The sequence below is a fragment of the Balaenoptera borealis genome (assembly GCF_965194805.1).
Source record: "Balaenoptera borealis genome assembly, chromosome: 17".
Taxonomy (NCBI): Eukaryota; Metazoa; Chordata; class Mammalia; order Artiodactyla; family Balaenopteridae; genus Balaenoptera; species Balaenoptera borealis.
The window spans coordinates 78,636,593-78,748,201 of NC_138876.1; the positions used below are offsets into that span (position 1 = coordinate 78,636,593).

The 111,609-nt window shown below is 42.6% G+C and overlaps 2 protein-coding genes and 1 long non-coding RNA gene across 8 annotated transcripts; 2 read left to right on the forward strand and 1 right to left on the reverse strand.

Moving 5' to 3' along the window:
* The first annotated feature begins 8,036 nt into the window (after window positions 1-8,036).
* LOC309615334 (short-chain dehydrogenase/reductase family 16C member 6-like) lies at window positions 8,037-45,669 on the forward strand. Its single transcript, XM_082364816.1, is given in 7 exon segments — window positions 8,037-18,247; window positions 18,249-18,518; window positions 19,501-19,632; window positions 26,645-26,744; window positions 27,306-27,450; window positions 41,051-41,176; window positions 43,093-45,669. Coding segments are annotated over 7 exon segments (891 nt in total). The 5' UTR covers window positions 8,037-18,199; the 3' UTR covers window positions 43,163-45,669.
* Window positions 45,670-54,872: 9,203 nt separating this feature from the next.
* Window positions 54,873-68,063, forward strand: LOC309615320 (epidermal retinol dehydrogenase 2-like). 5 transcript variants are annotated; one of them, XM_082364785.1, is made up of 8 exons: window positions 54,880-54,997; window positions 57,237-57,284; window positions 57,706-58,052; window positions 60,472-60,603; window positions 62,851-62,950; window positions 64,989-65,133; window positions 66,352-66,477; window positions 67,764-68,063. In XM_082364785.1, exons 3-8 carry the CDS (start codon window positions 57,720-57,722, stop codon window positions 67,855-67,857), a joined length of 930 nt encoding a protein of 309 aa, XP_082220911.1. In that variant the 5' UTR covers window positions 54,880-54,997; window positions 57,237-57,284; window positions 57,706-57,719; the 3' UTR covers window positions 67,858-68,063. The 5 variants fall into 5 exon arrangements, with proteins under 5 accessions (XP_082220910.1, XP_082220911.1, XP_082220913.1 ...); XM_082364784.1 differs by lacking the exon at window positions 57,237-57,284 and having other exon boundaries at window positions 54,873-54,997; XM_082364786.1 differs by lacking the exons at window positions 54,880-54,997; window positions 57,237-57,284 and adding an exon at window positions 57,296-57,516.
* A 4,527-nt stretch (window positions 68,064-72,590) lies between these two features.
* LOC309615337 lies at window positions 72,591-103,835 on the reverse strand. Of its 2 annotated transcripts, XR_014236750.1 has the most exons (4): window positions 103,789-103,835; window positions 88,138-88,264; window positions 81,723-81,859; window positions 72,591-80,177 (listed from the first exon to the last, which is right to left on the reverse strand). It is a non-coding gene; the product is annotated as an uncharacterized lncRNA (long non-coding RNA). The 2 variants fall into 2 exon arrangements; XR_014236751.1 differs by lacking the exon at window positions 103,789-103,835 and having other exon boundaries at window positions 88,138-92,731.
* Between the last annotated feature and the right edge of the window lie 7,774 nt (window positions 103,836-111,609).

The window sequence follows — 111,609 nt, forward strand, 5'->3', positions numbered from 1 at the left end:
CCATTATTCCGCCTACCAGAGTCGCCTTCTGTATTAGTTTCCTAGGGATGTCATAACCAATTATCACAAACTGGGTGGCTTAACACAGAGAAATACATTCTCTCTGTTGGAGGACAGAGGGAATGAAAAATGCCCAGTGAGCTGAGAAGACATCTCGAGACCAAAATCCAAGGCGGGCAGCTCCATAAAATCAATGGATCAGTTTCTCGTAGGATAACTTACTCGCAGGGCGGGATCTGGCGGACAACCACCCAGGAGCTTTCGCAGCTGCCCTCCACGCCGCCAAGGGGCCACTGGGACAATGTGATAGTTAACCTAGGGTATGAGGGTAGGTGCCTAGCAACAGGACGTGCATCCCAAGTCAAGCTTTATGAATGGGTAGCTAGTCTCGTGGGCACTGGGAATATGTCAGGGAAGGTCTTCATCACTGTTTGGGGACTAACAGAGCATAGAGGCCATCTGGTCCTAATGATGATTAAACAATATCTATTCATTACAAAGCCCTAGACGCAGAGAAGTGATTCACTGCACAGGACAGTCCTGGGTCGGGTCAGCGGAAGGACAGCAGAAACTAAGGGCCCAAGTTGGTGTCAGGAACGCTAACAGCTGTACACTCCGGCCCCACATTCTGAGAGGCCGTACAGTCGGTCCTTTACAAACAAACGAGTTCCGTTCCAAGAGCACATTCGTGAGTCCAATTTGTTCGTAAGTCCAACAAAGTCAGCCTAGGTACCCAAATAACACAAGCAGCTTTAGAGTACTATCCTGTAGGAGGTTTATAATACTTATCACACAAATCATACAGAAAAAAACAAACACCAAAAAGAAAGAAAACATTTTTAATCTTACAGTACAGTACCTTGGAAAGTACCGTGGTACAGTACAACAGCTGGCATCCAGGGGCTGGCATCGAGGGAACAGGCAGGAAGAGTTACTGACTGGAGGAGGGAGAGGAGGTGGGAGATGGTAGAGCTGAAGGATGGTCAGCAGTAGAAGACAGAGGGCAAGCTACAATTTCACTCACGCCTGACGCTGATGGCACAGGTTCTGGGTCCTTGCTGGTTTCAATTCTATCTACCCTCTTGAAAAAACGATCCAGTGATGTCTGGGTAGTAGTTATTTTTTTCTCATCAGAGATGACATGGTAGCACTGGATTGCATTCTGAACGGCTGCTGCAACCTTCATGTACCGTTCTACGTTCAGGTCCTGTGCCTCAAAAACTAACAGTGCCTCCTCAAATAAAGAAAATCCTCTTGCCATTTCCTGTGTCGTGAATCTCTTTGGTTCTTCAGTTACTTCTTCTTCCTCTTGTTTGTCTTCATCCTTTCTCTGGGCCTCCAACTCCTGGCACTTCTTAACAGTACCAGCTACATCACTGCTGCTTTTACACTTGCTTCCAGACATCCTGGGGTTGAAATAAAGATACTGAACTACTGTACTCTATACAGTACTGTACAGTAAAGTACACAAAAGCACAACCACTTGTAGAGGATGCACACATGTGACAATGTACACCAGACATGCGAACTAACTTACGTTATTGGACATGTGAACTCACGTTAGCATCTTTGAAAGTTCGCAACTTGAAGGTTTGTACGTAGGGGACTTACCGTATAAGCTTATCCGTCAGTGCAATCTTATCTGTCATTCTTCTAGGTAGACCAGAGGGCCAGATATCGGGAGGTGGCTTGCATCTCGAGCCCACAGCAACAATGTAAGCAGCAGTAAGATCAAAGGATCCCTCCCAAACATGAAAGAATACTAAGAAATACGGTTCCCCTTTTACCCAAGAGGAAGTAAGCCAAGGAGTAAAAGCTTCAGCAAAGGAAATCGTATCTATTTGATTAATGACTGTTTTCATCTGGGAGAGCAAACCAGTCATGTTGGATTCATATGACGGTGTATATACAACATTCCTGCCTGATTAAGGCACACGTCCCTCCCTACGGGGCTGTCCACACGTCCAAAGCCACACTGTTTTGCAGCACCAACTTTCTCATTGGAGCGGCTTCCTGTCCTGAGGCCAGAAGTCCATGCTCCATCCATGAGGCTCTAGGGGAGAATGCCTTCCTTGCCTTTTCCAGCTTCTGTTGGCTCCAAGCGATCCTTGGCTTGTGGCCACGTCATTCCAGTCTCTGCCATTGAGGTCACATCGCCTCCTATCTCAGCCTCTTCTCTGCATGTCTGTCTGTCCTCCTCTGGGTGTCTGTCCCGAAACTCCCTCTGCCTTTCTCTTATAAGCATGTATGTGATTGCATTTTGGGCCCACCCAGGTTTACATAGGCTAAATCTCCTCCTCTCAACATCTCTATGTAATCACAACTTCCGCCATATTAAGATTCAAAGGCTGCAGGGATTAGGGTATGGACGTATCTTTGGGACCACCTTTTGACCCATTACACCTTCTAAAAAAAGACTTGTCTGATCAACAATAAATATCTGATGACCATCACTACCACCTGCCTTAACTAACTCAGAATATGGGTACAAATTTCACAGTAGCATCCTAGCCTGCATTAGCAGGGTCACCAGATCACTTCACATCTGCTAATTCATGCCAGCTGCTGAAACGATGAAACCAGCCCATACTAGCATAAGGGGTCTCCTTCAGTCTCCTTGTAATTACTGTTTTCTTTCAATGTGGCAATTCAACACTTTAGCTTGTCTGCCAGCCAAAATGCTTGAGTTTTTCTTTTTTACAGTCTTCATTCCAGAGTAGAAGTAAACACTCCATTTCAACCATAAGCAGCTCTCTATTCATTGTGCAATTTAAATTAAAAGATACTGAAGCCTCTTTACCTTGGTTTTCTATTCACAGAGTGTTTCAATATGGTTTGTACCCAGCTCCACGCAGGCCTAGGTCTTGTCCTACCTTCACTTTACTGTCATCCTTTTCAAATATTCTAATCACATCTAATTTACTTTTGATGTTACCAGTTTTCATTTCTTTGCTGTATCTTAATCTTTTTTGGCCAATTCTCTCTTTTGATTATCTAGTTATATAAAATATCATGTGAGTTAATCACTGGGAGACAAGGAGGTAACACAACTACATACTTTGCTGTCTGCGTGGGAAATGAGTAATAGATACACAGTGACTCATCACCAACAGACTATGAAAAGACTATGATCTGTCACAGATCACGATGCTCATCTGTTATTTACATAATGATTTTCAAACTCAAGATCTAGCAACCAAGTCTGTGTTTTATGCAATTACTCACAGTTGATATCCATGATAACTGAAATTTGAACAATGTTTTGGGGGGACTAGTGTGGTTTAACTCAACTGTGGTAACTAAAATCCACATGTATCAGAAGACTGCCTGCATTTACCAGAATGGCTAAAATTTAAAAGACAGACAATACCAAGCGCTAGTCAGGATACAGGGCAACTGGAACTCTCATACCTGGCAGACATATAAGTTGGTACAATTTCTTTGTAAAACTCTTTGGCAATATTTCCTAAACCACAATATACACATGCTCTTTGATTGAGCAATTCTATTCTTCAGTTCTTATCCAACAGAAATTCATATTTATGTGCACCCAAAGACATGTATAAGAATGTTCACAGCATTGTTTGTAGTATCCAAACCTGGTAATAACTCAAATGTCCATCAGTAGTAGAATGGTACATTGACACAACTGAGTATTATACTGCAATGAAAATGAACAAGCTACCACTATAGGCAACAACATGAGTTTCATGAACTTAATGTTGAGCAAAAGAAGACAGAAAGAACAACAGCAAAAATACATGTTGTATAGTATGAGTGTGTTTCATGTTTGGTAATTGCAATCATTGTTGCTTTTGTTGTGGTCATCCATGTACAATGCTTGGTGTCAGTCTATTTATCTCGTGTAAAAATAAAATACAGTGTGTGTGTGTGAAAAAAAAAAAACTACAATGAGGTATCACCTCACACTGGTCAGAATGGCCACCATCAAAAAAAAAAAATACATGTTGTAAAATTCCATTTACATAAAGTCCCAAAACAGGACTGTGGTGTCAGTGGGGTTTGGGGAATAATGACTAGGAGTGGGCACACAAAGGATTTAGAGGGCTGGTAATTTTCTTTTTCCTGATCTTAACTTTGTGTTCTTCTGAAGATCCACTAAACCATACATTTATGATGTGCACTTTTTGGTAATAACAGCATACTTTAATAAATAAATGTATTGTTTTAAAATGATGGGGCCATATAAAAAGTATTTAGGCACCAGTTGGGAGGTGACCCCACACATCAAAGTTGTGACAATTTCAGCATCAAAAATATTAATAAGTTTAGTTGATTCAAGTGCATTTAACCAATGAAAATGTATACATTTATAATAATCCCCCAAAATAAGAGAAATTGAACTACTAATGCATGTGACAAATTGGGTAAATTGCTAGGGAATTACGCTAAGTGAAAAAAAGTCCCAAAACGTTACATACTGTACGACTTCGTTGATATGACATTTTCGAAATGCCAACATTCTAGAAATGGAGAACAGATCAGGGATTGTCAGGAGTAGGGAACAGGAGGAGGTGATGGGGTGTGGGATCGTGGTGGGTGTCGTTACAAAAGGGCAATTTCAGGGGATCCTTGTAGCGAGTGTCTGGACTGTGGTGTAAATATATGTGAGAAAACTGTATAAAACTAAATGTACAGAAACACACACTCACACTCACAAATGAGTACAAGCAAAATTTGGGGAATCTGAGTAAGATGAGGTAGATTGTATAAATGTCACCATCTCAGCTATGATATTGTACAGTGGTTTCCATGGTAAGAAACTCGGTAAAGGGTACCCAGGAATCTCTCTCTGTTATTTATTACAACTGCATGTGAATCTACTTAATCAAATTTCAATTTAAAAACAGAGAGAACTGGAAAACAGCCTCTATTTGAGGCATCTAATAAACCAACTCCTTACTTAGAAAATCAGTAACTAAAGAGAAATAACTAAGCATTTCCAGTAGGCACTGTATTTCAGGGAAACCAAATGAAGACAAATCTTTGCAGAAAAAGCTAGCTAACAAAGCATAAGGAATGATCGAATTAGAAAATCATCATTCTGCAACACCTAACAAGATTACTGACTCATACAAAAATTATGTCAAGATTAAATGTATTAGGTGTATTTTTACTATTCATAAATGGGAAAATGTAACTGTCTAATAAAGTAACCAAAGATGCATTTCACTCATCAGCAGACCATCTCAGATATTTAAATTTCCTGATGTGATATAATACAATTTGCACATTGCCTATCATTTGTCTAGACAAAAATGTTTAACGTATGTCCTGTGAGATAATAGAAAATATATATTGGTCTCTGCCCACAGTTCCTGGCACAGAGCTCCTAAAACTCCTGTAATTTCCGAAGCGATAAGAACACTAGGTGCATCTTTGTTCTGCTGTGGCAGCTCTGGGTGGGCTCCTGGAACAGGGCTGGTCACCAGAAAGACCAAAAGCCAAGATTAGAAGTTTAGGATTTTCAGCCTCCCTCCCATCCTCCAGAGAGAGGAGAGGGGCTAGGAACTGAGTTAATAATTGATCATGCCTATGTGAGGAAGCCTCCCTAAAACCCCAACAATATGGCGTTCAGGGAACTTCCAGGTGGATGAACACATCCCCGGTAGGTACTGGGAGGCCGATGTACCCCAAGTCCTGAACCTGGGACCCTTCCAGACCTCAGCCTATCTCTTCCTCTGGCTATTCTTCTGTATCCTTTATCATATCCTTCAATAAACCGGTAAATGTAAGTAAGCATCTCCCCGAGTTCTGTGAGCTGCTCTAGCAAATCAATGGAACCCAAGGAGGTGGTCATGGGGACCTCTAACCTACAGCCAGCTGGTCAGAAGTACGGGTCACCTGGGCTTGCAGCTTGCATCTGAAGTGCGGTGGCAGCGGAGTGGGCAGTCCTGTGGAACTGAGCTCTTAACGTGGGAATCTGACGCCATCTCAGGGTAGTTGGTGTCAGAATTGAATTAAATTATAAGACGCCCAGCTGGTATCTTGGAGAATCGATTGATGGGGGAAAGACCTCCACACGCTTGGTGACCAGAAATGTACGGTTTTGTGTGAGTAATAAAAGAGACTCACAGGGAAGAAACTTAGACTAGGGAAGAACTGGACTTTTCCCTACCCGGGAGGTAGAAGATTTTTTTTCCTTTACAACCTTTAAGCTTCTGCATCTAACTTGTAGTTTGTAGGAAATACAGGAGATAGAAGAACCACTTAAACTGCACCAGAAAAACTGAAAGATGTGACATCCACAGGATAGCACCTGGGCCTCTTCAGCATGACAGGTCGGGGGCTTAAAAAGGAGAAGCTTAGGGCAGAGACGTGCTCGCTTGCAGTTCCAGATGATCCCCTACATTTTCCAACTTCCCTCGCCATTAGGTTGGGACCATGTGGCCTGTGAGGATGTCAATTCTGGTCCAAGACAGTTAGGAGCCAGTGGCCCTTCTCGGTTCCTCTCTTGGAGGCCATCACCCAGATCTAGACGGCCAACACAGGGGAAGGGAGGGCCACGTAACCTTTGTTGGCTTTGTTGACTTCAGCTTTGTCAGCTGCAATAGCTAGCATTAATTATTCTCCACCAATGCAGGCAGGACTTGTGCTAAATTCAAAGGGACACATGGGCAAAGCAACAGATGCACTGCATGTTTCTGTACCGGAGGGCTAAAAACCCAGATAAACTGCTGGAAAAGACATTTAGGAGTCCATTGGAGAAATTCAAATACAGACTGGTTGCTCAGCAGGGCGTAAAAAAGTTGGAGGTCATTAACTTAAAAGAAGTTACAAAGCAAATTTTCTGGAATGATGTTATTTGCATATTGTGTGTGTGAACATACACACATCTACATTTACAACACAGGGCGCTAACAGTGACAAATTTGGGATATAGTTGTCTTATTTTCTTACTTTTGCTAATCCTCAATAACTGTTTTCATAAAGGCAGTTTACAAAAAAAGGCTATTTTTTTTAATTAAAAAAAATTTACTGGTAAGACTGCAGCATTATGCTTGGTCACGTTAAAAAAACAAAATTCAACTGAGTAAATTTTAAAGATCTTATTGGCTTTATTTAGTGATTCTTGAATCGGGCAGCATCCCATCCAGCAGATAGAAAGGCGCTCCAAGGAGCTGCACAAGGTGAAAGACTTGTATAGGCAGAAGGGAGCAGGGACAAGGAAGTTATGCTGGAAAAAGCGGACACTTTCCTTTAGGGGATGCCAGGGGTCTGGCAGACAAATGACCCCACTAGTGCTAATCGGGTGATTCCCGATTGACTGGGCTCACATTCCATTTCTGGGGGAACCCAAAGTGTAGTTAAGTCTCGGTTTGGTCACGGGGGACTTAGCATGAGTGACTCTATTGGGGGCCTGTTGTCTTCTTTCTTAACAGTCACAAATAGGGGGGGCGTCCAGGTAAACCAGGTTTTGGTCAAAAAACTAATGTGAGGACAGAGCAGAGTTAAAGCCTAAACAGAACTCCAGGAAAAGAGTCCCAGGAGTCTTTCTATTGTTAAAATTGCTTCATTTCAGAAGCAGCTGTTTATGGAAGGCAATAAACGTCTCCCCCAGCGGCCTGCCCTCTTCCTGTCAGGCAGGTCTTCCTCAACTTTAAAAGACCCTAGAATAGTGAGTGGTGAACATCTCTGTTATCCAACAAGGTAACCACCAGCCGTGTGGAGCCATTAAGCTTTTTTTTTTTTTTAATTTTTGAATTTTATTTATTTTTTTATACAGCAGGTTCTTATTAGTCATCCATTTTATACATATTAGTGTATATATGTCAATCCCAATTAAGCATTTTAAATGTGGCTGCTGCAACTGAGAACTGAATTTTTGATTTTTTAATTTGATTTGATGTAACTACCCTTTCAATTTAAAGAGCCCTACATGCACATCCCAAGCCCTGCTCAAGCTGCTGGAAGCCCAGCGGGCCGAAACGGGGAGCAAGCGGGGTCCCCTGGGAGGGTGGCTCGTCTTGGATGGGAGACAGGCTTGGCTGGGTTTAGACCTGTTGACTTTAAAAAAATATGCATTGGGGCTTCCCTGGTGGCGCAGTGGTTGAGAGTCTGCCTGCCAATGCAGGGAACACGGGTTCGAGCCCTGGTCTGGGAAGATCCCACATGCCGCGGAGCAACTGGGCCCGTGAGCCACAACTACTGAGCCTGCGCGTCTGGAGCCCGTGCTCCGCAACAAGAGAGGCCGCGATAGTGGGAGGCCCGCGCACCGCGATGAAGAGTGGCCCCCGCTTGCCACAACTGGAGAAAGCCCTCGCACAGAAACGAAGACCCAACGCAGCCAAAAATAAATAAATAACATTTAAAAATAAAATAAAATAACAAATGTTCAAGTACAATTGGTGTCTTAAAAAAAAAAAAGAATTCCCCCACCCTTGGTATCTAATCAAGTTCCTTTCTACCTCCCCTTGATACCTAACCAATTTCTTTAAAAAAAAAAAAAAAAAAAAATATGCACAACCTAGAAGTTGAGAGTTGCGTTTTATTCGGCGGGAATTTTTAGGACTTCAAGCCCAGAGGCAGCATCTCAAGTTGAGGAGGCGAGGGGGGGAGCCAGGTTATATAGGAGTTTTGCAACAAAGGGCAGGTAGTCTGAACGTCAAAAGATTACTGTTAATTAAAGAAAACCAGATATGTCAAGTTAAGGAATTTAGCGCTTTTCTCTGTGTGGGAAGATGCAAGAGTCTGGGCTCACTGAAATCATTCCTTTGATATGCACCTCAGCTCTCTGGGGCCAGTATCCTGTGTTTTCTCATCCTGAGTTTCCACAGGGCTCACCTAGGGAGTGGCTGCAGTCTGATGGCTGCTAGATGGCAGGTGTTCTTTCCTTCCGGAGTTTCCTCAGGGCTCAGCAGCTGACCGTAACGGCTGATGGCCGTGACATCCTTTGTTTAGTGATATGACAGGTGACATTCCATTTCTCAGACCCCTCTTCTCGCTGAACTTTTCTGCCTCTGATGTTTTGCCTGCTGCATCCCTACCCCAGGCCTAGGGCAAGGCTCTTCCTAAAGAGGCTCTGATAAGGTTGCTTCTAGGTTTTTCCTCAAGCGCAATCTCTCCTCCCAAGGCGCTGCTTCTGTAACCTTAGAGGCTGTCCCCGGATGCCCTCTGGAACTGAAACATTGCCCGAGGCAGCATTCCTCGTGGGAGGTTCTGAGCCTCCCAGGTTTATTGTCCAATCCAAATGAAAGAAGGAGGAAAAATTACTTAACCAGAACAAAGCCTCAAATTCAGGGCTTTGCATTGCTAGATAAGCCTTTGAAGGCAGTGATGGAGACCTGAACCTGGGAAAGAAAAAACTTTTTTTTAATTGAGGTATAGTTGATTTACAATATTATATTAGTTTCCATGTAAAACATAGTGATTCACTATTTTTATAGATTATAGTCCATTTATAGTTACTATAAAATTTTGTCTATATTCCCTGTGCTGCACAATATGTCCTTGTGGCTTATTTATTTTATACACAGTAGTTTGTACCTCTTAATCCCCTACCCCATCTTGCCCCTCCCCCTTTCCTCTTCCTACTGGTAACCACTAGTTTCTTCTCTATATCTGTGAGTCTGTTTCTGTTTTGTTATATCCATTCATTTGTTCCACTCCTGGGTATATAGCCGAAGAAAACGAAAACACTAATTCAAAAAGGTACATGCACCCCTACATTCACAGCAGCATTATTTACAGTAGCCAAGATATGGAAGCCACTTAAGTGTCAACAGGTGAATGGATGAAGAAGCTGTGGCATATATATACACACGCACGATGGAATATTACGCAGCCATTAAAAAGCATGAAGTTTTGCCATTTGCAGCAACATGGATGGACTGCAGGGTATGATGCTAAGTGAAATAAGTCGAAAGACAGACAATGTTGTTATCACTTAGATGTGGAATCTAGAAAAACCAAACAAATGAGTGAGAAAACATGCTTTGAGCTTCTGGAGGCCTCCCTCCTCTGCTCAGTTGTGTCCAGAGGCACGGAGGAGACCCCCTCATGGAGCTCAGGCCTCCTCTGGAGCTGGGCGGTGGGCTCCCCGGGGCTCCTTGGCCCATGGCCGGAGCAGAGGCAGTGGCTTGCACAACCCCAGGGATGGACACACAGCGCTTTGGTGACGCTAATTAGGGCAGAGAGCAAAATGGTGATTTGGAACACCGGCTCACGGCAAGAAACCAGTAAAGACTGAAGCCAGGCCTGAAAAGACAAACTCAAAGGACAGAAGGAGCCTGAAATCCCAATGACTTTGGGGACTTACCAGTCTAGTCCAGGAACACTTAGCCATAGTACGTGTATCTACATTTATAGAGCAGCACCTGTGCTATGCAGTAGGTCCTTATTAGTTCTCTATTTTATATGTAGTAGTGTGTACGTGTCAATCCCAGTCTCCCCATTTATCTCTCCCCCCTCTTTCCCCCCTTGTAACCATAGGTTTTTTTTCTACGTCTGTGATTCTATTTCTGTTTTGTAAATAAGTTCATTTATATCATTTTTTTAGATTCCACATATAAGCGATATCATACGATATTTGTCTTTCTCTGTCTGACTTAAGGATCTAAAAAAGAGTGGATATATGTATATGTATAACTGATTCACTTTGCTGTACAGCAGAAACTAACACAACATTGTAAATCAACTATACTCAATAAAAATTTGTTATTATACTTCAAAATATATCTCTTCTGCTATCATATATTTCTTTCATGTCATTTTCTATTTTCCAAGACCTTGAAAATACGTTGAGAGTTTATTGATCATAGCCATAATAACATTTGAAGCTCATTTTTCAATTCAATTCAATTCAACAAATAATTACTGAGTACTTGTTATACGCAAGGCATTGGGCTAGGTTTTATGGGGAATACAAAATATGATGGAGTAACAGTCAGTCTTCACGTAGCTTTCCGTGAGTCCAAGGGGGGCACAAAGCATGCTAAAGCTACATGGGCAAGAGAGTCATTCTTTTCTTTAGAATTCCCCACTGTGAAAGAGAGGTTAAAAAAAAAAGAAAGAAACATGGCAAAATGTTTCCTGTTACAGAAGAAGCCTATTTAATAAATGTAGTAAGGGATGCTAAATTAGAAATTCACCATTTTGCAAGCCCCAGTATAAACATTGACTCAGGCAAGGGTCATGATTGGAGGTTAAAATCACTGGGTGCACCCACACCTATTCAAATGGCTAAGATGTAGACACTGACAGCACTCAGTGCTGGCGAAGGTGTGGAACAACAGGAACTCTCATTCATTGCCGATGGGGACACAAAATGGTGCAGTCTCGCAGTTTCTCATAAAACTGACCATACTTTGGGCTTCCCTGGTGGCGCAGTGGTTGAGAATCTGCTTGCCAATGCAGGGGACACGGGTTCGAGCCCTGGTCTGGGAAGATCCCACATGCCGCGGAGCAACTAGGCCCGTGAGCCACAACTACTGAGCCTGCGCGTCTGGAACCTGTGCTCTGCAACAAGAGAGGCCGCAACAGTGAGAGGCCCGCGCATCACGATTAAGAGTGACCCCCGCTTGCCGCAACTGGAGAAAGCCCTCGCACAGAAACAAAGACCCAACACAGCCATAAATAAAAATAAATAAGAATTAAAAAAAAAAAAATGACCATACTTTTACCATACAATCCAGCAATCACGCTCCTTGGTATTTATCCAAAGGAGCTGAAAATTTATGTCCACAGAAAAAGTCGCACACAGATGTTTTTAGCAGCCTCACTCATATTTGTCAACTAAGATGCAACTAAGGTGTCCTTCAATGGGTAAATGGATAAATAAACTGCGGTGTATCCAGACAATGGAATATTATTCCGCAATAAAAAGAAATGCGGGGCTTCCCTGGTGGCACATGGTTAAGAATCCACCTGCCAATGCAGGGGACACGGGTTCGAGGTCTGGTCCGGGAAGATCCCACATGCCGCGGAGCAACTAAGCCCGTGTGTCACAACTGCTGAGCCCATGAGCCACCACTACTGAAGCCCACACGCCTAGAGCCCATGCTCTGCAGCAAGAGAAGCTACCGCAATGAGAAGCCCGAACACTGCAACAAAGAGTAGCCCAAGCTCACCGCAACTAGAGAAAGCCTGTGCACAGCAACAAAGACCAAACACAGCCAAAAATCAATCAATAAATAAATTTTTTAAAAAAGAAACTAAAAATCTATACATTAAAAAAAAAAGAAATGGGAAAAGAATTTGAAAAAGAATAGATACATGTATATGTATAACTGAATCACTTTGCTGTATACCTGAAACTAACACAACATCATGAATTAACTATGCTCCAATATAAAATTAAAATTTAAAAATAAAATAAAACAATAAAAACAGAAATGCACTCTCAAACCATAAAAAACAAAGAGGAAACTTAAATGTATACTATAGTACTAAGTAAAAAAAGTCCATCTGAAAAGACTACAGTCTGTATGATTCCAACTCTATGACATTCTGGAAAAGGCAAAACTATGCATACAATAAAAAGATCAGGGGTTGGAGGAGGGAGGGATGAATACAGAGGATTTTCAGGACAGTGAAACTACTTTGGATGATACTGTAATTGTGGACACATGTCACTATACATCTGTCAAAACCCAAGAATAGAATGAACGCTAATGTAAACTATGGACTTGGGGTGAGAATGACATGTCAATGTAGGCTGATCGATTATAACCAGGGTACCATCTGGTGCAGATGTTGGTAGTGGGGGAAGTGTTTGTGTGGCAGGGGAGGGAATATACGGAAACATTCTGTGTTTTCCACTCAATTTTGGTATTAACCTAAAACTGCTCTAAAAACTAAAATCTATATATTTTTAAAAATCAGTAAGTAAAAGATTGTGGGAAGCAATATAGTCCCAGGGTGCCCAGGTGCCATCCCCCAGACCACTATGAATTGTAAAGGAGAAATATGCCTTTTCGATGGAGAACGCTTGTGGTGCCACCTTCTCCTGGGGACCAAATTTAACATCTCTGATGGTGGAACAGCCTGACACTAGACATTACACCAGGTTGCAGTAGGAAGTGTTCAACAGAATGTATGATGTTTTCTTGCCAAAAATGTTTAAACTGAATATCATCAAGGCTCTAAATCTAACTTAAAGTTTGCAAAAAATACAGGGGATGGAGGTCAAGTTAAATGACACCATGAGAAAAGACAGTCAAATAGAGAATTATAGGACATTCTATAAGACACCTGGCCTAGACTTTTCAAAAAGTCAGTGACTATATATTTTTCAAAAATTTTTGAGATGGACAGAGCTATCCTAGGTGAAAATTACTAAAGGGGTATGACAGCCATAAGCAGTACATAAAAGTTAATTGGATCTTTGGGACAAGTGGGGAAATTTAAATATAGATCCATGTTAGATGATGTTATAGCATTAATATTAATTTCATGAGGTGTGATCATTTTACTGTGGTTATGTATGGTAACTTCCTTCTCAGGAGATGAGTGCACGGTACTTGTAGTGAAGGCTCATGCCTGCAGCGTACGTTGAAATAGTTCACCCAGAGTGAAGGAGGTAAAAAGAAAATATGGTAAAATGTTAAAATTGTCTTTGTGTAGGTTCTTGGAACACTTATGTACTAGTCAAGTTTTATGTGTGTTGGAAAATTTTTCATAATAAAAATTGGGGGAAAATGATGCATTCTGATCATCGAGATGCTGAGATGTGTCAAACGCTGTTTCCCACTTTCCTAACTGAGTAGAAGTAAAATTTCAGGACACCTTCAGGAGGGCTTAAGCCTGCAAATCACGTTAAACAATGTCCCTTCACAGGACACACCTTCACTCCAGGTCACTGTGGGATTCGAAAGTTTAGGATGTATATCACCCGCTGCGGTAAGGTCAAAGTGGGTGAAACTCAGGCGGATTCTCACAGTTGACACTCCTTTATCTGAGAGCCATAGAGACAGCAGAAGGTGTGGGAAGACACGTAAAACCAAAATCATTTAAAAAGACAGTGTCTAGCTGCCCACCTGAGCTCTGTTGCTTCATCCCCTGTTAGGAGGACTCGTGCCACTGGAGTTCAATGTTTCTGCAGATAAGATTTGGGCTTCTTGGCCACTCAGGAGCAAATATTAAGCTCTCGCTGCTGAGAGCCAGTTTCTCTGGGCATAATTCAGTGCTGTTTCCCCAGTAGGGGCATGAGGTAATTCTATTCTCATCTCCAGGGTCTCTTTTTTCTTTTCTGGTTTTGCTCACTCTGGGCGAGGTGAGGGAAAAGGTGGTGCAAGGACAGTGGAGAAAGCCAAGAAGGAGCCCAGGGGCTGGTACTTGTGGGCGCCGCTGTGCACTCAGGAGACTGCATGCATTTGACCTTGCAACAGGGCCTTCATTCACCAACAGCTAACGTGAGGATTACGACTCAGATGAAATCCTGTGCAAACCCGGCTCCCAAGCCCCACTCAGCAAGGTCACAGCGCAGGCACACCCTCTGCAGTAAAGAAAAGCTTTCCATACCTCCCTGACGGGTGTCCTCACCAATGACTGGCTGCAGATTCAGCATCGTCACCCAAAATTTGCTGATGCAAATGACAAAAATCAATATTTGCGCGGCACTTTACAGTTTACAAAATGCTTCTGTTATATGGGTTATTTCAATATTTTTAACATCCCTGAGAGTCGGAGATTTCTACAAATACATATTCCATGCTCACAGACAACCTTTTAACCCGACGGGCTCAGGAGGGCCTGAAAAATGAAAGAAGGTCCTTGTGATTCAAAGTCCAGTTTACTGAATGCGAAGTTAAATGTGTGGTGGTCAAAGGGGCAGAAGTTCCGGAATCACAGTCTGCGTTCAAGTCCCACTTCTACTCACAAACTGTGTGCCGCTGAGTTTTGTCTCTACCTGAGTCTCATACTCACCCCACAGGGCCTTTTTGAGGCTTTCAAAAAAAACGAGGTAATGGAAAGTTGTGATGCGGTTTAGAACTTGATAAATGTTTGCTCATCATAATGTTTCATGATTTTTTTCCTAACAGCCTGGTTGCCACGACTGTGCAAGGACCACCTGGGAGTAATCATCTTTTCTCACCAGCACTTCCTACATCGAGGGCTTACATGTACTTCTTCCCTTTGTTCCAAAACTGAATGCTTTCCGAGGCCCGAGAGTGCGGCCTCTTAGTTCAGGGAACATTTAAACAATGAATGATTGGAGAAATGTCAAAATTATTGTCCTCAGAATGGTCCCAAAGCATAACAATCTGTTGCTGAAATTTAATAATTTTTAGAGAAAGCTACTTGAACTTCTTTCAAGATAAATCATCTACTTCGAGAATGAACTTCCTCCTACAGAAAAAGTAGGAGGAGAGGAAAGCTGAAATCTTCTCTTGTTCTCCACATAAGAACCCTGTGATCCAGAATGCCTTCTCTGTTGCGTTTGTATTTGTTTTTACTAGATGATAAGATATGGTTTCCTTTCATGATTGCAACACACTACATGTTGCCAGGATTGCGCTTAAGCCAGAAAAGTCTATATAAGCTTGGAGAAGAGAGAATTTTCCATAGCTTGATCTCTTTCCTGACTGAATACTTGACATCTGCATTAACTCCTGATGAACATTAAGGTAAGTGGAAGTCTCTAAATTTTTCCTAGGATAATACCATTAGGGATATAGTTAATATTCTCCATAAATGCAAATAGGTTAATGGGAGAGATCTGAAATGCCCTTTCTCTTGCTCTGTCTTAAAGGTAGCCTTCTAGCGAGAACTCAAATGCAATCCTCCTGTCTACTTTCTTCACTCCTCTACTGAGAAACACATCCGCTGTCCCCAACCCTGGGACCAAGCTTTGTCCAGATTTTATCTGCAGCACTTTTCACTCTGCAACCCTGTGTTTACTTGTCATTTTCCAGAACTGGACTCCATGCTCCTCAAGGCCAGGGACCGTAATGTAACATTTTTAAAACTCAATGCCTAATGTTTTGAAAGTGACTCAGGTTCAGTACATACTCATTTAATCCAATGAAGGCCCAGATGCTTTCCTGGGGGCTTTTTGTGTCCCTTTGGAAATTCACATAAATATTTATAACAGTGTTCTTGCAGTAATGCTCTTTTATGTCTTTTCTCGGTGGAAAGTTCTGGCTGGTCAGGACTGACAGCAAGATGAAAGTAGCCTGGGTCTTCTGGCATCCTCACTTGGGTCCCAGAGACATCTCAAAGTTAATTCCTCACTGACTTAAAATGAAGTAGATCTAATGCAAAAATAATTCTTTTTACCAGACTCAACTTTTGCATTTTTGTTTTTGTTGTTATATCTCTTGTCATCTGGACCTTGGCTGGGAAGTCACTGTGTGGTTTCAAATTCCATCCTCATTATTTTTAACTGTGACCGTGGGCTAGTTGGCTTAGCTTCTTAGTAACTCTGTCCTCTCAACTGTAAAACAGGGCAGCCCCTGGAAGAGTTAAATGAACTGATGCATGCAGAACACTTAGAACTTGCCTGGTGTGTAGGAAGAGTCCAAATGTATTGCTGTTGTTATTATTATTATTATTATTATGGTGCTAGTGTTTGTTATTTCCTCAAGAAGCTGTGGTCTGTTTTTTTGTTTTGTTTTTTTATTTAAGTATCGTTGATTTACAATATTGCAGCAATCTCTCCTGTACAGCAAAGTGACTCAGTTATACATATATATACATTCTTCTTCATATTCTTCTCCATTATGGTTCATCACAGGATATTGAATATAGTTCCCTGTGCTCTACAGTAGGACCTTGCTGTTTATCCATTCTAAATGTAATAGTTTGCATCTACCAATCCCAAACTCCCAATCCATCCCTCTCCCTCCCCTTCTCCCCCTTGGCAACCACAAGTCTGATCTCTGTGTGTGTGAATCTGTTTCTGTTTTGTAGATAGGTTCATTTGTGCCATATTTTAGATTCCATATATAAGCGATATCATATGGTATTTGTCTTTCTGTGTCTGACTTACTTCATTTAGTATGATAATCTCCAGTTACATCCATGTTGCTGCAGATGGCATTATTTTGTTTTCTTTATGGCTGAGTAGTATTCCATTGCACATATTACCACATCTTTATCCATTCATCTGTTGATGGACATTTAGGTTGTTTCCATGCTTTGGCAATTGTGAAGAGTGCCGCTGTGAATATAAGGTTGCATGTATCTTTATGAATTATAGTTTTTTCCAGGTATATGCCCAGGAATGGGATTGCTGGGTCATATGGTAGTTCTATGTTTATAGTATTCGGAGGAACCTCCATACTGTTTTCCTTAGTGGCTGCACCAACTTACTTTCCCACCAACAGTGTAGGAGCTGTGATCTGCTTTAATGTGGGTTTATATAGATGTCCACATCTAACTTCTACAGAAATGATCATGTAAGAATGTTCAAGTGTAACAATGTGATTATCAAAAATCAAGGAAGTGTCACCAAAAACAAAAAATGCTCCATTATTTTATTTTTTAAAAGATGGGTCTTGGCAAAGGGCACATTAGCTCTAGAAAAAGCCTGTTCTAATGGTAAAGGCCTGGACTGCATGCAGGAGACCTCTGTCCTCGATCCTGATGTTCCCTATTTTATCAGCTGGCTATGTGACCTTGAATAAATCCACTCAATCATTTTAGTCTCAGGTCTTCACAATAAACCAGTAATAACTGTACCTGGTTTGACTCTCTCAGAGGGATACTACAAATATCATGTGAAAACATAAAAAGACTTTATTTGTATTACAATAAATATTATTTCTACGTTATTGAACAACTTCTTAATGAAAAGCAAATTTCTATTAGATATGAGATCATGAATCGAGTTCATGTAATAGAAAACTGACCGGACTAAGAACCCAAAGTCTTGGTGTGCAAGTCACATAATGTTGGGCAAGTCAATACTCAAAGATCTTATGTCCTTCACTATGAAGCTCTCCTAGTAACATGCGATCTACCTGTAGGTCAAATTAGATTACCTGTAAGAAAGCACCCTGTAAGTTGGAAAGATTCTTGTTAACATAAAATATTTTCATACTCATTATTTATATAATTTAAGCATTCAAAGATGGTAGCAGTTGTTGCTGAAATTTGTATTTTGAAGAACTGATGTCTCCAAAGTAAGTTCCCTTGGACTAAGTGCTTTACGTGTTTTGCAATTGTTGTGATAATGTCATGAATTTATCAGTTACCTCTTTCCTAATTAAGACATTCCTTTCTTCAGTGAATCAACATGAATACGATTTTGGACACCTTCATATTTTGGGGAAAATTTCTATATTTATTTTTTAGAATCTTTAGTTGACAGGATAATTCCCAAGAAAAAGAATGTTGCTGGAGAGATTGTCCTTATAACAGGCGCTGGAAGTGGACTTGGGAGGTTATTGGCCATAACATTTGCCAGCCTTGGAGCCATTTTAGTTCTATGGGACATTAACGAAGAAGGCAACATGGAAACATGTCGAATGATCAAAGAAAAGGGTGATGTGAAAGTATTTTCCTACACATGTAACCGTGGCAACAGGCAAGACGTCTACAGAGTTACTGATCAGGTAAGCTGATTGGTGCTCTTCTTAGTTTCTGTGCCCAAGAAAACCATTGCATCTAGTATGCTTTTACAAAGAGAAGAGGAGAAAATCTGTCATCCACTTCCTCTGAGAGTTCTATGTGCCTCTCGCTTGATTCTGCATGTCAGAAATCTGACTTTGTGGCCTCCAGAAAGGGAAACAGAAGAAAACAATACAAGTGGGCATTTGCTGAGCCTTTTGAGTTGTTGCCCAGCTGCTTTTTTCTGGTGACTCATTTGCCATCAGAGGTCAGTAGAAACTAGAACTAGCACGGGCTCTGCTGTTCATTTACCTAGTTACCTGTCCTCTCTACGTCTCTGTTTCTTTATCAGTAAAATGAAAAGATTGGACCAGATGATCTTCAATATAACACTCAGCTTTAACTTAAGTCTCTGCATTGTATGATTCCAATGTACATCCATTGTCAACCTGTACTGAGGGTAGAAAGTATGGTGCTCAGCACCGGCCATGCCCTAGGGGGAAGGGGATGTCCTCCTGCACCTGGTCACAGACGAGTCAGGAAGACGACACCTGCAGAAGTAACTGTCACACACACCGGGTTGAAGGGAGACTAACCCGCCACCTGAAGGAAGATGCTGAGAGGCACGCGGGGAGACAGAACGTCACTGTGACATCACTGTGCAGCGCCCCTGGCATTAGCCCCCCGGCAGGAAAGGGTAGGAACATAACAGAAACAGGAGGCAGGGAAAACACACGGCAATATTAGGTCATCTCTGCACCAAAAAAAAAAAAAAGATTCATTAAGCAAAGTTGGCAAATCAATGTGTTTTTTAAAATATAATCAATCACAAAGCTACTTGAAAATTGCTGAATTTCTATGCGCAAGATAAAATAGCTAGGTTTAAAGAAACTACGTGAATAAAGTGAGAAAAAATGATGGCCCGGAAAAATAATAAGTATCAAAATGTAACACCTCAAATGAATTGTTGGCCTTGCTTCTGTCCATGTTAAAAGGGAAGTGGGCGATGTGAACATCCTTGTTAACAATGCAGGGTTCCTGACAGCAAAGCTGTTTCTCAATACTCCAGATCACATGGTGGAAAGATCGTTTCTTGTAAATGCCCTGTCTCACTTCTGGGTAAGTCTTTCTTTTTCATTTTCTTTTGTTGGTAAATATGAAAATTTCACGTATTTCTATAAACAACTAGTCAAACATTTATCTGTCAATATACTGCTTGTGAGTTTCCACTGAGAGATGAAATAGAACTCTCAACCTATCCAGGTTTTACCTTGTCATGCACTTAACCTTTGTTTCTCCTGTTCTTGCCCTACTCCAGATTCTCAGGGCAGGGCCCTTCCCTCTACCATCTCTAGTTTGGTCCCAAGACTCACTAGGTTGCTAGAAATCGTCCTACCAAAATACAAACAGCCTTTACACAAGAAAGTTGTTCATGAGTGAGAGAGGTGTCTGTGCAGAGAGAGGAGGTTATTTTCAGAGTGGTGGTTTACATGCATGCACCACTGGGTATCATAACAGAGGAAACAATGGCAGGAGGAATAATTCTCAACATCTATTAACCTCTTACTGGATACCAGGCACTGCTCTAAGTTTTTTCCTGTACATGGTAGTCATGATGCCATATTCATTATCATTTTACAAATAAAGAAACTGCAGTTCAATGGGTTGAAATGTTTTATCCAAGGTTCCTCAACTGCTGAGAGATGGCCCAAGGTTGCAGAAGGAAGAAACAAGAGGGAAGGGAAAGACTCTTTACAGCAGGAAGATTAGTAAATTTATAACTCAGGAGTGTTTTTCTTGAGGGCTGGAGTGTCTAGACCAGGGTTGTCCACTACGACTATCTGTGGTGAAAGTGTTCTTTTTCCATGCCTCCCAATATGGTAGCCACTGGTCACTTGTGGCTGTTGAGTACTTGAAATGTTGTTAGTGGAACCGAGGAGCTAAACTTGTAATTTTCTGTGAGTTAATTCATTTAAATGTATATTTAAATAGTCACGTATGCCTAAAGGCTACCATCCTGAACAACACAACTCTAGAAAATGGATGGGGAGTTCAAAGGAGGTTGAGTTACCAGGGGAGTCTCCGCTGAGAGGGCTTATACTTGGAGCTGTAATGGAATGAGCAGGTACCGGCGGTGATGGGGATGCAGGAAGCACAGGTGGCTGGAACCAGGGCCTTGGGAACCACGAGGAAGGGCGCCTCAGCCCTCTGAGTCTCTGAGGGTGGGCCCTTGGGATGGGTTTGCTTTAGGTACCCAGGCGCCTCCTTCTTTCTACTCAATGCTTCTACACTCACTCTCTGAGGTCCTTGGAACAACTTTCTTCATCTCCTTCTGGGGACCCCCACTGGAGCCCAACACTATTTACTGAGCACCTAGCGCAGTGCTTGACATACAACCGGTATTCCATAAACATATGCAAAAATCACTGATTTCTTTCGCTCGCCCACCCCACCCCAAAACTTCTTTTAGGAAGGGGAAATGCCATCTTGGCAAACAGACTAGGTCACACTCATTTCTAACCACGCCACAGATCTAGAAGCCATCCTGGGTTCCTCCCTTTCCCTTAACTCCAACATCCCTGGCTCTTCCCATAAAACATGCTCAAGTACACTCATTCCTCCCCTTCTACCAGCCCCTGGCCCAAGCCAGTGTCACCTCTCACCAGCAGCCCAGCATGGCCTTCCCCCGTCAGCACTGGCGCCTTTGAGCCTGTCTTCGTGCAGGAACAGAGTGATCTTTGAAACACATAAACTAAATCGTCTCACTCCCACTCAGAAATGTTCAGAGGATTCAAATGCACTTAGAATAACACACAGTCACCTATCATGGCCTGTAAGCCCTACACGAGGTCGTAACATCCTCCTTCATCTGTCTCCCGTCTCCCATTTTCTCTACTTTCTGCCCGCTTCCTACACTCCAAGGATCCTGATGAGACCCCAGAGCACATCAAGCTCTTTCCCATATGGGGGTCTTTGCACAAGCTGTTGTCCTCTGTAGTCTCTGAACTTGTACCTTTGTATTATGCTTGCTATTCTATTTGGTCTGGTTCATGTACATAGTTACAGTAAAGGATATTAATAGGCACACACAGCCTTCTTGTTGAATGCCCCAAATCTTGCGAGAGATGGTGCTAAGCAACCACTAAAACCAGAGAATCAACTTCCATTAATGATTGTGGAAGGAATCGTCATTCACCACTCTAAAACTCCGAGGACTTTTTATTTTCTACTGCTCTTATTAGCTCATGTATTCCAAGGCTAGGGAACCAAAATCAGGAAATGTCTCCATCAAGTTTCACCTGCAGTATTTCCAGTTATGACAGATTTCCTTCTTCTTGAGGTCCCCCCAAACCTGCCAAGATCCCTGGCCTGCCAGGAAATGACCTTCCTTAATACCAAAAAAGCGGGACTTCCCTGGCGGTCCAGTGGTTAAGACTCTGAGCATCCACTGCAGGGGGCACGAGTTCGATCCCTGGTCGGGGAACTAAAATCCCTCATGTCTAGTGGTGCGGCCAGAAAAAAAAAAAAAAAAAAAAAAAAAGAGGCTGGAAGGGCTCTGAAAGTCACAGAACAGGTATTAGTCCAGCTTCCCAGGAAGGCAGCTCAGTAGGCATTCATTCTGCATATGAACTACAATCAGTGTCCCTAAAAAGTGTCCTTGTCATACATGATTAAATGAAACAGTCTTAAATATGACACACCTGTGCTCTGGTTGCACTCTCAATCTCTTCAAGTCACAGGGAACTACACTCAATATCTTAGTATCTAAGATATACTAAGAAGAATATAATAGAAGAAAGTGTTAAAAAAAGAATATATATATTTATATATAACTGAATCACTTTGCTGTACCCCTGAAACTAACACATTATAAATCAGCTATATTTCAATAAAAAATTTCTATTAAAAATCAATAAATTTTTTAAATTAAAAAAATAAAATAAAATGTGCCATTTAATTTCCCAAAAAAGTCTCTTCAATTGTACCCTGGTTTAAAAAAAAAGACCTGGTTCTTACTGAACCCATGAAAATAAGTGGCCATGAAAGAGGAAGTACTCAGTACTGGTCAGTATAATAGAATCTGCCTGCTGCCCTAAGTAAGTTTGTGAACAAGGGCAATTAGGATCTCTCATGCTATCTATAAAATGACTTGATTGTTTGGATATGTATTACTTAGAATAAGTAAATTTCATTCCATATATTTGTCTAAGCCTAGCACATTATGAAGACATTCATCTGAAATCCAGATCCAGAGCTAAAATTATTATCCCCACCCTCATGTTCCTCTGAGGACCGATTCGTTTATAACCTACGCTAGGAGTCCCCATAAGATATTTTTCTAGAATTCTGAGACTATTGGTTGAAATGAGAAACCTTTCAAAGAGAGTTAAATTGCAGCTTGCATAAGTTAGCGTCCTTAATTGAGGATTAGAAATAGACCAAGAAGAAAAGAAAAGGACTTCTTCATGTGCCCCTCAGAAAATAGAACGTTGACCATATTTAGATTTCCCTCATTGACTGTATAATCCAGCCCCACATAATTATTTCTGTTCTGCTGGAGCCTGGTAAGAGACTGCTTTCAGACTGTCAACCGTCCCTGCACTAAAGAGGCTGAAGGGACCTGATTCAGCCCCTGGTGTGGCCTTCTGAGGGTCACCTCACAGTGGCTATGTCAGCTGTACCAGTGAGTCGGCTCCTTGAGGCAGCCCTTTCCAGTGTGACTTATTTATTTATTTTTATTTTTTTTTATTATTTTTTTAATATTTGAATTGTAGGACTGATTTTTTCTAATAAATTTATTTATTTATTATTTATTTATTTTTGGCTGTGTTGGGTCTTTGTTGCTGCACGAGGGCTTTCTCTAGTTGCAGCGAGCGGGAGCTACTGTTCGTTGCGGTGCGTGGGCTTCTCATCGCGGTGGCTTCTCTTGTTGCGGAGCACGGGCTCTAGGCGCGCGGGCTTCAGTAGTTGCAGCATGCGGGCTCAGTAGCTGTGGCTTACGGGTTCTAGAGCACAGGCTCAGTAGTTGTGGCGCACGGGCATAGTTGCTCCGCGGCATGTGGGATCTTCCAGGGCCAGGCCTCGAACCCGTGTCCCCTGCATTGGCAGGCAGATTCTTAATGACTATGCAGCAGGGAAGTCCCTCCAGTGTGACTTTTAGAGTGTCCTGTGATGTGGTGTGTTCCACAAGACCCAGTGCCTGGCTTGTAGCACCAGAGCCTTCAGGCAAGATGACGGGAGTCTGGAGCCTTCCTACTGAGGATAAAACTGAGTGGATCTGATTATTTCAGTAACCAAAATATCAACTGAAGAAAGTAGAAACCTCTACAGGGGTGTAATACATAACTATCTCAGCAAACAAATCCCCAGAGCATATCTCTCCATAAAATATACATATAGAAATATCATTTTTAGCTTTCAACCATAACTTTAAAATATACTTAAACTTATGTCATGTTAGAAGATAAGGTATGTGCCACACTGAACTGACTTTCTCTATTCAAGCTTTAAAAAACAAGCCACTGTTGACTGAAAAAAAAAATGCACAACCTAAAAGTTGAGAATTATGTTTTATTCAGTGAATATACTGAGGACTTAAGCCGGGAGACAGACTCTCAGAGAGCTCTGAGGGACTATTCCAAAGAGATGAAGGAGGAGCCAGGGTAAATAGGAGTTTTTTCCAAAAAAAAAAAAAAAACACAAAAAAGAAAAAGTAGTTAGAACATCAAAAGATTATAGTTAAAGAAAACCAGACATCTCAAGTTAATGAATTTAGTGCTTTTCTCTATATGGGAAGATGCAAGAGTCTGGGCTTATTGAGATCATTCCTTTGGTATGCACCTTAACCATCTAGGACCAGTATCCTGCTTTTCTCCATCCTGAATCCCCTCAGGGTGCGGAGTTGGGGGGCGGCTGCAGTGACAGATGGTTTGATGGCTGCAGCATCCTTTGTTTACTGAAATGGCAAGCGATACTCCTCATCCACACCACACGGTTCTGGGTTACTCCATACCTTTGCTCTATGAATTTTAACTTCTTTTAAAATTTTATGGGAAGCCAAATATTTCTCATAAACTTACCCAACTTAATATTCTTCTAAAGCCTTGAAGTCATTTAAGGTGACACTACGGAGTAACACAATCACTGGTGATATTAAAAGGCTGTCAAAAAGATAATTTTTAAAAATTGTAAAAGACAATGCAGGTGGAGAGACTAAGTTCAAACAATTGGGAAACCTGTCTGAAGTTCAAAAATACCAATTCTTTTTTTTTTTAACAGTAAAGTCATCATTTGTTGTAATTCAGTTTAACTGAGCACATATTTGCCTTCATTACCTGAGATACTTTATGAAAGCAGTAATAACTTATCTGACCCATAACCAGGGTGAAAAAATTTAGGAAGTTCAGTAATTAGACTTTTGCATAAGAAAAACCGAATCTTACAACAAATGGGACACCCAAGAGACAGACATATAAAATGCCACCACACTTGGACGTGAACTGTCAAAAGAGACCAATTGTCTGCATCTAAGCAGAAACTCACCCATCAGTTCAGCAGTCCTGAGAAAGGTTAGTGAGACTCAAAAGATCTCAAAAGCAAAGGTGATATTCTTTGATCCAGTAGCTGCTTTTGTGTTCTACCTGTTCCTTGTATATAAGCACACCTTGGCAGACTCTCCAAAACTCTTAATGCAAAACTCTGACATTGTTAAAAATCATAAATCTCAGGCTTCCCTGGTGGTGCAGTGGTTAAGAATCCGCCTGCCAAGGCAGGGGACACGGGTTCGAGCACTGGTCTGGGAAGATCCCACATGCCGCGGAGCAACTAAGCCTGTGCACCACAACTACTGAACCTGCCCTCTAGAGCCCACGAGCCACAACTACTGAAGCCTGTGCACCTAGAGCCTGTGCTCCACAACAAGAGAAGCCACCGCAATAAGCCCGCACACCACAACGGAGACCCAATGCGACCAAAAATAAAATAAATAAATTTATTTTAAAAAAATCATAAACCTCTTAGAACTAGATGGTGAAAGCATTAACTGTCAAGGTTTTGTTTAACTCATTTATGAGAAAACCAGAAGAATAATACTGCTGATAAATTGATGATGTGAGGAGTTTGGATTTATATAGATAATGAAAAAGAATGCTGAAATAAGATCACTAAACACTTAACTCTGGGATTATCTTTTCTATTAGATCAAAAATAAAAAATCACACCTATTCATTTTCTACATGTTAACCTCCAATTTTACAGGATTGTGAGACCTCTGGGTTCTAATAACTATTAGTCAAAGTTACATTGCTAAGGGAGTTATATAAACCTCAGGCAAGATTATTAGAAATTGCCCCAGCATGTTGAAAGTCGTTCAGTTATCTCTTTGCCTTATTTCAAGTTTTGGATAATGTTTCCCAACAGAAGTTAGATTAAAGAGCCCAGTATTAGGGGAAGAAAGAGTGAACAAGTTCCCTGAGAGAACTACAGGGATTAGGGAACTGGGATTTTCCATGGCGTGGGGACTTAGAACACTGAATTAATACCTTACTTGAGGATAAATGATTCAATTTTGCCAAAATAGCTAAGAATGTATCTAATCATTGTAGACAATGCCAAAGCACTTTTGTTTTCCAGAGCACATTTTCCTTGCATTGGAACTCAACTTTCCTTGAGCAGTTTTTCCCATTCTGCCAATACATCCATTGGAGTGAGAGGGAAATCTTACTTAGGGTAAAGCCAGGAAGGTGACCGTGATCAAACTTTAATACAAATTGCTGAAGACTACACGGAAGAGCTCTACAGACTAGAAAACAATAGGTTTTAAGTTTGGGGGTTCTATTTTAGCAAACTCTAGATGTAAAATGTTGATTTAATTCAATTGGTATAGTTTACTTAAAAGCAAAATCAAGTCAAATAGTATCTCTTTTAGATTAACACATAATAAATGTTAAGATCCTTGAGAACCGTGACTCCACGGTACCAGTGACTATTTTGCACTGCCACAGAATCTAACACATCGTAAGTGTTCAATAAATACTTATTAAGTGAACCTGTACATTGATCACATGCTAATTGAGCAAATAAAATAATAAATGAATAAAGAATATTGACACAGTGTATTTATATCCTCCAGACTTGTAAGGCCTTCCTTCCTGCCATGCTTAAAGCTAACCATGGTCACTTAGTCTGTATTTCAAGTATAGCAGGAGTAGTTGGTATCAATGGACTATCGGGTGAGTACTTCACCATGTGCCTTTGAATTCCCCAGTTTATAGCACCCAGAAATTAGGACTCTTCCAAGGTACAGAGAACTCTTCCTGCACCAAGGAGAAATCTCCAGTACATTTGGCTCTATTTCTAATGCCAGGACTGCTTCCCATTTCCCAAATGTGGATTCCACATATAAGTGATATCGTATGATGTTTGTCTTTCTCTGTCTGGCTCACATCACTTCGTATGATCCTCTCTAGGTCCATTCATGTTGCTGTTCCACTCCTCTATTTAAAATGGCAGTGGTAAGGGAAGATATTCTCGTCTGTTTAAAAAACAAAGAGAAGAATGTACCAATTGGCTCAGTAGTCTTCTTGGGTTAAGAGAAATTGAAATAGTTTTCATTTTGTTGTTGGGTATGTAGTGTGGAGATACAGGAGTAGAGTGGCCACAAAAATGACTTTAACAGAGTTGTTTTGCCCCCAAAATAAGCCAGAGAAAGGGGAGGGAGTTACAGTTTTTAAAATAATTCCATAAATTAACTTGTCAAATTCTATTACTAACAGCTCTTCACTTTGTTTCAGATTATTGTGCAAGCAAATTTGTAGCTTTTGGCTTTGCAGAATCTCTCTACCTTGAACTAAGACTACTACAAAAAAGTAACGTTAAAGCCACCATTGTTTGCCCATATTTTGTCAACACTGGAATGTTTGACGGCTGTACAACCAAGTAAGTGTACTCTTACAGTAATCTTTGCCCTTCCAATATATGTCAATGATCATCTTTTCATTTTAAAGTTTTGAAATATGAAAAGTAAAACAAAAGAAATGATTTGAATGCCTAATTTAGCAAAAGAAAACATTCAATATATATTAAATTAATGAGTTTATTCAATTTAAGGATAATAATACGGTTATGAGCATATGTTATTGTGAAAACATAAACCTAAATTGTTAATCAGAATATCACAATGCAACAGAAAAGTTGGTAGTGAGAAGTTATTAAAATATTTACCATTGTAGTGTTGAGAAGATAATTTCTTTTCTAAAAAAAATATTGAAGTAAAAATCATCCAAAAGATAAAATATTTTGAAAGATTGATTAATATATGTGGGGAAGTTTAGGGAAATGATATTTTGATATAAAGTTTACATTTGGTAGAACAGCCAAATGAGGATGCAAATGAAATACAAAGGCTTTTACACAAAGGAGCCAATCAGTAGAGTATGTTAAAAAGCATAAACATGACCTAGGGCAAGTGTAGTCATTACAATTATTAAAAAGGGGATTGACATGAACCAAATGCTATCAATCAACTATATTTGTAGGAAACAGAGACAGCCAACAAATAGCCCATCTAAAAAGCAATGAGGTTATTTAGAGTCTAGTGAAACCATAACATTAAATAGAAAGTGCCAAAACAGGTGGTGGAGTTGACAGAGTATAGCAGGGGAAAATCTCTCCCAAAGAAACATCTACTATGCAAGTCAAAATTAGCAAAGACAATCATTTAAAATCTTTGGAGATCGACCAAAGGGCATGCAACGCATTGGGAAGTATTTATTTAACAAAATCTATGGAAATTCAGTAAGAACACTGAGAGGCCATGGCACTGGGGCTAGGGACTACACCCACCCACCCACAGCTCTGCCTCTTAGAATAACTGCTTCAGGGGCTTGGCAACCAGTGGCAACTCCCATATCCTCAGTCCCTGGAGTGGAAGAACTCCTCTGGGCAGTTTGGTAGCAGGTGACTACTGGAGATCCCATTTTCTGTAGAAGGCCTGTATTGAAAGGATAGACTCATCCAGACAGTGTTTGTTCCTCCACCCCCAACTCCCACTGGGTAAGAAAGATCTGGGGAGAGGCTCTTGGTGAAGAGAGCAATTCCTCTTTCTACAACAGCTCTTTGTTGTTGGAGAGCCGCACCAGTAATATCAGCAGTCATGTGGCAGAAGACCTATTTTGGGTAGACTTACCAGACAGTAAAAATTGGCAGATCCAAACCTCCCAGGTTCTGAGTTGTGGGAGATCCATACAGGCTAGTAACAGCAGCTGGGTGACAGCACTACTTCCTGCCATCCCCCCAGGTCCTGTTTGATAGGGACAATTCCCGTGGGAAAGCCAGGGAAGAGTCAGTTTCTCATTACACCCAACTCCTGCTTCGTAACACAGAGATTCTGACAGGCAAGGGTCATAGTCAGCAGCAAAAACTGGCATCTCTCTGCCTCTGCCATGGAACCCAGCTTCAACTGGCTAAGACCATAGATCAGAGCATCATCCAAAAAAAAGTAGCACAACCAGCTAGCAAATTAGAGCATGAGAGCTGGATGTGATACAAACAGAGGCAGGCCAGTTAAAGGCTTAAGAGAAAGAGACAGTAAAAGATTGCCTGGCTAAAACCACAGTTATCCCTGACAGTCAGGAAGGCTGTATGCATGCCCAGGTTGGAGCTCTCAAGAATGACATCAGAAGCTACACATTGCAGGAAAGACAGACCTCACAGAACTAGTTCAGCCAAGTGACTGAGTAAATAAACAAGCAAACAACCATGCAGGACTGTTATCCAGAGTTGCTACAATATATCACCTAAAATATTTACTTTTTAATCAAAAAGTATAAGATACACAAAGACACAGGAAAGTGTGACCAATACATAAGGAAAAAATGTAGGCAGTGGAAATTACCTTGAAAAGGATGCAGATGTTGGACTTAGCAGACTAACTTCGAAGCAGCTATTATAAATACATTCAAAGATCTAAAGGAATCCATATTTTTAAAATGGAAAGAAAGTATGATGACAATGTTACATCAAATATTAATCAATAAATATAGATTTTTTTAAAAAGAAGCAAGTGTAAATTTGTGAATGGAAAAGAACTAATGTAAATTTGGGAGTGGAAAAGAAAAGTAACTGAAAAGAAAGATCCACTAGAGCCGCTCAACAGTAGATTTGAGCTGGCAGACAAAAATGAGTGAACTCGAAGACAGATGAACAGAGAGTATGCAACCAGAAGAAAAAAGAGAAAATAAAATGAAGAAAGATGAACAGAGCCTCAGAGAAATCTGGGCCACCTTTAATCACATCCGTGTACACACAAAGAGAGTAACAGAAGAAATGAGAGAGGACCCAGAGAGAAGATGGCGGAAGAGTAAGACGCGGAGATCACCTTCCTTCCCACAGATACAGTAGAAATACATCTACACGTGGAACTGCTCCTACAGAACACCCACTGAACGCTGGCAGAAGACCTCAGACCTCCCAAAAGGCAAGAAACTCCCCCCGTACCTGGGTAGGGCAAAAGAAAAAAGAAATAACAGAGACAAAAGAAGAGGGACGGGACCTGCACCAGTGGGAGGGAGCCGTGAAGGAGGAAAGGTTTCCACACACTAGGAAGCCCCTTCGCGGGCGGAGACTGCGGGTGGCAGAGGGGGGAAGCTTCGGAGCCACGGAGGAGAGCGCAGCCACAGGGGTGCGGAGGGCAAAGCGGAGAGATTCCCGCACGGAGGCTCGGCGCCGAGCAGCACTCACCAGCCCGAGAGGCTTGTCTGCTCCCCCGCCGGGGCGGGCGGGGCTGGGAGCTGAGGCTCGGGCTGCGGTCGGATCGCAGGGAGAGGCCTGGGGTTGGCGGCGTGAACACAGCCTGAAGGGGTTAGTGCGCCACAGCTAGCCGGGAGGGAGTCCGGGAAAAGTCTGCAGCTGCCGAAGAGGCAAGAGACTTTTTCTTACCTCCTTGTTTCCTGGTGCGCGAGGAGAGGGGATTCAGAGCGCCGCCTAAACGAGCTCCAGAGACAGGCGCGAGCCGCGACTATCAGCACGAACCCCAGAGACGGGCATGAGACGCTGGGGCTGCTGCTGCCGCCACCAAGAAGCCCGTGTGCGAGCACAGGTCACTCTCCACACCGCCCCTCCCGGGAGCCCGTGCAGCTCGCCACGGCCAGGGTCCCGTTAGCCACGGACAACTTCCCCGGGAGAACGCACGGCGCGCCTCGGGCTGCTGCAACGTCACGACGCCTCTGACGCCGCAGGCGCGCCCCGCCTCCTCCGTACCGCTCCCTCCCCCGCCTGAGTGAGCCAGAGCCCCCGAAGCAGCTGCTCCTTTAACCCCGTCCTGTCTGGGCGGAGAACAGACGCCCTCAGGCGACCTACACGCAGAGGCGGGTCCACATCCAAAGCTGAACCCCGGGAGCTGTGCGAACAAAGAAGAGAAAGGGAAATCCCTCCCAGCAGCCTCAGAAGCAGCGGATTAAAGCTCCACAATCAATTTGATGTGCCTGCATCTGTTGGATGCCTGAATAGACAACGAATCATCCCAAATTCAGGAGGTGGACTTTGGGAGCAGGATATATTAATTTTTCCCCTTTTCCTTTTTTTGTGAGTGTATATGTATATGCTTCTGGGTGAGATTTTGTCTGTATAGCTTTGCTTTATAATAGCTTTATTTTACTTCACTATATTATAGCCTCTTTCTTTCTTTCTTTCTATTTTTTCTCCCTTTCACTCTGAGCCATGTGGATGAAAGGCTCTTGGTGCTCCAGCCAGGCATCAGGGCTGTGCCTCTGAGGTGGGAGAGCCAACTTCAGAACACTGGTCCACAAGAGACCTCCCATCTCCACGTAATACCAAACGGCGAAAATCTCTCAGAGATCTCCATCTCAACATCAAGACCCAGCTTCACTCAACGACCAGCAAGCTACAGTGCTAGACACCCTATGCCAAACAACTAGCAAGACAGGAACACAGCCACATCCATTAGCAGAGAGGCTGCCTAAAATCATAATAAGGCCACAGACACCCCAAAACACACCACCAGACGTGGACGTGCCCACCAGAAAGACAAGATCCAACCACATCCACCAGAACACAGGCACTAGTTCCCTCCACCAGGAAGCCCACACAACCCACTGAACCAACCTTAGCCACTGGGGACAGATACCAAAAACAACGGGAACTACGAACCTGCAGCCTGTGAAAAGGAGACCCCAAACACAGTAAGATAAGCAAAATGAGAGGACAGAAAAACACACAGCAGATGAAGGAGCAGGGTCAAAACACACCAGACCTAACAAATGAAGAGGAAATAGGTAGTCTACCTGAAAAAGAATTCAGAATAATGATAGTAAGGATGACCCAAAATCTTGGAAATAGAATAGACAAAATGCAAGAAACAGTTAACAAGGACGTAGAAGAACTAAAGAGGAACCAAGCAACGATGAAAAACACAATAAATGAAATTAAAAATACTCTAGATGGGATCAATAGCAGAATAACTGAGGCAGAAGAACGGATAAGTGACCTGGAAGATAAAATGGTGGAAATAACTACTGCAGAGCAGGATAAAGAAAAAAGAATGAAAAGAACTGAGGACAGTCTCAGAGACCTCTGGGACAACATTAAACGCACCAACATTCGAATTATAGGGGTCCCAGAAGAAGAAAAGAAAAAGAAAGGGACTGAGAAAATATTTGAAGAGATTATAGTTGAAAACTTCCCTAATATGGGAAGGGAAATAGTTAATCAAGTCCTGGAAGCACAGAGAGTCCCATACAGGAAAATCCAAGGAGAAACACGCCAAGACATACATTAATCAAACTGTCAAAAATTAAATATAAAGAAAACATATTAAAAGCAGCAAGGGAAAAACAACAAATAACACACAAGGGAATCCCCATAAGGTTAACAGCTGATCTTTCAGCAGAAAGTCTGCAAGCCAGAAGGGAGTGGCAGGATATACTTAAAGTGATGAAGGAGAAAAACCTACAACCAAGATTACTCTACCCAGCAAGGATCTCATTCAGATGTGATGGAGAAATTAAAACCTTTACAGACAAGCAAAAGCTGAGAGAGTTCAGCACCACCAAACCAGCTTTACAACAAATGCTAAAGGAACTTCTCTAGGCAAGAAACACAAGAGAAGGAAAACACCTACAATAACAAACACAAAACATTTAAGAAAATGGGAATAGGAACATACATATCGATAATTTTCTTGAATGTAAATGGATTAAATGCTCCCACCAAAAGACACAGACTGGCTGAATGGATACAAAAACAAGACCCATATATATGCTGTCTACAAGAAACCCACTTCAGACCTAGAGACACATACAGACTGAAAGTGAGGGGATGGAAAAAGATATTCCATGCAAATGGAAATCAAAAGAAAGCTGGAGTAGCAATTCTCATATCAGACACAATAGACTTTAAAATAAAGACTATTACAAGAGACAAAGAAGGACACTATATAATGATCAAGGGATCGATCCAAGAGGAAGGTATAACAATTGTAAATATTTATGCACCCAACATAGGAGCACCTCAATACATAAGGCAAATACTAACAGCCATAAAAGGGGAAATCGACAGCAACACAATCATAGTAGGGGACTTTAACACCTCACTTTCACCAATGGACAGATCATCCAAAATGAAAATAAATAAGGAAACACAAGCTTTAAATGATACATTAAACAAGATGGACTTAATTGATATTTATAGGACATTCCACCCAAAAACAACAGAATACACATTTTTCTCAAGTGCTCATGGAACATTCTCCAGGATAAATCATATCTTGGGTCACAAGTCAAGCCTTGGTAAATTTAAGAAAATTGAAATCGTATCAAGTATCTTTTCTGACCACAATGCTATGAGACTAGATATCAATTACAGGAAAAGATCTGTAAAAAATACAAACACATGGAGGCTACACAATACACTACTTAATAACAAAGTGATCACTGAAGAAATCAAAGGGGAAATCAAAAAATACCTAGAAACAAATGACAATGGAGACACGATGACCCAAAACCTATGGGACGCAGCAAAAGCAGTGCTAAGAGGGAAGTTTATAGCAATACAAGCCTACCTCAAGAAACAGGAAACATCTCGAATAAACAAGCTAACCTTGCACCTGAAGCAATTAGAGAAAGAAGAACAAAAAAACCCCAAAGCTAGCAGAAGGAAAGAAATCATAAAGATCAGGTCAGAAATAAATGAAAAAGAAATGAAGGAAACAATAGCAAAAATCAATGAAACTAAAAGCTGGTCCTTTGAGAAGATAAACAAAATTGATAAACCATTAGCCAGACTCATCAAGAGAAAAAGGGAGGAGACTCAAATCAATAGAATTAGAAATGAAAAAGGAGAAGTAACCACTGACACTGCAGAAATACAACAGATCATGAGAGATTACTACAAGCAACTCTATGCCAATAAAATGGACAACCTGGAAGAAATGCACAGATTCTTAGAAATGCACAACCTGCCGAGACTGAACCAGGAAGAAATAGAAAATATGAACAGACCAATCACAAGCACTGAAATTGAAACTGTGATTAAAAACCTTCCAACAAACAAAAGCCCAGGACCAGATGGCTTCACAGGTGAATTCTATCAAACATTTAGAGAAGAGCTAACACCTATCCTTCTCAAACTCTTCCAAAATATTGTAGAGGGAGGAACACTCCCAAACTCATTCTACGAGGCCACCATCACCCTGATACCAAAACCAGACAAAGATGTCACAAAGAAAACTACAGGCCAATATCACTGATGAACATAGATGCAAAAATCCTCAACAAAATACTAGCAAACAGAATCCAACAGCACATTAAAAGGATCATACACCATGATCAAGTGGGGTTTATCCCAGGAATGCAAGCCTTCTTCAATATACGCAAATCAATCAATGTGATACACCATATTAACAAATTGAAGCAGAAAAACCATATGATCATCTCAATAGATGCAGAGAAAGCTTTTGACAAAATTCAACACCCATTTATGATAAAAGCCCTGCAGAAAGTAGGCATAGAGGGAACTTTCCTCAACATAATAAAGGCCATATATGACAAACCCACAGCCAACATCGTCCTCAATGGTGAAAAACTAAAACCATTTCCACTAAGATCAGGAACAAGACAAGGTTGCCCACTCTCACCACTATTATTCAACATAGTTTTGGAAGTGTTAGCCACAGCAATCAGAGAAGAAAAAGAAATAAAAGGAATCCAAATCGGAAAGGAAGAAGTAAAGCTGTCACTGTTTGCAGATGACATGATACTATACATAGAGAATCCTAAAAATGCTACCAGAAAACTCCTAGAGCTAATCAATGAATTTGGTAAAGTAGCAGGATACAAAATTAATGCACAGAAATCTCTTGCATTTCTATACACTAATGACGAAAAATCTGAAAGTGAAATTAAGAAAACACTCCCGTTTACCATTGCAACAAAAAGAATAAAATATCTAGGAATAAACCTACCTAAGGAGACAAAAGACCTGTATGCAGAAAATTATAAGACACTGATGAAAGAAATTAAAGATGATACAAATAGATGGAGAGATATACCATGTTCTTGGATTGGAAGAATCAACATTGTGAAAATGACTCTACTACCCAAAGCAATCTACATACTCAATGCAATCCCTATCAAATTACCAATGGCATTTTTCACAGAACTAGAACAAAAAATTTCACAATTTGTATGGAAACACAAAAGACCCCGAATAGCCAAAGCAATCTTGAGAACGAAAAATGGAGCTGGGGGAATCAGGCTCCCTGACTTCAGGCTATATTGCAAAGCTACAGTAATCAAGACAGTTTGGTACTGGCACAAAAACAGAAATATAGATCAATGGAACAGGATAGAAAGCCCAGAGATAAACCCACGCACATATGGTCACCTTATCTTTGATAAAGGAGGCAAGCATATACAGTGGAGAAAAGACAGCCTCTTCAATAAGTGGTGCTGGGAAAATTGGACAGATACATGTAAAAGTATGAAATTAGAACACTCCCTGACACCATGCACAAAAATAAACTCAAAATGGATTAAAGACCTAAGTGTAAGTCCAGACACTATCAAACTCTTAGAGGAAAACATAGGCAGAACACTCTATGACATACATCACAGCAAGATTCTTTTTGACCCAGCTCCCAGAGAAATGGAAATAAGAACACAAATAAACAAATGGGACCTAATGAAACTTAAAAGCTTTTGCACAGCAAAGGAAACCATAAACAAGACCAAAAGACAACCATCAGAATGGGAGAAAATATTTGCAAAGGAAGCAACTGACAAAGGATTAATCTCCAAGATTTACAAGCAGCTCATGCAGCTCAATAACAAAAAAACGAACAACCCAATCCAAAAATGGGCAGAAGACCTAAAAAGAAATTTCTCCAAAGAAGATATACAGATTGCCAACAGACACACGAAAGAATGCTCAACATCATTCATCATTAGAGAAATGCAAATCAAAACTACAATGAGATATCATCTCACACCAGTCAGAATGGCCATCATCAAAAAATCTAGAAACAATAAATGCTGGAGAGGGTGTGGAGGAAAGGGAACACTCTTGCACTGTTGGTGGGAATGTAAATTGATACAGCCACTATGGAGAACAGTATGGAGGTTCCTTAAAAAACTGCAAATAGAACTACCATACAACCCAGCAATCCCACTACTGGGCATATACCCTGAGAAAACCATAGTTCAAAAAGAGTCATGTACCAAAATGTTCATTGCAGCTCTATTTACAATAGCCAGGACATGGAAGCAACCTAAATGTCCATCGACAGATGAATGGATAAAGAAGATGTGGCACATATATACAATGGAATATTACTCAGCCATAAAAAGAAATGAAATGGAGGTATTTGTAATGAGGTGGATGGAGTTAGAATCTGTCATACAGAGTGAAGTTAAGTCAGAAAGAGAAAAACAAATACAGTATGCTAACACATATATATGGAATCTAAGGAAAAAAAAAAAAAGGCCATGAAGAACCTAGTGGCAAGACGGGAATAAAGACACAGACCTACTAGAGAATGGACTTGAGGATATGGGGAGGGGGAGGGGTGAGATGTGACAGGGTGAGAGAGTGTCATGGACATATATACACTACCAGATGTAAAATAGATAGCTAGTGGGAAGCAGCCGCATAGCACAGGGAGATCAACTCGGTGCTTTGTGACCACCTAGAGGGGTGGGATGGGGAGGGTGGGAGGGAGGGAGATGCAAGAGGGAAGAGATATGGGAACATATGTATATGTATAACTGATTCACTTTGTTATAAAGCAGAAACTAACACACCATTGTAAAGCAATTATACTTCAATAAAGATGTTTAAAAAAAAAAAAAGAAATGAGAGAAAAGACCAGAAAAAATATTCAAAGAAATGATGGCTGAAAACTTCCCAAATCTAATGAAAAATATTAATTTACATAGTTAAGAAGCTAAATGAACTACAAGTAGGATAAACTCAAGGAGTTACACACCGGACACATCATATATTCAAAATGTTGTAAGACAAAAACAAAAAGAAAAGAAAGCAAAAACAAAAAGAAAGAAGCGAGAGGAAAAATGACTCATGTACAAGGGAACTCAAGTACAATTAACATCTTAAAGGAAAAAACTGTCAGCAAAGAATCTTATACTCAGCAAAACAATGTTTCAAAAAATGAAGGCATAACAAGGCAAAAATTAAGTAAAAATTCAAGGCAAAACAAAAACTGAAAGCATTTGTTGCTAGCTCCTCACCTTACAAGAAATACTAAAGAAAGTTCTTTACACTGAAAGTGACAATAGAGAATAATTTTAATCCACACACACACACACACACACACACAAAGTGCCAGTAAAGATAATAAAGTAGGCAATTTCAAAGAGGCAACATAAATGCAACATAAATTTATTCCTAGGTATTTTATTCTTTTTGATGCAATTGTAAATAAGATTATTTTCTTAATTTCTCCCTCTGATAGTTCATTGTTAGAGTATAGAAACACAACTAATTTTTGTATATTGATTTTGTATCCTGCAACTTTACTGAATTCATTTATTAGTACTAACAGTTTTTTGAAGGATTCTTTACAGTTTTCTATATATAATATCATGTCATCCACCAAATAGTGACAGTTTTATTTCTTCCTTTCCTATTTGGATGTTTTTTATTTCTTTTTCTTGACTAATTGCTCTGGCTAGGACTTCCAGTGCTATGTTGAATAAATGTGCTGAGAGTGGGCACCCTTGTCTTCTTCCCGATCTTAGAGGAAAAGCTATCAGCTTTTCACCATTGAATATGATATTAGCTCTGGACTTTATATATGACCTTTGTTATATTGCAGTAAGTTTCCTCTTTAAGAATTATTTTCTCTACTTCTTTGTTCTAACATTATTATTTAAATAACAATATTAGTAAGAATTGATAATAATATGTGATTAAGTGATATAAAAGAAAAAAGGTGTTATGAGAGAGAATAAAGGACATATACTTTAGAATGGGGAGGGGTAGTCAGTGATAGTTTCTCAGAGGAAGTGACATTGAAAACTGAGACCTGGCGACTTCCCTGGCAGTCCACGCTTCCACTGCAGGGGGCATGGGTTCGATCCCTGGTTGGGGAACTAAGATCCCACATGCCACACAGAGCAGCCAAAAAAAAAGGAAAGAAAAGAAAACTGAGACCCAAAAGTCAGATAAGTAGGAATTAACTAGGTAAAGAGCAAGTGGGAAGAGCATCTAGGTACCCTGCACAAAGCCCTTGAGATCAGAAAAAAATGGGGATTCTTAAGAACCTGAAAGAAAGCTGCTGTGTCTTAGCACAGTGAGCAAAGTAGAGAGTAAAGTCAGGTGAGGTTAGAAACCATAAATACATTTTTCCCCCCAGAGGAACCATTGTTCACCATTTACCATCACATCACTGTTCATTATACTCTTCTACTTTTGTTTCTTTGAAATTCTTTATAATAAATATTTTAAATAAAATAATGAATTAAAAATTCATATTAGCTGAAGGAATGGCCATAAAGGGGAAATGTAGTATTATTGGAAATAGACTTCTAGAAAATTTGAAGGAAGTGTGTCTACAAAAGAACTCTACACAGAAGAGTTTAAAAGCTCTGGAATTAAGCAGTCAACAAAGCGGATAAAGTATATCTGGTTGGAAAGGACAGCCGTGAATGGCAGGAAGAGTTTCAAATGATAAAATCAGAAATGAGACCTTTGCATTTGCTAAGAAACTTTTTCTGACAACTTAACAGAACACTAGTCTCTAAAGCTAGAGGGTCAAGATCACAGAATAAATGTGACCAGCCAAGAGGAGGTGGTATGGTAGCCAATGAAAACAGTGATATTAAATGATGACCCTTCTAAACTTGGAGTTCCTAAGTTCATAAAAGGTAAAAACAAAGTCTCTAGAAAAAGAAAGATGAATAATCCTAAATGGTAGAGTATGAAATGAACAATGATGTGTAGATTATATTTTTTCCAGCTTCATTGAGACATAATCATCATATAAAATTGTGTGAGTTTAAGATGTACAAATGTGTTCATTTGATACATTTATATGTTGCAAAATGATTACCACCATAGCATTAGCTAACACCTCCATCTCATCACATAATTACCATTTCTTTTTTGTGGTGAGAATATTTAAGATCTACTCTCTTGGGGGCTTCCCTGGTGGCGCAGTAGTTGAGAGTCTGCCTGCTAATGCAGGGGACATGGGTTCGAGCCCTGGTCTGGGAGGGTCCCACATGCCGCGGAGCAACTGGGCCCGTGAGCCACAACTACTGAGCCTGCGCGTCTGGAGCCTGTGCTCCGCAACAAGAGAGGCCACGATAGTGAGAGGCCCGCGCACCGCGATGAAGAGTGGACCCCGCTTGCCGCAACTAGAGAAAGCCCTCGCACAGAAATGAAGAACCAACACAGCCAAAAATTAATTAATTAATTAATTTTTTTTTTTTAAACCCACAAATGAGTTAAAAAAAAAGAAAAGATCTACTCTCTTAGCTACATTAAAGTATGTAACAAAATATTGTTAGCTATAATCACGGCTGTACTTTAGATCCCCAGAACTTGTTAATACTATAACTGGAAGTTTGTACCATTTGATCAATATCTCCCCATTTCCCCAACCTCCAGCTCTTGGTAATCACCACTCTGCTCTCTGTTTCTATGAATTTAGCTCTTTTAGATTCTCCGTACAAGTTATATCATACAGTGTTTGTCCTTGATTATTTCACTTTTCATAATGCCCTCAAGTTTCATCCAAGTTGTCACAAACGGCAGGATTTCCTTCCTTCTCATGGCTGAATAATATTCCACTGTGTATGTGGATTTTCTTTATCCACACCAGATTTTCTTTATCCATTCATCCACCCATGGACACTTAGGATGTTTCCATATCTTGGCTATTGTGAATAATGCTGCAATGAACATGAGAGTGCAGATATATCTACAAGATCCTGATGTCAAATCCTTTGGATTTATACTCAGAAGTGGAATTGCTGGATCATATGGTAGCTCTATTTTCAATTTTTTGAGGAACCACCATATGGTTTTCCATAGCGGCTGCACCAATTTACATTCCCACCAACAGTGCACAAGGATTCCCTTTTCTCCACATCCTCACCAGCATTTGTTATCACTTGTCTTTTTGATGATAGCCATTCTGACAGGTATGAGGTGATATCTCATTGCAGTTTTGCTTTGCATTTCCCTCATGATTGAGCACCTTTTCATGTGCTCAATTTCATGTACATGTTGGCCATTTGTATTTCTTCTTTGGAAAACTGTTTTTTAATAAATGTTGGAGCCCTTTAGGCTATGGTTCTAAGGAACTTTTAGGAGAAAAAATATAAAGACTAATTACCAACATTTAATTACAAGAAATCGATCAGCTTTCAATAATCAGCTGAGATAAATAGAATTTTTGAGGCAGTGTGGTTCAAATAATAGAGAAGCATAATATAAAAGTATAAAATGTCAAAGTAATGCCTAATGGGAGCTTTATTACATGCTTATCCCATCTCAACTCCAACTGATTTCACAAACATCTAAGTCTGCTTAACGTGGTAACAATAGTCTGCCTAAAATAAAGACACATTACACATGCTCAGGAGATTTTTCCTTTTGGTAATAAAATTTTGCAATTTTGCTTCTTAATAGTGTACAGTTGCTTGATGTTTGGACTGAAAGAGAGAAAAGAAAAAAAAAAGTCTCAAAGCAGTTCCTTCCATAGGTGTAGACCATCACATAGCAGAAAATCAATAAAGGCCAGGCGTTCACTCTAAAAAATTAAATGTATTAGCACTGGTCCCAGTGTTGGTCATGAGAGAAAACACAAGGCAGTTCCTGATATTTACATTTGGTTTGCATATTTAGAGACATCTAATTATTTACATCTAATTAATTACTGTAGTCTAATTAATTATCAAGTTAATGACTTGATATCTAAAATTTAATAATTAGTGCTCACGATGGCAGCCAAAGAATACCACTCTGACAATATAACTTTTTGTTGTTTTCATTCCAGGGATCTACTTCTGCTGCCTATACTGGAGCACGAGAATGTTGCCCCAAAAGTTTTAAATGCTATTTTAGAGGAACAGGTTTACTTGATAATGCCCACATTTTTGCATGTTGTGTTGTTCCTTAAACAGTAAGTTAATAATGACTTCTCTATCATTTTGGTTATGCGTGAACAAATTGTCTCATCATTGCTTCCTCTTTTGCCAGAAAGCAACCTCATACCTTTTTAATGATAAAGGAAAAGTAATGTTTAAATAGTTCAAAGGTAATTTATTGGACTGTTTCTAGCTGTGCTTGGTTACTCCAGACACTGAGAAAATTTAGAAACTATTGGGTCTTACAGAGTACAAATTATTAACTTCAAGAGAAACAAATGGAACACCAATTTTTTTGGTGAATTCTTTTAGTTCAGCTAATGTAAAATTCTATTTTGAAAACAAAGGACAAATAAACCTGAGTGTGTTGACGGAAAATTATTAAGGATATTTGGCAAGTTCCTCACTGCTTTTAGTAAAAGAGCACCTGCAACTTCACGCTAAGAGTTCTGGAGTCTTTGCAGGTGGATTCAGGCCAGGCCCACTGTCTTCTCTGGAACAACATCTAACATTCGTCAGGAGCCTATATGTGCCCGACTCTGCATAACAGCCTTGCATGCATTTTATCACACTTAGGGAATGTGAAGATTAAAGAGAATAAGTCATTTTTATAGGATTAAACAGCTAATAAATTCTGGAACAAAGTTTTAATCCGATTATGGATCTTAAGCTCTTACCATCAGATATACTCCTCCCCTGCTATAAGTTACTAGCAGAGTGGAAAACACAACCGGTGATTCACTATTATGAAATTATGTTATTAATAAATCTAGGACTTTCTTTACTATTTATACCCTCTTCAACATATCTTTGCCAACTGTGGGTTTATTCACGCATTCACTGAACAGGGAGGCACACAGGAAATTCTAAGACGCCACCTCCAGTTCATCCGGCCTTGGCTGCTGAACTAGGTCAAAGTCCCTGAGGTTGCAAACTCTCACATCTGTCCCTGACTTTTGTAGCACCCACCATACCTGTGGGTTGCTTGTAGGATACCTGTCCTCCTTGCTAGATTGCACACACTCCCTGAGGACAGGACACAGTTTCCTGCTCCGTGCTCCAGGCTGAGTACCTAACACAGAATATGCACGCAATAAATAATTGCTAAGTTGAGTTGAGTTGAGCAGAACTGAGCTGATCTAAGCAGAACTCAGCTGAAGGCACAGTTCCTCTATCTTCAAGAAACTAAAGCAATGATTCTCCACCTTGGGTGTACACTGGAATCACTTAAAACAACTGATGCCTGGGCCCTACCTGCCTGCCCCCTCCCAAGGAACTCTGCTTTAATCAGTCTGGTTTTCTTTCTACTTTTTGCCACCATGTGTTAGTTTAGTAGATCAGGATATACACAGTCTTACCACAGAAGGCAGTGAGTTAACATGTGGAGGGACTTCCCTGGTGGTCCAATGGTTAAGACTTCATCTTCAGTGCAGGGGGTGTAGGTTCCATCCCTGGTCGGGGAGCTAAGATCCCACATGCCTCGTGGCCAAAAAACCAAAATGTAAAACAGAAGCAATATTGTAACAAATTCAATAAAGACTTTAAAGACGGTCCACATCAAAAAAAAAGAAAAAAAAATGGCTAAGTTGTGGCCTGAGCGTTGGGACTGTTCAAGGCTCCCTGGATGTCAGACTGCGCTCAGCGCACATGATGCAGTGTTTGTTCATCCTTCTCAACGGTGACACATGCACAGTGTGAATCACGACAACTCGCACATCGTGTAATTCAAAGTAATCTTTACAAAGATGTCCCTTTTTTTGTTTGTTTTGGGGGGGTTTTTTGGCCGCGCTGTGCAGCCTGTAGGATCTTAGTTCCCCCACCAGGGATGGAACCCGTGCCCCCCGCAGTGGAAGCACAGAGTCCTAACCACTGGACCGCCAGGGAAGTCCCTAAAGATGTCGCTTTGACTCCTTTTAAAGGATTCTGATTTTTTTCCTCTGCTTTTCTCTAGAATAATATCTCCAGACATGATGATCACCCTTGCCGAAACATTGGAATGGACACTTCCGTGGCTTCCTTGACAGGTCAAGAGAAAGCAGGTGAAGTTCAGACTGAAAACGAGAGGAAACACCTATAAGCTGAAGCCTCAAATGTGGTAATAAAACCAAGTGTTGTGAGGACAGACCATTTGGAGCTCTTCCTCACGCTTAGAGCAGTACAGTCTACCAAGGATTACTGAGGCTTTCAGAAGGGCTAGCCTAATTCCCAGGACATGGTTTGCGCACTGATAATTTCCCTAGGCATTCAAATTATATATTTGACAGTTTTTCCTGTCACTTTTTAGTCTGGTAAATAAGGACATTGCAGCCATTCCAATGAACTCGGAGAATATAATGTATTAATAAAAACATATTAATGCAAATTGACACTAATTTAATTTTTAAATAGACAGTATATGATACTTTTAGAAAAGGAGCACTTATAAATAATGCCCTTGTAAATCAGGGTTTTAGGCTGATAATTTTTCAACATCAGATGTAAAGAAACATTTTAGTTTTGCAATTAAGAAAAATAACACTTTTCTGTTTGCCTATTAATTCCTAATGGAGTTGGATGACCACATCAAGGTCCTTAGGGAGACTGAATCTGCTTATTCGATAAAATAAGTCCACAACTAATCATGTTCGTTTGCATCTGAACATGCTAAAAATTCCTAACTTCTTTATTCCATAAGAAAAAAAGTACACATTAGACTATGTACTGCTGGTTTGAGGAGGAGACTTATTTTCATAATTCAGTCAATAAAGTAGCCTTAACTCTGATGGATTTGTATATACAATATGAGCCACTGCCCTTAAAAAAGTATATACTCGTTCGAATGTGCACCTCACCTGCCAGCTCTCAGCAAACTTTCCTAAATGACTCTCCGAGTTTGGAAATGTTCTTGAGCTGAGTTACAGAACAGCTACCTGGCTTTGCCTCTAACAGGTCAAGAGCTAGTGAGTAACGGTAAAACCAAAAAAAAGAAGTATCAAGTAAAGTAAATGTTTGTTAACCAAAAAGTAAGCACTCAATACATAAGATTTACCCCATTATTTGGGGCATAATAGTTCTACATTCTTGCAAAGAAAGTTTAACTTGCAATGAACAAACTAGAGAAAATTTTTGAACTAAAAGAGGGATAAAAATTCCGAAGTGCAATAACTTTCAGGAAATGAGTTCTCTTTTAACAGTTTTGTAGGTAAAACCTTTGTAAAATTTTGACATCTCTATGCCTTCTTAAGCCAAGTATTCAAAGAACCATTTAAATTTTTCTTAAACTTCCATAAATTTCCATAAATTTTCCTTAATGCCTAAGGAGCATTAACATATTTTTGTCTACCTGGGTTGACCCCCAGTAGTGGCTTTTGAACGGCCATTTATCTCTAAGTAAACTGGTCCACACCCCCTCACTGGGCACCACCTTCCCCTTCACTCAGCCAAGAGGGGTACTGCTACTTCTAATTCGGGCCCGTCTTATTTTCAGTTGTCAGGCCTCAGGAGGGTCTCTTAGGCATTCACTTGTTCATTCATTCCACACGTATTTCCTGAGTACCTACTATGTGTGCCACTAGAAACACAGTGGCGAATAAGACAGTCACTAAGTGAGGTACAAGATCTTTGTGACAACTTGCAGCCACATAGGGGCTTTGGCTTGGTTTTGCCTATTTTAATACTGTTGGAAGTCTGGCTTCTCATCTCCTAGGTTTACTGCATCTAGAAACTGCATAGTCTGTTTCTCTGTTATCTTTCATTTGTATTGTGGGTAAAGGGTTAACCAACCTTTTGTTTTTCTTCAAGAGAAGGTTCCCTTAGGTTGACATCCGAGCTCTGTTCCCCTGGTAACCTGGCAAGAGTCAAATGTCAAATACGTTTCTAAGCAACGTTGCTCATGATGAAAAGGACCAATGATTGGTACCTTGCTTCAGATTGAGAGGAGATGTGAATGAACTCTAAGGACCTGACGGGGAGGGACGTCGCATTTAGGGGCTGGCACCTGAGAAGTTTCCTGACGTCTGTGCCCAGTGCTACCTGGACTGAGGGAAGGACCCCCCTCCCCGGCTCCTCCTCTCCACCTTGGAGCAGGTACCTATCCCCTGAGTCTGAATGTGGAGTTAGTTGAACCTAAAAAAAGATTTCCTGGTGGGCACTGCATTTTCTCTTCCTATTTCAGTATCTTTGAAATTTGAGAATATATAACAGCTGTCCATGTAACTCTGTTCCCAGTTTTCATATATAACGATGAATTCTGTCCAACAGAAGCAGCAAAACTGAATTGATTATTGTGTCCAAAGTTTGGTCGCCTCTATTACTTCCTTCCACCAAGTTCTCAAAACCCCCGTTACCCTAGTACTTTACACGTGAAGGCCCCCCTCACCCTTTCCCTGTACTTAAAACACTTCAGGGGCGTGTTTTGAGAAGTGAAGATTCATTTGTGCAACAGAATAATATTATACTTGATAGTTACTCTCATCCTACAAAAGTTTTCCTAATCCAATGCAATAAAAAATAGTAATAATGTTAAAAATTAAAATATGTGAAAACAGTATTTAATAATGAATTGGCCATTTTTTAATTAAATGCTTGAAAAAAATTTACAGGCTGAAGAGATAGGAGAAGCTTGTGATGGCTCTGAAATTGATGACTAGGATCTTCCAAGGGTTTGGAAAATGAGAGCACTTTCTTTTACGTAAGTTCATTTCTTAAAGTAGCCTTTTCTTCTCCTTGATACTGGAAAGGAGGCAGATTTTTGGCTTAACATAAGAAAGAACTTTCTAATAATAACACCTGCTTGAGATAAAAATGACTTTAGTTTGACTCTTGAAAAATGAAGTTTCCCATTTTTGAAAACCAAAGGAGGTTAATGATTAAATTATCTGGATTCCTTCCAATCCGGAAAATCTTTATTTAGGGCTCATTCTTGTAATAAATCTTTATTGAGAACCTACGTGCAAAGCATAAATATTTGTGAAATTATTGAACTTACTTTTGACTCACTAGTCAGATTCAGTAAGAGAAAAGGAAAATAGGAGAATCTGAGGGTAGCTGCAGAATTTGGAAGAAAAACGATGAAAGGTAAGTGAAGCAAAAAAGAAAATGGAGAATATCTTTTCTTAGAAGAGAAGATCATCTTAGGATGAACCTTAGGAGTTAGCTGGAAAGAATTTCAGAAACGTCTTGGAATGATGAATAAGCCCTCCCTGAAGCAAGAGGCAAGACAGAACAGCAGGTTCTATTCTGGTGCTCAGGTGGGAGAGTTCAGATTCGTGTGGATGCCTCAGGGACAGGCTCTGGGGACAAAGGACAAGCCAGCCTTCCACCCTGGGTCTTGGCACTGCCCCCGTGTGGAGCCCTCTATCCCCTGCGGCCACCACCAGGCCAGGTCCAGGCCCAGCCACCTTCTTGGGCCCTGTGCACCCCAAACTGCCCCACAGCAAAAGCACATGCCTTCAGAGTCATCTCTGTGTGCACCAGCCGCTGTGCATGTGGGCGGAGCTGGACCACAGCCCTGCGTGCACACAGCTACCTGCTTACCGTATGTGCCCATGCACACGCTCTGCTGTCCTATCAAACTCAACTCACAGCACACAAGCTCAAGGATAAATGATGAGGAAGTTGAAGAGAGCAAAGGCAGAGCATTACGCTAAGTCCATACAAAGCCCTCCGAGCACAGGACCCTGTGCGTCCTCACACTCGAGGGTCCTTGCAGCTGGTCCTGCCGCCCTGTGTCACACACTGTGCTGGATCTCCTGCAAGAGAGGCCACGTGATGGCTGGTTCAAGGTCAACTCCCAACTTACCAACACAGCCATAAATAAATAAGTAAATAAATAAATAAGTAAATAAATAAATAAATAAAATAAACCCAAAGTTTAAAAAAAAAAAAAAAAACTACAATGAGCTATCACCTCACACCCATCAGAATGGCCGTCATCAAAAGAATCTATAAACAGTAAATGCTGGAGAAGGTGTGGAGAAAAGGGAACCCTCCTACACTGTTGGTGGGAATGTAAATTGGTACAGCCTCTATGGAAAACAGTATGGCGGTTCCTTAAAAAACTAAAACTAGAGCTACCATATGATCCAGCAATCCCACTCCTGGGCAGATATCTGGAGAAAAACATGGTTCAAAAGGATACACGCACCCCAATGTTCATTGCAGCACTGTTTACAATAGCCAAGACACGGAAGCAACCTAAATGTCCATCGACAGAGGAATGGATACAGAATATGTGGTACATATATACAGTGGAATATTACTCGGCCATTAAAAAGAATGAAATAATGCCATTTGCAACAACATGGATGGACCTGGAGATTATCATCCTAAGTGAAGTAAGTCAGACAGAGAAAGATAAATATCATATGATATTGCTAATATGCAGAATCCAAAAAAAAATGATATAAATGAACTTATTTAAAAAACAGAAATAGATTCATAGACTTAGAGAACTAACTTATGGTTACCAGGGGGGAATGGGGCGGGGATAGATTGGGAGTTTGGGATTGACATGTACCCACGGCTATATTTAAAATAGATAACCAACAAGGACCTACTGTAGAGCACAGGGAACTCTGCTCAATATTCTGTAATAACCTAAATAGGAAAAGAATTTGAAAAAGAATAGATACATGTATATGTATAACTGAATCACTTTGCTGTACACCTGAAACTAACACATTGTTAATCAACTACACTCCAATATAAAATTAAAATTAAAAAAACAAAAAACAGGGGGCTTCCCTGGTGGCGCAGTGGTTGAGAGTCTGCCTGCTGGTGCAGGGGACACGGGTTCGAGCCCTGGTCTGGGAGGATCCCACATGCCGCGGAGCAACTGGGCCCGTGAACCACAACTGCTGAGCCTGCGCGTCTGGAGCCTGTGCTCCGCAACAAGAGAGGCCGCGATAGTGAGAGGCCCGCGCACCGCGATGAAGAGTGGCCCCCACTTGCCGCAGCTAGAGAAAGCCCTCGCACAGAAACGAAGACCCAACATAGCAATCAATCAATCAATCAATCAAGCTTAAAAAAAAAACCAAAAAAACAAAAAAAACACAAAAATCCTCACTTCTAAATTCTAGCACTAAGATGGAGAAAGCAGGAAGCATTGTCATGAGTTGGCCACCTGGATGAAAAGGCACTGCCCCCTTCAGCTCTGTGCTAGCTTTCCTTTGCCCTCGTGCATCTCTTCCTCAGGAACTATCCATTCTAGAATTATCTAATTGTCATCCAGGAGGGGTTTGCATCCAGGGCAAAACATGAGTAAAATTCAGAAAGGGTGAGAAGTACCCCCAGACTTTGTACAACAGGACCAGCTTGATTATGAGGGAAGGTGGAAAAGGAGACCCAGCAGAGCACAGACTAGTGTCGGGCAGATCACTTTAGGAAAGAGCACGTGTGGGGTTTAAGACCTGGAAATTAATTCCCTTAAAATCAGCCCACTCTGCTTCGTACCTCCTTGAAGTTTTCACATACACCCATTTTGAAGACTCCTGGAATATTCTAAATATTATTTCAAAATTCAAAAAAGAAAAGTTTTTAAGGATGAGTATGATGACTTCCATTTCTGGTTATATGAGGGACTAGCTGTCCAGAGAAAGCCTTCCGATATGGATCTAAGCATTCTGGATAAAAATTTTTTAATATTTTAAAACTACTGGTAGAACTGTTTTGAAAAGAATAGATAAGGATAAGAAAGTGAAAATCCTGAGAGTTAAGCCTCTCTTGTGCTGGCGTTTGTCAGGAGGTGGGGCAGGCGTGTGTACCTGGGTCTCCTAGGTGCTCATAGAGTGGGGAGAAAAGACAAAATCACGAGGCCTGTAAAAGTCAAGAGGATGGATTGGGAAACATCCACATGAACCCAGAATCCCAGAAAGGATACACTGTCAGAGGGTTGAGCTGGGGAGGGAGTTCTCTCTAGAGAACTGCCCTAGAGAGATACAGTGCAGCTGGGCCAGAATTTATATCATCTGTGTTATCCCCTACAATAAATCTCTGCCAGATGGTTGGTTTAAAACGCTTCCAACAACTTATTGGGGTGATGGAAAGCAGCCCAATAATGCACAACTATGTAAATATACTAAATTACTAAATTTACTACTAAATTTAGTAAATTACTAAAACCCAAAGTGTACACTTAAAATGGGTGAATTCTATAGCATGTAAATTATACTTCAATAACGCTTTGGGGTCAGAGGTAGGAGGCAGATTGCCTGTCTTGCTCCCGATCTCATCGTATATCAATAGCCAATACAGGCAGCTAATGCCCTTCACCAGCAGTGTTTCCTGACCAAAGACAGAATCAAAAGGGAAAAGAAATCCAAGAACAGAAAGGCAGAATGAAGAGAAAACTTATCCGTGTCGTGAGACACTGGCTGTGTCTGAATTGTCTTCCAACATGACTCAAGCAACCTTGGCATAGCAAACCAGGTCAAATCTGCATTAATTCACCACCATGACACTCACGCTATGATTACTCAGAAAAAAAAAAGTGATCTTGGGATAAATAGAGGCGCAAGAACAAACTCATAACAACTCCTCCTTTTGTCTTTTTCTGTGAGAGGTGGAATGAAGAGTGTTTGGCTGTGTGACCAGCCCTCCTGAGAAATGCAGCACACAGGGAATGCCAGTCATGTGCCCTGTCCTATCACTGTCTTCCCCGAGTCTTAGGGGAACTTGTGAGTTTCTGTGGTATATGGTTACTCTCCCCAGCCATGTGTCAGCACAAATGTCCCTCACCTCCTTCAGCTCTTGGGTTACTTCTTCATATGTATTGTTCTTCCTACTCACTCACACGAGTCTCATGTACTTGTTTCCTACTTCTGTCCCAGCTAACACTGCTTTCCTCTTGACATGGAACAAACAAATCTATTTTTAAGCTAATTTCGTTTTTCCCTGAGAATTTTATAATTTCCTTCTAACCAAATCCAGACAGTATCCCAAAATAATACATTTTGGTAAAACTAATATATTTTGAATGTGTCACCTGTTGACTAGACTTCTTCCACTATTTTACAAAGTAATCCCCAAAGGCAATCTGGTCTTCTTTTTTTTTTTTTCCTGGAGATTTGGAATTAAAACTTTTATTTTTTTTGTTAAAGTATAATAGTTGATTTACAATGCTGTGTTGACAATCTGTTCTTAAAATGAGTCTTTTCTAAACAGACAGTAAGTCCACTTTAAACGGTATTTTGGTTTTTAAGATTACAAAATAATGCACAACATTTGTAAAATGTCTAATAATAAGAAACATACAGATGTAGAAAACAAACTTACGGTTCCCAAGGGGGAAAGGGGGGAGGGATAAACTGGGAGATTGGTATTGACATACACACACTACTATATGTAAAATAGATAACTAATGAGAACCTACTGTATAGCACAGGGAACTCTACTCAATACTCTGTAATGACCTATATGGGAATAGAATCTAAAAACGAGTGGATGTATGTATATGTATAACTGAGTCACTTTGCTGTACAGCAGAAACTAACACAACATTGTAAATCAACTATACTGTAGTAAAAATTAATTAAAAAAAAAAAAGAAACCTATATCCTAAAGCGGGAAGCCTCCCTTAATGGCCCTCACTGAATTTGGTCCCCTCCTAGGGGTAACCACTTGAACAGTTTGGTGTGTGTCCTCAAACCCATTGCTCTAAGTGTTTCCATCTGTATTCACACACGCGCGCACGCACACACACACAGTGCAATCTTAAATTTAACTTTCATGGAATAAGTCTGTACTTTTTTTTTTTTTTTCGCTTAACATACCCTGGAGATCTTTCCCTGTCAGTATATAGAGTTCTAACGTCATTCTTTTTGTTGCTTCATAGAATTCTATTACATGACTACACCATGATTAACAGAGTTTCTATTTTTTTGCTATTGCAAACAAGCTTCAGTGAGAATTCTTTATGCACAAGTGTCAATATTCCTATGTGATCGATCCCTAGATGTGAAAGAGCAGAGTCAAAGGCATGATAGCTACTGCCGAATCACCTTCCATAAAGGATACATCAGAATCTGCTCTCACACTCAGTGCATGAGAATACCTGTGTTCCCACACCCTCATCATTCCTGGATTTTTATCTAACTTCTTAATATCTCGATATCAATGGATTAAAAAAAGGATATTCTTTTTCAGTTTGCATTTTCCTGAATCCTAGTGAAGTCTAGCATCTTTTCAGATGTTTTCAGTCATTTGTATTTATTTGCCTATTAATTCCTGTGCATTACTTCACCCATTTTTCCTACTGCCCTACTCAGAGTGGTTTAGAGAAATGCTCTAAATTATGCCTAATTATCAATTGTCGATTCTTTATGTGAAAATATTGCCTCCTTAGTCTGTTGCTTGTCATTTTGTTTTGCGTATGATTTTTTTTACTGTATGGTAGTTTACACTTTTTATGGAGTCAGATCAATAATTGATGGTTTCGGGGTGGGTGCTTGCCTAGCCCCAAATTACAAAATAATTTTTCTATATTTTATTTCAGTACTTTCAGTGTTTTGTTTTTTATATCAAGACTCTTATTCCATCCGGATGCCCTGTGTCCTATTTCCACTCTTTTGTGTTTATTTACTGAATTGCAGTTACTCTGGGTTTTGTTGGGAAGAATGACTCATTTCTGTAGTTCCTGCCACGGTTGTGTTTTAGGTTAAAGTATCTTTTGCTCTGGTTTCTGGAAATGGGATCCATCTGCTTACCGACCTCTAGTCAGTCCTCACTGATAGATCCTTTCCTTTTTGCTAGCACTACTTTGTTTGTATTCACATTTTTACATCTTCCCTTTCATTTCAATGGAATTTTGGAAGAAAATAGGATATAAATGCACATGCTTGTCTGCCATCTTGAATGGAAATGTCTGTGTATATATGTTCTGAGAAACACTTTCTATTATGAAATAAAAATATGCACATAATCAAAAATTTGGAAAATACAAAAAGACACAAAGAAAAAATAAAAATCAACCAAAATTCCACTATTCGATAATAAAAAATATCAAGATGTTGGCGAATTCACTACCAGCATTTCTAATGCATATAAATACAGTTTTCATAGAAATGTTGGATCGTATCATATATTTAGTCTTATACTATGCTTTTTAAACTCATATTACGTGAAGAGTATTTTTCTATATCCTTGAAAACATGATTTTATAAAAAAATGACTGTAGAGTACTCCATCTGCACATATTTCTTAGAAATTAATGATCAGTTTCTTTTTAATAATATATGAATTTCCAGAAAGAGTAATACATTTCCATGAATCAATACAATCAGAATTCTCCTTTCCAACCCCGACTCCCAGTAGCCAGTTTCCGTTCCTGGAATCAACAAATGATATCTGATTATTTTGTAAAGATAAATCCCATATGTGGAACTGGGTGAGAGGTTACATACCCTTCTAGTTTCTGATACCTACTTGCTCTCCAGATTTGTATAACTTATACCACCTCCATATGAAGACGTTCTCTCTCTCTCTCTCTTTTTTTTAATATTTGTCAATTTGGAAGGCAAGGAATGATTTAATATGCATTTCTCTAAGAATAAAGTTAGAGCATTTTCTTTCATATGTTCATTAGCCCGTTCTACTGTACATCTGCCATCATAAACTATCTGTCCGTAGCCTTTGCCACAAAGAACCCTTTAAAAGTACTTTCTTAGTTTTCAGGATTATGGTCATCCACTAAGCATTCCCACACCAAGTCAGACTGAGGCCTTTTCCAAAGGCGGGGCCTCTAGTTCCCTGAACTGTATCATCAGTGGAGCCCCACTGCTTTACATTCGTTTTGTTTCAATGAGCTTTCTAATACTGCTGGAGTCTTCTTTCTTGAGGTCTGCTGTGAACTTCTGACCAGAAAGAAGAGGGACAGCCTAGGATTTTTCTCAGAGAAACCATGAAGATGACATAAGGCTGCCGTTTTCCGACATCCCCCGATCTGAGCTCTTGCAGGTGGGCTGTTTGACCTGGAGTCCATCACCCAACTTCTCTGTGCCTTAGTCCACTCTCACTCCCTGCTGAGTGCCCCCTGCACCTCGACCCATTCTGTCCCCAAGTGGGGAAGTCTCTTCGCAGCTACCTCTCCTCATCCAGGCTGCAGGTGCCCTCCTTCCATGCACCCGGGGCCCCTCCCTGCATGTCTATATCATCTGCAGGTGTGCACTTCCTGACTGTGTCTCACCCCCCCCCAAAAGACTCTGCGGTTCCCCCAGCCATGCAGAGGCCCCCCCACGGCACATGTCCTCGGGTGATGTTCGCTGACTTGAAACCAATGAACACACCTGCCCCATTCTCCAGGCTTATACAGCCTACCTGGCTCTTCTCACAGCCAAATAAAGAACAAATGTGCAGTTCCTCACATACCCACGTCTGTCCCAGATATAGGTTGGCTATCCAGCTCTCCTCTGCGTGTTCAGCACTCCTGGGCGTCCAACTCAACCCTGGCTGAACTCCAAAGGCAATCTTGTCCCGACTCCCAGTTTTTCCTTCAGCACCCGGTAACTTGGTGTTTCTTCTCCTCACGCCACCCATCAAACTCCACCCTCAGTCATTTCAGTGGTGACTCATATGAAATGATTAACTAAGATTCTTAACTGATTTTTTTATCTTTTGTTCCCCTGACAGATGTAGCATTGCTGTGTCTTCTGGATCCTTGAACTCAGTCACTTCAGTCATTTCCGTGGTGACTCATGTTAAATGATTAGCTAAGGTTCTTAACTGATTTTTATCTTTCTTTTTTTTTTTCTTTTTTCCCCTGACAGATGTAGCATCGCTATGTCTTCTGGATCTTTGCACACAGAGAAGACGTTCAATAAACACCGGTTGAATCAGAAGCAGTGCTGACTTTCTTTTTCCCAACCCCATCTCTTTAGAACAAACTTCTTCCGCTTCTCCTCGGCCCCCAGCTAGCTCCGCCCCCACCCGCCTCCCCCAGGCTCTCCCAGGCCCACACGCCAAAGTCCGGGCCAGCGAAGCTGTAGACCTTGATCCGGGCCAACGAAGCTGTCGACCTTGATCCGGGCCAGCGAAGCTGTCGACCTTGATCCGGGCCAGCGAAGCTGTCGACCTTGATCCGGGCCAGCGAAGCTGTCGACCTTGATCCCAAGCGGAGGAGTCACACGCTGACCCGAACTGGTATCTGTGCCCCGCACTGCAGGCTGCAGAGGCTGGACCTGGCCCCCTCCCGCAGGGACCCCGCATCTGCCGCCCCCGGTTCTCTTCTACGGGGGTCCCAACCTCCGGCTGTGCTTTAAAAACACCTGGGGAGCTTTTTATTTTATGTGGCAGTAGAGCCGTTTACCTGTTGGTGATAGTTTCAGGTGCACAGCAAAGCGACCCGGCCATACATATACATGTATGCGCTCTCCCCCAAACTCCCCTCCCATCCAGGCTGCCACATAACATTGACCAGTGTTCCCTGTGCTCTACAGCAGGTCTTTGTTGGGTATCCATTTCAAATATAGCTGTGTGTACATGCCAATCCCCAACTTGGGGAGCTTTTTAATCGCTCGTACCAGGGCCCCCTGCCAACCCGGCAATTCTGAGTTAATAATCACGGGTACAGCTTGGGCATCGCAATTTTTAAACACCCCCTGGTGCTTCTCCTGCTCGGAATCCAGGTGCGCGAGGGGTCCCCGCGACACAATCTCCAGCTCCTGCATCCGGCCGCCTGGGAAAAAAAAAGAGCGCGCGCCCACACGGCGGGCGGGGCCCCCGGGCGCCCCACCCCCGCGCGGGCGCGGCCGTCCCGCCCTTGGACGTGGTCTCCGGCGGCGCGGGGATAAATCCGGAGCCTCGCGAGGCTGAGAGCCAGTGACGCGGGACCCGCGGCGCAGCAGACCCGACTTCTCGGCCGCAGCGAGGGCAGCGCGTTCCGGGTGAGTAGCCGAGGCCCGCGGGCTGCGTTAAGGTCAAGGGGGGGCGGCGCCTCGAGACGGCGCAGCCCGGGAGCCTGGGCGGCGGGGACGAGCGCGGGCCCCCGAGGAGTGAGCTGGTGGCCTCCCGCCCCATCCCGGAGCAGCGCGGGGCTGATCCCTGGTCCCCTCGTCTTCTCCGGGGCATTCTGACCAGGTGCCCTGCTCCCCGCTGCTCTGTGCATCTGCCTGTCCCTCCCCAGCCATCCCCCCGCATTCACCCCATTCCGCCCCCCGGTACCAGGGCCGACTTGGCGGCCGCGCCCTGGCCGGGGAAGCGGAAGTCACCTGTTTAGGCTGCACCGCGTTAACTCAGCTTTTGGACCAAGGGGGCAAGCCATGGGATGGAGACACCAAAGAAGTCTTCAGCCTGATGATTAAATTTAATGCACATGCTCCCTGACTTCCTAAACTTTATACTAAAACAGAACCAGACGTTTACCTGGGTTCGTATGCATGCTATAACCCTCTTTCTTTGGTATAGCTGAGGATCCGAAGTTCATATGCTAGCAGAAACACCAATCACAGCCTTAGCTATTATTTACTTTGCTGTCACGTGCCTGGCACTGTTTTGGCAAGGCTTCCACGTTATGGGGAGCGGGGGGTGGAGGGGTGCGTAACCTGGCGGGGGCTGAGATCCAGCCCAGCGCGACTCCTCTTGCCCCGACCCCACGCCACGCCCTCCTCTACCTCTTGGAGAGGGCTGCCCGCAGCAATGGGGACTTTTTTGTTTTTCCCCGATCTGCTCAGAAGTTTCCTACGGGGTAGTAGTGACCATACTACCCTCCTTTCCTTAATACCTGTATTAACCTCATTTAGCTTGCACACCTTCCCTAGTTCGTAAATGTTGGCATGTACCCGTAGAATCCCCCTATTTAGATGAGGAAACTGAGGCAGAAGAGATGCAACAGTTTTTAGCAAGGATGCTGAGAAGTCAGTGGCAGATCCAGAATTCCAACCCAAACTTTAATCTCTAGACCTCACTACCTGTGCAGGTACCCAGCAGACACCCTAAACCCCAAATGAGGGAGACCGCAGGATGCTAGGGTCTGGAGAACCTAGGAAGAATCTGCCAGGACAGGGATTAAGAAGGGGCTTGTTTTAGGGCTTGCATCATGCCGGCACTGAGACAGCAGAACACCAAAGTCTAGAACCCGGTAACTTCCATGTCAGCCAGCACAGTGGTGAGGCTTCCGGCCACCCTTGTGGTGCTGGAGACACTGAGGAGAGAGGTGTCTCACCAGGGCAGAGACTATGGGAGGCTGCCCACCCCTTCAGCCCCAGGGACCAGCATCATACCTGGCCGGGGTCTGTGCTCAGTAAACATGATAACGAACTCACCTGGCCTGCACGAACTAGCACAGGAAGCCTAGCTAAACCACACACATACTCTTCTGGTCCTCAGTCCCATCTGTAGAATGAGCCAAGAAACAACAATTCAGGTCACAATTTCCTAAGGGTCTGACCATGCTTCAAGGCGTCCTGTAGATGAATCTGTGAGAATTGGTCTGTCCTCAGCCAAGCTGCAAAGTAAGTGAAGAACCGCTTCACCTCACTAACGATGTCCCTCTTCTGTCCTCATCCCCGCCTCTCAAGTGACCACTCCATTCAGGGAAGCCTTCCACCCACAGCACAGTTTGCCCCTTCTCTCCTCATCCCGGAGGAAATAAGACCTTCCCTTCTTTCTCAGCTGGTTGTTAGTGAAGCATCTTACACACTCATTCTCACTAAAGTGTGAGTAACTGATAGGACGGAAGCACTGAGCCTTGTATGTGTTTGTCAAGGGGAGGCCTTTTATTCATTCAGCAGACCTACTGAGTGCCTTCCCGCGGGTCTGAGAAACTAGGTGACATTGGAAAGCACTTACTGCTGGCCAGCACTGTGGTCACACGCGCCGCAGACATTCTCATGCCATCTGCGAAACCACCCGAGGCCACAGGACCAGTAGAGGTGCGGAGACCGAGGCCCAAAGGGCCTTCGTGGGCCGCCCCAGGTTCCACAGCTTGGCAGGGGCAGGGCCTACCCATCTCCCACCGATATCCTACAATCACAGGGCCGAGTGGGAAGTGATCTGGGCCTCAGAGCATGGGGAAGGGGTACCGTGTGGTGACAGCAAGTCCAGGCGAAAGGTTCCGAACGTCTGGTTACTCCCCTCCAGGTACATTATACAAATAGGGTTTTACATTTTCCTCTTGAATCTCAGATTTTAAAGAACAACGGTGCAAATACGAAAACAGAAACCTACACGGAGGTAAAAATAAAACCAGAAGGGAGCAGTTACATCATAAACACCACATGGTCAAGACTTTGACTGTGAATAATCAGGACCTGTGATTATTATGAAGAAAGGTTAACTACGAGAAATAGTGAACTTCTCCTTTGGGTTAAATCTGGGCACGTGCACAGTTCCTGGTTACTGAACCTTTCTGTCACGTATAATGCTTAGCAGGCACGCGCATAGCAATGACCTTGCTGCTGTGAAGGTAAGTTGGACGAGATGGTCCCTGTGGGTTCCCTCCCCTTTCTAAGTTCAGAGTCTGCTACCAGGAGAGATGTTTACATCCCACTTCTTGGTTTCTTTCACTATTGCAGAAAGTATGAGCTCCGTGGAGTAAGCGAGCTCAGAGGGATTGGATACTGAGGTCCTTACATGAGTCTCTCTTGCTTTATAGGTGTCAGCCAGAACATGGCGCCCAACCTGAACTCAGTCAAGAACTTGTTCGTTTTCTTAGGAAAATCACTGTTTGCCCTTCTGGAGGTTATGGTTTTTACCTTCATCCCAAGGCCACAGAAGAGTGTTGCTGGTGAAATCGTACTTATAACAGGCTCTGGGAGTGGACTTGGAAGGCTCTTAGCCATCAAATTTGCCCGCCTTGGATCGGTGCTTGTTCTCTGGGATGTCAGCAAGGAGGGGAATGAGGAGACCAGCAAGATGGCTTGGGAAGCTGGAGCCACAAAGGTTTATACCTATACCTGTGATTGCAGCCGGAAGGAGGAAGTGTATAGAGTGGCCGATCAGGTAAACCTGGGGTGCTTGCTGTGTCCTATGGGTAGTGAGAACGCTACGTAAATTCTTTGACATCCATCAGTTTCTTTGTCTGTTTGCCTTCCTCAGTGCTGATGTGCCTCTCTCCCACATCCCTTTACTTTAAAAAATATTGGAGAGTGGGAATTAGGATTTTTGAGTTCTCACTGTGTGCAATACACCATGCTTAGCACCCTGTGTGAGTTGTATCACAATCCTGTAAAGTCAGGCCTCTTATTATCTCCACATCACAAATAAGAAAATGGAAACTTAGGGCAGGTGAGTCGCTTACCTGAGAAACACAGGTAATAAGTAGCAGAGCTACAGCTGGGACTTGAGTCTTTTAACTCTGAAGAACGCCCTCTAACCAGCGCGTGTGCTCGCTGTGCTGGCCCCCGTTACCGTGCGAGAGATGGGCCGTAGCACCCTTCTTTGAGGGTAAAGAAACTGAGAAACAGGGCTATTAAATAACCTGTTTGGGGTCACCGAGCTAGCACAGGACCAAGCCAGGATGTGAACCCATATCTAGCCTCATTGTAAGTCCAGCTCTTCCCTCTCCCCCAACAGAGCTTTCCATTAACGTGCATTTCTCTTAAGTGGTCATATGAAAATCAGAATATTCATCCTAAAGACTCAACTGCAGCTGCTGCTTTGGCAATGACACAGATGCACTTAGAAAGAACGCTTTCAGGAAACCAGAGCTCCCATAGGCCAGCGGTAAGGGCGTTCTTAGCTCGTGGAGGCACGTACCTGTTTGGAGGCTGCCTCTTTTCCCTGAGAAGGATTTCTCCGCCCGCTCACTGGCACGAGCGCTCCACACATCACTTTCAGAGCCAGAAACTTTCTCGATTGCATCCTAAATTTCTCCCAGGCTATGGATCTCGTTGGCTAGTGGATACACAGCACGTCAGCCTCCGTGCTGGGGCCCAGGCCTTCTGCATCAGCAGATAAGGAAGGTGGCAGCATCTGCCTGGCTTCAGTAGTACCGCCTCCCTGTGCCCGGCTGCACCATCCTCATAGGCAGGTTCACCCCCATACGTGCACACCCACACGTGTGCACACAACACACAGAGCTGGAGATGTTAAGTGGTGCTGCAACCAGTGGTGCCCTCGGATTCCGGGGGGACGGGGCCCCTGCTGTGCGACACAGGGCACAGGAATGAAATTCAAAACACAAAGGCAGAGGGACAGCCGCAGCCCCTGCCGTCAAGCCTAGAAATTCCTGTTGCTCATTTCTGACAAAGGGCCTGGGTCACATGCTGAAGGTTTGCTCTAAGGGGAAGGCTCCCGCAGCGCTCCCAGAATTTTTATTCCTGAAGTTTGTTGACACCTACTCTGGCCAGTGTGACAGCAGCAGACGGGGGCCCCCTCTGATCCTCCTTTCACAGATCTTACACCTGAAAGTCTGTGTTGGGGAGAAGAGAACCAGCCAGCTGGTGAAAACAGGACGGACGGGTTCTGAGCTCAACGGTGTGTTTGAAACACGCATGTGAATATCGTACACCCTCCGTTCCCTGCCCGCCCCCATCGCTGTGCGGGCCAGGTCGTGATTTATATGGCACGGCTGTCATGCCTGATGTGCCATCGCGTTAATTAAAATGGTGTGCTGCTTACACATCAATTTAGCATAGGACCAAGTTACTAATCACGGAGTGAGTATAAGAGTAGCTCTACCTGTAGAAGGAAAGTAGCATTGCAGTGTTGGAAACATCATAGGACGGGAGGAAAATGAGTAGAGAGGCATCAGACTTAGATCTCTGATGCGCCGTAAACTCTGCAAAGGAGATGAACATACTTTGTTTTTAGAGCGCATTAACTCAGTCTGCGTTAACAAGGACAGGGAGCATATAAAACTATTGGGGAAGTGAAGCTGGGTGATGTAAGAAATTACAGGCATACCTCGTTTCATTGCACTTCAAAGGTACTGTGTTTTTTTTTTTTTACCATTTGAAGGTTTTTAACAAATTGAAGGTTTGTGGCAGCCCTGCCTTGAGCAACAGTGTTGTCACCATTTTTCCGCCATTTGCTCACTTCCTGTCTCGGGGTCACATTCTGGTAATTCTCACAGTATTTCACACTTTTTCATCATTATTATGTCTGTTCTGGTAATCTGCGATCAGTGATCTTTGTTACTACGATAATTCACTGAAGGCTCAGATGATGGTTAGTATTTTTAGCAAAAAAAAATTTTTAATTAAGGCAACTTGTCTCTTAGACATAATGCTATTGCACACTTAATAGACTACAGTATAGTGTAAACATAACTTTTATATGCACTGGGAAACCGAAAAATTCGTGTGACTCCGCTTTATTGCGGTATTTGCTTTACTGCGGAGGTCTGGAACCGAAGCCAAAGTATCTCCGAGGTCTGCCTGTGCTGCACTGGTGGTGCTATTTTCCTTATTCAATTCAGGTTAAGAAAGAAGTTGGAGACGTTTCAATCCTCATCAACAATGCCGGAATCGTAACAGGCAAAAAGTTCCTCGACTGCCCAGATGAGCTTATGGAAAAGTCTATCGATGTGAATTTCAAAGCACATTTATGGGTAATTATTTTTTCTTCTCATTATAAATATAAAGTTACTGTGTCATTTTAAAGTGCCTTCCTCTTGTTCTCTTACAGTAGTCTTGGTCTCTAAATAAAGCACAGACTTCTTAATTCTAGCTTGAGCTGTCCTCTCCTGATCCAACTTAACCTACACCTCCCAGCGCCTCTGCTCAGAGAATCCTACAAAGACACAACTGTCCTCTCCTCCTGTCATAATCATGAACTGAAGGCCAGCCTGTGTCAGGTACTATCCCAGGCACCTCATGAAGAAGCCTTAAAACAGCCCAGTGAGACAAGGGACCATAGAAGTTAAAAGTGACCGTGCTTAGACATGACCAGGTGACCTTATCGTTTCCCTAAGAGAGTTCCTGGCTAGAACTCTCTTGAAGTGAAAGGAGGCGTGATTAACAAGCAAGCATCAATCAGGTCTGTTCAGGGCAAACCAAGACACACGGTCACCTTACTCGGTACCTAACCAGGGAAAGGAGAGTTCCCACCGGTCCCACCTGGTGACTACGTGGCTTGAACATTGAGGCACAGCCCTGACTTCCAAGGCGATGTGCCCACATTCAAGCTGCGTCTTCCTGGCCTTTGCAAAGACCAGTCATAGCTTCCCCAGCAATACACGTGCCCTCGTTCTGCCCACCGCCCCGGCCCTTGCTCACAGCCCGTCCCCCAGACCAGCTCTCTCCATCGGGGAGTGAGAGTTTGCTGGGCATTTCCGAGACCCCCTCCATTCTCCCCACGCCAACATCAGGGGCTCCTGCCCAGCTCTCCTGTGACAGCCTTCACATGCCATTTGGAGTTTGTAGGTTTTGTGTCCCCGGTTTCACCAAAAACGTAATGCTGCTGGTGGTAGTTTCAGCGTTCCGTATAGTTTTGGGGAGAAAGATGGAAAGATTCCGAGCTAAGGGGCTACCGAGTTCCTTCAGGAACGACTGCAAGTGATTGATGTTGTCTTGTTGCAAACGCCCCGCTCCTTCTCGAGACAGAAGTTAGAATGTACGGTCAGCATGAAGATGAGGGCGTCGTCTCCTAAGTGCCCGCTCCCGGGGCTTTGTGTTCCTTCCCCGCCGCTGTCTGCGTCTCCATCCTGGTCTCCTCTTTCTCTCTCCCCTGCTAGTTGCTCGTGAGCTTCTGGCGTTGCCCTGGCCTCTGTCATCCCCTCGAGTCCTCACCCTCTGTACACTCTTCCCAGGCGAGTTCACAAACGCCCTTTGAGCACCTGCCCAGAGCAGGCACGTGACTGCTGAGGGTCAGAGAGCTCATGGTGACCATGCTCCCAAGGGGCGTGTCCCACGGAGCAGTGACGCCCCTCGTCGTGGACCGTCGGAACTCAGGATGCCGTGGGTCACGCTGAGTTGTTGGCGCCTCTTTGACTTTCCGCTTCTCTCTCTCTCTGTCTTTCTCTCTGTTAGTTTCTCTCTGAAACTCATTGAGATGCAGACAAAGGTTGTTTGATTGTTATTAGAGATTCCTTTTCTCATATTTATTCATATTATTCCTATTTGAAAATATGAATATAAATTTATTTCATATAAATATGCAACTATCCATATTTGATTCATTATTCCTTTGTTGCAGAATACATGTCCCAAAATTTATTTCTCTTTTACCTTTTTTTCCCAGGTCCCACAGGAAAGGTGAAGGTATTCTATATAATACATACTGAGACACAGTGTGTGTCTCCTCTGTCTAACAGATATTCTCCTTTCTGACATGGAATAAAAATAAGAAACCATTATTCAAAGAAGTATAGATGAGTTTAAAAATAAAGTGACATTTTTAAACTGAAGCCAGCAGCCGCATGTCCTGTGAACGATGTTCAGGAAAAATCTGAAATTCAAATATAAGCCCAGGGAGGAAAAAAGGCACCATGAATCGAAATAATCATATCCTTGAGCGCTCTTATTGGTTTGTGGATTGTGGCTGCCACAACTAAGAGTTTCCTATACTGCTTCAATTATTGGCTTAATATTGTGTTTTTAAAAGTCAAATATGAGCAAAATATAAGTCTGAATAAGTTATTTTTAATAATATTGGAATTGCCGTCAGGAAAGCACTGATACAGGTTAAACAAGTTAAGATGGTTATTTTCCAGATGTTTAAGTTTGAATATCCCAGTGCCTTCAGGTATTTTTTTGAGCTTAAACATTTTTTTTCAATCACAGTGATCATATAAACATCTGAAAAAAAATATAAAATGTGGCATAAAATGTTAAACATTTTACCTTGATCTTCTTAGACTTATAAAGCCTTTCTACCTGCTATGATCGCTAATGACCATGGACATTTGGTCTGCATTTCAAGTACAGCTGGATTAATTGGAGTAAATGGGCTGGCCGGTAAGAGAAATGTGATATTTCACAATTGCAAAGTTTCTTGTAACTTTAACTTGAGTAATAGCTCTGAATAATCAGCACTGACCTTATGCACTAATAATAAAGGATAATAGATGAAGAGGGATATTCAGTAAGGTAAGTGGTTGAGAACTTCATGGTCCAGCAAAATCACCCAGCAGTTTATACTTACACGAAGTTGAACTATGCACTTCGGAAGCACTAGGTCTTAGGCAATCCCTTGGGTTTAAAAAAAGAGAAAAGAGAGACCCTAGTGATAAATTTCTTACACAAGGGATCAGCTTAGTCACCGTCCCCCAGAACTCCCCCGGCACTGTTATCAGGATGATAAGGGGACCCTCATCCCTCCTAAGTTTCCATTAAGTGGTCTCCCCTAGCCGTGAGTTTAGAGAAAATGTCTTCACCCCAGGAAACCTAAAATTAACCTCTTTGCTTTTCCATTGGTTGGAGACTGGCAGGAACTTGTTGTGACTCCCATTTCCCTGGCAGCTGACTTGACATTAGCAGTGGAGAGGGGACAAAGACGTACGCCAAGGTCTTCGGTGAAGGCGGCCCACTGGGGAAGCTGGTTCTAGGAGGAGCGGAAGTCCTGTCCCTCCTGGAGGCTCACCCACCGGAACCCTAAATGCAGCACTCAGTAGCGGACGGCCCAGCCGGCCGACTGGGCCCCGCCTAGTGCTTTTGAGCTGAGCAGTGTGGTTCAAGGTTCACAACACTAGTCTCAGCAGATATGTCTCAGCTACATGGATAGGTTTCTGGAACCACGCATCACCCAAAATATTAGCAGTCTGTACACATCTCCCTGTGCCCTGGATTTCCCTTCCTCTGTCCTCCTTAGAATTCATCAGGTGTTATTATTACCTCTGTCTCGTACATCTGAGAAATCATGGGTCTTTGAAATAATACGAGTGTATTTACAACTCCTCTTAATCCTTTTCCTGGACACAACGTCTCTGTCTTCAGACGGACGTCTCTCCCACCCGTGCTCCCCTTAGGAACAAGTGTAAGCCTTTTGGGTTCCCACAGGGTGAGAGGTGGCTCCCCTGTGTCAGAACCTCAGGTATGCTCCTTAGAATGCAGATTCCCTGGCCCTGGGCCGTACCCACACCTCCTCATCTCGGGGGTCGAGGAGCTCAGAGAGCTGCATGTCTACCAAACGACTCGGATGATTCCAGAAGCGGCTCAGGACCCCCCCCCCTTCCCCGCCCCTCCTTCTGTGGGCTTCCCCACCGTCTTGGGCAGCCCACACCCGGCATATGTGGCCTGGATCTTGCCAGCTGGGGGAGCTGCTTCCCACCGGAGCCAGGAAGTGCGCATCACGTGAGGCAGAGGGAAGGATAAGTCCACCTAGACTCCTCTTCTGCCCACGTTTCCATTTAGCAAATTGAATATTCAGGTGTTTACTTGAAGTGAGTGTCACTGAGGACAGAGAGCTCAAAACTGACACAAATACCAGTTTCCCCTCCCCCTTGCATTTGAAGATGCCTGAGCAGTTTAGGTGGAAGGGACAGAGTCCTTTGTTTTCCTTCCGGAAGTGGAAGAATTAGAGTTGGAAGAAAATTTGATCTGAGTATCATGGCCCACACTGATCTCCATTGCCTAGACTCCCACTTGACCTATTATCTTATTTCTCCTTTTGTGCGTCTTCCTGCCCCGATTGGGCTGCAGTTCTTTGGGACAGGGACAGGACGCACATCTTGTGCCCCATGTCACGGCCGGCAGAGTGTCTGACCATCACTAACACGGGAGTAAAGGCCAGCTGTGTGACCCGCCTCTCAGGAGGCTCCCCGCAGCCCTGTTTCTCCACGAATCCACGTGGTCATTGTATTCTGACCTTGAGGTGACCGTGGTCCTTCCCACTCACTCTTCGCCCCTTCCAGGTGGAGCAGACCAAGATCATACAGAATAAGAACTCTGAAATTGCTGTCCCGTTCTCTGTTGGTATTCGTGTCACGAGGAAACCTTAATGTAATGACATTTTAAAACTTTACGCTATGCATTAGCATCGTTTGTCTTTTTTCAGATTATTGCGCAACTAAATTTGCAGCCTTTGGATTTGCTGAATCGGTATTCATGGAAACATTTGCCAAGAAACAAAATGGGGTCAAAACCACTATTGTGTGCCCATTTTTTATCAACACTGGAATGTTTGACGGTTGTACTACTGGGTAAGCATGTCCTTTGATTTCAAAGAAACTGTGTTTTGAAAAATGATTGGCCATCCATTTTATTGTGTTCTATCTGTTTTCTAAAGTTGTTTAAAAAGATCTTTCCAGCACGCAGCCTGATTCATAAATGGTTTCAGAATTTCTTTCCTCAAATGCGGTTGTGTTTAAGATAACTGGGTTTAAAAGCAATGGGTTATCAAGGCTGTATCCAAGTTGCAGCCACCCTGCGGCCCAGACCTCCTCCCCCATCTCCTCGGCACTCCCATCGCACCCCCTTTCTGCCACCTGACTCCATCCTGCCTTCATCCCTGATCCCACAGAAGGACCAGAAATTGTTGAAGGGGCATAAATACCCAGTCTGCACTCATGAGATGACAGGCAGGTAGTTTTCTTTTCTTTCTTTTTTTTTTTTTGTACATACAAATACAATTGATTTTTTTTTTTTAAGATTTTTTTTTTTTTTTGATTGATTGATTGCTATGTTGGGTCTTCGTTTCTGTGCTAGGGCTTTCTCTAGTTGCGGCAAGCGGGGGCCACTCTTCATCGCGGTGCGCGGGCCTCTCACTATCGTGGCCTCTCTTGTTGCGGAGCACAGGCTCCAGACGCGCAGGCTCAGTAATTGTGGCTCACGGGCCCAGTTGCTCCGCGGCATGTGGGATCTTCCCAGACCAGGGCGCGAACCCGTGTGCCCTGCATTAGCAGGCAGATTCTCAACCACTGCGCCACCAGGGAAGCCCTCTTTTCTTTCTTTTTTTGTTTTTTTTTTTATTAAATATTTATTTATTTATGTATTTGGCTGTTCCAGGTCTTAGTTGCGGCATGCATGTAGGATCTAGTTCCCTGACCAGGGATCAAACCCGGGACCCCTGCATTGGGAGCGTGGAGTCCTAACCACTGGACTGCCAGGGAGGTCCCGGCAGTGATTTCTCAAAGACTTGCTTTACAACATTTAGACCATTCATTTAATATGGTTTCACATATGTGCATATTGTAACATCAGTGTATTAATTAGAATCATTTTTCATTTCGAATCCTAGTTATGCTATTATTTGCCAGGTCGGTAATAAGGAAGTAAGTATAGAAAAAGATCAAATCTGGCAAGGAAAGAAGCAAATAAATGATAATGTCTTACAACTGTTTTATCCTATTTTTAAGAATTGCTTTTATTAATTTCTTAATATGTGGCTTTTTTTTTTTTTTTTTTTTTTGACCCCCTAGCTGTCCTTTGCTGTTACCGATTCTGGAACCAGAATATGCAGTCAGGAAGATAGTAGCTGCTATCCTGCAAGAAAAACCATACTTATATATGCCAAGATTTATGTACTTCATAGTGTTTTTAAAAAGGTAACAGTATCTGCTTCTATTACTTCTGTAATGTGTCAATCGTATCAACAAATTACTCCAGATCCTACAGAGAGGAGCCACTTAAAAAATATCTGTTAAATGAATGAATTTTGATCCCTTGATTGTGCCCATTTGCTGACACAATCTCAAATTTGCATACTTGCAGTGCTTCCCATGAGTCAGAAAATGGAGGTTACATTTACTTTCATAGGCTGTTAGTTCTGGGCCCAGATGGGGAGATATCTGCATAGGTCCTGAGAAGGCTTTGGAAACCCGAAGAAGTTCAGTGACAGGGAACCACATCACACACTCCTTCAAATATCCATTCAATCATCATTAGAGTGGCGAGTGTGTGCCATGCTCTGTTGGCCATCCCAGGATCTGGGTTACAGCAAAGAACAAGAGAGACAAGAGTCCCTGCTCTCATTGGCTAGTCTCTTCTCGGGGGGGCTGGTGGAGGGAACAAACAAACAAAAAAGTGAAGTAAAAGAAAGATATTCTGGGTGGTCGTAAGTGCTATGAAGGAAATACAAAGCAGGAGAAGATGATCCCAGAGCAGCAGGTGGAAGAGTGTACGTCAGGATTTAGTTGTCAGCGTGGTCCTCACGAGGGTCTCATGGGGAAGGGTCACATTTGACCAGAGACCTGAAGCCGGGGAGGGCAGGAACCACCTGGATATCTGGGGCTGCCCTCGGAGGTACAGTGAGCACAGGGCCGTTCTCTTCCCCCCACTCCTAGGACAAGTCTCCGGTGTGTTTACTGTGCCTCTCCTCACCCTGCAGTGTGAACGTCGGGATGGATGGGGTCAGAGTGTCAGGAGGGGTGAGCGGGGTGGAGAAGGTGAACAGTCTTAGTTGGGTCATGCCAAAGCTCGGAGGAGCTATTGCATCTAATCCTCCCAGTGGTCCCAGAAAGAAAGAGCGATGACCTCTTGACAGTGGAAGGAACTGAGTCTCCAGAGGCCAGTAACACTGCGAGTGACAGAACTAGGATGCAAGCCAGGCTCACGACTCCACAGGACTTCACGGCTTCCTATCCATCGTTACAGAGTGTAGTGAGGCCTTGGAGACTGAATAATGTAAATAAAGCAAGGAGAGATACAGAGACCCTGGGCCAGTGTCCTCCCACGTGGTGGACAAGCCCTGAGTGACCATGAGGCAGGGACATTCAGGTGGGAGTGTGTGAATGACTTCTGCAACAAGTCAGTGGCCCTGCTTTTCAGCGGAGCCAGTAAAGATGCTTTCATGAATTATAACCAGGAAAGTTCACTCTTGTGTTCTCTTTAGTTTCTTGCCCCTCAAGGTTGGAATGCTTTTGGCTGAGTATATGGGTATCTTTAATTCAATGGATGGCTTCTCTGGCCGTAAGAAGAAAGACTGAAGACCAACTCTGGCTGACGTCACCTGATACCCAAAGTTGCATAACGTGTGTTTCAATGAAGAAGTGTCTTTGTCCGACAGAATGTATCTGGAAACCACAAGTTCTTCGTCTGCTGTCCGGACTAGTATTTTCAACCAATGCCTTTGAAAGTAATGTTGCGTACTGCTTTTCGGTTGAGTGTTTTAAATTAAAAAAAAACAAACAAACAGCCCATTTTTGTCATTTGCTTGCAACAGCTGTGAAAGTGAGATAACCCTCTCTCTCGTGAACTGCCTTTCGCTTTGCTCTTTGGGGAGGTTGCTCAGATGGGGCTGGCTGTGGTTGAGCCCGCACTGGGCAGCGGAGACGAGGGCTGATGGGTGAGTGCTGAACTGGGTGCCCTCTCTCCAGAGGACACAGAGCTCTGGATTCCCCACTGCCCTGCTCTCAGCCCTGGCCTTGTTGAAACTGTGCCGCCTGGTGTAGGAAGGCCAGCCTCCCATGTCCCCCTCTGCACAGTAGCTACACAAATGCTTGCTTCTACAGCCCTGGGTATGCTGCTGAGGGTACACCAGGGCCACTGTGTCAGTGCACATTCCCTGGGTGACCCGAGGGGCAGTGATTCTAGACCACACTCTAAATAGGGTCACATTTCTTTCCTAGAAGAGATTCAAGAATGGTTGCTTCTTACCCTGAAGAAATGATATTCTACTGAGTTAGATGACCTGTTCCCTATTAAGCCAGAAATCATATCCATGTGGGTAATTTCAAGTGCTTCATTTAGTATTTCAAGTTGGGGTTCTTGTGAGGTATTTTTATCACAGAATGAAAAATTTTATCCATTTGCATTCCTCAGGGCTGCCTTCATTTCAGATCTATGGTATGCTTACAGTTTAATCAACTGGCCAACTCTTTTCACGCTTTGGAGATTAACTATAAAAGCAAGATTAAGAGAAACACGTTAATTACCGTATCCCTGGAGCTCCTTCCCAGGCTGGTGGGAGCGCCTGCCTTGCAAGAGAAAGAGCAGCCTTTGTCTCTTCCCATCCTTTGGTGGAGCGCGGGAAGGGATGAGAAGTATCTTGGAAGACCCTGTGAGAGTCAAAAGAAATGAGAGTTTGGATATCTTGGGGGTAAGATTCTCTTAGAGGAGCGACCATCTCAGGGAATGCGGCGTCTGGGATTCATTGTGGACTGATTTCTCTTGAGCTTCCTGTGTAGCTCCGACAGCTCCGCCCCTGTATTTCCTTTCCCTTCAGAAAGCCTTTTAAAAAAGCTCCTTTTGTGATCCTAAAAACGATAGCTCATATTTATCGCGCCTGGCACGAAGCTAAGCGCTTTACACACATTATTTCATTAAACCAGAATCATGAAGGTATTTGGTGTATGCCAAAGAAGAAAAGGCGTTTTATTTCGCGAGGGTGACATCCTTCTCAACCGGAGACGTGCATTCAGAGGATCAAAGGCCCGCTTACACCAACCAACTCATGCTCCAAATCCTTAGTTAACAAGGTTAATTAAGAGAGAGGCACAATATTGCTCCTATATTACAATTCCGAAAGCGTATATTCTAGGGGCCTATCTATTTAGTTGAAGGATAAAGAAGAGACTCTCAGGGGATTTTGTAGAACAAAGGTCTGGGGCAGAGTGGGCACCACCACATCATAACAGCGTTAACAGCAATTATTTCTAATTGGAGTGCATCTGGGCTGGACGACTACAAAGGCCTGAAATTTAATTGTGGTTTTACAGTACCCATACAACTGTCTAAGTGAATTCAGATTTATTTGAAGCGTTCACAGGAGAAGAGACCACGTGTAAATTAGAGGATTCTGGAGGGTAACAAATAACAAGCTGATTTAATACCACAGGGGAGCAAGTGTCCTCAGTGTGTGTTTCCAAGCAGCTTCCATCTGAAATTTAATCCTAAGGAAGCCATGATCAAGAGCCCAACACCTAAGGAGGCCTTAAGACTGGAAAGGCTGGAAAACAAGGGCTGTCCCCAGAAGTGGGCACCCTGCCCTCCAGATGGCATCATCCTGTAGTTGGCACGCTGCTCAAGAATGAGGAAGAACACTTGGTATTAGAAGGAGTTTGGCTGGGGAAAACGTGTGACCATGGTTTTGGGGGGTTTGGGGGGCTTGGTTTTTACATTGTGATGTTGTATTAGTTAGCTCAGGCTGCCATGACAAAATACCACAGACTGGGGGGCTTAAACAACAAACGTTTATTTTCTCACAGTTCTGAAGGCTGGGAAGGGCAAGATCAAGGTGCCAGCTGGTTCAGTTTCTGGTGAGGGCTCTTCCTGGCTTGCGGCCAGCCCTCTTCTCACTGTGTTCTCACGTGGCCTTTCTTCCACGTGTGGCCATGGAGAGAGAGATCATGCTCTTCCTCTTCCTATAAGGGCACTAACCCTATCACGAGGGCTCAACCCTCATGACCTAATTGACCCTAGTTACCTCCCCAAGGCTCCACCTCCAAATATCATCACACTAGGAGTCAGGGCTTCAAACACCACATCCTATCAGCCAGAATTAGTCACATGACTAAACCAGCCTGCAATGGATGCTAAGTGTGGTCCCCGTTTTGCCCTGAATGAACAAGCTAAAGATCAGGGGTTATATCACTGTAGAAAAGGATAAAAACAGGTGTTGGTGTCAACTTACAGTTCTGTCACAGTCTGCTTCCCTAAATATCTATGTATCCTCTTATCAGATGGAACCCACAGACCCACTCCACCTCAAAGCCCTTCCCACTCACTGCATGTCTTGCAAAGTCCAGAACTTTGCTCTGTCCTGGCTCTGCTCTGTTACTGGCATCTATGCCCTGCCTCTCTCTCTTCCCCCGTCCCTCCCCATCTAGTAAAGACTCTCTTGGGGCCATCTGAATCATAGCTTTAGGGGAAAAACCTATCATTTGATGATTGCTACTGTGCTGGATACCATGTCTGGCAAACAGCCTTTAATGGAAGGTGCTGGAAAAAGGCTTAGGACCACAGTCCTACTCTGCTAAGGCCATTGTCCGGAATCCACACTTCCAAGGGCTTCTCATCAGACACAGAGGGTGTTGGCTGTTTCAACCATCCGAGGCTCTAGATTGTAGGTAGAGAGGGCCTCCTGGAACAGACTTTTATTCCCTCACACCTCCGTTTGCGCATAGGTGCTCTCCAGCCTGGGTTCAACTCTGGGAGACTCCACTTAAAGCAGCAGAAACATCCAAGTCATAGCAAAATTCTGAATTTGTCTTACCTTTTCCCCTCATGCTACAATCTCCCTCAGCAGGTGACAGAGCTTTCAAGGTAGAGTAAGGTCAAGTTGAACTAAATGTTTCCACTGCCAAACACGGATCACCAGATTTCTAGTCTGTACGATTCTGAGCACTTGCCACCTCCCACCTGAGAACTTGAACTTACACCACATCTTTTCATTTCTGCCATATGCAGTGCTGCTCGACAAGGTACTGAGTTCTATATTAATTTAAAAATGATGTTCAGCTGTAATAATGATCATAAATAACAGTGAGGTAGAGACTATGAGTGTGTTCTCTCTGTTGTGTGAAAGTCCAGAGGTGAGTGGACGATGCCTTCTCTGCTGGTTCCGCTCTATGAAGTTCCAGGGACCTGGGCTACGGACAGCTCCTCACTCGGCCATCCCTGCAGTGTGGCCACCACCATCACCGCCAAGATGGCAGCCATCATAGAACCTTCCAGGCAGCAGATGTAGGAAGGGGTAAGGATGAAAATGACATAGGCACCAATTTGCCTTTTAAGGATATTTCTAGAAACAGCCACACATCACTCTCTTCAAACATTATTAGTCAGATGCAAGTGAGACTGGGGATTGTAGCTTTTATTACAGCAGCCATGACTCCATCTAATAACGGCAGAGATTTCTAAACGTGGGAAAATGGGCATTAGTAATCTTGGCCACAGGCGCTCCCAAGTCATAGAAGAGGATTCGAATCAGTTCAGCTATGCAACTTAGGTCAAGTGATTTGAACTTTCTGAAACCCTTTTCCAATTCTGCAAATGACTGTAATTCCTCTTTTGACTGTTACAAGGATTAAATGAGTTGACAGTGATAAAATGCCTAATGTAGGGTCTGGTACATACCAACACTCAATAAACATCAGTTTCTACTATGTCCCCTATGTAAACTCTGATCTTAAACTTCTAGTTTGTAGCAATGAGTCTGGTACCACTTGAAATCTCTTTGTAACACATTTCCATTGACATTTTTTAACCTGTTTGTTAAGGGTATTTTAGTATTTATTCAGAGCTATGGATTTTTTTAATATATATAAATTTATTTATTTTATTTATTTATTTTTGGCTGCGTTGGGTCTTCGCGGCTGCGCGCATGTTTTCTCTAGTTGTGGCGAGCAGGGTTTACTCTTCATTGCGGTGCGCGGGCTTCTCATTGCGGTGGCTTCTCTTGTTGCAGAGCTTGGGCTCTAGGCATGTGGGCTTCAGTAGTTGTGGCACTCGGGCTCAGTAGTTGTGGCTCGCGGGCTCAGTAGTTGTGGCTCGCGGGCTCTAGAGCGCAGGCTCAGTAGTTGTGGCACACGGACTTAGTTGCTCTGCGGCATGTGGGATATTCCCGGACCAGGGCTCAAACTCTTGCCCCCCTGCATTGGCAGGCGGATTCTTAACCACTGCACTGCCAGGGAAGTCCTGGAGCTATGGTTTTTATAGAATAAATATTCTTTTAATTCTTTGTTATCTAAAAGAATTTGCCTGCCTTTGGGAGTATACCAAAAAAAAGAAAATATAATGTTCTCCTTTGATTCTTATTCATGTTACTATTCAGTATACTCTACATAGGCCACTTATGTTGATATAGTTTTGGATAAACTTTGGATCTTAATTCTCTTTCTCCTTATGGTTCCTATTTTTTCTCTCTTTCCTTCTGACTTCCTCCTTTCTAACATCTCTGTTTCTCTATCTCTTCCTTTCTTCCTTTCAAAAAAATTACGTTTCAGTCACTTTGCAAAGTACTATGTACTAGGTATGTAAATATTTAATATATGTTACAGGCTATTAAATGGAACATTTTCTTGACATCTTGAAATTTTGGCTGAAGCCACAAAGCTGTTAACATGGAGGGTAAGGACCTTTATCTTCTAAAAAACAGTGCTAAACATAAGCACGCAGGACTAGCTGATAGATGCCAACTCCTGGTTTCAGGTTTCATCTTCTGAACGTTGGGTTTCATCTTCTAAACGTCAGGTTTCATCTCTGACATGATGTCATCATTCCCATCTTAAACAACAAAATCTGGATAAACTGAAAATAAATTACTTTTCTCTGACCCATCAGAAAACTGAGGGCAAAACCTACTGTACAGCACAGGGAACTATACTCAATATTTTGTAATAACCTATAAGGGAAAATAATCTGAAAAAGAATATATATATATATATATATATATATATATATATATATATATATATATATATATTTAATTTGTATATATATATTACATATATATGTAAAACAATCACTTTGCTGTACACCTGAAACTAACACAACACTGTAAATCAACTATACTTCAATTAAAAAAATTTTTAAGAATAAAATAAAATATATAATGGAAACTTTTATACCAAATTCTGTGTAGTTTTGGGGTTAAATGTGATTATAGCTGCATGTGGTTTATTATCTTGCTGCAAAATATGGATGAGATCATTAGTTTAATGATTTAAACCTCCCAATAAAAAGAAATTAACATAAAAAAAAGAAGAAGAAAACTGAGGGCAAACCAGCACTGCAAATTCTGGAGAAGTTGGTTCAGAGAGACAGAGCCAAGATCTATTTACCTGGAGCAGAAACCACTGGAGCTATAAAGTGGTCGGAACACTTAAATGGCAATTCTGACAAATCGCTAGAGGCTGAGGATGAACTAATATGACAGTGAGAAACTCTTGGGAATCAAAGTCTTAAGGGCCCTCACACTTAAGTGGGCTTTACCTCTGGGAATCCTAGCAGGTTCTCATAGTGAAGGTCTGAGAAAGATCCCTTCCTGGCTCTGGGGAAGAGGGATCATTGTGAAAGAAGCCCAGGGCTTTCCCCACACAAAGCACTCTCCAGGGGAAGGAACTTTGCCAAAGCCTTATCTCAGCAGGACGAAGGTCATTCTACCCGCTTCCAGCTCTACTGTCTCACCTAAGAGGAAAAAATAGTCAGCTCGGGCCAGGGCTTTCAGGAAGTGGATTGGGAACACTGCAGCCAGGGAAAGAAGACGGACAGGGAAAAAGCTACACTCCTGGGAAACATTTATGAAGATTACAGCTCTGAGAAACAGGTCCCCTAGAAGGTGAGGTTCAGTCAGAAGTTTGTAGACTGCTACCCTTCTCCCCACACCTTACTGCACACCAACAGAGCTCCAGTGTAATAACAGTGGATTATAGCTGAAAACATTGCAACATACAAGCTCTCTCTCTAAAAAGAAATGCTTAGGGAAACCCAAAGACCAGAGGGGAGACAGAAACAAGGGTCATAGAGGGATTTGTAGCCTCTGGCACTTAGAGCTACAGTAAACATTAAATATAGCCCAGCCCCTAAATAGATTAACATCAACCCTCACACCAAAAGCCTATTTACCCCAGTTCCCATAACCCAATAAAACATGCTTGGCTTTCAACCAAAAATTACAAAGCATGCCAAAAAGCAAGGAAAAACAGTCTAAAGAGACAAAGTATTATCAAAACCAGACTCAGATATGACACAGATGTTCAAATTATTGGGCAAGGAATTTAAAATAACTATGATTAATATATTAAGGACTCTAATGGAAAAAGTAGATAACAAGCACAAACATGCACATAATTGTGATACTGTGATTTATATTAAGATATATATATTCCTCTTCCCCATTTCTGGCACAGAGCTCCTAAAACCCTCACGATTCCTAAGTGATAAGAATGATAAAGATGAAATGGGTGCCCTATTATTCATCTGACAAGTTCCTTTCACCCACACCTGAGTTTATATTAATGAGGGGACTTTTGGAAAGCCTGTAAGGGTGCAAGCTGGTTGCCTGGGAAACCTTTGGGGAGGGAAGAGGGACCGGAGGTTGAATCAGTCACCAATGGCCAATGATGTAATCTCATGCCTATGTAATGAAGCCTTCATAAAACCCAAAGGACAGCCTTCAGAAAGCTTCCATGTTGGTGAATGCATCCCCATGGCTGGAGGATGGGCACCCCCAGTTCCATGGGCACAGACGCTCCTGCACTTGAGACCCTTCCCAGCTCTACCCTATGGACCTCTTCTCCTGGCTATTCATCTGTATCCATTATAATAAACTTATAAATGTAAGTTTCTCTGACTTCTGTGAGCCATTCTAGCAAATTAATCAAACTGGAAAAAGGAGTCATGGGAACATGCAGTGTCAAGCCAGTTGGTCAGAAACGCAGGTGACAACCTGTGCTTACAATTGGCATCTGCAGTGGGGGCAGTCTTATGGGACTGAGTCCATAACCTGGAGGATCAAGATGCTCTCTCCAGGTAGATAGTGTCAGAACTGTGTTAATTTATAAGACACCTGGTGAGTGTCCCCTGAGAACTGGAAAATTGCTTAAACCCCACACATCTGGTGTCAGAAGTGTTGTGAGTGTGGTAGTCTTCCCAACTCAGTTGGTGGTGTTGGAAAACAGCCATCAGAGTAATGTAAACAGAGAGATGGAAACTCTAAGAAAGAATCAAAAGAAAGTTAGAACTCAAAAGCACCATAACAGAAATGAATGCCTTTAATGGGCTCATTAGTAGACTAGACACAGCCAAGGAAAGAATCAATGAAATTAAAGATGAGTCAATGGAAAGTTCCCAAATTGAAATGGAAAGAGGAAAAGATGGGGGAAAAAAACATCCAAGAAATGTGGGGCAATTTCAAATGTGTATCATAGGCATAACTGGAATACCAGAACATAAAGAAAGAGAGTAGAAAGCAGAAGAAATATTCCAAGTAATAATGGCTGAGAACTTTCCCAAATTAATGACAAACACCAAACCACAGATTCAGAAAGCTCAGAAAACAACAGCAGGCTAAATACCAAACACACACGTACACACACACATATATCATATTCTAACTACAGAAAAATCAAAGACAAAAAAAAGAGAAAATTTTTAAAGAAAAATCTTTAAAGAAGCCAGAGAATAAAAAACCACCTTACAGCCAAAGGAACAGGATAAGAATTTCAGGGTGCTTTCATTAGAAACTATGTGAGAAAGAAGAATGTGGAATTTAAATATGTAAAGTGTTCAAGAAAAAAATCTACCAACCTAGAACTCTATATCCAGCAAAATTATCCCTCAAAAGTAAAGGAGAAAGAAAGACTTTCTCACACAAACAAAAACTGAAGGAATTCATCACCAGTAAACCTATCTTATAAGCAAGAAATGTTAAAAGGAGTTCTTCAGAGAGAAGAAAAATGCTACGTAGGTCTGAATTTGGATCTATATAAAGAAAGGAATAATGTTAGGAATAAATGAAGGTACAACAAAACTTTTTATTTTTATTATTTAATTGACCTAAAAGATAATTATGTGTTTAAAGGAATAATAGCATCAATGTATTATATGGTTATAGCATGTAGATAAGTGGAATGAATAACAGCAATGTCACAAAGAATAGGAGGAAAGAATTGGTAATACTCTGTTATAAGGTACCTGCAGGCCACACAACACTATATGGTTTACTTCAGAGTGGACTTAGATTAGTTAAAACTACATATTGTAAACTTGAGAGCAACCGTTAAAAAAATTTTTGACATATAATCAATATGATAAGTGGGGAGACAAAATAGAATCATATTAAATGTTCAATTAAAACCAGAGAAGGCAGGAAAAGAGGGGGAAAAAAAGAAACAAAGAACAAATGCAACAGTAGAAATCCTTAATTCATCTACATAAATAATCACTTTAAATGTGAATGATTAAATACACCAATTAAAAGACAGAGATTGTCACAGTGGATTAAAAAAACAGGACTCAACTATATATTACATATATAATTTATATATTAAATATAAAGACTCAGGTTAAAAGTAAAGGGATGAAGAAAGATATAATAATACTAATCAAAAGAAAGCTGGAGTAGTTATATTAACTTCAGACAAAGCAGACTTCAGAACAAGGGAGTTTATCAGGGATAGAGAGAAGCATTGCTTAATGATAAAGGGGTCAATTCTCTCTGAAGATCTAACAATTTTAAATGTGTATGCATCTAACAACAGAGAGTCAAAATACGTAAGGCAAACACTGATAGAACTGAAAGGAGAAATTTTAAATCTACTATTATAGTTAGAGGCTTCAATGTCCCTCAATCAGTAATGCATAGATAAAGCAAGTAGAAAATCAATAAGGATACAGATAATCTGGACAGCACTGTCAGTGGACCTAATTGACATGTATAAAATATGCCATCCAACAACAGCAGAATATACATTCTTCTCAAGGTCATCTGGAACATCCACCAAGAGAGACCACATACCAAGCCATAAAAGATACCACAACAAATTTACAAAAATGGAAATCATACAAAATATGTACTCTGACCAAAGTGGAATTAAACTCGAAACCAGTAACAGAAAAATATCTGGAAAGCCCACAAATATGTGGAAATTAAACAACATATTTCTAAATAACCTGTCTCAAGAGGAACTTAAACATAAAACATATTTTGAACTAAGTGAAAATGAAAACACAACTTACCAAAATGTATGGAGGGAAATTTATATCATTAAAAGTATCAATTAGAAAAGAAGAAAGCTCTCAAGACAACAACCTAAGCTTCCACCGTAAGAAACCAGAAACAAGAAGAGCAATTTAAGCCTAAAGTAAGCACGAGTAAAGAAACAGTAAAAATTAGAATAGAAATCAATAAAACTGAAAAGAGGAAAACAGTAGAAAAAATCAATATAATGGTAACAGAGGAGATAAAATGGAATCATAAAACATGCTCAAAACCAGAGGAAGCAGCACAGGAGATCAACAAAATTGATAAGCCTCTAGTTTTCTCAATGTCTGGTGGAAAAGTCATCAATGCATTCTTTCTAAAGTTGACTTAAATTATCATGGACCTCAGATCTTAACTCCTGCATAAAATTTTTAGAGCAAGTGTATAAAAGTTCATTTATAAATCTAACTGGATTTTATTTCAGTATTAATCAACCAACCTATTTGTAGAGTGGGTGGAAGGCTGGGAGTTTTCAGTGGCCCAGAGTAAGAAAGGGCTCTGCAGCAAAGCGGTAGAAAGATGGGATTTTTAATTAATGGAATTGGGACAATAGGATAACAAACTAGATACCTTACACAACAGTAGAACAAACTTCAAATAAATAGAAGACTTAAATGGACCAGAAGAAAAACATGAGAATATTCAATTTATAAATTCAATTCATAAAGAAAAATATGAGAAATTTTAATTCAAAATACATGAAAGTACTGGAAGAAAAACATAAGAAAATTCAAATAGAGCCTTGGAGTAGGGGAAGCCTTTCTAGTTAAACCTCAAAGGAAGGGCTAACAAGTCCAAATAGATAAATATAAAAGCCTTCCTTACAGCAAAGTAAAAAAGCTTTATATTGCTTTTAAGAGGAATATGTGTAAAGCTTCTTCATTAAGTATAAAGTTTATACACTTAAACACTTATAGTTCAACAAGTATAAAGTCTTTTAGTATATAAACTTTATCAAGTGAAGAAGGTTCTCTTTTATCCCTAATTTTCCAAGAGTTTCTTTTACTAAGATCTCACACACACACACACACACACACACACACACACACACACACACACACACTCTCTCTCTCTCTCTCTCTCTCTCTCTCTTTTGGATTCCAGCTAAAGCAATCAGATGTTCCATGACAATGTGCTTTGGTAATTCCCCCTTTGGGCATGCACCCTTTCCCTTCACCTGATATTCATCTGTTCATGTTACCTGCCTTCCCACGTAGACAATCAGATTTTGGATGCTGGTGTCATATTGCCTGTGAATATAGTCCCTTTGCTGTCTTGATGTGGATGCATTACCAGGAAATGTAAGCCTCTCTGCACAAACCCTCCATGTCCTGCAGGTCTGGGCCTACCAACCCAGCACCCCTGCTATCTGCTCATACCTGCCCAGTGACAGCTGTCAACCTGTCATACAAGCCCTATCCAGATCTTTATTTTTTTAAATAGCACATGAAATCAGAGATTTGCTACTCACTCTTAAACTTGTCATTGAGAAGTGTTATATGTTTGCATTACATTAAAAATTATGTTTCTAAAAACTCCTATGATGATTGAGAAGTGCTTCTGACAATTGATACAGGGCTTTTAAAAATAGGAAAACGAATTGTGCAAAATCATAACTACATAAAATAAAATTTAAAGCAACTTAACATCATTTGGAGAAAAGCTTATGGACATGCACCCCAAATCTCTCTGGTGTTGCCTCCATGGGTAATGTGACTAAGGGTGCTTTTTTTCACTTCTCCTTCCTGTATCTCTCAAATTGTAATGAGGATCTCTGCCAGTGGGGCCTCACCCAGATCCCTTTTCCCCCCGATACACCCACCCAGCTGCTGCAAGGGACTCTAGCAGCTGATGCTTGTGACCTTCTCCCCAGACTCCTTCCTGCCTGACTGAGCCAGTGCCCCACCTTCAGGGCCTGTATTTGTTTGACTCAGGGTACAAGGAGTGGACTCAGTGATACAGTTTAAGCTCCAGAGTGCCCCCTCCACCCCAACGGAGCCGGGCGCAAGGTAAGACTTTACCTGCCCACGCCTGGCTTTGCTCTTTCCCCTTCCTTATAAAGCTTCCCTCACTGCCGTTCAGGGTTTTAGCAACCAACCCACACTGAGTGCTGGGGCAGGCTAGGGGTTTCCAGTGGCCTAGAATAAGAAAGGGCTCTGCAGCAGAGCTGTATAAGCTGTGGGATAAGCAGCCCCGCTACCTGGGCCATACGACCCAGAAGATCCCATGATGCTGGAAATCCAATAGGAGAGATGCAGGCACGCTTCCTGGTTTCTGGAGCAAGACCGCACCATCCGTAGTAGGAAATTAGCTCCTGGGTCCAGCTGGGCCCTGGGAGAGAGGAAGCATCCGGCTGTAGAGCATCAAGTAACTATGCAGCAAGAACTCCCCACGTTAAATGAGGACCGTCCCACTGACCAGGACATAGGATCAGGCAAAGCCAGCTTCAGTCTATCACAGGATGGAAGTGGTATATCCAGGATCGAGCTTGACAGGCCCAGAAGGCACAAGTAAGGGGCACAGACAGGCCACTCAGGCTCCCTGTCACCTTCCACTGCTGCACAAGTTCCATTCTGTCAGCTCACACATACGGGAAGTCCCCTGTGGCCAGATGACAGAGGAAAACCCCAAGCTTTGTTCACACAGGGATGTTCGGTGTTGGTACAAGTCAACAAAGCAGCGATGCGTCACCTCAGCCCCCTGGGGGGGGAGGGGAGGGTGTTGGGAGATCGAGTGGGATGGAAACCATCCCAGTTGCGCAGGGGTCCAGGCGGTGTACCCAGCCATCTCCTTTGTAAGAGAGAGGGGTTCATGGCCAGGATACACACAGACTCGTGCAGTGGAAATGGCTTGGTGGGTGATCAGGACCTAGAAGGAACAAATCTGGGATATCAGAGACAAGAAGGTCTGGGGAAGGAGCATGGAGATAAACATATGGGAGTGGCCGTAGCACTCCTGTGAGGGTCTTTATCACATGTTAATGTCCACCACAGAGCATCCCTTTAGCAGAGACGTTAAACTGAATAGACAGGATAGCTTGGCTAGGAGACATCAGCCAGCCTCTGTCCTCAGCTACCCCAGTCTTTGTACAATGGCCATAGACTGGAACAGCCATGGTAGCAGAGAAGGAAGCCAGGCATGTCCCAGCAGGGCTGCCTTTCACCACAGGCTCCCTTCTGCTGAGGCTGATCGAGCAGCTGCTACGGAGACGGATGCTGAGCCCTCCATTACAACACTGTCCCTCAAGGAGGCTAACCAGGCCCTTCATGGCAAGTGATTACATTGGATCCCTTCCATCCTGGCAGGGTCAGCGGTGCAACCTGACCAGTCTAGAAGGTTAGATAACAATACCATATATCATAAAATATGCAAACTGAAAAAATGATTTTTTTGTATTGTTACAGATTCACAATACCTGTATCACTGCAGTTATGTGTGAGTAGAATTTTGATGAATTAGATTGTTTGTAATTGTTTTTTCCCCCTTCTAAGTTTACTCATTTTATTAAGAATATGTGAAAAGCAAGGAAAACTGTATTTATTTTTTTTTACGGTAATGATTTGAGGTTTCTCAGGGGATTTCATTAGAGTTGGAACAAGGTTTTTAACGTCTTTTAAAAGTCATTAAAAGATGACTTTTCTGGGGCTTCCCTGGTGGCGCAGTGGTTGAGAATCCACCTGCCAATGCAGGGGACACGGGTTTGAGCCCTGGTCCAGGAACATCCCACATGCCGCGGAGCAACTAAGCCCGTGCACCACAACTACTGAGCCTGTGCTCTAGAGTCCGTAAGCCACAACTACTGAGCCCGCATGATGCAACTACTGAAGCCCGCGTGCCTAGAGCCAATGCTCTGCAACGAGAGAAGCCACCGCAATGAGAAGCCCGCACACTGCAACGAAGAATAGCCCCCACTCACCACAACTAGAGAAAAGCCCATGCGCAGCAACGAAGACCCAACACAGCCAAAAAAAAAAAAAAAGACGACTTTTCTGAATTTCATTTGTTAAGAACATTCTCCGATCTGAGCACCAGCACCACGAAGGATTAGATTCCTATTCAGTAAGAATTTAATTCAGAAGGATGAATTTACTATTCACTCCCCTCCCCTTTCCCCTGGGGCAGAGCACACTTCCACGCTCCACTGACCTTGGGCTTGGCCATGTGTCTTGATTTGGACAGAAGAGGTGATGTGATCAGTGGAAGTGATCTAATCAGATGTCTTAAGAGGCGTGGCCTTGGGCTGACTCATAGCCTGAAGCAAAGCCTCCCGATGACTTGCAGACCTAAAAGCAAACAGTGTGAATACATAAATAAATGCCTACCTTAATGAACCCTGAGCTTTGGGATGACTTGTTCTGCAGCACTGTTGAGCAATACCTGACAATTACAAACATCACCAACATTGTCTAATCATGATTACAGATAAAAGGCATGCACCTGAGTGTCTGAGCTGTACAACCAGAGGATATAGAATCGCACTTCAAAGGGATTTGGACAAGATTGTTCACCTAGAGAACAATCTGTGTTGTAAGCCTAGAATGTTATAGTTACGTGGAGTTTATCATTTGCTTAGCTTGATTTTTTTCCATATACCACGTACAGCACACCTGTGCTTTGGAGGGAACCTACAGCCACGTTCTAGACCAGCACTGACAAATCTCATCTTCCAAGTTTCCACCATCACGCGAGGACTCACGTGCACTGGGAAATGGCTCACCGGTGATCGGGGGCCAGCACAACCCAAATAACGAGCACAGTGTCAATCTGCATGTGACACTAGTTGTGAGACAATCAGGAAAGAATATTTTGTCCCAAATAAGGCAAATTCAAAATAAAATCAACCCCAGGCAGATGCAGGAAGTTTCCAAGCACTCCCCAAAGGAGAAAGGTGAGCTAAGGCTGTTGCTGCCGACAGCAGGGGTGAGACTTGAAAGAGAAGAAATTGGGCAATATTCCGTATATACCTCATGGCCCAGAATCACACTTCCCAACCATCCAGGATACATTAAGAGAGGACTCTAGTCAAAGGGTACAGAAATCTGAGGGATGTGGAAATGCAGAGTGATCCTTCCCCCAAACACACACACACACACACACACATACACACACACATACACACAGTAGATTCATGGGTCATGTAGAAACGTAATCAGGAAGTTTAACAGAGTCTAAAACACTTTTTTGAGAGTGTAGTTTGTGTTCTGATTGTTCCCATGTTCCTTCTTTACCCTAAGATTCTCCTCTGCTGGGTGTAGACGTTTCTTCTGCATCCTGCACAGGTACCGAATTCTCAACTGCTGATGCATTTCTTCTTGATATCCCTCTAGCACATCACTCTTTCCTGACTCAAGTCTCATCTTTCTGATAGCCCCTCCTCCATCTTCCATGCCAGTTCACTTGTGCACCCTGTTTCTTAGTTCAGGCTGCAATAATAAAAATACCACTGACTGGGTGGCTTAAAAAATAAACTTATTTATCCCAGTTCTGGGAGCTGAGAAGTCCAAGATGAAGGTGCCAGTAGATTGGCAGAGCAGGTGTCTGGTGAGGACCAGCTTCCTGGTTTGCAGACAGCCACCTTCTTGCTGTACCCTCCCAAGGGAGAGGGAGAGAAAAAGAAAGGGTGGGGTAGAGGGGCCCTCTTGTGTCTGTTCTTATAAGGGCATTAATCCCATTCATGAGGGCTCCACCCCCATGACCTAAGCACCTCCCAAAGGCCCCACCTCCAAACACCATCACATTGGGGATTAGAATTTCAACATACAAATTGGGGCCAGGGAGAGACACAAATATTCAGTCCATAAAATGCTGTCTGTTGCATGTTGCTGTTCTCAGTGTCCCATCTTTAACTCCCTTCTCATCTCACTATAACATATTCTCCCCAGGTGGTCTCCTGAGGCAAACGAAACAAAAGAAAAATAAACAAATGGGACCTAATTAACCTAAAAGCATTGCACAGCAAAGGAAACCATTGACAAAATGAAAAGACAACCTACTGAATGGGAGAAAATATTTGCAAATGATATGATCAATAAGGGGTTAATATCCATAATATATAAACAGCTCACACAACTCAATATCAAAAAAAACAAATAACCTGATGAAAAAATGGGCAGAAGACCTGAATAGACACCTTGCCAAAGAAGATACACAGATGGCCAACAGGCACATGAAAAGCTGTTCAACATCACGAATCAGAGAAATGCAAATCAGAACCACAGTGAGATATCACCTTATACCTGTCAGAATGGCTATCATCAAAAAGTCTCTCTGGATTTGGGCAAACTGCAATTTTTCTTTGGTGACAGAATGTCCCTTTAAGGCTAAGAGTGTTAGCAAGTAGATGCTGTCTTCCTGTGAGAAGGCTTGAGAAAGAGAGCAAAGAAGTAAATCATCCATATATTGCAACAAAGTAGAACCTCTAAGGAGCTTTATATTATCCAGATCAACCTTCAGGATTTGTGAGAATAAGAAGATTCTCAGTAAAACTCTGAGGCATTACTGTCCAGGTGAATTGTTTTTCTTCCCAAGTGAAGGCAAAAAGGTATTGGGTAACTTTGTCAACTGGAATACTAAAGAAGGCACTGCATAAGTCAATTACAGTAAAGAATTTACTTCTGGTGGGAATGGATGGTAGTAAAGTCTGAGGGTTAGAACCACAGGGTGTTGAGGGATAAGAAGGTGTTTACTGCTCAGAAGTCCTGGACAAACCTCCATCCTCAGCCCTTCGGTCTCCTCACTGGCAATATGGGAGTGTTACAGGGGCTAGCACTGGGATAATGGGGCCTTGAGAGACTTTCAATCTGCTGTTATGGGTTGTATGCCTTGAAAGGCTTCTTTACTTATCGAGTATTGATTAATTCTGGTAAGAGATTTTGATGCCTCTGTTTGACTCTTGATGGGAGGTGCACTGTGAATTTTGCCAATATCAGTTGCAGCTTTTGCCCATAAGGAGGGTGGTAGCGATTCAACAGGGACAAATGATCAGTGTTTCCAGAATCAGTTCTAGTACCATAAGAGATGGAACAAATTAAATCAAAGGGTGATTTAATTCACCTGGTTGGCTGCTTTGATGACTACTGTCAAATTCTAGGATTATTTCTCCCTTTGGGAGAAAGAAATCCCAGCATGATTCTTCTCTAAGAAGTCTTGGCCTAACAGATGGCTAGGGGCAGAGTAACTAAGGAGAAAGTGGTGTGTATCTCTCAAAGGACCTAAACAAAAGGGAATAGGTTCAGAGACAGGAACCTCTTGAGTTTTGTTAGAGATACCCACAATTTGAACTCTTTTAGTCCTCCGAGGCAGGGGCTACTTTATATAGTGGGGTTGAGCGCAGAGAATGCGGCTCGAGTGCCAGTTAGGACTGGAAGAGATTCATCCCTGATCTGGGGAAATGTTTCTCCAAGCCAATTAAAAGGGAGAATTGCAAAAAGCCCCTGTAGTTCCTCAGAGCCTTACCGTTGTGAATGGGAGGACATTGGAAAGGCTGGTTTGAAGGCTGAAGGTGTCTAAAGCTCTAAAATTTCTAACAATCTCTTTTCCAGTGTCCTGGATCTTTGCAACAATAGCAGAAACTAGGAGGGTTTGGTTTTGTTTAGAAGACTTCATCTGCTGGAGTTGAAGATTAAGAATTTTGGCGGTCTTCCTTTTGGTGATTCATCTAGAGAGCAAGAGAGCTGGTTTGCCAAATTAAGTCTGGAGTGGACGTAATTTCCCATTCTTTTTACTAGAATTTTTACTAATTTCCCATTAACATAGAGTTCAAGCTACCCAGGGGGAATCAACATCTGAAGGAAGACCAGGATTTTCTTTAAAAGCAATCTGAAGTCGATTGTAATATTCATAAACAGATTCATCAGATTTTTGTGCGCAAGCCTGAATTTTGTTCCAATCAACAGACTTTGGAAGAGCCCTAGGAGTTGCCCAATGAAGTCACCTAGCTGGTCACCCAGGTGTAATTCTGGAGAGTCCAGGATTTTCCCAATTGACTATTTTCATCCAATATTAGGCCTGACCTTCACTGACAAGCATATGCTGTAAGTCAGAGAAACCAGGTTGATCCGTTTGAATGATTAATTAAACTCCTCAGCAAATCTGTGAGGCTCTTTGGTTACTTTGGGAGAATCTTTGACTATGGTTTGCAGTTCAGCTTTAGCCCAGGAATATAAGAAATCAAGGGTTTAGCCTCTGGCTGCTCAGAAGTCTTAATTTTAAAGGGACAGGTTCTGATTAGTTAAGAGGAAAAGGCTGTAGGGAGAGTTTCAGAGAGAAAGGGAAGTTTGGAGAGAGATTAGTACGGAGGAACTGAGGGTCTAGAGGAGGTGTAAGCGGCAAGAAAGGAAAGAGAAAGATAGTACGAGAGGCAGAGTGTGACCACAAGGAGACAAGGGAGAGAGCTGAGATGGAGGAGGAGGTGGGGCCTGAGGAAAAGAAACCAAGGAAGAAGAGCCTGACACTTCGGGAGCCATTTTATCTTTCTTTAATCATTAGTTTGCCTCAGTTAATCTTAAAATCTCATTTTACAGAGAGGCAAACCCCTGATAACATTTAGAAGCCTCAAAATACCATTCGAAATAGGCATTCCATTCACTTCCAGAAATTCTAGAGCTCTAGATGTCCAATTTGGTTTTAAGAAGATTAGGTTTGGGGATTTCCAAGGTTCCCCATCATAGCCATTGATGTGCTAATCTACCTTTGGTCAGGTGGGTCCATTTAGTTAGAAATGGGCATGAGGTAGGACCAGGGTTTTTAAACATAAAATCGGCTAGAATCCCTGTAGGGGGGCACACGCTCAAAATCTTTAGATAACCAGGATCCCCTTTCTCTCTCTCTTTTTTTTTTCCCTAGAGTAAAAGAATAATTTTCAAACAACCTAAATAGCTCATTACAGCTCAAATGACTCAATTCAAGCACCTTAAAGAGTTCAAACATCTCAAACCACCTGCAGGCCTAATGCCAGCCAGTTCTAAGGCAACAGCTTGGTCCCAGAGGAGCAGGGTCAAGGGCTTTTCACCAGGGCCTATAGATCAGCTCCTCTTCCAAAGGCATGGGCTGACAGCTGAACTGGGACAGTTCCGGTAAAACAAATACTACAAAAATCAGACCAAAGTACCAAACAAGTACGCTCATACAGAACAAGGCCTTCACCAGAAGAAAACAAAACCGTAAAACAGATCCCCATTAAAGCCCAGAGAGCTTCAAATGCAAAGAGGGTGGAGGTTCAGACTGAGGAGAAAGACTCCAGGGTCTGGGAGAAAAACCATGACCTCAGTGGGGTCCACTGTGGGTCCCGCACCTGTTTGCTCACTGGCCCCGGAGCCGGCAGCGGTCTTCTCTGGTGCCCCCACCAGGCCCCCAAAATGTTGACCCGAAATAGGCAGACCGCCAGATGTTTCTCCAGCAAAGAGGGGCTTCCCTGGGATAGCAGAGCATTGCAGCTTGGGGTCGGCAACCACGGCAGCCACAGCAAGGCCCTGCAGGGCAAGGGAAGCTTTTATGGAGGGGAAAAGAAGTGGAGGGGATGCATTAAACAGAGCCCACGGCTTGTCATTGGCCGGGTCCTTCCAGGAAAAAAGAGGAGTCGGGCTTCTTCCTGTTCTGCTCCGCTGTAGTCACAGGGCGTGAGAGCTCCCCCTGCTGGTCTCCTGGCGCTATTTAACCGAGGTTTCTGTTTATTAATTTTTTACAGCTTCATCTGTACTATGTAGATAATGACAATATTTACCCTATAAAGTTGCTGTGACCATTAAACAAGTTGATATAGGTTAAAAAAAAAGCTTAAAATAGTGCCTAGCATATAGGAAGCACTCAACAAATATTAGTTTACAAGATTCTAGGATATTACTCCTCCAGCTTTGAGTGGAAACAATGTTTTCCCATAAGTTACATCTTCACTTTAAACCACCTCTGTCACTCTTATATCTAACAATTCCCCCAAGTTTTCCCTCATTCATAGAATTTGAACCTGGTCCCCTGGCTCATGGATCCATTCCCCCCCCCCCCAATTTTACCACCCTTTGGGGTAGCTCAAATGCTGCTGTCCCCATGACTAATCCAGTACTCAAGCATCAATGGTATTTGAGGAACCCCCTTGTCTGTGGGCTTCCCTAGAGCTCACTGCTATGTGCTGAATGTGTCCCTTCAAAATTCACATGTTGAAATCCTAGGCCCCCAATGTAATGGTATTCAGAGGTAGGGCTTTGGGTGGTAATTAGCCTTGAGGGCGGAGCCCACAAGGTAGGATTAGTGTCCCTATAAGAAGAAGAAGAGAGCTAGCTTATTTTTTATAGCAGCCCAAGCTAAGACATTTGCCTGCCAGATTGCCTTGTCCCTGATGTCCTAGGTTTCAGTTTCCCATTCTGACCACAGGGTCTGTCCCTTTACTTCCCTCAAAAGATTCATGCCTTTCTCCCCCAAATCAACAGGTTCCTTGCATTCTATCAGCATCATCCTATATTCCTTTATAATACTATCACCAATGAACATTTTTTAGTCTATTACTTAATAAAATTGTCCTCTTTATCACCTGAACTGACACATGGCCCCTTCCTTCCACTTCACTGACCTTTCTCTTTGTTCTTCTTCACATCTCTCTTCACCACCTCTGAAGTGCACGTGATCCCCAGGGTTTCTTCCTGTGTCAGAGCAGTTGTCACTCTCGGCACCTCCCATGGTTAGACAGACAGTCGAGTCTATTTCACAAAACAAAAAAAATCATCCTTCTTATTTTTTTAGCAACCACAGATAGGTCCATGGCTCCCATATCAGCATCTGAGGCCCAGCCCTTGCCCCTAAACCTGGATTTCTAAAAGCCTGATGGACGTCTGCACAAATCCCTTCCTGCAAAAGAAAACCAGAACAGCAACAACAAAAAAAACAGGACCCCCTCCCCTTGTATTCTCTGTGTCAGTGGATAGAACCACCACCCACCCAGGCACCCTGGAATTGATCCTTTATTCTCCCTCTTGGTATTCAATTTCCCAATAGTCAGATCTAGTATGTGTTCAAGGTACCAGTAATGGAGAGACACCAGAAAAAAATATTTGGAAAGCATTCAATATTTGAAATTGTACACACACACACACACACACACATACTACAGGAAAACAAAACTAAAACAGAACTTTGCTGAATTTTCTCATACTTGTTATATAGACCATTATAGCTTGTTTTAAAAATATGTACAATGAGGCAAAAGATTCATTTTTAATACTTAGGGTCCCTAAAGATCTTAATCTAGCCCTGCCCTTCTCTTTTAGCTGCTACTAGTCACCAGGTCCTGGCAATTTGGCATCCCAAATACCTCCGGCATCCCCACCATCGCACACCCCGACCTTCATCCTTAACAGCCACCACCCTCGGTCAGGCTCTTATCCTCCCACTGGAGTTTTACAAGCGCTTTCTCAACTATCTCCCGGTCTCCCTCCCATCATAGCATCCTTCCCTCAGGACCACTGTGGTGGCTTCTCTCAAAAGCAATTCCAGAACCATCTCAGTCCCTTGCAAAAAAAAAAGAGAAAAAAACAAAAACAAACGAACAGAACAAAATAAAACCTCTTCAACGGTACCACACAACAACAGGGAAAGTCCACGCACCTTAGCCAGACTCTCAAGGTTTCTTTGATGTATTCTGGTGTTTCTCAAATGTTACTTTCTGACCACTTTTAGCACGTTCATTTGGAAACTGTTAAACTTCCTGGGAGGGGATTCAGGATCTATGTATTTAACAAGCTTCCGGCATGTAAAATGTGAAGACTCCTGTCTACCTTCCCGGGTCATTTGCCATCACTCTCTCCCCAGCAAAGACAGTGTTTCCCAACCCTGGATGTTTGTTAAAATCACCTAGTGAATTTATTTTTTTTAAACACCAGCACCTAGGCATCTCCAGACGAATTAAAGACTACCTGGGAACGAAGTCCAGAAATTGGTATTTTTTAGAAAGTCCCCAAGTGAATTGAATATGCAGCCAAGATTGAGAACCACTGGTAGCGTTTAAGATTGAGCTGCTTGGAAAAGTACCCACACACCTATGACATATTTCACCTCCATTCCTTCGCCCATAACATTCCCCACCTGGAATGTATCTCTGCCCTGACATCTGCTGAACTAATTCTGCTTTATCCCTTAAGACTAGGCATAGGTACTGTTAACTCCAGGGAGCTCTCCCACACTCCCTCCCACGGACTGGGTTTGATCCATTTTCTCTGGGCTCCCGTAACAACAAGTGCGTATCTCTACCATTGTAATAAGTATAATTGTGTACATAGTATAATTATGTTTCTCTCTGTCTCCTCCAAATAAGTTTTGAGCTAAAGGCAAGGAGCAAAACTCATGCATCTTTGCCTCCTTTGATCTTAGCGGTATCTGGCATATAGAAGGTACTGAATGAATGATTGTAGATTGAATAAATAAAAGAGTGAAAAACATGAATGGCTTGATCTTTTTGATAAAACAGTAGTTGAGTCACCTGTCTAGACTAAGAGGCCTAGGGTGACGTTAGAATATTGGAAAGAGGAGGATATTTGGGATTATGGTTGTGAATCACCAAGAGAGGAACGGAAGAATTGAATTTTGCAAATATATTCAGATAAAATACAGAAGTAGATTTCTTTACTGTAGTTAAAATATTGGCTTAGCCATGCAATCCATTCTGTGTGCAAGTATTGTAAGTGTCATAGGGCCGTATGTATGTATTTAGCTAAGACCCAAAGAGGATTTTGTCACTGTTCTAATGGACTGTCAGCCCTTTACACCTTAGTGTAAATAAAAGCTCTGAAGGTAGGAGAAGGGCGCCATCTACTGAGAAAATGGAGCATAACAGAGATGTGAAAGCTTCAGAGGTTTCTTATTTTTAAACTGCTCCTAGGAATTGCCTTACCAAATTTCTTACTCTGCCCGCTGCATATTTTATCAAGTATTTTTCTAGATTATTTTAAACACGTTACTTAGGAAAACTTTATATTGCCTCAATAAATATCCTGTGCCCATTTTTAAATACATCAAACTTTGTTCATATTTTCCTTAAAATTTGCAGTGTTTTTTCCTTAGATGTCCTTAATTAAAATTTTAAAAATAGAAATTAGTGGATAGCACACCTGCAAAGTCCAGACTGTTATTTATTAACAAACAAACAAAAAATACTACTTGTTTTGTTCATAAATTCAGGGGGTAAAAGGATTTTTGACACAAGGCAATGGCCAGATGTGTTCACCCTTATTTAACACAAATGCAAACAATGTGCAATTAAGTGCATCCTTGGAGCCTTTGCAAGAAGGCATCCCTGGCCTGGCACTGTAGCCCACACGGTGGAGCAGATGATATCACCCGGACAGTGAAGAGAGGGCCACCCAAAACCCACTCCTTAGGTCCTGTGGCGTAGGATAGATAACACTTTGTACATTGCATTTTCTCAAGCGCCTTCCTCGTGCACAAGAGACTTAGTTAACATTCAGAGAGGAGGCTGAACCAAATACAGAGTCTGTTCCATGACCTTCCTGCTGAGATCCCCTGAAAGTTCAAACAAGTAGAAACAGCATTTATTGAGCAGTTTCTATATGCCAGGCACTAAACTTTTCACCTTGTAGATGGTGTATCGTTTAATCAAAACATTCCTAGGAGGTAGGTTTTATACAGAGTTTAATGATGAGGAAAGGAGACTTGAAGAAACGGAAGAAGCTTACCGGAGCTCATACGTTTAGTAAGTTGTTGAAATTCCAAGGCCAATCTCTTCGTCGCTCAGATCTATTTTGTCCCCTCTTGCCCAGGCTGTGTCATAAGGGAAAAGTAGACAATCTAGCCAAGAAAAATGGTTGTGGGCGGCATCAAAAGAGAAACTAATTCTTAGATGGGGGAGGCAGAGTTGAGTGAATCCCCATTAGTTTGAAAGCGATTTCTATAGGAAGTGTTTCTCAAAATGTTTACATTGTGATACTAATCACTGTGGTGCTTCCCTGGAGAAAGGGCGCGGCACATCCAGTTGGATTTGGGAAAGGCTGTATCTCACATCCCCTCTCAAAGGGTCAAAATGTTCAGTTAGTATGTTAAGAGCTCTGAGAGGTAAAGAACTCTGTTTAAACTGGTTTATACAAGGCTTTGTGCCGAATTTTTCTTGCAGCACTTCTAACGCCCCAGAGAAAACCAATCAGAAAGTGCCAGTGAGGGGTGGATGGGCTGTCAGCAGGGCGAGATATGGTGACATTTCCATTCTCCCACAGGCTTCTGGCAGGTGGCCGCTGGGGGCTGGGAGAGACGTTAGAAGAGGCAGCCAGAACCCAAAATAGGATATTTGGGGAAATAAATAGGGATGGAGAGAGAGAGACAAAAATGGAGAAATACATAGGAAGTAAAATTAATAGGACTTGAAGATGGATTAGGTGCAGAAGGGAAATAAGTAATGATATTATTTTATTATATATTATGTATAACATATAAATAATATGTAATATATACTATAAATAATATGTAATAAACAACCCACGGATTTCTCGCTTGGGTGACTGGGTAGATGTTGTACCGGATGAGACAGAGTTGGTTTAACTTTTTAAATTCAGTGCTCTCCAAATTTATTTATCCCTAACACTTTTTTTTTTTTTTTTTGAGATCTCCAATGGAACTGATAACCTGCAGAACACATTTTCAGAAACACCACTATAAGGGTCTTATGCGTTAGAAAGGAACTGGCCCAGAGAATCTGCTCAACATCATTCAGCTTCTGTGGGGAAAATCCTAAGGAAAACTTTAGGGAGACAGATGAGTTTCACTGTACAAATGAATAGTGTGCCACTATAAGATCTAGAGCAAAGGAATCTGGAAAGGGGAGTGGTGAGCTTTCCAGCCCACCATAGAGGAAGGGAGAGGACACTGGGAATGGTTTTGGGAGCAGTGAAGCCACAGTGTCTGACTCAGAGCCTTTGCTCCCACCATTGTCTGTCTGGGAGAAGACAATGCCGCCATGATGTCGGTGCCCCACGTGGACGGTCCCACTGGCCTTGCTCAGTGTGTGTGCCACAGCCTCCTTTCCTCATAACTCTGGGCCTGGCGGATAACACGCTGTGGAGCAATCAGCAACACCGCCCCACTCGACTGACTTCACCATGGTCCCCTCCGTTCTTATTCTGAAGCTTGAAAGAAACAGGCTTCTTCAAGAAACTCTTGCCCATGTCTTCTCTAGCATCTCATGTTAGTTAATCTCTTGGGGGGTCCTTCCAGATACCTCCAGACATGGCAGAACCTACAGGTTGTTACAGCTCAGTATCCCACTCTGGGATCCTCACAAATCAAAAATATAGAGCCGGACAAAGTGGATAGAAATAGGGTTTCAGTGCAAAGGCGGAGCCTACAGAATGGAGTATTTATGGAACACCTACCAGTTGCCACAAACTTAAAGTCTATATTTTAATTATAAAGTATTAAACACAGTCAATAGAATATAAAATATAAATTCTATATTTTAATTATAAAAGATTATATTCAATAGAATATAGAATATTAAAGTCTATATTTTAATTCTAAATATTTTATCTATCTAAATACCAGACCAGGACTTCCCTGGTGGTCCAGTGGTTAGGATTCCTTGCTTCCACCGCAGGGGTCACGGGTTTGATCCCTGCTCAGGGAACTAAGATCTGCAAGCCACGCGGCTCGGCCAAAAAAAAAAAGGAAGGCCACAAAGGCATTCTTGGAAATATGGTGACTAGTAAGGAATCATGTTCATAAGTTTGATAAGAATTTGTACTTTGATGACTGGATGAATGGTTGGTTGGTTGACTATTATTTTTGGTTAAAGTCTATGATAAAAAATAATACAAAATATAATATTTATTGAGTATTCTAAAAAATAGTCTTGCATTAAAATCAACCAGAGTTTTTATTCTTCAAACTAAAGAAGTTATATTCAACTCAAGTGCATCACAAAATAGATATTTACCCCTTTACCAAATACATTGCTTTGGTCATGTGTGAACATCAACTAGGAATCTATCCAATATTATGACATAACAATAATTAATTTTGGTGTAGAATATCCAGATCCAATTCACGTGCATTATCTTGTTTGACTTTCACAGTTATTAAGTCACTCCATTTTCTTCAGATCAGATTTCCCACCCCAGGGACATGACTGCCTTTATCACAGGCAAATTTGAGGGGCCTTAGTTAAGGGCTCCCTGTATCCCCTAAATATTTTTGCAACCTGCTCACGAAGGCTTGACATCTTTTCATAAGAGGTAAATCTTATGAATAAAGACCAAAAAAATTTTCCATGGGATAGGTGATACTTTATTCAGTTTCACACATAAGTGTGAAGGCAACACAGTAAATAAGAGTTCAGGCTCTAGACAGACCAATGATGAAACATGGGCTCAGCCATCATTAAACATGCTTCCTCATCTGTAAAAGGGAATCATGATTATGTATTATCTCTACCCCATGTGTTTTTTCCCAGGTTTCTTTTTTTTTTATAGGAGAGATTTATTTGAAGAAATATTGCAACATACAAAAACTACATAAAGTCTTAATTTCCATTCATACGGTGGTAAATTCGATACAATGTATAACAAAAAGAAAATTTTTTTATGCTTAAAGTACTGCACAGTTTGATCACTAAGTCCAATTAGTTGATAAGCAAACCTCACAGAACAGCTTCATGTCAGCCAAGGCCACAAACGCAGTAAACGTTAGCTGTTCTTGCTCTCCTTCTTGGACTGATGGAAAAGGAGAGACAGTACGAAGGGAACCAAGCTTTCCAAGGGGATGAGAGACATAATCCACAGAGGAGAAAAGCACGCCAAAAGAATTAAGAAGTTCGTGTTGGGCATAGTGGACCAACAGGCCAAATCCCCAACTTTGCTTGTTAGCTGGTGGACCAGCCCAGGGCCAGTGAGTCTGACTCATCAGTGAGGCAGAGCAGCAGTTCACCACCAGATGGCAGCATAGACCAACTGCCATTTTCACCCTTGGGCAGCATTGCAGCTTCATGATGCAGAACTATATACAATGTTCCAAAGAAGAACCGGGTTCACAGCTATGGAAACAGGTATTAGCCCATTCAGACTCCCTTTACTGCACCACCTAAGACTGGAGCGCTGATGTTCCTGAATTCCCTTTCCATCCACTTTCCCTCACTCCCCCTTTTCTTCTTGCTGTCCTTGGGAACGTAGAATAACTAGTAAATCTGATTTACTACAAAAAAGAATCATTCCACTCCCAAATTGAAGAATTGCAGGGTCCACTCTGCGGCAAGCATCTTAGCCGTTCTTCCTAAACCCACAGTGGTTCAGCTACAGTTAAAACTTTTATTAAAACAAAACACCATTTGCTATGCTTAACAGTACCACCAGTAAGAGGTAAATCACATTCTGACAAAAGTAGTTCAAAACAGAAGACGCCGCAGAAATCCACTTGCTTTTTTGCAGAAAGCATTATGCCATCAATATCCTTTAAGATTAATTTTCAGATACTGAATAGCTTCTAAATGGATTCATACAAATAAAGTATATTGCATCCAAAAACCCAAAGTCTTTATGAGCTTTCATTGTTGATCGAGGCAAACAGATCATTTTTCTTTATAGCCACCAACAGGAATAACATTGCAATGATCTACCATAGATCAAAGTACTATAGGACCATCAGTCTGAATCCACTCATTTTTCATTCGCGCCAAGTAAGTCATTCAAGGAGAATTTCACAAATATACATAATGTCCCCCAAAATGCAATAATTTACATTTGCTGCTTAGATTTTGTCAACAGATATGAAAACATATGTATCCAAACGATTCCCTAGAAATTATACATTATGCAGAAATTGAAAACAACACGTTATTCTTGCTTATGTCACTGTTTACCTGTACCTGAAGTTTTCCCTTAATCTGCCTTTTTTGTTGCGATGGAACCTGGCCTGGTATTGCAGTTATGCGCACATCCCTTGTTCTGTAGGTACACCTAACTTTAATGTGGATTAAATGTGAGCCCATGTTAATTTTTAGAATATTTCCCAAACTATCTATTAATAATGACACTACATTGAGCTGAAGACAATAAAAACATCTACTATTTGAAATATATAGCCTTACCCTTAAGTCAACATCACCAGTGATTAACCTCCTCAGAGATACTAACTAATCACATCATGTGTGTCTAGTATGATGCACGGAAAGGCCACAATAGCTCTCAGATAGGACTCTTTCCAAAACAAAGCACAACCTGAATCCAGTCGTGAGGAAATCACAGATAAGCCCAAGCTGGAGACCATTCTACAGATAAATGGGTTGTACTCTTGGAAAATGACAGTCATGAAAGAAAAAAGGAGAAACTGACCCAATTTAAAGAAAACTGAAGAGATGTGGAAAAAACTCAGTGCAACGTGTGATCCTGGATTGGATCTAGAACCTGGGGGAGAAAATTGCTATATAGAACATTACTGGGACAATTGGTGGAATTTGCATAAGGTCTACAGATTAGATAATAATAATGTATCAATGTAATGTTCCCTGATTTTGATGATTGTACATGGCTGTGTAAGTGGAGGTCCTTGTTCTTAGGAAATATACACTTAAAGTATTTAGGGGTAAAGGGCAATGTACTCTCAAGTGATTCAGAAAGAATACATAATTTTCATGTGTAGGGGGAGAGAGAATGTGCAAACATAGCAAATGTTAACAATTGGTGGATCTGACTAAAGAGTTTGTCAAAGTCCTTTGGATCATTCTTGCAACTTTTCTATCAGTTTGAAATTGTTTCAAAATAAAAGGTAATCCTTTAAAAAATGGTAGCCAGAAAGTCATTCCAGGCTAAGATCCAGTAAAGTAATTTTTACTTATTCTTTTCTTAATGAAACAACCTGTACCAAGACCAAAAAAAAAAAAAAAAAAAATACAATATTTACAAAGAAAGTAAAATCACCCACAATCCACCTCCCTACTCTGAAGGCATTCCCATGATGACAGTTTTCCCCCCGTGTCCTTGCTGTCATGCATCTGTTGTCCCCTCTGTGTGGTTACCATCACCTGTTCCAAGACTCCATAATCTATTGTCCAAAGATTGGACTCCCCGCCTCTACGTGTCACCTCCCCATCTATTCTCACCAGAGCAGCTGAGGTGTGCCTTTTGTGTTTGGCACTTTCAACAAAGTTGTGCACATTCGCCAGAAAACCTCACAGGAGGAGAGATCTGGGCGAAATACATAATGAAGTGTCTGGCTGAATATTCTTGCATTTGAAGACATCCAAGCTTTGTTTAATCCTAGTAAAATCCCTTCTCCTGTCACTCATCCCTAGAGTTCACCTTCTACCCAGTTGAAAAGGAGACCAAATGTCCCCACCTCCACTTTGGTTCTCCCCCCTCCACCCCTGCATGTATCTCACACTATGCCTCTCTACCTGGGCATTTCCGAGGCCAGGTGGCGGTGTCCAGATCTCTCAAATTAGATCAGATTGGGCTCTGCACTCCGAGTGAACCAGAACCCCTGGGTCTCACTGAAATCAGCAGGGCAAGGGTTAGGCGTCTGATCCTGAGTGGAACTCTGCAACTAGCCAGCTGTAGGCCTTTGGCGAATTGTATAATCTTTCCTGTCCCCAATTTTCAATTAAGTAAAACAAAGTCAGGATTAAATAACTTCTAAAATCACTTTTAATTCTGAAAGACTATGATCTATGATTCTATAGCCGGGAAAAGTAGAAATAATCAGATAGAAAATCAGGAGTAGAAAACTTTTGAAACGCAGCAGAATGAAAGATGATTATGAACAACATAGGTTTACTTTAGGACCTAGATGCAGAAAATGGAAGAATAAGACTCTCCTTACACATACTGGTGGAATAGAATTAGAGACTGGGAATTGTACAATGAGATAATTAATGACTTAATAAAACAGTAGACCATGACTCTTACCAGCTATGGATGAATGACACATCTCCAAATGCTGTAATTAAATATCTCTGAAACCAAATTCTAGCGATGAGTAAGCTTCTCTTCCTTTATACTTTCAGTAGCTTAGGAAGGAAATACAGTCAGTTTTTTAGGTTATTAGATCAATGGTTCTCCAAGCATGGTCTATGAGTTTCGACCAGAGATCAGAGCATTTCAGAGGGAGAAGGGTTGATGACCACCAGCCCAACTTTTCAGTTACTGCACAAGGAGAGTAAAGACCAGGCTGGTTGAGTGACTTGTCGAAGGTCACACAGAACGGTGGTTCACTCCCAAAATGTCTGATGGGCAGGGTGTCCCACTGCCACACATCCTCGTCCGGGAAACACTTCTCACTAGTCAGTATCAGACTGGTCTCTGGTGCTCTTATTGAAACCATGGCCAGGCTTCACCTCTAGCACTGATTCACACGCTTCACCCCTGTATACACTTCACCCCTGGGACCGTCAGGTTAGGCAGGTCATGTACAAGGAGACCTTTTGCAGTACTGGAGTCATTCTACCGCTCTGGGATGGCATCCAAGATGCACACATTCTGCCTGCCTCCCTGATGTGGGTCCCTCTGGCAACCATCCAGGTGTTTTCAATTTTTGCAACGGCAGTAGGTGAAGGGCTCCACACTGCTCCAGGGGCATGTTACCTCCATCAACGTGTCCTCTAGAAATTTGGAAAGTTTGAAAGCCAGTACATGTTCTGAACTCAAATGAACATGTTCAAGAAAAAAGCCAAGTCCACTTATAGGAACACCCAACAGTATGTCTCTTCTCTGGTTTTGCCCAAAAAGTAAAGATAGAGTTAAGGGGGACTCCATGATAGAAGCTAATTCCTTGCATTATCGCTATTGGCAATAGTAAAGATAGCTTTCGTTACTTGACATGGTGATGGTGGTTTCCACTGTGGGATGGGATGGAACAAAACAAGCAAGCATCGTGCCTTTTGCTGGCCTTGCAGTGAGCTTTCCACAGCACCTCTTGTGTTAATCCCTAGACCCTGGCAAGGCTAGATGAGAGCGATGCTTTTGCAGTTCACCTTCCTCTGGGCAGGGACCACTCTCTGCAAAGCCTCGGGATCCAGAGAGATAGTGCACCTGCCATCACACATCGCCTTGCAACGTTTTCTCGTGAAAACAGACATAACGTTTTTTACCTGGTAGGAAGCATCTTCAGTACAGAAAAGAATGTCATTCCTTGAATCTGTCAATAAAACCTCCCTAATCACCTGGAAGGTTTTTTTCTACACCTTTCCAGGTCTCTCAAGTTCTTCTGTAATCTATAATATTCCAGAGGAATGAAAGTGATTCCTCACCAATTCAAAAGTTTGAGAATTCCTAGCCCAGAAATTTGGATTTCAAAGGACATGGATCCGAGGCCCTCATACGAGAGAATCTACACCTACAATTTGATTGGTGCGAGCATCTCCAGGAAGGGGAAGTGGTAGAACTATGGGATTCAATTTCCCTGTTTTTGTAAATCAGACTGCCTGAATCTGAATCTCTATTCTTTAACTTACTGGCCGTGGGAACTTGGGCAGATCACTTCACCTCTTCAAATCTCATTTACGTCATTTGTAAAAACAAGTTTGATGATAAACAACGAACACATTTCAGATATTACAGTTGTTATTATCATTACTATTAATTATTAGTTGTTCAGAAGGGAATGTCACATAAAATTTCGGGTTGTGGGTTCTGAAATTACATTGCCTAAGTAACAATCCTGGCTCCATCCCGTGTTAATTATGTGACTATGAGCGAATTATTTAACCTCTCAAGTCACAGGTTTTTCTTCTCTTGTTTGGTAATGAACCTTAAGTTCCAAAGACAGTGTAGCACATAGTAAGACTCGATAAGTATTTGCTGAAAAACAAACAAAAAGGTTTTTGCTGTACAAATGAATGACTGTCAAAAGATAGATATTTCTCTAATCCTCAGGTCATAAAGCACATCCTATAGACTGCTAAATCTTTTCCTTGCTTACTTTCCTTATTATTTCCTTGTTATGAAGAATCAATGAAGAAAAAATGCAACATATCCACAAAAGTACATAGCACAGCACTTGGTGTGTAGTAAGTATTTTAAAAATATTAGTTATTGTTATTATCAGTGGAAAGGCAGCGGCAGCAATGGCAGCAGGAGTGGTAGTAATACTGCTTTATTTGGGAGACAACTTGTAATTATTAACAGTGGAATATCTCTGGAAAATGTTCTTGGCAGAATTAATATTTCCATCTTTGACTGGAGCTCATTACAAATACCCATCTTCTCTGAACAGCGCAAGAAGCTTTGAAAGAATGTTCCGGATGAATTGGGAGTGTACAGCATCCAGTAATGTGTAGACAGGGAAACATTTTTTTCCCTCCTGAACTGTTCCACTGGACTTATTAAAAACCTTTCATGTGTTACTTTAATAGTTGGGATACTAATAAAAAACAATAACAATTCCTGCCAATATTTATAATATAAAATTTTTCACTGGTCTGACACTGAGTATTTTAAGTATTTACCTGAAGTCCAATTTATTCTCGCGAGGCACTATGACATGAGATGTGCGCTGGATTTTAAGTTGAAACAAAACCAAACTGTATGTGAAACGCTCCTCCAGCTGCTGTCTTGGGTAGAATATTATGGGCCTGGACCATCGTCGAATATTTTTTCATCTGTTTCCTCCTCTTCAGTAGCTGCCCCTCCTGTCTTCCAAGGTGGTTATTGCAGATGAGATGAGGAAAACCTTGGATCCAATTGTAATTGAAGTTGTACAAATTTAAGTTGTTCTTATTTCAAGATGTGAGCTCACTGCCCCCCCCACCCCACACTGGTTCTTGGATTCTGTTTGCACTCACTGAAAAACAACTCATTTGGTTGGTACATTTCCTCCACCGTCGGGGCCTGAATTTGGCTCGCAGAAAGGAGGACAGGCCGTCTCAGAACTTGCTGGAAGGTATTCGGGTGCACACCTATCTGCACTGGAAACAGGGAGGCCATGCTTCTGCAGCAGGAGCCTTTCCGAGACTCCTTTAAGGAATGTTACCAGGCCTTCTCAGAGCTGTGCGCAAGCCAAAATATATATTGACATGATAGACCACAATGGATTTAAGTGTTTAAAGTCAAAAATACACTTTTAAAAATAAGTACTTAAGTTGGCCGCTTGAGCAATACCTGGGTGCCAAAGTGAATTTGTTTAGAATAAACCACCAAGTATACTTTTTTAAAACATTTTTGCACGGAAGCAAGGAAAACCAAAGGGGAAAAACACAATTCCGCGGAACACTTCCTTGTGTCTACATTATGGAACAATTGCAACTTGTAGCAGAGTTCTATCGTGAGGCCAGCAAATTCTGACAGTCTCTATAAAAACGTTTAGCTTCAAGTGAAAATTAAAGATGCTTCTATGCCCCGAGCTCTGTGCCCTTCTCTCTGTCTCACATGTGTCCCTTACACTTCTTGTAATCCCCTTCCTGACGGCCAGAAAATCTGCTGCAAAAGAATCTCCCAAACTTGGGAAAAAATTGCAAAAATGTCGGCTGCCTATTTTTCACTGATGTGTCCGTGGGCGCACAGACTCTGCTCTCTCTTCCTTTGGTTACAGCACAAAGTTCCTATTACTCTCCCTGGTTGTCTCCATTGTTTTAATTTGGGTGGAATATTGTGAAATATTTTGACTTGGGCAACGTCTTGTGTGGGTGGGCTATGTAGGGTGTTCTGAATGTAGAGGTGAATTTGTCTCATTCATTGGGTTCCTTTTGGGAGATACCAATGCCTCCAGCGTACTCTAAGAAGTACTATTTTATTCTTTTGTGAGGTTTCAAGCACCAGCTTGAAGCATCAGAGGGGAGAAACCGTGTTGACGTAGGTAGGTGGTCAGAGCATTCTTGGTCGTATCATGTCCTCGGATACGCAGACACTTGGGCCATCACACTCGGGGGCAGGGTAGGGGGTGGCCCTGGGAAGGTCTTGAAATTTGCCACAGGGTTTCTCGCTCCTTCACTTCTCCTGACCCGGTTCTTCAGTCCAAGGCTGGGAACTGGGGAGCAGGGCCCGACTCTGGCATAAATGTATAGCAGTAGGTCAAAGGCGGTCAAATTCTCCCCCTGGCTTAGAGGGGCCCTCCGCAACTGAGACTCAGATTCATCATGTTTGCTTGCCTCTGTCAGAGGTGAAGGTCCGATAAATAGTGTTTAGCAAGGTCCCCGGCAGCTAGGACAGGGCACAGCATGTTTCCTCAAAGGGAAAGAAGTTTTTCTTCCCTCTCCCTGAGATGACATTCCTCCAACCTCAAATGAGAATCCTGAGCATTTTCCACCAGCCCCTGACCACAGCTCCGAGCTCGACCACGGGTACGCAGTGCCACATCCTGGAGGAAAGAGAGAAACTGAGGCAGCCATGGAGGTGCTGGGAGTCACATCAGCAGGCAGTTCACTGAGTTTCTCACTTAGGATCTTAGAATCCCCTGTGGGAAGAGATTTTCTTCAAAGGCGTTTAGCACTTATCGATCCAAAATCGAAAGCGTTTTTGAATCCAAAACCTTCCTGCAGAGCCTTTGTTTATTTTATGTATGACAACAGCTCTCGCTCCTTGCTGCGTGTGGTTTTGGAGTTCACGGCACACTCTCACTGTCCTGCCTTCCCTGTTGTCCTTGGTTGCCTGGACCCTGGGAAGCTTCAACACTACTTTTCACTGTGCATTTCCATTACCTCAATAAATGTGATTTCCAGGTTCTTTAAATGCCTATTCCTGCTCTCCTGCTCTCCCAGGGACACTCGTATGACCTCTTTTACCTCCATATCCTAAAACCCAGGAGACGTTCATTAGAAAAGCAAAGTCAGAAGAGCAAGAAGCAAAGTCGCCCATTGCGTGGTGGCCCCAACTGCTGCCGGAGGACTGAGCATACAGCATATCTACATCCTCTCCCCCCCCGACACCCACTACTCCGCACCCGTCTTCTCCTGCCTTAATAATCCCTTTGTTCACAGCGCTTATAACTTTCTAACACACTAGTTCATTTATTGTGTTTATTGCTCTCATTGTCTCTCTGTCTCTGTCTCTCTGTCTCTCTCTTCAGTCATATAAGTCCCATGAGGGCACAAGTCTTTGCCTATCTTGTTTGGTAATGAACCTTAAGTTCCAAGGACAGTGTAGCACATAGTAAGTACTCGATAAGTATTTGCTGAAAAACAAACAAAAAGGTTTTTGCTGTACAAATGAATGAATGTCAAAAGATAGATATTTCTCTAATGCTCAGGTCATAAAGCATACCCTACAGACTGCTAAATCTTTTCCTTGCTTACTTTCCTTATCTCTACGTACAAAGCTTTGGCAAAATTTTAAACTTTGTCCATGTTTTTCTTCTACACTCTCTACATCCTTCCATAATCCCTGTGGCCCAGGACTTTTACTTAACCTAAACAAAACCATTTCTTTCATCCAGTCTGACCCATATTCTTCAAAGAGCCCCATGTTTCAATATATAATGCGTTCTCTCTCGGTTGTTCACCCCTTCTAAGTAAATCCATCCCATCATTTGTTTTATTGTTTAGAGAAGTATTCAAAACTTCAGAGCCATAAACACTTCAGGAGGTAAGTAAGTCTCTTCAAATTAGAAGAGAGTCAGACTATCTTTGTAAATATGCTACTGCCTTCTTGAAGATTACTAGTGCCAAATCATACAATCTTATGCAGCTGGCCCTCTCCCTTAACGATACCCAGATAGTAAAATTACTATAATTAGTTTTGCAATCACTCAGCACTAAAGAACTCTTAGTCAAGACGAGGATGCTATTTTGAGAGTACGAGGAGTTCAACAACATGGAAATAAGTGGTATTGATCTACTATTCCCGCGAAGAGAAAAACAAAGTATAAGGTCTCTGATTTTCAAAATGTAATCTCCTTGAATGGAGATTTCATGAGGGTATTTTACTTCTCCTTCTCCTCAACAGGGAGGGATACAGAATAAAAATAGCTGATACTTATTGGTGCTTCCTATGGTCCCGTTACTGTGCTAAGCTTTTTACAGACATCATCTGACTCGATGCACACAGGAACTATAAAATGTTGGCATTTTACAGTTGCAGAACTTGAGGTTTCTGCATCTAAGTAATTATCCAAAGCCCACAGCTTAGGACAGCTAGAAAGAAGTGGCGTTACAAATCGAGCCAGAACAAAGCAGAACCCTCACCTTCAACCACCAACCACACCCCTCTCACCCTGTCCCTGATTTCCTCTGCTTTCCACATCTTCACCCCACCCCCATCCCCAAATGATAAATAAAGGGGTTTCTAGAGACATACAGGTAACTGACCCAAACACTGCTCTAAGCCGTCTTGTGCTGGATCTCGGGGGCCACGCCTGCCAGGGAACAGGACTCAGGAGAGTTAACCAGGCGGGGTTTGCTGCTATTCTTGGCGTTGTTTGGTCTTGTTTTCCCAAGACGTAGAGAAATATAGTCTATTGAGGTTGTGAAAGACATTCTTCAAGAGTGGGAATTACATACAGAAGCTGTCAAGGCTCTGGAATGCTGCTCTACAAGATGACATCTACGTTGAAAGGGAGAAGGAAGCAGGGAGACAGATGACAACTCCAGCAGCGGAGCCCATGAACCACGAATTGAAAACGCCCCAACCCCTGGCCACAAGTCCCCAGTCTCTAAGGGGCATAGGTATGTGTCAGGAAGCACTTCGGCACAACAAAATGACAAAACCCACCTTTATATTCAGGAAAAAAGTCTGCTTTGCAGATGACCCAGACCTTGGCCTTCCCTCCTTGTTCTTCACGACAAAGAGCACGGTCATCTCAGCAATGTCACATCCCACTGTCACCTCAACGGCAGAAGGAGCAGGTAGGGTTGACAGGGCACCCGGCAGCAAACATTTGAAAGGCTTCTTAGAAGTTTAGTAAAGAATCAGTCACACAGTCACAGACGCTGCTTAGTTTGTAAATTTCTTCCTAGAGTATAAATCCTCATTCACTTTTACATCCCGTGCAGAAGCCTTTCATTTGTGCCCAAGACTCAATAAGTACTAGATGGTGACATGAATAGTAATTGGAATACCAGGCAGAGTCAGGAGCTGCAAAGGAAATGAAAGACGCTGAGGAGGCCGGGTCCACGCGGGAGAAACGCGAGGGTCGGGAGGCAACTGCATCAAACCACAGTTCATAAGCTGCAAGTCTCACTCCTGCACCTGCGAGCCGGGGAGACCACCGGCTTCCCAGGGGTGGGCTGCGGGTCAAATACGACCGTGTTTCTGACAATACCTTGCAAACTGCGAGGTGCTGCACAAGGTACCGTGGCGGGCGGTCCCTGCTTTTGCAGTTTAGTGCAGGACGGGACAACCTAGGTCTACAATCAGGGACACGATGGAAACCAGCATCTGATTAGGGCCAGAGTGGAGTAGAGCTGCACTTAGCGCTCAGGCAGCAGGAGGTGCAGAGGGTGAAGAGCCGCTTCTGGAGTGGGGCTGGGACTAGCGTGAGGCAGAGCTGACCCAGCAAGAGGCCAGGGCGACTCCTGAAGCGAACAGAGGACAGCTCTGGAAGAGACGAGGAAGGAGAGGGCTCTTGTGCGCCGGCAGAGGGACCACCCAGCCCGCGGTCAATTCTATCCACGCACGTCGGGCCCTGAACACTGATGCCTAGTAAGTTTCTTCGGAGTGACTTGGTAAACATTTCCTGTTCTTCTAATCTGACCCCCACCCCCAAAATGAATTTTTTGGTACTTGTTCTTGCTTATTAGAGATTTCAGGTATACATGAAGTGACTAGGATAGCAGTAGAGTGTGAGAAGAAAATGAGAGGAGAGAACATTCTGGGCCAAATTACATAATAAAACTGTAAAAGTGAGGGCGTGAAATAAAACAATGATCAGTTTGGCTTCTTGCAACCTCTTCTAGCAGAGATGGGGTTTGGGGGTATTTTTTAGGGAGGGCTTGAGGGAGGGGGTCAAGTAAGAAGATTGTAGTAGTTGATATTATGGTTTTCAGAGGAGACCAAAATCAGCCAGGCTTTTGCTGATTACATATAAATCCACTATCTATCTTTATCAGTGCATTTCAAATATTAATAATATTAATAATACCTACTTGCACAACACACGTGAAATCTGCTTTGGGTTTCACAACAACCTACAGGACAGTTAGGGCATATTCACAGTACGAAAGGCTCTAGAAGGGTAGGCGATTTGCTCAGGACTGTGCAGGCAGGCAGTAAGGGGCAGAGCCCAAACTCACACCTGGATGTTGTGACTCCAAATGCAATGCCGTTTCCACATCATGTTGTGTCTCGCTTCTGGGTATTAAGTGAGGTTTTTGGTTTAGGTTCTGGCGCTGGAAGCTTTACTTGCAGTGTGAATGATCTTCACCCTTGGTGCCCACCTCACTGGGCAGCTCACTCTCTCCTCCCCCATCTCAGCGCCCTACACTTGCCCCTTCCTCATCCTGCCCGCCCTGAAGATGGGCCGGGAGACAGTCCCGACTCTCTTCTTTCTCCGGGAGCACGATCGGAACTGGGGAGGAACCCGAGTTGGTACCAAGCCGACATATTTGTGGTCTCTAAACACAGTGATGAAATAGAGAGAGAATCTGAGCGCACCACCCCGCCGCCTCGGGCTTCGAGCGTGGACACGACCAACGACACAGGCAGCTCCTCATAAGGATGCCTGTGCACGAAAGCTGTTCCTGTGTTTATAACTCAAAGCACAACCGGTTCACCTCTTTCAGTCTCCTTCTCAGAATAAAGCATTTCACACTTAGGAGACATTTCTTTTACTCTGCTTCTGCAAAATAAAAACAAAAGGTGAAAACTTAAAAGCCCATCCGGGTGACTTTATTTGCCTGGTTCTACCTCGTCTGATTATATGAACTCACAATGTGAGAACCACCGCAGTGGGGGGCTGAGGGGGGCGCGATGGGCCCTGACCGGGGCGGCAGGGAGGCTGCAGAGGGGGCCGGGGGCTGAAGGCCCTTTGAGACCTGACTGCGGCCCCGGGAGGCCTGGGCGCTCGGCGGGGAGGACCGGGCCGCCCAGGGGCAGCGATGGCGCAGGGAAGACACTGAGCCTGGAAGGAGTGGCAGGGACATTCCCGTCTGCCTCCCTCTCTGAAGTCTAAGGTCCTTGAGGACAGAGCCTGGGCCTCGTGTGTCCAAAAACACACCCTCCCCAGCCTGCTCAAGGCTGCACCCTTTACAAATGTCGCCAGATCTAGAGGACCTTGGAAACCAGGGGAAGGAGTGTGGCTGTCCATCCTGAGGTAATGGCAGGTCTTGGGAAGTTTAAGCAGGGGGCTTGCTGGGTTTACATTTAGGGAGGTCCTCCGGGCTGCGGTCCCGAGAAGGACCTGGAGCAGGGCAAGGGTTCCCGAGGGAAACAGTGTAGACGGTCGCAGGGATCCAGGGTCATCGCGATAACCTCTGTCTCGGCGCCTCCAGAACTATCCTTCTAAACACACATGGGACTTGACCTTCTCCATCTCAGAACTCTGCAGAGCTTTTCTTTCTGTACAGAGGGAAGTTTAAGTCCCGGGAACAGCATTCAGGGCCACACACATGAGCCCAGCCCGCCTGCCCAGAGCCCCTGCCGCATCCCCTTCACCTACTCTGCTCTAGTCAGTGAAGAGGACAGGGCCCCAGATATGCCCCACAGACGTGCCCCTTCGTGTCTGTCGAGGCCACTCACCCTCTGGGAAGCTTGCTCTGGCCGCTCCCGGGAGCATCTTGAAGTCCCCTGCAGCCGGCGGTACCTTGCTGCTCCCACACTGTTACCCCAGCGCTTTGCATGTTGCGGGCACCTGGCGAATGTTTGTTGAGCAGAATTGAACTGCAAGTGCAGTGCTTGTACTTGGATTCATTTCATATTTATTGACCACCAGAAACCATAGGCAAAAAGACTGATCTACTTAATTACCTTAAAATGTAAAACACTGCTCAGAAATAAAAACACAAAGTTAAAAGACAAACTGGGAGAAATATACAGAATACATTTGACTAAGAGGTAATTCCCTTAGTATACCAAGAGTTCCCCAAATTGCTCACACCAACAATCTAAAAGAAAATGAGCAAAGGAGATAAATACGCCCATTCCATTTTTCACTCATCAACTTACAAGGATGAAAGTTTTAAAGTGCCCAGTGGGACTGAGGGCGTGAGGAACGAAGACTCTCAGGCTTTGCTTCTGGGCGAGGGAGTGTGCTTCCTGTGGGAGGGGGTTTAGCAACACCTACACGAGGCAAAATACTGAAACCTTCCACTCCTACACACGTAGCGTACAGATAAAAACGGAACAAGCAAAGAACCGCAGCTGTCGCCTCGTTCCTAAGAGGGGACCCCTCAGTGGGAGACTGGTTTCAGGACGGTGTACCTGCACAGTGAAAGAACTAGAGGAAATCTGTAACCACGCATGGGGAATTGTTCCAAACTGTATCGCTACGTGAGAAAAGCAGAGGGCCCCCACTCGTGTACTATGATGTGCCTTTTGCGCAAAACAAATAAACAAATATGCAGATACGTTTGTACATACATATAAAACCGTGAAAACCCTTGACGTTGGCTGCTTCTGGGCAGATTTATTTACATTGTAAACCCGTTGGCATTGTTTGAACCTGCGTTTTTTTTTTAATAAATTTATTTATTTATTTTTGGCTGCGTTGGGTCTTCGTTGCTGTGCACGGGCTTTCTCTAGTTGCAGTGAGCGGGGGCTACTCATGGTTGCGGTGTGCGGGCTTCTCATTGCGGTGGCTTCTCTTGTTGCAGAGAACGGGCTCTAGGTGTGCGGGCTCAGTAGTTGTGGCATGCGGGCTCAGCAGTTGTGGTTCGCCGGCTCTAGAGCACAGGATCAGTAGTTGTGGCACGCAGGCTCAGTAGTTGTGGCACGTGGGCTCAGTAGCTGTGGCTCGCAGGCTCTAGAGCACAGGCTCAGTAGCTGTGGCACACGGGCTTAGTTGCTCCGCGGCATGTGGGATCTTCCCGGACCAGGGCTCGAACCTGTGTCCCCTGCATTGGCAGGAGGACTCCTAACCACTGCTCCCCCAGGGAAGCCCTGAACCTGCAAGTTTTTCAATGTGTTCAATTTTAAAAGCCTTCCCTCCCCAAACACATACACAGCCGTTGATCCTTTATTACGTACTAGACACTTGCCCGGCGTTATGGGCAGAACCACAAATGACATTGCTGCATCCTCCAGGAGCTTTCAGATAGATACAGTGATTCTCACAAGGACTGTTTTTGCATACCACACACACATGGAACCTGCAATGAGACGCTTCCTACCAGCGTCAGACGCACGGGAACACAGTAAAATACCTTCTATGCACCTTGTTAGTCGATAGTTGCTTCCAAAGGCCTGCCTGACTCCCAAATTTCTCAAGGCACCTACTCACGTCCTGACACAATTAATTTATTAGCTTCACCTCTCCCAAAGTAGAATCTTAGAAAGAGAAATAAAAGAGTGGCACATTTAACAGTGATGACGAGGGAAACCCCTGGGACTCTGTCCCTTCAAGTGGTGCAACAAGATCTCTAACAACCAGCTTACAAGAATAGTGTCCTGAAGTCAGCAGGGTGTGTGCAAAGGTGTAAGCAAGAAATTAGGAAACTACTGAAGACAAAGTTAGAACTCAACAGTGTTGCCTGGGTAGAGCCACATTATGCTTACATATGTTAAGAGTTTGCTGATCAGAAATCCCCAGTTAGTCTGTCTTCCAACGTACTTCATAGAAGACACACCTATAGATGCCAATCATCGAGGAGCTGCACCATCACCGCAGAACCACAGTCATCAGGACGGTGCGCTACCGGCGTTAGGATCAACACAGGGATCAGGGGGACAGAACTGAGGTCCAGAAACACGTTCACAAGTACAATCAGCTGCTGTGCCACAAAGGTGCCAAGACAACTCAGGAGAAACCACAGGCTTCTCAACAGAAGAGGCAGGGACGACAGGCAGGACAGCCACGTGTGCAACAGAGAGAAGCTGGACCCCTACCTCACACCACATTCAAAAATTAACTCAAAATGGATCAAAAGCTAAAACCATAAAACTCTTAGAAAAACCACAGATGTAAACCTTTGGACCTTTTCTTAGATATGTCACTGAAAGCTACAACAAAAAATGAGTCGGACTTCATCAAAATTAAAAGCTTTTGTGTTTCAAAGGACACCACGAGGTGAAAATACAACCCACACAGAATGGGAGATAAAATTCACAAACCATGTGTCTTATAAGGGACTTGTATCTAGTATGTAAAGGACTCTGACAACTCAGTAATAAAGATACACAACCTAATTTAAAAATGAGCAAAGGACCCGAAAGCACATTTCTCCAAAGAAGATATACAAGTGGCCAATACGCACGTGAAGATGCTTGGCATCATTAGGCATCAGGGAAATGCAAAGCAAAACCACAGTGACATACCAGCTCACGCCCACTAGAATGGCTGCAATCAAAGGCAGATAATAAGGGTTAATGAGGATGTGGAGAAACTGGAACTCTGATACATTGCAAAGTGGTGCTGCCACTTTGGAGAACAGTTTGCTGGTTCCTCAAAAAGCTAAACACCGTTACCATATGACCCAGCAATTCAACTGCTAGGTATACATCCAGAAAGAAATTAATGTCCACGCAAAACCTCGTACACAGAAGTTCAAGAAGCAACATGACTCATAAAATAGCCAATAGTGCAAACAACCCAAATACCAATCAACTGATGAGTGTATAAATAAAACGTGGTACATCCATACAATCGAAGGTTACTCAGCAGTGAAAGGGAATGAAGTACTGATACACGCAACAGGAATGAACCTTGAAAACATGAGGTTAAGTGAAAGAAGCCAGCCACCAAAGACCACACGTTGTATGATTCCATTTCTGGAAATGTCCAGAATAGGCAATGCTAGAGACAGAAGGTACACTGGTAGTTGCCTAAGTGTTGGGGAAGTGGAGGAAGGGTGGTGTTAGGAGGAAAGGAACAGTGTGTGCTAACAGGCACAGGCTTTCTTTCTGGGGTGATGCCTCCTAAAGCCCATTGTGCGGACAGCTGCTCAACTTCGTCAGTACACTAAAAACCATCGCATTGTACACTTTACATAGATGGCTTATAGGGTTTACAAACTGCATCTCAATGAACCTGCTATTAAAAAAAAAAAAGAGCTAGGCCAGGACAAATAGCTACCGGATGAATGCTGCTGTTGGTATGCACCTTTTAAAAGGGTGACACTAAAATTCCAAACCCTTGAACAAGCTTCAAAGTACTGAAATGCTTCTTACACAGTACGTATTCGTTTCTTGCCAGCTCCTATTTTAATCCATCATTTTAGAGCAATCAGTACAAATCAAAGAATTTCTGAAAGAATCTATCTTTTATTCAAATAGAATCACATCTGAAAATCAAGATCATATGGTTTAAAAACATCTGACCCGGGTTTTGGATTCAGACCAACGAGATGGATAGTCCGTTGTCAGCATCCGTTAAAATAATACTCTCGCTCCAGGACCAGATGAAAAAAAGGGACACAAACTATTCGTTTTCACTGACTTCCATATGTACATTAAATTTTATCAAATAATGTATCTTTTACAATTCTGTAAATGAAACAAACTGGATTTTAAAAGGCGGTGAGTTTGAGAGCTGCTACACAATCCACCCCGGTCACTATACTGAATGTTCCTGCTTTTATATCATAAAATGAAGCTGAGCTCCAGCCTCATCCTGTGTTGCAATCACCTGATGAACCCCAAACCCTCCTTTGTCCACCTCATCCTGCAAGTAGAAATCCTACTTCTGAAAGTATCACCTTTTCTTTCCATTGTTGTGGTTCAAGGATACTACGCCTTCACAAGGTTGTCCGGTATTCATAGATTTGAGCTACAGAATCCTTTGACTAAGCCTTTCCTTAAAGAAAGAAAATGAAGAAAGCCAGTTCTTTCTCATGCCACTTAAGCCAACCTTGCCTTTCCCCTGCTCCCCTAACCTTTCTAAACCGAGGTACGTGAGTGAAGTCAGGGCAGGGATCTTACTAGCACACTGGGATTAGACGCCCGCCACGTACCCACCCTGGACTTACCTTCCCGTCTTCTCCTCACCACTCAGTCCCCCACCTCACCCTCCAGGGGGACCGTCTACACACTGCGCTCCA

Excerpts from the sequence above, each read along its gene's own strand:
- LOC309615320 (XM_082364784.1), top strand. The coding sequence starts at position 57,720 with ATGGCGCCCAACCTGAACTCAGTCAAGAACTTGTTCGTTTTCTTAGGA. Across the intron at positions 65,134-66,351 it reads TTTGACGGTTGTACTACTGG|CTGTCCTTTGCTGTTACCGA; the intron begins GTAAGCATGTCC and ends TTGACCCCCTAG. Across the intron at positions 66,478-67,763 it reads TTCATAGTGTTTTTAAAAAG|TTTCTTGCCCCTCAAGGTTG; the intron begins GTAACAGTATCT and ends TGTTCTCTTTAG.